Genomic DNA, 144,179 nt, shown 5'->3' on the forward strand with positions numbered 1-144,179 from the left:
CGTTATTTTTTCATGACTGTCAACCTTGTCCCAGATCTCATTGAGCTTCCTTGAAATCCATGCTTTCAATTCTTTCTCTATAATTTTTTTTGTTTTCATTTTGGTTAGGGATCATTGCTGGAAAGGTAGTGCAATCCTTTGATGGGGTCACTACATTAATATTTTTCATGGAGCCAGAATTCTGCTGGTTCCTTCTCACCTGGAGATACTGGCACTTCTATTTTGTGTGTGTGTAATTATTTTCATGCAGGTAGATTTTTTTCTTGTTTCCTTTCTCTATATTATTATTATTATTTTATTTCCCCTTGTGTCCCCCCCACCTCCAGGAGGTGTGACTGTAGAGAATGTTGCATAGAATCTTTTTATTACATTTTGCTTCTATAGCCCTATGAACTTTTGTCAGCAGGTTTTATACTGGGCTGTGAAGTTTAACATATAAACCAGTAGGTGGTGCTTATAGGCAAGAGCTAGATGTAGCCAATGCAGCTGGGTACGTACTTGATCCTTGTTTACTGGGAGAAGCTTTCTGTTGCCTCAGGCAATGGGCTGATTCATAAAGTGCATGGTGGTCTAAGCACCCTGTTCAACCCTGAGGAGGCAGACCAAATGGGTGGGCCTGATTGAATAGGTCTGTGTACAGGTCCCCACAAGGCAGACACAAGCACCACCATGGGAGAATATAGTGGGTGGCCACAAGGCACCAAGAGATGTGTGTAGCATGGAGCTGGGAAACCACTTTAGCCTCAAGTTCCCTGCATGGGGATGAAGGGTGGCCTAAACTCCTAATCCAAGAGGGTGGGGGCTCTAGATGCCTGGAGATTTGCTTGGGTATTAAGCAGACAGAATTCTCCTTCACCAGGATCTCTACACAGGAAGGGTAGGATTGCTCAGGCTTCTGTTCCAGGCAAGCAGGTGCTCTGAGTGCCTGGAGATCTGCCTGGGCATAGAGTGGAGATCTGCCACAAGATGACCACATAGGAAGAGTAGGGCAACTCAGGCTGCTGAATTAGGCAAGCAGATACTCTGAATGCCTGGAGATCTGCCTGGGAGTACAGCAGAGAGCCGCCTCCCCAGCCTCAACCTCACACCAGGATCTCTGAACAGGAAGAGTTGCGTGGCTCAGTCTGCTGGCTGACCTGGTCCTCTGAATGCCTGGGGATATGCCTGGGAGTGGAGTAGAGAAGGGCTTGCTGCACCGTGATCTATGTCCTGGAAAGATAGGTGACTCAAAGTGTAGATCTAGCACAGCAGGTGCTACAATTGTCTGGAGATCTGCCCGAGTGTGAAGCAGAGAGGGCCTCCCTGCACTAAGATCTCTACACAGGAAGGGTGGCTGGGTCATTCCACTGATCCAAGTGAGTGAGTGTTCCAAATGCCTGGAGATCTGCCTACTTGTGGAACAGAGAGAGCCCTGCTGCACAATGATCTATTTCCAGTAAGAGTGGGGTGGTTTTGGCCGCCAGTCCAGGAAAGTGGATTTTCCAAATGCTTGGATTTCTGCCTAAGGGGTCCCACTGCACCACAATCTTAGGTGAGCAGGCTGGGTCACCGAGCAATAGCATGTGAAGACAGATTGCTGGTCACCAATCTGACCTTGGTTGCAAGTCTCATTGCTCAGGAGAAACTGCAACTATGGCTCCTCCCTTCTTGCTCCAGGCTTGTGACAGGGGAGAGCATGATTTCTACTGCTAAGGTGCTTTCCACAATTTTTGCTGTGTAGGCTTTTATCCTGCTCCAGATCCGATACTCCAAACTTTGTCATGAGACTAAAATGCCTGTGTGGTCACTAAAGAATGGCTGAATATGGTGTCCTGCTTTCATTCCTGGGTCTTGAAAATATCTACAGCTTTCCTCAGCATCTTTCCTCCACAGCATATCTAAGCCTTTGTCCAAGTTATTTCCAGGGCTTGTGAGAAACAGTGTGATCCCTCAACCTGGGTCCCTTGGATTCCCCATGGAAAGGTGAGTCCCAGAGGGAGGCTTTGTGCTTCTCTTGTATACTAAGCCTCATTCATTTTTATCAGCCAGACACCATCACGGGGGCCATTTGCTGGCATTCTCTTTCCCACAATCTGGGGTGCATATCAAGCTTCTGGTGGATTCCCATTTTCCTTTTTGAACTAAAGCTCACGGAGTAGACGCTTATGCACTATCTTGCTATTTCCAAGGGGCTGAGGCATGCTAAAAGCCTCTAATTTGCTATCTTGAAAATAATAAAACTCCTTTTAAAAAATACTAGTAAAAGAAGTAAAATTTCAAGAGGCAAAAAATAATAATAATTAATAATAATAATGAAGGAGTTGAATAGAACTTTATTATAAAATGGAATAATATCAGGAGTAATGAGTGATAATTCATACCAATTAGGTGTTAATCATTACATAAAGCTGTTAATTCACCAAAAGAACATAATGCCTTATGTGTGGCTGCACCTAATTACAGAATTACAAAAAGGCATGGGGCAAAAAGATAAAAACTGAAAGGAGAAAAAGACAACTCCATACACACAAATTAGAAAACAGAAGAAATGGATAATTTCTTGGGAACTTACAACCTTCAAAGATTGAACCAGGAAGCAATTGAATATCTGAAAAAAACAATAAAGAGTTACAAAATTGAATCAGTGATTTAAAACCTACCAAGAGGAAAAAAATCTGTATCATATGGATTCACAGCTGAATTCTACCAGACACATAAACAAAAGCTGGTAGCCATCCATCTAAATCTATTCCAAAATTTCAAGGAGGAGGGACTCCCCCGCTAACTCATTCTATGAGGCCAACATCATTCTGGTACCAAGACCTGGCAGAAACACAAAGAAAAAAATATCAGGCTAATATCTGTGATGAACACAGATGAAAAATCCTTAGCAACATGCACGCAAACTGAATCCTGCAGCACGTCAAAAGGTTAATCCACAACAATCAAGTATGCTACACTTCTGAGATGCAAGGTTAGCTCAACATATGTACATCAATGAATGTGATTCACCACATAAACAGAACAAAAACAAAAACTACATGATCATCTCAATAGATTCAGAAAAGGCTTTTGACAAAATTCAATATTGTTTCATGTTAAAACCCCCCAGCAAACTAGGCATTGAGGGAACACACCTCAAAATAATAAGACGCGTCTATGACAAACCCATAGCCACCATCATATTATATGGACAAAAGCTGGCAGCATCCCCCTTGAGAACTGAAACAAGACAAGTATACCCTCTTTCATCACTCCTATTCAACAAAGTACTGGAAGTCTTAGCCAGAGCAATCAGGCAAGAGAAAGAAATAAAAGTCATCAAAGTACGAAAAGAGGAGGTCAAACTTTTCGTCTTCTCCGTCAATATAATTCTGTACCTAGACAACCCCAGTCTCTGAAAAAAGATTCCTAGTACTGATAAACAACCAACTAAGATTCAGGATGAAATCATTGTACCAAAATCCATAGCATTTATATAAACCAATAATGTCCAAGATGAGAGCTAAATCAGGAACACAATCCCATTTAAATTGTCAGGAAATAATAAATACTTACAAATACAGCTAATGGGGAGATGAAAAATCTTTACAATGAGAATTACAAAACCCTCCTGAAAGATATCAGAGGTAACACAAACAAACGAAAAACCATTTCATATTCATGAATAGAAAGAATCAATATGTCAAAATGGCCATACTAACCCAAACAATTTACATATTCAATGGTATTCCTAACAAACTACCAATATCATTTTTTCACAGAATTAGAAAAAGCTATTTTAAAATTCACAGGGAAGCAAAAATGTGCTTGCATAGCCAAAGAAATCTTACCTAGAAAGAACATAGCTGGATGCATCACACTACCTAACTTCAAACTATACTACAAAGTGTACTACAAGGTTAATGTAATCAAAAGAGCATAACCAAAACAGCTGCAACCAAAATTGGCACAAAAAGAGACACATAGAACAATAGAATATAATAGAAAATTCAGAAATAAAGCCTTACAACTAAAACTATCTGCTTTTTGACAAACCTGACAAAAACAAATAAAGGGGAAAGGATTCCTTATTCAATAAAAGGTGCTGAGATAACTGGTTAGCCACATGCAGAAGATTAAAACTGAACCACCTCCTTTTACCACATACAAAAATCAACTTAGGATGAATTAAAGATTTAAACTTAAAATCCAAAACTCTAAAATCTCTACAAGCAAACCTAGAAAATGCCTCTCTGGACATAGGCCTTGGCAACTATATAATAATGAAGAAAACAGTAAGCAATTTCAACAAAAACAAAAATTCTTACATGAGAGCTATTTAAACTAAAGACCTCTATACAGAAAGAGAAACTATTAACAGAGTAAATGGACAACCTATAGAATGGGAGAAAATATTCACAAACTATGCATCGAATGTCTAATATCCAGAATCTATAAGGAACTTACACAAATCAACAAGCAAAAAACAAACAATCTGATTTAAAAGTGGGCAAGGATATGAACAGACACTTCTCAAAAGAAGACATACACACAGCTGGGCATGGTGGCTCACACCTGTAATCCCAGCCCTTTGGGAGGCCAAGGCGGGTGGATCACAAGGTCAAGAGTTCGAGACCATCCTGGCCAACATGGTGAAACCCCGTCTCTACTAAGAATACAAAAATTAGCTGGGTGTGGTGGTGTGCCCCTGTAGTCCCAACTACTTAGGAGGCTGAGGCAAGAGAATTGCTTGAACCCGGGAGGTGGAGGTTGCTGTGAGGCAAGATTATGCCACTGCACTCCAGCCTGGTGACAGAGCGAGACTCTGTCAAAAAAAAAAAAAAATCAGAAATGCAAATCAAAACTGTAAGGAGATACTATCTCACATCAGTCAGTATATCTATTATTAAAAGGTCAAAATATAGGTTAGTAAGGTTGTGGAGAAAAGGGTATGCTTACACACTGCTGGTGGGAATGTAAATTAGTACAGCTACTGCGGAAAGGACTTTGGAGATTCTCAAAGAACTTAAAAAAGAACTACCGGCCGGGCGGCTCTTTTTGACAGGTGGCTCACACCTATAATCCCAGCACTTTGCTAGGTTGAGGTGGGTGGATCACTTGAGGTCAGCAGTTTGAGACCAGCCTGGCCAACATGGTGAAACCCCGACTCTACTAAAATTACAAAAATTAACCAGGCATGGTGGCACACATCTGTAATTCCAGCTACTCGGGAGGCTGAGGCACAAGAATCTCTTGAAACTGGGAGTTGGAGGTTGCAGTGAACTGAGATCCCACCAATGCACTCCAGCCTGGGTGACAGAGGGAGTCTCTGTCAAAAAGAAAAAAAAAGAAAAAACAAATCTACTGTTTGACCCTGGAATCTGGTTACTGGGTATATATCCAAAGGAAAATAAATTGTTCTATCAAATAGACACATGCACTTGCATGTTCATCCCAGCACCATTGATAATAGAAAAGACATGGAATCAACCCAAATGCCTGTTAAGTAGTGGACTGGATAAAGAAAATGCAGTAAATATACACCATAGAATACTACATAGTTACAAAAATGAATGAAATCATGTTCTTTTCAACAACATGGATGCAGTTAGAAGCCATTGTTCTAAATGAACCAACTAAGGAACAGAAAACCAAACACCCTAAGTAACATCTCATTTATAAGCAGAAACTAAATAGTGATTGCACATGGACACAAAGAGAGGAACAATAGACACTGGGGTTTACTTAGGGGTAGAGGGAGGGAGGAGGATGAAGATAAAAAAAATTACCTATCGGGTACTCTGTTCGCTACCTAAGTAACATGATCATTTGTACACCAAGCCCCAGAGACATGCAATTTACGCATGTAAATACTTGCACCTGCACCATGTATCCCGTGAACAAAAAAAAAGCCCAGGACCAAATGGATTCACAGCCAAATTCTACCAGACAAACAAAGAAGAACTGTTGGTGAAACTACTGAAATTGTTCCAAAACTTTGAGGAGGAGGAAATTCACTCCAACCCATTCTATGAAGCTAGTATCATCCTTACACCAAAGACAGAAAAAAACACAGAAGAAAAAGGAAATGATAGACCAATATTCTTTATTAACATATGTTCAAAAATCATCAAAAAGTACTAGCAAAACAAATCCAATAGCACATCAAAAAGACAATCATGCAAATTTTATTCCAGGTATGCAAGAATGATTCAACATATGCCAACCAGTAAATGTGATTCACCACATAAACAGAATTAAAAATAAAAACAATAGATTATCTCAATGGATGCATAGAAAACATTTGATAAAAGTCAGCCTCCTTTCATAATAAAAACCTTTAAAAACTGGATTTAGAAGAAACATACCTCAAAATAATAAAAACAATATACAACAAACCTACAGCCAACATCATACAAAACAGGGAAAAATTTAAAGCATTTCCCCTAAAAACTGGAAAAAATAAGAGAAAGAAGTAAAAGGCACTTAAATGAGAAAAGAGTACATTTGACAAATGAATTCAGTAAAGTTTCGAAGTACGAAATCAACGTACAAAAATCAGTTGCATTTCTATACACCAATAAAAATCAAGATGAGCACCTAATCAAGAAGTTAATTCCATTTACAATAGCTACAAATAAAATAGAATAAAATAAAATAGCTAGAAATATATTTAGCCAAAAGGTGAAAGAGCTCTATAAAGGAAATTACAAATATCTCATGAAAGCAATTGTAGATGACACAAACAAATGGAAACATGCTCATGGATTGGAAGAATGAATATTGTTAAAATACCCAGCTTCCCAAAGGAAACTACAGATTCAGTGCAGTTCTAATCAAAATCCCAATATCATTTTTCAGAGATACAAAAATAATCTCAAAATTCATATAGAACCAAAAAGAGTCTGAATAGCCAAGACAATCCTAGGCAAAAAGAGAAAAGATGGAGGTATCACATTACCTAACTTCAAATTATACTAAGAGGCTATAGTAACCAAAACAGCATGGTATCAGGGTAAAAATAGACATACAGATCAATGGAACTGAATAAAGAAAACAGAAGTAAAAACACATACCTACACTCTACTGATTTTTGACAGAGTTGACAAAATAAACAATGGAGAAAGGACACCCTGGTAAATAAATACTGATGAGGAAGTTGTGTAGCCATATGCAGATGAATGAAACTGAGTCTATATCTCTTGCTGTATTAATTTGTTCTCATACTTCTATGAATAAATACTTGAGACTGGGTAATTTATAAAGAAAAGAGAGTTAATTGGCTCATCATTCTGTAAACTGTACAAGAAGCAGGACTGGGGAGGCCTCAGGAAACTTACAGTCACGGAGAGGGTGAAGGGGAAGTGGGCATGTCTTACATGGCCAAGCAGGAGGAAGAGAGAGAGAGAGGGGAACATGAAACACTCTTTTTAAGTAATCAGATCTCATAATAACTTACTCACTATACAGTACCAAGGGGGATAGTGCCCCCTTGATCATGGGAACTCTGCCCCCATGATCCAATCACCCCCTACCAGGCCCCACCTCTTACACTGGGGATTACAATTTGACATGAGATTTGGGGAGGGACATATATCCAAACCATATCTATCACCATATAAAAAAATTAACAGAAAATGAATTAAAGACTTACATGTAAGACCTGAAACTATACAAGTTCTAAAACAAAACTTACAACAAACTATCTTGGATATTGGCCTAGGCAAAGAATTTATGACAGACCTCAAAAACAAATGCAACCAAAGCAAAATTTGATAAATAATACTTTAAACAATAAAAGTTTCTCTACAGCAAAAGAATCAACAGAGTGATCAGACAATCTCAATTGAGAGAAAATATTTACAAACTGTGCCTCTGACAAAAAACTAATATCCAGAACTACATGGAAATCAAAAACATCAGAAGGAAAAATAACCCTGTCAAAAGATACAAAAAGGTCATGACAGACATTTTTCAAAAGGAGAAATAAAATGGCCAACCAGCATATTTAAAAAATGTTCAACATCACTAAGCATCAGATAAATCAACTTAAAACCACAAAGAGATACCATCTTACACCAGAGTGGTTATTAATAAAAAGTCATATAATAACAGATTTTGATGAGGCTACAGAAAAAAAGGGAATGCTTATACAACCATTGGTAGGAATGTAAATTATTACAACCTCTATGCTTGTACAGTATGAGATTTTTAAAGGAATTAAAAATAAAACTACCATTTAATCCAGCAATACCACTACTGTGTTTCAACCCAAAAAAAAATAATAATTTTAACCAAAAGATACCTGTACTTATATGTTTATTGAATTTTATTCACATTAGCAAAGATATGGAATCAACCTAAGTATCCATCAGTGAATGACTGGATAAAGAAGTGTGCTATATATACACTGTGGAATGCTACTCAGCCATATAAAAGGGTGAAACCATGTCTTTTCCAGCAACATGGATACAACTGAAGGCCATTATCTTAACCCAGCAAAATAACTCAGAAACAGAAAGTCACGTACATGTATGTTCTCACTTATACGTGGGAGCTAAATAATGTGAATATATGGACACAGAGAGTGGAATAATAAAACATTGGACACTTGGAAAGGTGGAAGGTTGAGAGGAGGGTAAGGGATGGGAAATTACCAAATGAGTACAATGTACACTATTTGAGTGTTAGTAATAGAAGCCCAGACTTCACCATTACACAATATATCCAGGTAACAAAACTACACTCTACCACTTAAATCTATAAAAATTTTACTAAGTAAAATAAACATGATTTTAAAATTAATGTAGAAGCAATAAGGGAATTAGAAAGTCACTATTAAAACATGAGTAATAATTGCTATAGTCAAGATCAACCAGTGGATGCTAAAATTAGTGGATGAAAGTTAAGCAGAAACAATTCACTTGCATAGTCACAATGTCTATCTTCCAAAATTTTTAGTAAATGGAGAAGGAAAAAAAAATAAATCTTTAGGGTGAAGAATCCTGATAGACACCATATTATCCAAGTGATCAAAATGAACATAACCAATAATAAGTCCTAATTATATAATGTAACCCTTGATTTAACACAATAAGGTCACATGACCTCTGTGCTATTACCAAAAATGCACAAACTCATTCTAATAATATAACATACTATACAAATTTAAATGGAAAAATTCTACAAATAGCTGTGCAGTACTTTTCTAAATTGTCAAGGTCATGAAAGACAAGGAATGACTTAGGAACTATCAAAGATTGGAAAAGACTAAAAAGACATGACAACTAAATGGAATGTAGGAGGCTGGATTTGATCTTTGAAGAGAAAAGACGCATCAGTGGAATAACTGATGACATGCAGATATGTTCTGCAATTGAATTAGTAATACCGTACAAGTTTAATTTGCTAGTTTTGATAAATGTGCTGTAATTATGTGAGATGTTAACATATAAGAGCAAGATGATTAAAGAGTAAATGGGAAATCACTGAACTCGTTACAAATCATCTCCTGTACTCTTTTACAAATCCTCTGTAATTCTAATGTTATGTCAAAATAAAAGTAAAAAGAAAATCCAGCAATATACCTCCAACACAGGTAATATTTGCTGAATGAACATGAGGGAAACCAAGTTGAATCAACCAAGTTGCTAAACCTAACACCTCTTTTCCATAAAGATTCACATCTGCTTAAACCCGTAACAATGAAAACAGTCTTATTTTATCTCCATTGGTATTTAGCTGGCATATATACTTTAATAGGTATGTGTGTCTGTGTGTATATGTGTGTATATGTGTGTGTGTGTGTGTGTATGTATATATACTTTTTAAACTCAAGTATATGTAAAATTTCTTGGAGAAAAAGGGGAGAGGAGCATTTTAAAAAAGAAAATACATGTTTTAATCTTTCGACCTCACTTAATTATTTATGTCACATCTCTTCCATAACTCTACCAAGTCTGAAAGCTATCCTGATCCTGTAATGGCTTTTCAGAAAATTTATCTCACGACTCTGTCTCCTAGAATGTCACGCCATTCACAAGTGAGTTCAAATGTCTGCTCAGAACAGCTGACCTCAAAGCTCGCTAGGAAGCACAGACTTTTTATGCAAACTTCCAATGTAGTGCTGTAGTGAGTATTTTACCAGTTGTCCACTTATTATCCTCATTTGACACATGAAGACACAAAGGCTCAGAAAGATTAATATGGCCAAGTTTAAATTAATATTGAGTGGTAGATTTATGTGCTTTACATTGTATAAGTTAATCATTTCTTGTTTTGGTTACCTGTGACAATGCGGAACTGATGCTTTTAATATTTGCTTAAATATCATTGATATAAATAGATGTAGCAGTTGTGTCATTATGCAGTAAAATAAATTACAGTCCATGTGCTTATTATTTCAATATGACTTACATTAGAGAGTTATTTCTAATCTATAATGTTCACTTTGAAATGATCACACTAATGAAAGTTCTGAGATTTATAGTTCATCATTCATTTTATATATGTCAAATTTTAAATTTGTATTACAAATTTATGTATAAATTAGGTTTTTTGGCCAGACACAGTGGCTTATGCTTGTAATCCCAGCACTTTGGGAGGCCAAGACAGGCGGATCACCTAAAGTCAAGAGTTTGGAACCAGTCCAGGCCAACGTGGTAAAGCCCCATCACTACTAAAAATACAAAAAATAGCCGAGGTGGTGGCACACGCATGTAATCCCAGCTACTCGGGAGGTTGAGCCATGAGAATTGCTTGAACCCAGAAGGCGTAGCTTGCAGTGAGCCGAGATCATGCCACTGCACTCCAGCCAGGGTGACAAAAAAAAAAAAAATTAGGTATTTCAACTTTATTTCCTCTTTGTAAATATCACCATTACATTGGCTAGTGAAGATTTGTTGTGGTTTACATAAGAGTAATCAGAGCAGTCAAGTCATCTATACTAAGATGATAAGTTTGTAAGTGCCTGAGTTGGGATAAAAAATGTGGTCATTTTCTTCTTACTGAACTCTAACATATTTTAGAACCACTAATTCTAGAGCTAAGGAGAATTGGTTGTAGGCTTGTATAAGAAGATGATAGAGGAAGGCTGAATAACAGTTGCTCTTCCCAAATATTAAAAAAAAAACTTAAAATTTCAACTAAAGTATCTCAAAAAACAATACTTTTTTGCCATAAATTCAATATATGTCACATGTTCAATGTCACATATAAGAACAAATGAATGGTTTGCACTGAATTGCCCACATTAAGCATGAGTAAAAGATAAGAAGGTAAGAAAATATATGACTGTATAAATATATCATTACCAGAAAAAAAAAAGAGGAAAGATTCTATAGAGCTAATCTGGAAGAATACACATAATCAAAGAAACTGATAGCTAGAAAAACAGACACAATTGTAGCTGTCTCATTTAGCTAAGTGGATTCCAAAAGATGAAGCATGTCGATCCTATGCTCTGTAACCAAGTTGTACACTGTAGTGAGAGGTGCCCTCAGGAAAATCCAAAATACATTTTTCATTCCTGCTCCTAATATTTGAACATTAAATCATATTGACATACAGCCATATGTCATTTAGCTCAGTTCAATGAATAATAGCATTGTACCCGTATAAATTAGTGCAATAAAAAATGTAGTTGTTTTATGTTGTTTGGTTTATTACCATTAGATCATTGTACTAGGTAACAGCTAAACCCTTATTTATTTGATACAATTTCTTATCAATTATTGTCTTTGAAATAATAATGTCATTTTATCTCAGTGAGAAAAATCATTATCAATTTGTTTTACAAAATATAGTCAGGCGATAGCAGAATTTATCTGGAAAAATGCAAAAGAAATGTAATCTCTGTCCAGATTCAGCATGAACAGAAATATGCTGGAACTACACATTATTTATTATAAAAGCCACACAATTGGTGAGAAAATACTTGTATTTTATACAAGATTTTTCACTTATAATTAGGTTATGTTTTAAGTAATTTGATAAAATAACAGTTACCAAACTAATAAGTGATCAAACTCTGACAGCTATCTTTCTTTGTTCACTAGTCCTGTGGATCACTTTATTAGGTCTATGTTATGTGAAGCACACCCAAATGTAAATAGATTTCTCTGGAATTAATGAATTCGAAAGGTGTTTCTAATCAATTGGATATCCTAGGCTTCAGAATATTGACAAAAAAAAAAAAAATGTTCAGGCATCTGAGCTAGGTATCAATAGAAAAGTGGATGCTTTCTTCAGAGTTTATAAAATCATATATGACTTTAGTGAATATATAAGCAGATGAATACTGCCCAAAAGAAGGTCATTAATTTTGCATTATATCTTAACATTTTTAAATAATACTGAAACTAATGAAAATATGAAACATATCACTAGGGATGTGACATTATACATTTTCTAAATTAGGCCATAAATCAATGAAATTCTAATAAATTTCTACTATTATTTAGAAATTTTGACCAATAGATTCTAAAATTAATTTTGAAAATAAACACATGAATTAGTAATGCCATTTAAAAAGAAGACCAAAAGATGTGTTTGAGGAAAGATTCAACTTACAAAAACAATAAGGCATAATTCAAAAATGAAAAAGCTTCTAAATAAACTCAAGTTTTTTATAAAACTTGATAAATAATAAATATGACACCATATAAAGGAATTTTTTATACTAACGGAAACACTGGTTTAATATTTTGATAAAATAATAGTTGGATATTTATCTAATATAGTATACTCAGGTAAAGCCCAAAGAAATTACGAATCTAAAGATTATTTTAATAGCATTGAAATTAATGGAAAAACTCTGAAACAATATCTTTCTGACAATAGAGTGGGAAGGAGTTGTCAAATGACATGTCAAGAGAGCAAATAATGAAGCAAAACTTTAATAGATTTTTGTTATCAACATTTAGGATTTGGGATTAATAAAAGATGTTTTCCATATCACAAAACACAAATTGATTAATATCTAGAATGCATCTATAGTTTGGGCAAATAACAATAGAAACCAAACCAACTACAACAGCAAAGCATCATAGAAAAATATGCAAGAGACTCAAATGGATGAGAAATACCAAAAGATATATACTATGATTCATTTGCAGAAAAAGTGATGTTTTTTAAAACGATAATTGTGATAACATTTTATACCTATCATATTTGCAAAAATCTGAAGCCACAATTTTTTTTTTCCTGTGGCAATGTGAAAGCCTCTGGTTTACTAGTGAAAAGGTAACTACATAGGAAGCATAGAAAAGGGAAGTGCACAGATTAGTATTCTGTACACTATCACATATCTGAAAATATTTCCATTTTGCCATCACATTTATTTCAGGTACAGAATTCTAAGTTAAATTTTTTTTTCATAATTGTAAGGCACTATCTCTTTGCCTTTAGGATCAGTATTTTGAAGAATGCATTGCTACTCTAATGCTCATTTGTTTGTTGATAAACTTTTTTCTAGTTATTGGAAATTTTTAGAAACTCTATTTTTTATTATCAGAAATTTGAAATTTTAGAAGGATACATTGAATGCCATTTTTTTTTCTATAGAGACTGAGTGGGATCTAATAAACTATAATGACTTATTTTCTTATAACATAATAAAAATAACTGTAAATTTTTATTATTTATTTAATTTGTTCCTTGTATTTTCTCTCACAGAATACAACAATTTCTGGCCAGACGTTGTAATTGCAATATTGATCCACTATGTCTTTTATACTTTTTTGTATTTTTTGCCACTTTGTGGATATTTAGGAAGATATTCATGACTTTATTATCCATACCATGTATTGAATTTCTCATTTTGGTGGTAATATTTGAAATTTCCAATAGCTATTTTTAAATTCTTTATTCCTTCATTTTTAATATTCCGTTTTTTTGTTAACTGACATAATATACTTTACAATCAATGTAGTAGGCTCCTCCAGTGCCAAAGTGAGGAGGATGTTAAAATATTCACATTAAAATCTCACAAGTAGTTTGTTCCACATCTTTAGAGAAAGTGATCCAGTTTTATACCTCAGAGCACACACTGGGCTGTCAGTGGCTCTGCAGCTGAGTGGAGAAGGGAGACGTGGAGGAGGACTTTCAGTTCATTTTTATTTGATGTGTTTCAGTTATCTGACAAATTTAGTACTTGCCAACTTTGATTCTAGAACATTTCTGGGTTTCCACTAGGAAACCTACTTGCAATGAAGTGGCAGATTCCTCCTGAACATATTCTGGCCTATGGTTTTCTCTGTTCCTTTTTATCATCTTCTAACTTCCAGTGAATTTGAAAGTCGCGTTTCCTAAAGACCCTCTTCTACTGCGTTATTTGTTGTTTTGGGACTGCTCTAAGTTGTTTGTTTGTTTTTTGAGACGAAGTCTTACTTTGTCTCCCAGGCTGGAGTGCAGTGGTGCTATCTCGGTTCACTGCAACCTCCGCCTCCCGGGTTCCAGAGATTCTCCTGCCTCAGCCTCCCAAGTAGCTGGGACTACAGGCGTGAGCCACCACGCCCGGCAAATTTTTGTATTTTTTAGTGGATATGGGGTTTCACCATATCGGCCAGGCTGGTCTAGAGCGCCTGACCTCGTGATCTGCCCACCTTGGTCTCCCATAGTGTTGGGATTACAGGCGTGAGTCACTGCGCCCAGCCGGGACTGCTCTAAGTTTTACTCGATCCACCCAAAACACAGACACACTAATTTCAAAAATACATTTTCTAATTTGCATATTGAACAGAACCCATTCAAAATACAAATATATACACAAATATAGCTTACACTGACACATATTCCATACTAATGAGATTTTATTCTAGATTTATTGTCTTATATTCCTTGTGTTTCTATACATAGTATTAAATTATTCCAGTGCCTAATCTACCACTTCTGGCATCAATACTAACATAATAAGTTAAACACAGTTTGTTCATCAGACTTATCTTCTACACAGTAGTCCCCATTTATTCATGGTTTTACTTTCCATGATTTCAGTTACTCACAGTCAACCGCTGTCTTAAAATGTTAGATAGAAAATTCTAGAAAAAAATCCATAACTTGTGCCATTCTAAGTAACATGGTGAAATCTCATGCCAACATACTTTGTCCAGCCTGGGGGTTGTGGTGAATCATATCTTCATCCAACATATCCACCCATTAGCTATGCATATCTTCTGCTGCTCCCGACATTTAGCTATAGACATCATCGTGGCTTGGTGATCCAGGATTATCCAAAGCAAATGATCCTTCTTCTGACATATTGTCAGAAGGTCAGTAGTACCTTAACACTACATCACAATGCCTAAGTCATTCACCTCACTTCATCTCATCACATAGATATCTTATCATATCATATAATCACAAGATGAAGGGTGAGTACTGTACAATGAGATAGTTTAAGAGAGACCACAGTCACATAAATTTTATTAAAGTAAATGTTATAATTGTTCTATAAGTTGTATCTCTTACTGTGCCTAATTTATAAATTATTTATTATTTAATTATTTACTTATTACTTATTATAAATTATTTATTTATTATTGTTATGTATGTATAAGAAAAAAATACATATATAATTTAGTCTTATCTTCGGTTTTGGGCATCTACTGGGCGTCTTGGAATATCTCCCCTGCAGATAAGGGGGAACTACTATAGCTCTGATATCTTTTGTACATGGACCAAGTACAATCATTCAGTGATGAAACATAGTCAAATAACTTCTGTGAAACAGCATCTGATGTCACTTATGCAAAAGTTATTTTCTAGAGTTAAAGGAATATCTGTATGCATGTGTGTGTGTGTGTATACATATATATTTTAATTAGAGAAGGGGTCTTACTGCATAGCCCAGGCTGGTCTTAAACTCCTGGGCTCAAGGGATTCTTATACTCCAGCCTACCATGTAGCTGAGACTATGGGAGAGCATTACTGGGCCCGGCAACTGTATATGTATTTTTTGAGTGCTGAAAATGCAGAAGTTACTCATTCTACATCATCATCACTAATGATAATATCCAGCACTGGTTATTTTTCAAGCCTAGTAAATACAGGTTCACTTTAACTCTTTTTAAGTAAACTTACTGTTATTGGTTGAATTTTGTCACTGACCACTCATATGTATGTTGAATGCCTAAATCCCAGTACCTCAGTATGTGACTGTAATTGGAGATAGGGCCTTTGCAGTAATGATAACATTAAAATGAGGTAATTAGAAGGGTCCTTATCCAATCTAACTGCTATCCCTCTAATAAGGGGAAATTAAGACACTCAAGAGACACCAGGGGCACTTGTACTTGCACACAGAAAGGTGATTATGTAAGCACACAGCAAGAAGGGGGCCATGTGCAAGCCAAGAAGAAAACCCTCAGAAGAAATCAAACCTACAATATTTTGATCTTAAACTGTGAGAAAATAAATTTATGTTGTTTAAAGCCATACCGTCTGTGGTATATTTATGGCAGCCCTAGAAAACTAAAATACTTGCTTAAGATCAGTTTATTCAAAAAAAAACTAGCTAATAGAAAGCAAATTACCAAATAAACAATTTACCAAATAACATGTTCAAAAGAATCACCAAAACATTTTGCCAAAAATTTAGTTTCCAATTGTTATTTTGCTGATAAATTTGACAACAGTTCGTTAAGCCAGGTTTAACAGGTTTAAGCAGTTTTAGACATTGAGGCTTGAAAGTTAGAGCAAATTTGGTGTCACTTTTAAAAACAAATAAAATTAAAAAATAAAAATAAAAAAGATGTCAGTATGTTACACACAGGAGGGCATACTTCATATTTATCACCTGGCAGACTGGAGAAAAGTTGCATCAAACTGTTTTATGCATCTCTGCAGTGCTGAAGTCATCTGCTATCATCAGCACTAATAATGATGGGGATAACAATAATATTCTGCTACATTTACATAACAATTTTTACTTTGGGAAAAGATTTTCACATACATCTCCTCATTTGTTTTTTTTTATAATGACTCTTTGAGAAACTAATGTAAATGTTTTACAAGTCTCATTTTATGAAAGAGAAAATTAGAGTACAAAGAAGATACTGACCTGACAATATCATATAACTGGAGCTAGACTTCTACTTCAGGTTTTTAAAATGTTTTTGAATCAATAGAATTCATGATTTGCAATGTTTTCCTAATTTCTATAAAAACACACTTAGAACCATAAATTTTCATCAACCATAACAGACAACTGGTAAGCGGGCATGTGTTAAACAATTGAGATATTAGAAAGAAAGATATGTCTCTGATGAGCAGAGCAAAAGGGAATGTAAGTCAAAAGATATCTAAAGACTGTATAGCTTCTGGAATAATAAATTGGTAGTTTTTCTTATTTTTCATTCATTGTTTCAGAAAGTGTTTAACTTTTGATACTATCACCACTGTAAAATATAATAGTAACAGTAAATAAATCTCCATGTTGTCCAAAAAAAAAAAAAAGTTAGTAAATACTTTGACTAAAGTCAAAGAGTTAATAAATAAGATTCCCAAAATTCAAAATGAAGCTCTTTCATTCTGGTTTAGGAATGCTGTACTACCACATTTACCTTTATGGTAAAAACCATAAATGATACAAAGCTTTCTTAAATTTCAGAGTACAAAGGAATATCTTTTCTGGGGTTATTAGATTAGATTTACTGGAAGATGGACTATATTGTATAAAATGAAGAAGAATTCATATTTTATTAGAGCAAAGATATAGGAAGAGCATCACAAAGTTTGACGAATGGCAATCCATTCATCTTGTTTGAAATATATTATATAAATAAAGAGCTTCTGGAATAATCACACAGTAGAACCTGATTATGACAAGCATTGTTTACAAGTCTAAAATTTGCAACAAATTTATTAGAAAATGGAAAGCCAATAAAGCTTGTATTACTTAATATTCTTTTAATTATAAAAAGATACTTAGGTTGAGCATCACCAATACAAAAATTTGAAAGCTAAAATGCTCCAAAATCCAAAGGTTTTTGAGCATCAACATAATGCCACAAGTGGAGAATTCCACACACAAGTACTTAACAAAAACTTTGTCACTGGCACACAATTATTTAAAATAATGCGTAAAATCACCTTCAGGCTATGTGTATAAGGTGTGTAGGAAACATAAATGAATTTCATGTTTAGACTTGGGCCTCATCCCCAAGATATCTCATTATATATATTCAAATATTCCAAAATTTGAAAAAAATCAAAATCTAAGACAGTTCTCGTTCCAATAATTTTGGATATGGGATAGTTAGCCTGTGCCAATTCTACTTGGGCAGAAGAACCTGAGGGGAATTTGGGTACAAAGCCCAATAAGATTTAAAAAGTGGTGTATTATGATGTTATTAACCAAAATAAATAAGCTAGAAGAAACTGATATGCTGTGGAAAAGTAAAGTGGGTCTGTATGTCACAAATATCTTTTATATTAAAGATATAAATTAGCCTTTGTGATAACATTATCAAATTGTGTCACTTGGGACACTGGCTAATTAAATAAAAAATCAAATTACATTATTTTAGTTGGGTCAAGAAATCCATTTTTGAGAGGGGAAAGTCGAGTTTTTAAAATTATCTTAGAAAATAGATGAATAGGGGTAGGAGAGAGAGAGAAATGACACTCTCAAGGAACAATAGAGATTCCATACTATTTCCCATAAATCATTTTTCTTTTAACTATATTATTTTACTTATATTGCCTATGTGACTATGGGATATTGTAGGAAGATTATAATGTATTATTAACGACAGCACTTGACTTTTTGAGGGGATGGGGCACCCAATAACAGATTATAAAAAATGAGAAAGTTTCCTTCACAATGACAGAAGCCTCAGAACGAAAATTCCTAGATTACCAACAAATCACACTAATTTCTAGTTTCAAAAACCTAAGAGGAATATGAAATATCTACATATTTGTAAAAAAATAAAGAATACATTCCAATAAGCAAAAATTGGTATGGCGATATTTATAGAATTTATAATGTCACAAAAATATCTTAGAAATTGCTTAACACTTTTATTTCAGTATATAAAAGTTAACATAGTTATTTTAACATAAAGCCAAAAATTGTGTTGTTTTATTTTTCCATAATGTTAATGTTAGTTTAAATTTTTATTATATATTTTCTTGGCAGCATAATGGTCATTTTACAAGCCCTCTTGCTGTTTCTTCTTCACATCAAACTCATTCTGGCCCATGGCCATTCTATTTGCTTTTAATTCTTCCCATATTATCCTGATCTAGATCTTTACATTATTACTGCTCTGCACATTTCCAGTCTCTGTTAGAATAGGAGTGCTTCAGAGAACTTGTCCATGGTCACTTTATCTAAAACAATAACCACCCATCATTCATTCATGCTCTCATTTTTCTTCTAGGCATTTGTCCTAATTTGGTATTACATTAAATATGGCTTTGCTTCTGTAGCTGCTTAGTGTTAGTTTTCCCCCCCACTGAAAAGACACATTCCATGGGAACAGGAATTTTTCTTCAGAAGCCTGGAGATAGAGTTCATGATCCACTTCTCCTGTGTTGTGCCTAATCTTTCCATTGTCCATTGGCTTTTCTGGCACTGTTTGGCACAAAGAGAGTCACCAGCCACCTATTTTCTAAATGAATGAATTAAAGAATGAGGCAGTTTTTGCCAAACAATGTTTAATGCAAATCTTCTTATTCTTGCGTTCCAATATCTGTTATTCTTGCTACGTTTCTTTCTTTATTGTTAAAGTATGCTGTGGGCTGACAGAATGAACTTCCAGTGGCAAATTGAGGTGGTCAAAGTTCAAATAGAACTAGGTGGCCATCCTTGCATGAAGGAAGTCAGTCACACACTCTTGTGTTCTCTGAAAGATGTTGTAAAAGTATCACAAGACCTACTTGCCTACAATCAAGTGAAACTACTTTCTGTTGTGGGTACCAAGATAAACTATGGCCAGAAACCATCTACCCACCAGCAGTTTGAAAGAAATATCTGACAGAAACTTCTGGTTTTGGGCTTGGAAAACAAACAGAGCTCACCTTACCAGCCAATCAGGGCTCAGCTGTATCAACCAATCAGGGATCAGTTGCATTGACCAATCAGAACTTAGCTGCACTGGCCAATCAGAAATGAGCTTCCATCCTTAATCTGCATAAACAAACCTGGTTGGGAACCTGGGCTTGGTGGGGTGATATTGTGCTATAAAATGAGAACCCTCTCTTTGTTCTCTGCAACATTCTTTCATTTAACCCAAGGTGGTGGTGTGTCCTGGGTTTTAAGACTGGACTGTTCACTGGAATAAATTATATTTGCTCTAAAACTCCTTTCAGAGACGTTTTGTACACACCGTCAATTCTAGTGATTCCATTTTCAGGCTTCCTCGGTTTGTATAACATTCCAATCATCAGTTTTTACTTTGCCTTTCTTTTTTTTTTTTTTTTTTTTTTTTGCATTAGTAGTATATTGTCACTGTCTCTCCAGTTTACATTTGCCAGACAATTAAAACACTGTTTACTTCATACCTATACTGTAAAATCAACCTCTTAGGAAATATTGCACACTAATAATTACGCCATGCATGTAATTCCAATTGCTTATAAAATGGACACCCACTTCTTATTCTCACACCTTAATCTTGTTCTAAATTATTTTTCTCACACTATTTCCTACTACTACTTACCACCCCTTATTATTGCTTTATTAGTTGTTGGCCTTGCAATACCTCATTTTTATGTGTTTTAGTTTTCTTTCACTGTACATGAGCCATTTTTCTTTTTTAATTTCATCTGTTATTCTTCAGTACTCAATTTATGATGCACCTCCATTTATTGTTTCTCTGATTTACTCCATTTTCCAATATTCTCTCTTGAAATTTAATGTTTTATATCAGTTAATATCTTACAAATGTAGATTATGATAGAACATACTTTTGTTGATTGATTAGTATTTTCCTCACTCTAAACTATAACCCTTACAACTTAGAAATATAAGTGCATGCATAGAAACTTACTGTAAAACTTGGTCTCTGTGATGAAATAGGTTAATTATATAGGTATTCCTAGAGGGATAAGACCTAATGTTTTTTGAAACACACAAGTCTCCTAGAGTTAGCAACAGTGTTTAATTTTAAATACAATTTTCTGAAATAGTGAAAAATATGGTATAGGAATGTTTATACTATACAAAATTCCTTTATTGTGTAGTAAGTAATAATTCGTCAAACATAGACAGTAAGACTAATGAAGAGAACAATCAAATGGAGAGACAAATAGGTCCGTATACGTTGTAAATATCTTTCTTCTAGGTATTTAAAAGATAAGATGTTAAACGATAGAGTACACTAAGAAAGTGGGAGATTAATGCTTTCTGCTTGAATGCTTATTTGGCTAGAACAGATATTCAAATTAAATCGAGGTAAGGCCATTGCTGTCAAAGTTTGGTCTAGATTGTTTAACACTGGGTGTTACTAGGTTTTAAGTAAAGTATTTTAGAATAATTGATTTTTTTATCTATTACAAGATTCTAATGAGCAGAGTAACTTACAACAGTCCAAACAAGTTGACTAAAAAAAGAATTAAATTAGACTAAAAGTAAAGGCAGGCGAAATTTATTTGGAGAATGCAGATTCTAAAGCTGATATTGGTTTTGTTTTTGATGTGAGAGTACATAAGTCTTGCTCATAGTTATTAACCTAAAATCAACTTACTTCTTAGGGATATTGAATGAGTAAAATCAAAATCATAAGTGAGTAGCAAAAGGGCACATGGGTTCCAATGCCACCAAGATATAACAGATCAACAATCAGAGTTTTTACCACAATCATATGTAATTATTTATCTTTTTAAAGTTTAGAATTCAGAATTCTGATAGTAAAGAAGTTCTAAAAATAAATATGATCAATTTTTTAAAATATGTAATAGCTGCTGTATTATTTTTATATCATTCTTAAAAAAGATAAAATCACAAGAGCTAGTCAACTTCAATGAAATACCAGAATAAATAAAATGTTATATACTATCAAAAATGCATCAAGAGTGTTGGAAATGATGGTATCTTTGCAACTATTCAGCTATATAGGCAAAGATCCTTTAACAGATTCTGAAGAGGTTGATTTAACTCTCAAAACTAAATACAGATTGAGCACCTTTAAACTGAAAATCCAAAGTTTGATATTCTCCAAAATTTGAAACATTTTGAATGTCTACATGACGGCACAGGTAGAAAATTCTACATCTGATACCTTTGTTTTCTGATGATTCAATGTTCAAAAACCTTGTTCATGCATAAAGTAATTAAAATATTGTACAAAATTACCTTCAGGCTATGTATATAAGGTGTACATAAAAACATAAATGAATTTCTTCTTTAGACTTGGCCTTATCCCCATATCTCATTTTGTATATGCAAATATTCTAAAATATAACAAAATCCAAAATGCTTCTAGTCCCCAACATTTCAGATAAATGATACTCAACCTGTATAATTTGTATTCACTTTTGAAATGGGCTTTCACTTTAATTTTGAAAATGACTAAGACATTCAGGAAAACATGACTTTTGCAATTTGTCGACTGAACTGTGGAGTGATTATCTTATTGCTCACTCCCCCCACAGCAACCACTCTTCTCCTTGTCCGTGTAGAGCAACTACAAAATCTGGTTAGTATGTGATGTATTCTGAGTGGAGATAACATATTGTAGTGTTTTGACCTTTTCAATATTCTACACTTTAATTGGCTGTCCATTCTATATCCTCCCTACAGGTTAGTGGGACAGAAAGCAAGGGAAAAATGCAATGAGTAGCCAATCAAATCATAGAACATTGAAAAGGTCAAAGCTGTATATTAGAAGACTGTAATCGACAGAATGTATGAGACATTAAAATTCTACCACCTCATTCTTATGGCAAAGACTATAATGAAACAGAAAATGGCACTATATAAATCTGTTCATATGACAATCATTGTTCTGAGAACTGAGAACATAACACATTCCAATTATAATTTAAAAATTGCATTATTTTGGCATCCCACAGATTTTGTAGTGTAGTTAAATTACACATAGTCAGCAGAACTAGTTATCTAACAGTATATATTCAGTCTAACACAGAATGACATATTAATATTACATTAAATGGCTCTACATTTATAAAAATCTAAAGAGACATCCCTAAAATAAAGAATTAAAGAATACTTTTTCTCTTATACAGGACTCACTAAACTTACTTGAAGAGCTTATGGAAATTGTTTTTTGTTTTAAAAGAGAGAAGTAATATGAGAGAGTTTTTTCCATTTAGACAAAAGCAATCTTAATTGATGATTTTTTTTAAAAGACTCAGAGGTCCCTAAAATAAAGCTATACAGCCTGAAGCAGGAAATACATTTGGCATCTGGTTGCTAGATAATAATTAAGGAAGACAGGTTCAGTCAGAGCACTGACCCAGAAGCCACAATTTAAGTGTCAATGCATAGAGTCAATATTCCCTTGACCACTCACATCTAGAGGAGATCATCTGAAAAAGAAAGAGAGTGGGGGTAAAAAAGACTTACAGGATTTCAACAAATGATTTTGTAATGAATCTTGGCATAATTCAGAGGGAATAAATAAAAAGCTTACAATGAATTGTTACAGAACATGACATTTTAATACCCATATTTGCTGTCAAATTTTAAAAAATGATCATGCTTATCATACATAGCCATTAATATTAATAACAGCTGGTGTATAAATGCCTATGGAAAGGGATCAATGTGTTTATAATTTGTTTTTGGCTGTTATTTTATTTACAATTTTAATAAGTTTGATAGAGTTTTTGGAAGAAAAATAAAAAGCTAAATATGTACATTTTAAATTTCCTACCAATACCTTTTTATTTTAACTCTATAGATGAATGAAGAAGTCGAAAAATTATTTCCTTTTTTTAGGAAAATAGAACAGTTGTTTCCAAGCTTTTAGTGTCTTAACCAGAATTATATCAAGAATTTGTATTAAAAGTCTTTCAGCTCAACTTTAGGAGGAAATGCACATGTGAATTAAAAAAAAACTTAGGCACCAGCATTTCCCTCCATGAGCAAACAGGTATAAATTTCTATCAGATTTTTCAGACATTGAATATGCCTAATTTTAAACTATGAAATGAGACTTATTTTCTAATAATACCAACTGTATTTTTAAAAAAATTTTTGGCAATCACAAAGTGGGTCTGCAATGAAATTCACTTAGCTTTTGGGGTACTGTTTCCACTGATTTCAGAGTTCTGGGAAACTCAGTCAATTTTTATTTATCTTATGATTGCTAAGCATTGTTTAAGACTGCACCCATTCCCTACTGCATTTACAGCCGTCTAAGCACAAACATAGCAGTGGTAGTTACAAATTGCCCTGACTTTGGAGAAAGGGAATCTTGTCTGAGTGTCATCCTCTGTCCTCCCGAGCAGCAGAAGTTTTTGGAGTAATACTTTGAGTTGACTTTTGTGGCTTTTGCAACATATTAGTATACACTTTCTATAACCCCTCTTCATGAAATCCAAATAATTTGTTTACTTCTTGTCTAAACCCTACACTCTTTGGATCCAACAACATGCTTACAGTCTCTTTGACTAAATAGGTGACAGTGGGGATGGAGCTCAAGGATGATTTTTGGAAAATTTTCTGTAACATTTAAATTATCTCTAAAATTTTCTCTAAAGCCAAAAAACATTATAAGAATGTTCTGCTCATTAACCCAAATGCTTTTTAAAATATATTTGTTAATGTACAAACCTAGGCACCACATTTTTGTGAAATATTTACTAGGTTGATTGTTTCCTGAGCCAAACTGTGGATATCAATACACAGATATGTTCTTAGATTCCCTTAAAACATAAGGGAATTATGTTTAGATTTTCCTTTTCCTGTGTGTCAGCTCATTACCTCAAATCAAGATCTTGTGACACCATTTATTCTTAACTCCAGGGTTCAGCATAAAAACTTCATATTCTTTGTTTTTCAGGACTTGTTCTTGATAGAAAAAGCCAAACTTTTTATAAAATTACAAATCATTGTTCTTTCATATAAGCCTAGCTTTTACAAATCAAGAGAATTTTGGCATTGACAAATTGTCTCTGATATTTGATAGTTTGATAGCTATCTTTTAAAACTGGAAGCTAAAACACAATTGACCTGGTTTATTCAACAGCAACATCAGATGTGTAAAAAAGGGGGAATGTGGAGAAATTATTAATGGGTAAATTAAAATGATGGAAGAGACATTTCAATCAAATTAATGCAAAGTTTGATCTTGCTCAGATCTCAATCAAATAATGCATGTATGAAAAATTTTTAAGACCTTTCAGCAGATGTCAGTATGAACTGAATATTATAATGATCTGATTATGATAAGGCTATCTTAAGAAAAATGGTCTTTATTATTTACAAATATATAATAATATTTTCAGGTTAAAAGATAAAATTTCTGATATTTTCTTTAGAGAATCTAGAAAAAACTAAAATACAAATGTGTATAATGGATGCACAGACAGATAAAGCAATATAGTGAATGTAGAGACATATAAAACATTATTGTTATTGTGGATGGAGAGGCAGATGAAACAATATTAAAGAGATAAAACAATATTGATAGAAGATTAGTTATTACTGAAACATGATTATGGATACATAGGAATTCATTATTTTATCTATTTGATATTAATGTTTAAACACTTCTAAAATTCTAATTCTGATAATAATGGTTTATCAAACTGAAAATTCTTCTGACAGTATCAATAAACTCTGCACTCTCCATAAAAATACTGCTTGATGGCACTGCAAGTTTATGAAAAGCATAAAGAAAGTGGAGGAGATAGAATCTTTTAAAAAGGGAAACATATCATGTGAATCTATATTTAATTGACTTTTCCATTGAAGGCACATTCCAGTCAATGAAGCACATAGGGACCATAGCTTAAGTAGTAAATGGGAATCTTATGGGCTCAGAATTCAGGCATACCAGTGTGGTTGATAATTGAAAGGAGAATGCCAGAGAGTAGCGAAATTAAGAGGAAAGATCTTATGTCTTGTGAACAAAGGTTCTCTGAAAAGGAATTAGATTTGTATTCCAGTGAATAGTTTGCAAACTGGGGAGACGCAGTCTTGGGTGTAAAATGAATGTACTTTCCAAAGAAAAAAAAGAGAGGGTTTGGATTTTATATCAGAAGTCCCTGCCCAGTTTCCCAATCAGGTCTGTTATGCAAATACAGGATTTAAGCTTACCTAGGTTCTGTTTGTTTGGTGCAGTGGAGTTGCGACTGGTTGATATAGCTGAACCCTGATTGGCCAGGGCAGATAAGTTCTGATTAGTTGGTTTCCAAGCCCAAAACCAGAGGTCTCTTGTTTCTTTCAAACTGGTGGGGCGAGCAGATTTGTGCCCACAGTTTATCTTGGCATCAACAACAGAAATTGATTTGGCTTGATTGTAGAAAACGAAATCCTGTGATACTTTTACAACATCTTCAGCCAGGTTGAGGTACAGCAGCTCAATCAATCATAGTTCATTGTAGCCTCAAACTCCTGGGCTCAAGCGATACTCCTGCCTCAGTCTCCCAACTAGATAGAAACTACAGGTGCATGCCATTGTGCCTGGCTAATTACTTTTACTTTTTTGTAGGCAGGGTCTCCTTATGTGGCCCAGGCTCATCTGGAACTTCCAGCCTCAAATAATTCTTGGCCTCCCAAAGTGCTGGTATTACAAGTGTAAACCACCATGCCTGGTCTACAATATCTTTCTTAGTACAAAGAGTATGTGATTGCTCCTTCACCCAGCCATGTCCACTTGGTTCTGTTTTAACACTGAGCACTTCAATTTGCCATGGGAGTTCATTTTGTCTGTAGGCCGGGGAGATAACTTTAACAATCTGAATACATGTTTTCATTTAACGTTTGTCTGCCTACTAATTTTTTTTTTTTTTTTTTGAGACGGAGTCACACCCTCTGTCTCCCAGGCTGGAGTGCAGGAGCACGATCTCGGCTCACTGCAGCCTCTGCCTCACGCGTTCAAGCAATTCTCCTGCCTCAGCCTCCCAAGTACTGACTACTATATTTTACATTTAGTAGTGTGTGACTCCAAGAAGTCCAACAGAAAACAATAGTTTTGAGGCAGAAGGTGATAAATGTTATTGCCTAGTGCATGGCGTAAAGGTTTAGTGTTCAAGTCCTGCCAAGTTAGACACTTTGTGGTCTCTGTTAAAATATCAGATAGACCATATCTTAGGAATAAGGAACATATTTTAAGAATGAGTTCTGCGTGCTGAATTTTAAGTAAATATAAGTGAAAAAAAAAACTATGAAGGAATATAACCTGAATGAGCTCTAGGGCAATAACTTACAATTTAACATCGTGAAATTTAAGTCCCAAAAGGAAAGAAGGAGAGGATATGGAAAGATATTGACAATACTATTGGCAGAAAACAAATTATAAATTATATATACTGTCACCTATTGATACAGAACTTTTCAATTTTGGTTAAAATATTAATTCATGAATTTAGTAAAATTAGTAATCCATAATCAGGATAAATACTAAGGAAGCATTTTTCAGATATCTCATAGTCAAACTGTTGAAAATTTGTTTATAATAACTACAAAATATTAATAGTAGCCAGGAAAAAAAAGAGATTATCTAGGAACCAATCATAAAAATGATGTCTGATTTTTCATTTAAAAAAAAAGGAAATGAAGGAACAAAAATCATCAGGCTAGAATTTGATATCTCACAAAAATATTCTTTAACAATAAAGCAAAAATAAAAATATTTTCAAGCACTAGCTGATGGAAATAGTGTTCAGCAGATACTGCCATAGACATTCTCCAGGCTGAAGGGTAATGATGCCACAAGGAAATACAGATTTTAAAAAGCGTATACCAAGAGCACTGTCATTGACAAATATGTGGATAAGTATAAAAATGTTTTTGTCTTGAGTTCCCCAAAATTCAATTGACTAGTGAAAGCAAAAATGCTAACAGTGTATTAAGATAAAACTCAGATAAGTGATAATGATACACAAAGAATGGGAGAGGCTGAGTAAAATTACTCTTTTGCCCTTATAATGGTGAGGTAATAATATTAATATGAAATATAACATGATACATTAAAGATCAATATATATTCAAATTTCTAAAGCCAGCATAAAAGTATGTAAAAATATACAGTTTACAACCCAAGAAAGTAGATAAAATGAAATGTTAAAACACACAAACAACAGCAACAAGATTAAAAACAAAATAAAAGGTGGCATGGCAAGAAGGGAGGAGCAATGGGAAGGACTATATAAAAAACAAATAACAATACAAAATATTGAAACCTTTTAAATTAATAGCTACATTAAATACAATGGAATAAACTGTCTGATTATAAGGCAGTGTTTGCCACAGGAAAAAAAAAAAAAGCAAACTGATCATATGGTATTTATAAGAGAGACAGTTTCTTTATAAAGACCTGGGTACAAATTTTTAAAAATACAAATATAAAGCTAGGATATAACCAAAATCGGAGCTGAGGTGATGGAGATAGTGACATGAAAAGCCATTCAAAAAATCCAGTAGCTGATTTTGGAAAAAAAACAATGAAATAGACCACAAGCTAGACTAATAAAAGAAGAAAAGAGAGGATTGAAATAGACACAATCAGAAATGACAAGGGGGATATCAACACTGACCCCAAAGAAAAACAAAAAACCATCAGAAAATATTATGAACACCTCTATGCACATAAACTAGACAATCTAGAAGAAATTGATACATTCCTAAACACATAAATCCTCCCAAGACTGAACTGAAGAAATTGAGTCCCTAAACAGACCAATAATGAGTTCTGAAATTGAAGTAGTAATAAATAGCCTACCAATCAAAAAAAAAAAGCCCAGGACCAGAGGGATTCACAGCTAAATTCTACTGGATGTATGAAGAAGAGCTGGTACCATTCCTACTAAAATTGCTCCTAACATTTGAGGAGGAGTGACTCCTCTCTAACTCATTGTATGAGACCAGCATCATCCTGATACCAAAACCTGGCAGAGATACTGCCATAAAGGAAATCTTTAGGCCAATATCCTTAATGAACATCAATGCAAAAATCCTCAATAAAATACTGGCAAACTGAATCCAGCAGCACATCAAGAAGCTTATCACCACGATCAAATAGGCTTCATCCTGGGGATGCAAGTTTGGTTCAATACAAACAAATAAATGTGATTCATCACATAAACAAAACTAAAGACAAAACTGACATGACTTCTCAACAGATGCAGAGAAAGGCTTTTGATAAAAATTGAACAGTCATTTATGATAAATACTCTCAGTAAACTGGATATTGAAGGAACATACCTCAAAATAGTAAGAGCCATCTATGACAAAACCACAGCCAACATCATACTGAATGGGCAAAAGCTGGAAACATTTCCTTTGACTGGCACAAGACAAGGATGTTATTTCTCATCACTTCTATTCAACATAGTATTGGAAGTTCTGGCCAGGGCAATAAGGCAAGATAAAAAAATAAAGGGCATGCAAATAGGAAGACAAGAAACTATCCCTCTTTGCAGATGATCTGATTCTATATCTAGAAAAGCCCATAGCATCAGCCCAAAATCTTTGTAAGCTGACAAACAACTTCAGCAAAGTCTCAGGATACAGGATACAAAATCAATATGCAAAAATCACTAGCATTCCAATATACCAACAATGGTCAAACTGAGAGCCAAATCAGGAAAGAACTCCTATTCACAATTGCCACAAAAAGAATAAAGTATCTAGGAATACAGCTAACTACGGAGGCAAAAGATCTCTACAAGGAGAATTACAAACCACTGCTCAATGAAGTCAGAGATAACACAGACAAATAGAAAAACATCCAATACTTATGGATAGGAAGAATCAATATCATTAAAATGGCCATACTACCCAAAGAAGTTTATAGATTCCACAATATTCCTAATAAACTATCATTCATATTTTTCACAGAACTAGAGAAAGCTATTTTAAAATTCGTATGGAACTAAAAAGAGACCAAATAGCCAAGGCAATCCTAAGCAAAAAGAACAAAGCTGGAGGCATCATGCTACCCAACTTCAAACAATACTACAGGGCTACAGCAAACAAAACAACATGGTACCTTTTACAAAAAAAAGATACATCGACCAATGGAACAGAATAGAGAACGCAGAAATAGGACCACACACCTGCAACTATCTGATCTTTGACAAATCTCACAAAAATAAGCAATGGTGAAAGGATTCCCTATTCAAAAAATGGTTCTTGGATAACTGGTTAATCATATGCGGAAAATTGAAACTGGAACCCTTCCTTACACCATATATAAAAACTAACTAACTTACACCATATACAAAAACTACTCAAACTAACAGTAGAAAAACATACAACCCCATAAACAAGTGGGTAAAGGGCATGAACAGACACTTTTCAAAAAAAGACATACATGCTACTGACAATCATATGAAAAAAGCTTGACATCACTGATCATTAGAGAAATGCAAATCAAAACCACAATGAGATATCATCTCATGCCAGTCAGAATGGTGACTATTTAAAATAATAACAACAGATGCTAATGAGGTTGTGGAGAAAATGGAACACATATATCCTGTTGTTGAGAATGTAAATCAGTTCAGCCATTGTGGAAGACAGTGTGGTGATTCCTCAAACACATGAAGACAGACATACCATTTGACCAAGAAATCTCATTACTGGGTAAACCCAGAGAAGTATAACTTTTTCTATTATAAAGACACATACAGGCATATACACTGCAGCACTATTCACAATAGCAAAGACATGGAATCAACCCAGTATGGTTTGGCTGTGTCTCTATCCAAATCTCATCTTAAATTATAACTCCCACAATTCTCATATGTCATGGGAAAAACCTGGTGGGAGGTAATTGAAACATGGGGGCAGATCTTTCCTGGGCTTTTCTCTTGACAATGAAAAAGTCTCAGGAGATCTGATGGTTTTAAAACTGGGAGTTTCCCTGCACAAGCTCTATTCTCTTGTCTGCTACCATGTGAGATGTGCCTGTCACCTTCTGCCATGATTGTGAGGCCTTCCCAGCCATGAAGAACTGTAAGTCCATAAGACCTCTTTCTTTTGTAAATTGCCTAGTCTCAGGTATGTCTTTATCAGCAATGTGACAATGAACTAATACAGTAAATTGGTACCAGTAGAGTGGGGTGTTGCTGTAGATACCCCAAAATTTGGAAGCAACTTTGGAAGTGGGAAACAGGCAGGGATTGGAAGAGCTTGGGGGCTCAGAAGAAGACAGGAAAATGTGAGAAACTTTGGAACTTCCTACAGACTTGTTGAATGGCTTTGACTAAAATGATGATAGCAATATGGACAATGAAATCCAGGCTGAAGTGGTCTCAGATAGAAATGAGGAACTTGTTGGGAACTGGAGCAAACTGGAACTGGAGTTATGTTTCAGTAAAGAGACTGGTGGTATTTTGCCCTGCCGTAGAGATTTGTGAAACTTTGAACTTGAAAGAGATGATTTAGGTTATCTGGTGGAAGAAATTTCTAAGCAGCAAAGCATTCAAGAGGTGACTTGGGTGCTATTAAAGGTATTCAGTTGTATAAGGGAAGCAGAGCATAAAAGTTCAGAAAATTTGCAGCCTGACAATGTGATAGAAAAGAAAATCCTATTTTCTGAGGAGAAATTCAAGCTGGCTGCAGAAATTTGCATAAGTAATGAGGAGGCAAATGTTATTCCCCAAGACAATGGGGAAAATGTCTCCAGGGCATGTCAGAGGTCTTCACAGCAGCCCCTTCCATCACAAGCCTGGAGATTTGGGAGGAAAAAGTGGTTTCATGGGCCGGGCTCAGGATCCCTGTGCTGTATACAGCCTAGGGACTTGGAACCCTGCGTCCCAGTTGCTCAATGTAGAGCTCAGGCAGTGGCAGCAGAGGGTGCATACCCCAAGCCTTGGCAGTTTCCTCATGGTGTTGAGCCTGAGAGTGCACAGAAGTCAAGAATTGGGGTTTGGGCACCTCTGCCTAGATTTCAGAAGATGTATGGAAACTCCTGGATGCCCAGGCAGAAGTTTGCTGCAGGGGCAGAGCCCTCATAGATAACCTCTTGTAGGGCAATGTGGAAGGAAAATGTGGGGTTGGAGCCCCCACACAGAGTCCCTACTAGGGCACCACCTAGTGGAGCTGTGAGAAGAGGGCTACCATCTGCCAGACCCCAGAATAACAGATCCATTCACAGCTTGCACTGTGCACCTGGAAAGGCTGAAGACACCCAACACCAGCCCGTAAAAACAGCCAGGAGTGGGGGGTATACCCTGCAAAGTTACAGGGGTGGAGCTGTCCAAGGCTGTGGGAGCCCACCTCTTGCATCAGTGTGACTTGGATGTGAGACATAGAGTCAAAGGAGATAATTTTGGAACTTTAAGAATTGACTGCCCCGCTGGATTATGTACTTGCATGGGGCATGTAGCCCCTTTGTTTTGGCCAATTTCCCCCATTTGTAACAGCTGTATTTACCCAATGCCTGTGCCCCTGTTGTAGACAAGAAGTAACTAACTTGCTTTTGATTTTACAGGCTCATAGGTGGAAGGGACTTGCTTTGTCTCAGATGAGACTCTGGACTGTGGACTTTTGAGTTAAAGCTGAAATTACTTATGACTTTGAGGGACTGTTGGGAAGACATGATTGGTTTTGAAATGTGAGGACATGAGATTTGGGAGGTGCCAGGGATGAAATGATATGCTTTGGCTGTGCCCCCACCCAAATTTCTTCTTGAATTGTAACTCTCACAATTCCTACATGTCGTGGGAGGAACCTGGTGGGAGGTAGTTGAATCATGGGGGCAGGTCTTTCCCGTGCTGTACTTGTGATTGTGAATAAGTCTCAGGAGATCTGATGCTTATAAAAACAAGAGTTTCTCTGCACAAGCTCTCTTCTCTTGTCTGCTGCAATGTAAGATGTGCCTTTCACCTTCTGCCATGATTGTAAGGCCTTTCCAGCCACGTGGAATTGTAAGTCCATTAAACTCCTTTCTTTTGTAAATTGCCCAGTCTCATGTCTTTATCAGCAGCATTTAAACAGACTAATGCACCACCTAAATGCCCACCGACAATAGACTGGATAAATAAAATGTGGTAAATACACACCATGGAATACTATGCAGCTATTAAAGAAGAAAGAGATCATTGTTTTGCAGGGACATAGATGGTGCTGGAGTCCATTATCCTTAGCAAATTGACACAGTAACAGAAAACCAAATATTGCATGTTCTCAATTCCAAGTGGGAGATGAATGATGAGAACACATAAACACACAGAGGGGAACAACACACACTGGGGCCTTTTGAAAGATGGAAGGTGGGGGGAGAGAGAGGATCAGAAAAAATAAGTACTAGGCTTAATACCTGGGTGATAAAATAATTTGTACAAAAAAACCCCATGACACAAGTTTACCTATATAACACACCTGCACTTGTACCCCTGAACTTAAAATAAATGTTAAAAAAAAGTTTCAAAAGGAAAAAAAATAAGACTAAGATTAAATAAAGAATAAAGCCTTCACATCAATTATTAAAAATTCATAATTTACTAATGTATTTTAGAGGAAAGATCCAAATCACCAAAAGTTTCCTGGGGTTCGAGGAAAAAAAGTGTCTCATCATTAAACTTGGTATGCTTAACTAAAATTACACTGAGAAAGAAAGTTGCGGGGGCAGAAAAGAGAGAGAGAGAGGAAGAGAGAGAGAGAGAAGGATAAGCCGAGAAAATAAAGAAATAAAGCAAATGTAAGAGTTTTGTTTAAGAAGTAATTGTGGGTTGTCTATTGGCATATACAGCTAACTAGAATCAAATATAAAAGAATCAAATATATATTGAGGGAGTCTAAACTGGTGTCAAAAGAAACACTAGCCTGAATTTAAAGAAACTTGGAGTATTCTATATCTACTGGCCGGATGAGGTTTAAATAATGCGACTCACATGCCAAAGAAAAGTACATTCTCCAATGCATATTTTCAATGTGGTCAAGGAAAAATCTTCAAGAGGGAGGAGCTCCAATCACAGGAAACAATAGATACTCATCGCAGGAAGCAGATGTAACAATAATCTAGAAACATTCTCTACTCTCAGAGGAGAACTTCATTAGGTTTCAGAATTTCTGTCTGTATTTTTTTTTCTGCCTCATATTGCTTGTCTTAGATCTTTCTACTTTCCCAATAAGGCCATGTTTTTGCAGTTATACTATTCCTATTTTGCACTTAATATTGAATAAGTGAGATAGATAACTTGTATTGTTAATGAATAGGTCTCTGATTCATAGGAATCCTTGTCCAGATCTGGTATAGAGACTACACCTGTCACTCCACCATGAAGAGGCCATAGGACATCAACCAGGAATGCTGGATATTGAGCTTGATGCTATCTTTAAATATAAAGGAAGATTGTGGTGATTGCTGGGGCTGTTCAGAAATGATTGACAGAAGAAAAGATTGTACATCCCTACCCTCTTTGAAAGAGTTTGGCCGTCTGACTTGATTTGATTAGCATAATGTGAATAGAAGTGATATATAACATGTCCAGGTGGTATCTTTAACAGCCAGTATACAATTCACAATTTTCCCTTTCTCTGCTTTGGTGACTATGAATCATGTATTAAGATTGAACATCTGTCATCTTGGGTCCCTGAGTGGCTCTGATCTGAGCCTTTAGAAATTTTAAGTAAAATACATAAGGCCACAGAATCTGTTACAATACAGAGACGAAAATTCAAAACTTGACTCATGTTATAGTAAAAGCATGTGCTCTTAACCACGTTATTACAAAAGAAAAACAGACAAAACAAAGGAATAGCAATTCACAAAATAATGGATATAAATCATCCAAAATATATTAGAATGTTTACTTCAGTAAAAACAAAATGAATATTTATGAAAGTCTATATTGCCTATTGTATTGACAAAGATATGTGTATACACACATACACACAATGTGCAATACAAGAGATAATGCAGTGCAATAGATACTCTCTTGAACTTTATATTGTGTTATGTTAGTATATTCTTTCTGGAGAGTAATTTGGCAATATTTATTTGCTCCTATCATAATATGCATTCCCTCGGATCCAGCAATGGCAGGTCAAGGAAGTTATCATAAACACATAATTTCACAAGTACACAAAACTTAATGTGTATGGATATACAAAATGCTTTTTCACATCCAAGCATATTTTATAGGCCAATGAAATTTTTATGGCCATGCCAAAATTTATGTAGACACAGAATGTAATGACAGAAAATGCTTGGAAAGAAGATAATTAGAATATGTCCAAATGTCTACCACAGACTGATCATCTATCACAAAATATTCACTACACAATTTTCTTCTCTAAAAAAAAAAATACTCTCTCTTTCTCAAAAGATATCAAACTAAAGTATGTTTTAGACATTAACATCGAACTCAATGTTAAATGATATGGTCTGGCTCTGTATGCCCGCCCAAATCTCATGTCCAGTTGTAATCCCCAGTGTTGGAGGAGGGGCCTGGTGGGAGGTGATTGGATCATATGAGGTGGACTGCCCCCTTGCTGTTTTCAGGATAGTGAGTTTTCACTAGATTTGGTTGTTTAAAAGTGTGGCACACCTCCCCTTCTCTTTCTCCTCCTCCTGCTTCTGCCACGTAAGACGTGATTCCTTCCTCTGCACCTTCTGCCATGATCGTAAGTTTCCTGAGGCATCCATAGCCATACTTCTTGTAGGTCTACAGAACCATGAGTCAATTATGCTTTTTTTCTTTATAAATTACCCAGTCTCAGGTAGTTCTTCATAGCAATGTGAGAATGGACTAATACAGTAATGAAGTGCTGTAGTTTCCATGTTACTTTCAACCATGGACCTATGCTCCACATCCAATAGAATTCTTCCTTTCCTATTATCTTTGAACACATATGAAGTGGGTGATGGAGGGTATATGTCATCTTTGGTTTATTATGCTAGAAGATTTGGGGATTCCATGGCTTTTTCAGGTCTTGGACATTCTTGGATTTTTATTCCTACATGTGATTATCAGTGCACCTCTTAGACACTTCGTGGGATCCTTATTTTTTTAACTCCAATCATCTCCAGGTACCATTCATATATTCATATTTTTGAATCTTCTTTTGCAATTGATATATTTTGTGTTTTGTTGCACAAAGCTTTTCTTTCTAATTAGAATGACTAACTTGAATCTTTTTTTAATAAAAATTCATTAATTTGGTCTCATTTCTCACATTTGCCATTTCTAAGAGAAACATTTGACTCACTTTCACACCCATATTTGGGCCTTTTTTCTCAAGAATATTGTTCATTCGTTCAGTTTTTAAGAATAAATTCAACGATTTTACTTTCAATTTGACTTTTACATTGGAATTTAATGACTCAAAGCATTTCTCAAATTTCTCTCTAATTATATCTGAAATAACTGGATTTTTCAATACTTCAAGGCCGTGAATTTCTGGAATTTGTCTAATTCATTTCATTTCTGCTTGCAAAGTAGATGATTCATTTCTGAATCCATATGTTTATTTTAATAGCTATCATATTTAACCAGCAATATTTTATTTTCTAAATTCTTCCAATAAAATGAAATAGCTATGAACTAAATTATCTGGAGGGAGATTATATGATATGTTGCTCAAACCAGAACACTTTTGAGAGAAAAGGAAATTCTATAAATGGTAATACTGGGGTTAACTAAGACTTTACTAAGCAAATTTGGATGGAAGCTTACCCTAATTATCCACTGTCTAAATCATAGTAGATGAGAGTTTTATGAAATATTTTCAAGTGTATAACCAAGATCACCATCTTTCTATATCCCAAATGTAGCTATTTTTTTACTGTCTAAAAAGACTAATGATTCAATATCATATATCTTAATATTCTGTTACAGCAACACCCAACGTCTATATAATACATCCTATGTGAGAAAAAAATGGGCAAGTTTATGCTTTAGTTTAAAAAAGTAACCCTAAATTTTTTATGATTTAAAGCAATATCAGTTTGTTTCTCTAATATGTTACTTATACATTATTGGTTGGCAGCAAAACCCTCACCCTCTTTGAGAATATTATGGACTGAATTGAATGCCCCTAAATTCATATGTTGAAATATTAACCCCCAGTACACCTTAGAATGTGACTGAATTTGGATATAGCAAGTTTAGAGAGGCAAATATTGTTAAATGAACTCATATGGATGGGTCCTAATGCAATGTAACTGATGCCCTAATAAGAACAGGTAGGGATACCAGGGCTGTACCTGCACAGAGGAAGTATCATGTGACAGGCAGTGAAAAGGCAAAAAGAGAGACTTCAGGAGAAACCAAACTTCCCAACACCTTATATTGGCCTGATAGTCTCCATAACTGCCAGAAAAAATAAATTTCTCTTGTGACATTTTGTTATGGAAGTCCCAGCAAACTAATAGAGAGACTTGAGGACACAGCTGCTGGAAGCCCTACCTGAACACGGGTGTTATAGTCTGAATGTTTATGTCCCCTTCAAAATTAACGTTAAAACTTAATCCCAAATACAACAATATTACGAGGTGGGGTCTTTAGGAGTTGATTAGGCCATGTGCATTGATGAGATTAGTACCTTACAAAAGGACTTGATATAAGCCCTTATAAAAAGGCTTGAGAGTGTGAATTTGCCCCTTCCATCTCTTCTGCTGTGTAAATGTGCAGTGTACTTGCCCTCTGGAGGACGCAGCAGCAAGCCATCATGATGAAAGCAGAAAACACACCATCTCCACACACTAAATTTAATTTCTGTTCTTTATAAAACATCCTTTCTTATGTATCTTGTTGTAGCAGCAAAGCCAGACTAAGAAAATTGGCTTCCATGTTTACTCAAACAAGGGAGATGAAGCATGATAAGTCACATGCTAGATGGGAAAAAGCCCCTATCAGGAAATTACGTATATCATTGTCTTTACATTTCATTGGCAAAGTAAGTCACATGGCCACACATAACTTCAAAAGATGAGATTAGACAAATGAAATCCTGCCATGTGCCCCCACCACAGGAAAAGAACTGTAAATGCCAATGAATACTTCCAATGAGACTCACAAAATCTATTCCACTTTTTGCTTGGAACTGATAAACCTACATATATGCATCCATTATGCTTTGTGCAGACCACTATGTAGCTCTTTCTTACTATTTTGACTATTAGTAGTAACTCAAACTAGGCTATAAACTCATTAGAATACAGACTTTAATTTTCGGGGGCCTTTAATCTAATGTCTAGAAGGACACAAGTCATTGTTCCAAGTTTGTACCCAATAAATGCTGCTTAATTTACATTCTGATTGATATATATTTTATGAACCATTATGAGTATATGTCATTTAAACAAGCTGAAATATGATCATCCTAATTATGCCATCCAAAATATCACAGTTCAAATATTTTGTTAAGTGTTTTGCAATGGATTAACAATATGTATTATGAATCACCATCTTCCTATCTTCCAATAGTAGTTTTTATACTGCTTGCTACCTAACTGCTAAGCCAATATTATTTGTCTATAAAACTGTTGAAAAACACTCATGCTGATCAGTAGTGGGATGTGCTTGTGAATAGCCACTGCACTCCAGCCTGGGCAACATAATGAAACTTTGTCTATAATTTAAAAAAAAAATAAGAAGAGGAAGAAGAAGAAATAAAAAGAAAAGAATAAATAAAAAGAGAAAAATGTCAAGTAGGTCTTTATAAACATGTTGAACTCTATGCACTCTTAGCATGAATCAGTGAACTTATCTATTTTCATGGCCTCTTTTCTTCTTTTCAGTAACTTGATTCAGATGGGAACTGCAAAGGAGTATTGGTCTATATGCGTTCCCTTCTTTCTTTTGCTTTACCTGAAATACTTTTAGTATGTTAATGGAGTTTGGGGACATGTAAAGAAAATGGTTTGTGGTCCACACGTGATAAATTTGAAGAGAAAAAAATGAAAATGGAAGCAATATGAAATAATAACTAAGAAGTTCAGATAAAACTGGAATCAGGAATGACTAAGAAACGTGCCAGCATCTCCATCCTACACCCAAATAATTTTCAGGGATGTTAGTATAAGGACTCAAGCTAGTTTTAACTGAATGTCAAATAAATAAATAAATAAATAAATAAATAAATAAATAAATAAACTTTAGTATGTATCATCTCTTTTTACAAAAAAAATTAATTCTACAATGTAAGATTTTTGAAGGTAGAAATTATATTTATTATCTCTCTCCTACAAAATCTCAAATTCGGCCGAGTGCGATGGCTCACGCCTCTAATCCCAGCACTTCGGGAGGCTGAGGTGGGCAGATCACCTGAGGTCAGGAGTTCAAAACCAGCCTGGCCAACATGGCAAAACCCTGTCTTTACTAAAAAATACAAAAATTAGCTGGGTATGGTGGCGGGCACCTGTAATCACAGCTACTCGGGAGGCTGAGGCAGGAGAATTGCTTGAACGGGGGAGGTGGGGGTTGCAGTGAGCCAAGATCTTGCCACTGCACTCCAGCCTGGGCCACAGAGCAAGACTCAGTCTCGGAGAGAGAAAAAAAAAAAAATTCTCGAATTCTGGAATACAAGTTTCTTGAAGGTAGGAATAAAGTATGCTTATGTATAGATTCATATAATCATAGTGCTACAGTAACTTTAAATATGATACCTTTATGATTTTTTATTTGACCATGTAAGCTGTCCATGTTTTCCCAGCTAATTAATTGAAAGACAGTCTGTTGAATACTGCAGCTGTTACTAAGTTTTAAGCTCATGATTCTTGTAGGAAGATTCTGTTATTTATCTACACAATGTTGATGAGTACATAAACATTTTTTAATAAAAATTTGTTGATTACTTAAATAAATCAATAAATGAAATAACTTATATTTAACATCTAGGAGATGGTACTTTAACCCTATGTGAGATATTTTAGGTGGTCGATTGGTCATGCACTTGGGGACAGGAAAACTGACTCTAGGGAAACTGCGGCCTTCTTCTTAGCCTCAAGTTCTATTTGGGTAGTAAATTGCATGATTGTCACTTGGTGTCTCCTCTTTACCTAATTTAAATTGGTCAGATGATGCTTGAAATTAAGAATAAAAACAGAAGATGAATATCTTATAATAATTCTGAAATTAGTCTCATAGTCAAATGAGATATTCCTTAATACTCTAGGGTTTTCTCCCTCCATTTTTTCACAACTCTCAGATAAATTTCAGTAATCTCAGTCATCTTTTCGTCTGAGAAATGAGAGACAGAGTGAAACATAAACCTGCTGGATTGTAGAATATTGTTATTTCCTTTTCTCATGTAAAAAATCTATAAGTAGTCCTTGGTATAAATGAGGTAGACCACATCTCTTTAACCTCTAAATCAATGTTTCAGTTAAGGAAAAAATGTTACTTTATAAGCATGTCTTAATTATCTTATTTTTATAGAAAGGGTACTTTCTAGTAAAAAAAAAAAATGTAATTTGACATCAAAAGGAATTTTTCAGTGATAACCAATATGCATTATTTTAAAAACCCTTTCAAAACAAACATTAATTTTCTCAAACATTTACGCTAAAAGAGTGGCTAACACTAAGATGTTATCTCATAATGTTAGGTACATCTTTATTTCCTATTTATGAGGCTGTTGATGATTTGTGAATCATACTGTTTGGGAGCAAGAATGGATAATGTAGAAAGTGTATTAATGTATCAGAATAGGTTTAGGATTTTCCTATGAAAAATTATAAAATTTAAAAATTGAAACTATTTCTAGTGTATTATTTATATAGTTTTTAAAAATAAAAATTTTATATAATGAGTTGGAATTTTCCAGTGAGATGTTATTCTTAAAAACAAAACTAGTAAACTTGAGAATCTTGACAATTCATAAGGACAAAAACTGGTAAATTTAAGAACCTTCTATTCCATTGGTGACCATAAATCATACTTTCTTATGATGCCAGAAATTCAACCTCAAATATTGAATGACTTCAAATGTGATCTATCTGCTAGGATTGTGTTTTCATATTGTTCAGCAACATTACATTATCTTTTTTTTTATTGAGTTGCTTTAGGCCACAGAGAGATGAGCCCATCAAAATTTAAAGCAAATTTGATACTCAGATAAGTTTTGAGGGCCTACTTTGATTTTCTGAAAGCTTATCAAAGATATATCATTTTTCTATGCCCTTTTCTATGTACTGAAAAATAATTCTTTCAAGTGTGTTCTGCTCTAAGAGAGGGTAAACCTGATTAGCTTAAATCTGAAGTTTTATTAAAGTTTTTCTCTAAGATTCAAGCTCTTTCCCATGATTGCCCACATCAGTGTTCTGCCTAACCCTCAAACTATTTCACTTTTTTGTTGTCATTGATGTTATTGTTGTTATAATAGTATTGCTCTTTGTTGTTCGGCCACAGTACTGATTTAAAAATTCTTTTTCACTTTGGCTTTATAGTTCATAGTTGGGTAATTTTTTTTTGTAAATTTTGGTATTCTTATTATCCTGTGTAAACTTATATGATACTATCTTTAGACATTATCTACATGATATTTGTATTTTCCAAAGACATTAACTACTCTAGTTATTCTCCTGAATGTGTGAAATCTGATAAATTACTGTATAACTGTTGTGACATAAGATAGAGCAAGACAATTTCACTTTCAGTAGTGTTCTGGTAAGCAGACTCTCCAAAGAGGGTCATTAGGTGAGTGAACAGCAGCTCTGATTGGTAATATTTTCCATTTTCCATTGTGTGAATACTCCCACTCCGGCAATTTAAAGCTTCCAAAGTGAAGTCACAAAATGAGTAGTTGGGATAGAATGTGGATAACAGCTTCTCCCAAGCCAGTTCCAGCTGACTTCAGCAAACCACCATTTTCTTCCCATCCACTTACATCCTTTGCATGCTGCCTGAGATTTCCATTGTCGGAATCAACAATGGAAAGTAATGCTTTCGTATTTTGGTATGAAGTAATGCTTTCTGAATTTTCTGATTAAATCAAATTATTATTTCGATAAAGTTGCATCATCTCTCTACTATGTTAGCTGTTAATATAATATTCCTGTCCCTAAAGTCCTCTGTCCCTAAAAAATACAAATAAATAGATTTTTATTTCTTTCTTACGGAAAAGGAAGAAAGAAAGCATGTACTCACAAAATATACTAGGAGGATAGCTAAATCTTCCCATAAGAAGTTTAATATAATTTACAAAGATTAAAAATGCACAGATATGTGTACAGTTTGAAATGTTTTGACAAATAAATACATGTGTACACGGATGTTATCCACAACCTTATGAAGAGATAGAAAATTTTTATCTTTCCAGAAAGTTCCTCCGGCTCCTTCCCAGTCAAACCTGGTCACCCTCAAGTAGAGGCCACTAACACAGGTGACTAGTTTTCATGTTATTCGAGAAATTCATTCACATAAATGTATTCATAGAATCATAAATACATGCACTTGAATCTGGTTTCTTGTAAAATTTTTTTTGAAGTTTAAACATGTTTTTGGGTACATTTGTTGTTTATTCCTTTTTACTGACATTGCATAATACTTATTTTTCTAAATTTCTTTCTTTTCAAAAGATAATTGATATGTTTCAAGCTTTGCCTATTATGAATATAAAGCTTCATATGAACATTCACATAATCTATTTGTTGATGTATGTTGTATTATCCTGAGTTAATTGAAATGGAATTCCTGGGTCATAGGGTAGGTTTATGTATAACTTTATTAAAAAATTCAAAGCCAGTTATCAAAGATTTTGTACTATTTTACACTCCCATTGGTTGTACCGTATAGATGCTAACATCTGGTGATGTCAGTCTTTTTAGAACTATCCATTCTGGCAAGCCTGTAATATTTCATTGTAGTTTTAATTGGCATGACCCCGATGACTATTGACATGGATCATTTTTCAGGTGCTTATTTAACATTTGTTCATTTCTATATCATATTTTGTAAAGTACTTCTTAAACTTTTTTAAGTATTTTTGTTGTTTTTATTTGTCTTATTAGGTTGTAGGGGTTCTACATATATTATGTAAATAGGTTTTTCATTACATAAATATATTATGAGTATATTATTTCTATAATTTACCTATTCACTTCTAAACTGTACTTTTGATGAGATAAATTTTTACTATTTTTGTCAAAATACAATTTAGAATTTTTTTTAAGTTTGCCTTCTGTGGTCTTTTTAAGAAATATTCACAACTATGTTATGAAGATACAGTCATAATGTTGTATTCTATAAACTTTATAATTTTAGTTTAATATTTAGGTATATGATTCATCTCAAATTAATTTTTACAGTATATTTCAAGGTAGCAACAAATTTATTTTTTCCATATGGATATGAAGCTGTTCTACCAGTGTTTATTGAAAAAATGTTCTTGAACCGTTAAATTTCTTCCATGTATCTGTTAAAAATTGAATGACAGTATGAGTCTATTTCTTATATCTTTCAGGGAACCATTTATCTGTGCTTATGCTATTACAAGACTGTCTTGATTCCCATAGCTTTAGAGTAAGTCCCGAAATCAGATAGCATAATTTTCCCAATATCATTCTTTCTCAAGATTGTTTTATAAGGTAAAGACTTCACCTGATCTATTTCTTGTGTCAATCTGGTAATAATGTATTTCAAGGAAATTTTCCATTTTATCCAAGATGTCAAATCTTTGACATAAATCTCTGATATAATCCTTTGTTAAGCTTGTAACAATCTGAAGTGACGTCCTTTTCTCTTTCATTGCCTGTACTGGTAATTTTTCCCTCTTTTTGTCTAATTCATATTAATGGCTTATAAAATTGCTTACATCTTTTTAAATAACATTTTTTCTTTTATATCTTCTATTTGTTCATTTGCTATTTTCTTGATGGCCACACTTACTATTTTATTATTTATATCCTCTAAGTACTTTGTTTTAGCTGTGTGCTAAAACACAGTAATTTTTTTGCTGTTTTGCATTAAAGATTTTGCCAAATTTTATTGGCTTTTTAGGGTGGAACATGCATGATTGATATCAAACCATTCTTATAATCTAATACAAAAATTTTCTCCAGCCATTACTTTTGTGTAACTTACAAAGTTTGACGTGTTGTGTTTAAACTTCATTCAATTCAAAATTTTGTACTTTCCTTTTTAGTTTCTTAACACATGAGTTCTTTAGTGGCATGTTACTTAAAGTTCAAATATTTGGGGAATGTAAAGATGAATTTTTGCTATTGACATCAAACAATATAATTAGAATTAAAATACATATGTTTGAAAATCAGAATATATTGCAATATATGGAAACTTCTTAAATGGCTCAACAAATGATCTGCCAGTGGATTTTCTATATGTAGTTATAAAGAATAACTATTCTGTTGTTTTATGATGTTTTGATCTATGTCAATAAGGTTAAGTAGGTTTATTTTGTTCAATGTTTTTAAACTCCAGTGATTTTTCATCTATTTCTTTTAGAAATCACTGGAAGAGTGTTATTGAAATCTCCAAATTAATTTCTGTCTGCTTACTTCTGTATTTTGAATACCTGTCTTTACTTTCACATACATTTAAGATTATTATATCTTTCTGATAAAAAGTGCTTTTATCCTTATGGAATGTATGTTTTTATCTCTGGTAATATTATTTTTCTTAAAGTGTATTTTGTCTAGTATTAGTAAAGGCAAATAAGCTTTTTTTATATTTAGTGTTTACAGGTTGTATCACTTACTTGTTTTTTAATTTTACCAATTACATATTTATGCATTTTTATTTTCTAAATCTCTATCCTGTCTGATTTTAATATAGTCAAATCTTCATACGTGCTTTAACTTATATTTATGTTTTTTAACATTTATGCATATTTAAAATATGAAATAGATATTTATACATTAAAATACAAAATAAATTGCATAAATTTGATTTTGTCAAATTTTATGTATATTTCTTCAAACATTTTTTCCTATACAATTTTTCTCTTGTAAGTCTGAGTTTTAAATACACATGTTATACTACTTAATATTGTCCCACTGGTCATTGACGATCTATTCTCTTTTTTCATCCTTCTTCACAGTGCATAATTTTAATTGCTCTATTTTCAAGTTCACTGATTTTTTATTCTGTGGTATCAAAGTTGTTGTTTATCTTATCTAGTGAAATTTTATATATTTTATTTTTTAGTTCTAGAATTTTTATTTGGTTCCTTAAAGTTTCTATTATTTTCCTGAAAATGCCCTTTTATTCAATCATTTTGTGGGTCTTTTTTGTTGAAATTTTTGGTGTTTTAATGAAGGCTGTGGAAAATTCCTTGAATGCTAATTGCACCATCCAATCTATCTTTGTCTCATCCTATTGACAAGTTTTTGTCTCACTATGTGTCTCAATTTTCTCATTCTTACATGTCTAGTGATTTATAATTGAAATATCCAATATTTCAAATGCTACTTTGTTTAGAGTCTAGATTGTAGAATTTTAAAGATGCTAGAATTTTCTTATTGTGGGCAGTAAAATTACAGTTCAATCAGATTGCTCAGTCCAGGTTTATTTGAGGCCTGGTTGGGGCAGGTCCAGAGTAGCCCTTTCCCTAGGGTTAGAGTACTCACATTTCTAAGACACAGCCTAGAATATTTTCTTCCAGGTTTTCCAGAGTCTCATCCTGCACATAGATAGCTTATAATTTGGCTAGGGACACAAGGGGACCACTTGCAATTTTTTTCCCATAAGTTATGGGGTTACAGGTGGAATCTGGTTAATTAGTAAGTCCTTTAGCGCTGTTTTGTGAGATTTTGGTGTACCTATCACCAGAGCACTATATACTGTACCATATTTGTAGTCTTTTATCCCTCATCCCACTTCTACTTTGCCCCCCAAATGTCCAAAGTCCATTGCATCATTCTTATGCCTTTGTGTCCTCATAGCTTAGCTCTCACATATCAGTAAGAATATACTATGTTTGGTTTTCCATTCCTGAGTTATTTCACTTAGAATAATAGTCTCCAATCTCATCCAGGTCATTACAAATGCTGTTAATTCATTCCTTTTTATGGCTGCATAGTATTCCATTATATATATACACACATATATATATCACATTATATATATCATATATATTACATTATATATCATATATTCCATTATATATATCACATTATATATATTCCATTATATATCACATTATATATATATTCCATTATGTGTCTATGTCTATCTAGATAGATATCTATGTCTAGATAGATAGATAGATAGATAGATAGATAGATAGATAGATAGACAGATAGATATCACAGTTTGTTTATCCACTCATTGATTGATGAGCAATTTGGGTTGGTTCCACAATTTTGCAGTTATGAATTGTGCTGCTATAAACATGTGCATGCAAGTATCTTTTTTAAATAATGACTTATTTTCATCTGGGTAGATACCCAGTAGTGGGATTGCTGATCAAATGGTAGTTCTACTTTTAATTCTTTAAGGAACCTCCACACTGTTTTCCAGAGTGGCTGTACTAGTTTACATTCCCACCAGCGTGTAGAAGTGTTCCCTCTTCAACGCAACCACGCCAATATCTACTGTCTTTTGATTTTTTTATTATGGGCATTCTTCCAGGAGTAAGGTAGTATTGCACTGTGGTTTTGATTTGCATTTTCCTGATCATTAGAGATGTCGAGCATTTCTTCATGTTTGTTGGCCATTTGTGTATCTTCTTTTGAGAATTGTCTATTCATGTCCTTAGCCCAATTTTTGATGGAATTGTTTGTTTGCTTTTTTCTTACTGATTTGTTTAAGTTGTAGATTCTGCATATTCATCCTTTGTCAGATGTATAGATTGTAAAGATTTTCTCCCACTCTGTGGTTGTGTGTTTACTCTGCCGACTGTTCCTTTTGCCATTCAAAAGCATAGTACTGGAAGTTCTAGCCAGAGCAATTAGACAAGAGAAAGAAACAAAGGGCATCCAAATTGGTAAAAAGGAAGTCAAACTGTCACTGTTTGCTGACGATATGATCATATACCTTGGAAACCCTAAGGACTCCTCCAGAAAGCTCCTAGAACTGATCAAATTTCCAGATGCAAGGTTAATGTACACAAATCAGTAGGTCTTACATACACCAACAGCGACCAAGCAGAGAATCACATCAAGAACTCAACCCCTTTTACAATAGCTGCAAAAAATTAAAATATTTAGGAATATACCTAACCAAGGATTGGAAAGTCCTCTACAAGAAAAACTACAGAACACTGTTGAAAGAAATCACAGACAACACAAACCAATGGAAACACATTCCATGCTCATGGATGGGTAGACTCAACATTGTGAAAATGACCATACTGCCAAAAGCAATCTACAAATTCAAAGCAATCCCCATCAAAATACCACCATCATTCTTCACAGAATTAGAAAAAAAAATTCTAAAATCTATATGGAACCAAAAAAGAGCCAGCATAGCCAAAGCAAGACTAAGCAAAAAGCATATGCAAATTTTTTGAGATTCTTCTGTACATAGTGATCTGCTCTCTGGTATTCTAACCCTCAAATTTGTCTCATCAGTCCTGAACTGTGATCTGTGATCTCCGTTTTTTTTTTTTTTTTTCCCCCCAGTGAGACTTTTTTTTAATGGAACACATATGTCAGTTTCTTTAAGAAATATTTCTCCAACAGTTACCTGTGGAATCCTTGGGTTACTGAAAAGATTCTTGTTAGTTTGAAATTTTTTCTTAGCATTCGAGCTTTACATAAGTTTGAAAATCACTTCAATAAACTGTAATATAAATTGAATAAAACTTAAAATATGTCGAGGTATTGTCAATGGGTAGGTTCCAGTTCTTAATTTTGCCACACAAAAGAGTTTGAGAGCAAGCTCAAAGTAAAAGTAGGTAAAGAAGTTTATTGCAAAGTGACAGTAAATTCTGAGAGGCAGAGTGGATTGTTCAAAGCTAGAGGCAGCCGCTAGTGCACTAAGGGAATTCCCTTTATGGGAGCTATATGCACATATTCATAAAATACTGGTGAGGTAAAGTATGCAAAGGGGACCCATAGTTGGCACTCATGCTCAGTATCTACATGCTCCAGCATGCATCACATGTATCATTAGCATATAAAATTTCTACCTACTGTTGCTTTTTTTTTACTACTAAGATGAGGAAAAGGTCACTATAAGCTAAACCTTGAGCCTGGCTGCACACGGAGGACCCTGGAGAAGTCCTTAGTTTCACCCAGCATCCCAGGCCCCCACCAAGGCAGGCATTTGTAGCTAATAGCTTCTTGGGCTTTTGGTGCTGACTGGCTGGAGATTGGGGAAGATACATCATGAGTAAGGGGCTTTTGTTCTCTTTCCTGGGCCTTATTATGTAACAGGAATTTGGAACCATCTGGCAGTCTGTTGGTATTCTGCAGGACAGCTCATCTTGCAAAAGAATCAGTGCTAACAGGAGAGTGCAAATAAAGGGACACTGTGGCAAAAGGAGTCCATGGGGCTTAACACAAGGGGACAAGTCACTATGGCCTTCTACCGTTATTTATCCTGCCTCAGGATGTACACCTGAAGTTCCATGGCTATGAAATAGATCTACAATTTAAGAATTGTTTATTTTTTTCACATCATGTCTTATCAGCACAGGGAAAAGAAGAAAAAAATGTGATTTTCTAAATTTTTATGTTAAGAAGTCAAAGTTTTCAAAATATCAAGGAAATGGGAGAATATAAAATGTTTACAAAATAGCTGGCACTTCCCCAGAGCTTCATAAAACTTAATATGTTCACGGGTCATTTTTCTTTTACAGAAAGGTAATAGGCAGTTCCCAAGAACTTCAACAAAGATTATGTCTATCCCAAAATTTGATCAAAAGATTTAGCTCATACCCTTCATTTTGAAAATGTATTAAATATCTATTTGAAAATGTATTAAAATTGTAACACTTGAGATGCTTCACTTGAATGTATTCATAGATCTCAATCATATACAGAGATAACTCCTGCCTAACTGCCTCCAAACCCATATCAACCATACATTTACTCTCTAAACTGGCAAACTTTAGAGAGGGAAAGTGTAAACTAGGAATGTCACAGATAAACAAGGAGGTATGTTCACCCCAACCATAGTCTTAAATAGCACCATTATCTACTTAATTATTTATGCCAGAAACTATAAAGACATGTTATTTCTATTTTTCCCTATCCTCAAATCCCAACCTATCAAAAATTACTTTTGTCATATGTAGAAAACATATCTAATGTCTTTTAACATATTTCAATTTCTGCTACTACCATCTTAGCAGAGAATATGAAAATTTATTATGTTGACTGTTCTAACAGGTCATTGCACATACTCCTTGGTCCCTCAAATACATACTCCACAGAACAACAACAGTGTCATTAAAATGTACATTAGATTATGTTAATATCTCTATTAAAATCCCTTAATGTTTTTCCATTAAAATTTTTAAGAAGTCAGTTCTTATCATGGCTAACCAAACTATGCCATAAGTTAGCCCTAATCTAATTTTCACCTTAATTTATTATGATTGTCCTTCTCAAGTATTGTGAGTTAGGCCCATAATCATTATATTATTTAGCCACATCAAATCCTTTCCAGACACAGGTTCAATGTGCATGTTTTATCTTCTGCCTGGAATGTTCTGCTTCTACTCTAATGGACTACTCATTCATTAGGTGTCAGCTTAAATGTTACCTCTTCCGAGAGATTTACATATTAATTGCAAATTATTTATATGATTCTATAATTTCTTCTACCTCTGTCGCTTATTTTTATTTCTTTATCCTAAGTATCATAATTGCAAATATTATTTTTACTTTTTAACTTTTCTCCCTGACTAGAATACAGAGTCAATGACAATAGCATGCCATTCTATTTTGTTTACATGTTATTCTGATATCACTCAAATTCAAGTAAATAGTGAGACCTTGTATCTTTGTTGACAGCTGAGCAAAATAAGATGTTATAAAAACCATTGACTTATTTGCATTCACCTCTCAAGAAATAAATGAAACAGTTTGGGAATGTGTAGCCAATGCAGAACCTGGCACCCTAATATGCACCTAGAAATGAATATACCTAGGCTTTATTTTATTAATTGTGTCCGAACTAGATGTTAATCTTCTTAGGCTCTGAAAGTCTTTTTCTTGAGTTAATAATGACTCTAGATATTTATATCTCTAAGTATTTGTAAATGATGAATTAAGATTTTTTTAAAAAAGAACCCATTCTCTAATATTAAAAAAACTCTAAAATGTTTCTTCTATATGATTAGAAATTATTGAAATAGAAAACTGCCTCTTGAATATAAATTTAAGAAGTTATCCTTTAATTTTCATAAAATTTGGTAATTATTAGACATTTGGATCAGAGACTAATAATGCAAATGCTGATGGTACTGGCCTGAAACCAAACACATAGACTAATGACACAGAAGAGAGAGCCCAGAAATAAATCCTCATATTTTTAAACAATTGATTTTTGACAAAGATGGTGCCAAGAATGCACAATGGGGAAATAATAGTCTCTTCAACACATGGGTGTCAGAAAAACTGTTTATCCACATGCAGAATAATGAATTTGGACCCTCATTTCATGTCATATACAAAAATCAACTCAATATGGATTTAGTTTTTGAATGTAAGACCAAAAACTAAAACTGCTTTGAGAAAATATAGGAAAAATGTTCCAACACATTGTTCTAAACAATAGTTTTTTGGATTATGACCCTCAGAAACACAAGTTGCAAAAATAAACATAGTCAAATAGGATTACTCTGAACTAAAAATCTGCATACAAAGGAAAAACAGTCAATAAAATCGAAAGACAACTTACAGAATGGGAGAAAACAATTGCAAAACCGCCCTCTGACAAGAGGTTAATATCAAAAACTTCTGAGGAACTCAAACAACTCAATTGTAAGAAAACATAGCTTGATTGAAAAAAATTGGCAAAAAACTTGATTAGAAAATTTTCAAAAGAAGACATACACATGGCCAATAAGCATATGGAAAAAAAGTTGAATATCACTAGGCATCAGGAAAACATTTAAAACCATTATAAGATGTTATCTCACACTGATCAGAATGGTTATTATCAAAAAAATAAAAAGTATTGGTGAGAATGTGGAGAAAAAGGACCGCTTGTTCACTGTTGGTAATGTTAATTACTTTAAGCATTGTGAAAAACCGTATGGAATTCCTCAAAAATTTAGAAATAGAACTACAATATGATCCAGCAATCTCACTAAGGGTTATATATCGAAAGAAAATGAAATGAGTATGCCAAAGGAACACCTGCACTACAGTTTTCATTGCTGTATTATTCACAATAGCCAAGAGATAGAATCAAACTAGGGTTCATCAATGGATCAATGGATAAAATGTGGTATTTATACACAGTGGAATATTGAGCAATCAAAAAATGAAATCCTAACATCTGCATAAGCATGGATGAATCAAAAGGTCATTATGTTAAGTGAAGTGGGCCAGGAAAAAAGGGCAAATATAGGATGTTCTCACTCATATATGGGAGCTTAAATAAAATAAATTCATGGAGATAGACTGTAGAATGAAGGTTATTAGAGGCTGAGAACTATAGTGGATGGAGGAGGATAAAAAGGGGTTGGATGGCCGAGTGCGGTGGCTCAACCCTGTAATACCAGCACTTTGGGAGGCCGAGGCGAGTGAATCACCTAAGGTCAGGAGGTGGAGATCAGCCTGGCCAACATGGTGAAACCGCATCTCTACTAAAAATACAAAAAAATTAGCTGGGTGTGGTGGCATGCACCTGTAACCGCAGCTACTCGAGAGGCTGAGGCAGAAGAATCGCTTGCACCTGGGAGGAGGAGGTTGCAGTGAGCTGAGATCCTGCCACTGCACTCCAGCCTGGGTGACAGAAGGAGACTCTGTCTCAAAAAAAAAAAAAAAAAAAAAAGAAGGCTTGGGTTGGCTAATGAGTAGCCAGAAATAGTATCATCTTATCAGTTTAAATGCATCCGGGTTAAATATTTTACAAGATGGTTGTTTTTAGAAATATTTATAGCATAAATGTGTTTAATTGTAAAATGCTGTGTTCTGTCTTTTAAGGTAATTGTGAGAGTGATTTTACATAAACCCTATTTAAAATTCAAATGTTTAAAATAAAAATGTGTCTATAAATGCAAAGCTTATGGCAACTGAAGGCTATATATAAAGAAATTTTGTTAAAGATAAAATCTATTTTTGTCAAGCAACATAGACGAATTTCTGGTTCATTTATATCAATTTTGAAATGCATTTTGTGGGAGGTCTTATTCTAAGTGTATTGTCAATCAAATAAGCATGTCAATATTGATAACTCAGTTTCCTATTTCACTTAATTGGTGATGAACTATAGTTATACTAAAAAGTTCAAATGAAATAATTCATCATGCAATTTATTATAAGAACATAGAAAATTGCTGTGGCCAATTCTCCTGAATTTTTTTTAAATTAAGTAATAAAATACCTGGAAGTCAAAATATTTCTGACAGCAAGGACTGCCTTTATGTTTTAATATGTGTTATTCCTTTAGAGGTGGAAAGTTTGCTTAAGTATTCAGGAGTGAATACAATTTACCTTGTTGCCCTCCTTGAGATAAACTAGACAATTTTATTAATTTTGAAATGGCTCAGGCCTATTTTTGTTTGTTTGTTTGTGTTAAGAAGCAGGATCTTGCCCTGTCGCCCAGGCTGGAGTGTAGTGACACAATCATAGCTTGCTGCAACCTCGAACTCCTGGGCTCAAGTAATCCTCCTGCCTTGCCCTCCCAAAGAGCTGAGATGATAGGCATGAGTCAGCACACCCAGCCTATCATTGTTTCATTGGCTTTGTTTATTACCAAATCACAAAAAAAAACTGAAAGAAGGATAGAATGAAAGAAATTTGTATAAATGCTTATTTTATTATTCATTCATATATTTTTTTCAAATTGCAAGTTAAGAAAGAAAGAGCTCTTTCATGGACTTTGGGCAGGCTTTCTTCCCAAGGCTCTAGTTCTAGAGTTTTCTCATGCCTTTCATCTAAGTGGTTGAGCATGACAGCTAAATTATGAGTCACTATTGTCAGAGACAGCTTCCCATTTACAGAAAGGCAAAATTCCTGCTGAAAGGATGAACTTTGGCATACAGAAATCTACCCATTTCAGTTTTCTGAGATCCAGTACATCTGATTCATCCTAGTGTCTTTAGGCTTGTTGTGAAAACACAAAACATTCAATAGCAGATGGCTTAACATTATAAAAAATGCTCATTGGAGTTTTTAATAGAAAGGGTAAACACTAGAAATATAATTTTTAAAATTAGATGCATGCTTTTCACCCCATTGATTAGTGTCTATGAGTTAAAAGCTTGCAAATGAGAAAAAAATCTTCTCTGGTAGAAAGGGAGATTACACTTTTCATGTCTGTCTGAATACCTAAAAAGTTATTTTGGGTTTTATGTGAATGAGTCTGAGATACAAAAACAAACTAGGTTTAGAACTTGTAGTATGGAGTACCTGGAAGGAAGACAATCAAACATGTTTATTAATAGCAAGCATTAGATTCCCAGTTAGGTAGGGGTATTACACTTACAGGGATTTTTTAAAAAGTGTTTCTGCAAAGCACAGTCAACCCCACCATGTTCTTCAACATCGCCGTAGACGGCGAGAACTTGGGCCGTGTCTCCATCAAGCTATTTGCAGATTTGCAGACAAGTTTCCAAAGACAACAGAAAACTTTGGTGCTCTGAGCACTGGAGAGAAAGAATTTGGTTCTAAGGGTTCCTTCTTTCACAGAATTATTCCAGGGTTTCTGTATCAGAGTGGTGACTTCACACGCCATAAAGGCACTGGTGGCAAGTCCATCTACCAGGAGAAATTTGATGACGAGAACTTCATCCTAAAGCATACAGGTCCTGGCATCTTGTCCATGGCAAATGCTGGACCTGGCACAAACGTTTCCCAGTTTTTCATCTGCACTGCCAAGACTGAGTGGTTGGATGGCAAGCATTTGGTCTTTGGCAAGGAGAAAGTAGGCATGAATATTGTGAAGGCCATAGGCTATGGAACACTTCAGGAATGGCAAGACTAGAAAGATCACCATTGTTGACTGTGGAAAACTCTAGTAAGTTTGACTTGTGTTTTATCTTAACCACCAGACCATTCCTTCTGTAGCTCAGGAGAGCACCCCTCCACCCCATTTGCTCGCAGTATCTTAGAATCTTTGTGCTCTCGCTGCAGTTCCCTTTGGACTTCATGTTTTCTTTGTTCCCTTCCATGCCTAGCTGGATTGCAGAGTTTATGATTATGAAATAAAAACTAAATAACAAAAAAGAATTTCTGGTAGTTGTTGGTGAAGTGATTTGGAAACACTACTCCAAGAGAAGAATTGGTAATTCTATAAAAATTACAAGTTTTTAAAATATGTACTTGATGAAACTAAAATACTAACAAGATAACAAATAAATTTGTAGCCAGTTTTTAGAAGAGGACAATCCAGAAAATTGGCCTAAATATTGGGTTTGATTTTCCCTAGGGTTATCTGATTCAAATAAAAATCTTAGATATTCAGACTGTATAAAAATTAGTACACAGATAGTTTGAAACTAGAAGGAATATAACCACCAAAAAACTGATGTAGCTATAATACTATCAGACAAAATATACTCTAAGGCAAGAAACTTTATTAGAGATGAAGAGGGACATTTAATATTGATAAGCAGGTGAAAGCATCAGGAATATAGGCTACCTATGAATACAGCCAATAACATCTTCATAACACAGAATGCAAAAATTCAAAATGAGCAAAGAAGACATAGTGACATCATAATGACACTGGCAAACTATAACATACCACTATCAGCTGTTAGGGAAAAAAACAGGAAAGATAATGAAGATAAGAACAAAGTTGACTAATCAGTATCTACAGAATATTTACCCCCAAAATTAAAAGAATTCACATTTCTTTCAAATATATTTGGAATATTTATAAAAATAAAATAAAAGAATTACATGCTGGACAATAAAGCTTCAGAAGTACTTAATTTTTTTCTTCATCACAGCATAGTTTTGATACTGTTATTTAACCATAAAAAGGAAAATAAGTAGAAAATTCAAATAAATGTAATTAAACCATATAAGATTAATAATGATCAAAATAAATTTTAAAGAGTGTGAACTGTGATAATGAGGTATGAGATACAAAATATATAGGACTAAACTCAATCAATGGTTAGAATAAACGTATACTCTTAAAACACATTTATTAGAAAAGAAAAGTCTTAAAACAAGTCAACTAAACTTTCATTTCAAGAATCCAATAAAGTAACAACAAGTCGACATCAAAGAAAGTAGAAATAAACAAATAATATAGACCGAACATTAACGAACATAGCAAAAACATTAAAAAGACAAAATCAATAAAAACAAGTTAGTTTTTGAAAAGGCTAATACAACTAATAAACTTTTACTAGAAATTATGAATAAAAAATACATAAATAACAACTTACCAATATCAGAAATGAAAAAGAGGACACTTGTACCATTCCCTCAGATATCAAAAGGAGTAAAAGAGGATACAAATTATTCCTAAATATTAAAATATGTATTAAATGGACATTATTTTCAAAAATACAACTTCCCAAATACTAACAAAATATATGAATCATCCAATATTTATCCTAAAAATTATACCTTTGGTTTAAAACTTTCCGACAAAGAAACCCCAAGCTCATATGGCTTCACTGGTGAATTTTTCCAAATAGCTAAGAAAGAAAAAAACATGAATATTGCATGAATAGTTCCAGGAATAGAAAAGAGAGAAAACTTTCTAGCTTTTTTTTTTTTTTTTTTTTTTTTTTTTTTTTTGAGACAGAGTCTCGCTCTGTCACCCAGGCTGGAGTGCAGTGGCGCGATCTCGGCTCACTGCAAGCTCCGCCTCCTGGGTTGATGGCATTCTCCTGCCTCAGCCTCCCTAGTAGCTGGGACTACAGGCACCTGCCACCACGCCTGGCTAATTTTTTATTTTTTAATTTTTAGTAGAGACGGGTTTTCACCGTGTTAGCCAGGATGGTCTCCATCTCCTGACCTGGTGATCCGCCCGCCTCGGCCTCCCAAAGTGCTGGGATTACAGGCGTGAGCCACGGTGCCCGGCCTCTAGCTTTTTTCACAAATCCAGCATAACCTCAATTTCAATATCTGAAAAGCACGGTCTAAGAATGAAATATCTCAGCAAGCAGTTTCCGTAACTATTAAGGTAGATGTTATAATCTATTGTGTTGACTATTCTCAGTATTCATGCTCTTGTGGAGTCCCATTTTCTTGAATCCGGCCTGGACCTAGGTAATAATTTTGGCAATAAAGTGCAGTGAAAATGATGCAGTGCTTGTCCTAATACAGTGCGTTAAGCTTAAAAAGGGTCTGGCCACTCCTGCTTTTGCACTATTGGGAGCTTTGGGCAACATGTTAGAAGTTCATTCATCATTCTGGAGAGACCACATAAAGAAACTACAATTACATGAAGATAACAGACATGCTGTCCCATTCTTCCAGCTAAGTCTTGCTCCAACCAAACCATTAGAGGTAGCTACATGAGGCAAAAACACTAGCAGAAAATCTGCCTAGATAGTCCAGTCCAGACTGCAGAACCAAGAGAATATAAAATGATTGTTCTTATAAAACTCTTGAGCTTTGCAGTGACTTGTCATGCAACAATGGGTAAGTAAAACAATAGGATATATTACATCTGAACATCTTTATTCTTAAATAAACACCAAAATTGTATATAGAAGTCACTAACAGTCATGTGCTGGAATGTTTCTAGCACTATTATTTATGTCAGACAAAAACTAGAAAATACCCAAATATCCATCACCAATAAGAGAGATAGTACATTTTGGTATATTTGGAACACTATACCACAATGCAAACAGCTACATCCAACTACTTGTGTGAATTTCACAATTATAGTGCTCTGCAATTAAAACTAAACACCAAAGATTACCACATTATTCCATATGTGTATAGTAAATAGACAGACAAATCCAAACTACACTATTAGAAAAAGTCAGAATAGTGGTGAAGTGATCCTAGAAAGAGAGTATAATGAAGGGAAGGGAACAAGGAAGTCAGTCCTGAGTGCTGGGACTATATTTGATTGCGTTCTTGCTCTGGGTGCTGATAAGGAGTGTGATGTATTTGAAAACATTTATTAAGCTGTACATTTATGTGCACTTTACTTCAATACAAAGTTGAAAAACATATGAGATGTAAAGTCAAAAGAATAACCAAGGAATTCTTAAAGAAACAATGTGAAAAAATAAACTATTTAATAGTAAGCCTTATAGAATTATAATAATAAAGTGTGGTATTAGTGAAATAATAAACAAATAAGGAAACAGAAAAGATTCAATAAATAGATACACATTCACGTGGACGTTTGATTGTGACTAAAATCACACTATATTGCTGTGGGACAAAGTATGTTCTCAATAAATGAAGCTGTTTCGATTGGCTATCCTTTTGAAAAATAGTAACTGCATATCACAATAAAAATGAACAAATATAACTCTGATCTATTGCATAAATGGCTACATTAAATATAATATTAAAAGTAAGATGACACAAAAATTAGAAGGCATATAAGATTCAACTTACTGGAGAGAGTGGTAGGTATAATAGAATGCAAAAAAGGTGCTTCTAAAGAATTGTGGATATTCAAAACATATGTTTGATCTGTGCCAATCTGGTGAGCTAAATCAATATTTAGTGTCTAGCTAGCTAGGTAGTTAGCTATCCATCTATCAATCATACATATGTATGGGGAGTTTATGCGTATTTATTACTTCATTCAGAAAGTTTAAAAATCTAGGTTACAATCAAGGTTATATACTCCACTGCCAAATTAGCTTTTTGTCAGAATATGATTTAATAAGATGATATGAAGCAAGTAAGTCCCCCTAGACACAATTAAAACAACTTCTATTCACAATAACTAAGAGAGAAATTTAACCTATGCCTTTGTTAAGCAAAACAATTTTTAAAGGAATTACCTTTATTTTAAATAAATGAACTAGTTTTAAGAGCAGAAAAAAGAAAGACATGCAAAAAATTTAAATGCTATGGCACTTATATGGCAGCTTTCATGCATTGTGTATTAAAAAAACTTCCTATGACAAATGTAATAACTATGGTCCTTATCATTTTATATCCCAGGCAGAGAATTACAATTTTCTTTGTAAAAATCTCCTTAAAAACACTGCATTGAGAATTCTATGATCATTGTTGTTTCTCTGTTACAGCATAATGGTCATGCATTCATCACAGATAGGTCTATGATGCTTTGGAATAAATAAAACTGCAAGCACTTAGACATTAGGGAAATAAGATTATAAAACAATTAAAATGAATCAAACAGGTGCCACATCTGAATAAAAGGTGTATGGAGACTTCTACAGCAAGTCCATAGTGTCAATGGCATTTAAAATGTTGAATCAGAATCAGCCTACGTGTAAGCCCCATTCTGACTAATAGGTCCCATCCAAAAGCTGTGTTAACCAGAGTCCACATGAAATCAAGCAGAGCACTGACACCATTATATGGAATTTTAATGGAGTGCTTTAGTGATTGTGAAGGTTCCACTTGGTTAATGCAGCTGAGATATGAAAAATTGAATAGAAAAAGATAGAGATTGAAATATAATCCTAATGATGATTTGCTTTTGAACTAGTAATCTGAAAGTACTGATGCAATTTTCACAGTACTTCCCCACCAGAAACTGCTGTTTTTAATTTATTTTTTAATATACATATATATTCTTAATTTTCTGAAATTAGTGTTTCTTCCCCACTGGTATATTTATGTCCCTGGTATCTACAGTGAATATATCACTGTATAGAACAATATCATGTTAATCAAATAAATAATTCTGGATAATTAAGAAGTAGGTAGTCCATGGAGTAGGTAAACATATTGTGCCATATTCCTCCTCATCACTGAGATACTGTATTATATACTGATTAATAATCAGAGAGAATATTGTCCTTTCAGATTCTACTTTCCACAAAGTGAACAAATGAATGCAAGGAAAAGGAATTAGTATGGGATCACTATTTATTAGAGAAATGTAAATGAAAACCACAATGAGATACCACCTCACATCAGTCAGAATGGCAATTATTAAAAAGTTAAAAACAACATATACTGGCAAGGTTGTGGAAAAAAGGGACCGCTTATACACTGCCGGTTGGAATGTAAATTTCCATTGTGGAAAGCAGTTTGGCAGTTTCTCAAATAACTTAAATTACCATTCGACCCAGAAATCTCATTACTGGGTGTCTACCCAAAGGAATGTAAATTGTTCCACCAAAAAACACATGCATGCCTAAATTCATGGCAGCACTATTCACAACAGCAAAGATATGGAGTCAACCTAAATTCCCATGAATGTTTGACTGAAGAAAGAAAATGTGGTATATATACACCATGACATATTATGCAGCCATAAAAAAATGAGATCATGTCTTTGCAGCAACATAAATGGAACTGGAGACGGTTTTCCTAAGTGAATTAACGCAGGAACAGAAAACCAAATACTGCATGTTCTCTCTTATAAGTGGGCACTAAACATTGAAGACACATGGACACAAAGATGGGAACAAACATCAGGCCTATTTGGGGGTGGAGGCTGGGAGGAGGGTGAGGGTCAAAAAACTACCTATAAAGTCCTATGCTTATTACCTGGCTTATAAAATAAACTGTACACCAAACCCCCATGACACAATGTACCTGTAAAACAAACCTGCACGTGTAACCCTGAATCTAAAATAAATGTTGTAAAAAAGGATTAGAAAGAACCACAATCCACCCCTGTGTTCTGTGTGGTTTACATGTTCTCTCTGTCTCTCTCTCTCCCTCTCCCCACCTCCTAAACTAAAGCAACCATTTGGCTTTATTATACACCTTCAGACAAATGTATATTAAAAACACATATCTGTGGCATTATAAACACTGGCTTATAATTTTATTTGCTTTCATTACTAAAACTTTCCCGAAGAAATATTCATAAAGTGAACAAAAACAAGTAATTAAAAAATAAAAATTTAAATTATGTTAATCTGGACTGGTATCAAAAAAGAATTTTAAAAAGTTCCAAATGACATGAGGCATTGAGAAACTTCATATGATTTTCTTTAATAAAGAAAAGAAGCTAAGTACATAGTTACATAAATCTTAAAAAGACAGAAATTCTTAAAAAGTCTCACTAGTTATTCAGGTTCTAAGGATCTTGGGATCATCGGTAAATGAATTATGAGGGCCTACTTCATTTTGCAGTCAGCCAGAGAGCCATTTCATTTTATAGTTTTCTCCCTCAAGGTGGCAAAGCTCGCAGGGCACCTTATAATTCAATTATATTATAAGTACCCCTAAGAATTTTAATTACATATAACAGATGAGTTTAATTCTTGAATTTCTATGAGATACACTTGAATAAACATGAATTTAAGTTTTGAGTCCTACTTTCCCTTTGAACAAAAGAAAACATATGGATGATACTGTCTTAGATCTTAAAGAAAGTAAACAATTTTACTCTCCTCACAGCAAGTTATCTAAGGGAACGGTCTCTTAATCAACCCACAAAAATATTTTGGCAATCTGGTTAGACACAGTTTCATCTATACAATATGCTAAGAAAGGAGACGAAGAAGTCTTCAGGAAAATTTTCATTACTTCTCTAGCTTATGATTTCCTAACGTCTTCTTAAATCAAGCCTATACCACTGTCAGAGTCTACAAAACCAAGAAAGAATATTAACAGAATAAACAAGCGACAAACAGTCCAATGTCAATAGGATAACTGCATTTCCATCTATTCCTCACCCCCTTATATAAAGAATCAAATCCACCAAGCAGATTAAATTCAAACCCAACCAATAAATAAATAAATAAAGTCTATTTTTTTTCTACTTTGCTTGTTGGAGAACCAGCTCCAAGAATCTTCTCAGAAGAAAGCCTAAATATATTTAGGGGAAAATACCCTCTATTCCATACCTCTGCCCTTACAGGTCTCCATAATGCAAAATACTATATTAAAATTATGAGAATTATTTCAGTGAAGAAATCTATCTACGCCTTTAACTCATCGTATCTGAAAACTATTGGACAGAGAGCTCTGTTTTCTATGGATTTAATACCAGTCATAATAACATTTCCAGATTACATCTTGAGAAACACTTTGGTATAAACAATAAATATATTTAGCAAAATTGTATTCCAAGATAATATTTTATTTAACTATTGTGCTAAATTATAAAGATTATAGTGTTACCAAATAGTTTTCCTGTACCAGAGAATATGTATACTGTACTATATATACATATATATAAAATTGATAACAATTTTACATCTGATATCACACAATTTTTTTTTCAAACACAGATGCTTATGATAATGTGTTAGGACATTTTAGGAATATTGTAAATTAGTTCTAACTTGCCTGCATTAATTTATTTAGTCTTTAATCACCATGGCAGATATGGAGATAAAATAATAATAATACATTTAATAATAATAATTTGTCATTAACATTTACTAAAAACTTTCTATTAACTTCACATAAGTTATCTCAGTTCATCCTGAATATTGCCCTATTGAGGTAGACTAATGATGTTCCTATTTTCCAGCATGGAAAACTACTGCAGAGAACAATTTGCCCAATGTCTCATCATTATTAAAATACACGGCTAAAATTTGAAACTTGGCATTCTGGCTTCAGAATCTGGGCTCTTAACTGTATTATGCAGTAAAACTAGTAATATAGAAATGAATAAGACAGACTTTCCTTAAAGAGTTTAAAGTCCAATGAGATAGCCAGGAATATCAGATATGGGAAATTAAGTGGATTATAATGGTAAAAGTTAAATGAGAGAAAAGAAGGAAACATACATGAGTTGATGAAAAAAATGAGTTTATCTGTCTAGAGTGGCATGGGTTATCTGGATAGAGGTATTAAAGAATAGATAATACTAGTGTGAGCTACAGAAATAATTTAGAGTGATAATATAAGTTGAGAGACTATAAGTTGAAATCAAGGAGATCATGTAAAGCAAAAAGATAATATGAACAAGGATAAATCGTGGGGAATATCAGCAATTAACCTATGATATTAAGGAGTAGATGTACTTTTTGCTAATGTCTCCAATGAACAGCAAACATTAATCAATTCATTTATACTGCTCATTTGATAATATGGCTAGGTTATATGGGGAACAATATAAATGATAAAATAAATATATTTTTTTAAATTCTATAATGGATTTGGCATGCAGTTTTATTTGATTCAATTAACTTTGACAAATGTAACTTATAAAAGAAAGGAGTAGAATTTCTTATCAATCTGACTGTCTTTGTTAAGAATCAGATCAAGTACAATTAATCTGTGATCTGTGAGTGGTCAGGGAGTAACTGCCAGAACGAAGAGAAGTGCATTCTCAGGGCTCAACACACTAATGTCATCCCCACGATAAAATATTTTTATTGAACTGCAAAGTAGCTTAGAGAGAATTATTAATGAAAGTCACATTTTACTGCAAAACTAATATAAATTCAAATCTTTTCTAATTTCTCTTATCAACTTTATAAAAATAGACAAAATTTTCTAAATTAGCAAGAATATGAAATTAGAAATGTGCTTTAAAACTTTATTACAATTTAAGGTCTGATATAGCCTTTTTTCTACTCTAACTCTTTTTTAAAATTATACTTTAAGTTTTAGGGTACATGTGCACAACGTGCAGGTTAGTTACATATGTATACATGTGCCATGTTGGTGTGCTGCACCAAGTAACTCATCATTTAACAGTAGTCTTAATTTCATGTACAAATGGGCATTTGTACATTTGGATGTGCTTAAGTGTGTCAGGGGGTAAGCTGTGTATGTGTAAAACTAAAATGATAAGGCAATTTTTTGACAACATAGCCTCCTAGATGTAGCTATCAACAGTTTCACTTTATGCTTTTAAATAAATGACCTTTACATTTCCTAAAATATAATATTGCCCACTCAATTCCAATGCTTCAGACAGTTTTTCTCTACAGTGTGTACTTTCTACACTGAAAACTGCTGGAGTGCATATTTATTGAAAGCTGTCTCTGTTAATGATCAAGAAAAGTCAACACTTCCGTTCATTGTTTTTCATTGTTTCAGGAATAATTCTGTCCTCACCTCCTCACCAGTTTATCTCATAATCACTCTGCCTTTCAAGAATATTGTTTGGCATCCATTATTTATAGAACATCACTCAAGTGTTGAATTTTAAAACAGCATTCCAATATTTTTCTTTCCTATATTACTGATCCTTGACATCTAGCTTGCATTGTCTCTATACTGTCCCCATTCTGTTATTACCTGCAGTGTCTATTTATGGAATACTATGCTTTATTCAGTGTTGAACTTTTTTTCCAAGTTGGATAGATAAATATCAATTCAATGAATTTTTCTGAATGGTAATTATGGCAAAAAAATAATGTTTCAAAGCATGGTTGCATTTAAACAGTAGCGGTTCTTTGGGCAGCTGTGTGGAAAAGGTGAGAGTGGCATGTGTGAATCCTATCTCACATTATGAATGAGGATATGGTGTTTTCTAAGGTAGTGTTTGAGATAACTGTTAGCTTATATAAACCAGAAGAAAAAGAGATATTGTCTTGTGAATAAAGAGAAAGAGGTAACTGTCATATTAACAGTATAAAATTAAAATTAATCTGCTTCACTATTTCATGTAATATGTCGAAAATTAATATTTAGAAAAATAAAAGTAGCTAATAACAAAAAGTAGTTTATCACTGGGAGGATTTTTTTTCTCAATAAAGATATTTTCTTAATACCTCCAGAGTGGCAAAAATCAAAATAATAAGGTTACTTAACATAAAAATAAAATATTAGCAAAGATATATTTAGTGGTTTGTGCTTACTAAATTCTTAAGGTCTGTAAATAATATATTTCACAGTAAAATAGGCATTGGCAGGTATATTAACTCTTTTAGTGGGAGGAATCCAAAGAGAAGATACTGGATGATCCATGTTGAAAACTATTGTGTTTTAAAATCAGATAATCTGTTAGCAAGCTAGCAAATTATCTTGGTCAACTATGTTATTTTATAAGTGAAAAAACAGGCCCAGAGAGATAAATAAATAGACTAGTGATGTATGACAATAAGAGGTTTCATAACTTCTAGATCAGGGAACATTTTAGTAAGCCATGCTGCTGACTGTTTGTTTTACTGAGACCCTGAGACTACATAACACAACAAATATGTATTTTAGAACAAGTGAGGAGAAGACTCTACTAAATTAGGGAATTCATCATTCTAGTTAAGTCATAGAAAAGAAAGATTTCTCTTTTCCCAGCAAGTAGGAGATAGAATAGAGAGGATGGTGCGGGGAAGAGGGAATCTTTTAGCAGCATATTGGATTCATTCTCCATCGAAGACTTCAAACACACTGGAAACTTGCTGCAGTGGATTCAGCACAAAATTTTGTGAGAGCATAACTCTGCTGGACCCCAATTTTTAAAAAAACCTTTCGGAAATCAGCATGACTTCTGCTTCATAGATTCTCTAGATATTGAACGGCTTTCTGAAAGGTTAAAAAAAAATCATAGCGTTAGAAGCCTGTGCAGGGCTACAGTTCACAAAAGGTGGGTCTCCTACTGTGCAAGGCAGGATCTTGCTGTGTAAGCCTCCTTGGAGCAGAATTTCAATTTTAAAGCAATCTGTGTGCCATGTTATTGTAAGATTTCCTTATTTCTCACAAATTACCTAACTTAAACCAGGTACTAACACAGAATAATTCACTTGACATATAGGAATAAAATATAAACACAAACATATAAATATATTTTATGCATGAAAGCATTCATTTTATTTTTCAATGAAATTACAGATAATATCTTGTGTGAAAGATTTCTAGAGCCTGAGAAACCTACAATGACAGATACTTATTTATTTTTGGAATAAAACTTGTCAGGCTTTAACAGTCATCTATGAACTGAATTAATTTTTTATGCTCTAGTACCATTTTTTTGCCAAAGTAATTGCTTGACATTATAGAAGACTCATTTATTTAGGGAAATGTTTCTTACATGGAAAAAAAGGATTATCCTATCTTTTCTGAGAATATGTGAGGTTTCTGCACTTTTAAAAATTCACCTGCCACAGTAAGATAATTTAATATGATTGTATCTATAACTCTTTAATAATCAATAAATTCTCTTTAGCAATAGAAATAGCTACTCATTTTACTTTACAGGTATGGAACAGGAACATAGTCTGCAACGTGGAATATGAAGATAAATGTAGTAGTACTTGCTTTAGATAAGTAATATTGAATACTAAAGAAAATTATGGCCCAATTATCAAAGATGAATAATAGCACATGTAGAATTTGATAATAGTATAAAATAAGAATAAAAAAATTCCAGCGATTTATAATAATCGGGTTTGAAATAAAACAAATTACACGATTTGTCCTCATTTTATAAATATAACTATTATTGACTGTAATTAGTCATAATTTTTGTAACATTTCTTAAAAGTTTAGTACTAATATGTAGTGTTGTAGCAAACCGAAAACTTTGGAACAGAATAAAATGTTTAATACATTGAATATTATACTTTAAAATAATATTCAATGCATTCTAACTTCAAATACAAATAGACATCAAAATATAAAATTTAAGTGCCAAATTGTTAGCTCCTCTTTTTGCATTTTTTCTATAAATCACACCAATTTTTGACAACACAAACCAAGGATTCTTTAAAAAGAACATTCTTTATGCTAAAAGGGGGAAAATGAAATAGAGAAAGATTACAGTATATCATCACAGAATAAAATAGTGAATGAAATTGATCAATTATCACAAGTTCAAGTCATCACATAAATCTATTATAATTAGTTTTTCATAGATTCTTAGCTTATACATCACGAGGCAAAATTTTTGCTATTTAAAAGTATCAGTGATATTGTGAATATCTTTATGCTCTCCATCTCTACTATTCAAGTAGAGTTACTCACATAATTGCCTTTATCACATTTACGTTCCCTAGAATGACTAGGAAGATAATTACATTATGTAATCACCCAGTCTCTACTTGTTCTAGTATATTATATTTGATTCTGCTTATGTAATATATATTTTGGGTCAAAATAGTTTTTCCTGTGTACTGTTTGGTACAATCATTCCATTATAGGTCAGCTTCTCTATTTCAAAACATTAGGACCTCCATCCTACCATTGGCTACCATGAATTATTGCAACATAAAGTATATTTAAATAATTAACGAATGCAGAAACGCTCTTTATTTTTAAATAATTATATTTAATTTAGAGGGTGTAATTTGCTATAGATCTTTCAAAATGACTATCTATATGGAATAGTATGGTTGGTGAAAGTGCAATTCAAAGCTCCTTTGCTGTGCAAGTGTGGTATTTAGACAATTCAAAGATCAGTTTTAGCCTGTTTCCTTTGCCAGGAAGCTGTTTCTTTTCAAGCCTTGCCCTCAAGATTCCCACAGGTAGCTGGAGTCTCAAACTGATGAGTAGGAAACAGCTGACTACATGTTTCAGACAACTTCTTCACTGGGTAATTGTCAATAACTATGACTAAGCCTATTCATAAAGGAGAGGATTCTATACGCCGGGCAGTGCACTAACAGCATTAGAATGTGGACTCAGCAGCCTCACAAGACCTGCATCTCCTGTTTTGGGTGTGGAGAGAATGATTCACACAGCTGGTTTCCACTCGTAGGTATATGTAATGATGGTCCGGAGAACTGTGGTGCTATTCTCTGTGCTCAGCCCATTGATAGTCTATGGTTTCCCTTTGGGGAAACAGAGGAAAGTCTTATGTCTTGGAGAACACCAAGTAATATCGGCATTGACTCTGTAGGTAAGGCACTCTGACACTCAAGCCTATTTCCTTATTTTTAATAATGTAAATTTAAAAATCATACAAGTGATACAAAAGGTGAACAGTTCCTTTTCCACCACAGAAACAGGTCAGCTTGTGGCTCCTACTAAGACCTCAATAAAAATTCACAGGTTATGCGTACTATGTACCAACAAAAATTAAAAATAAAACTTTTTCATAAAAGAATGCATAGGGCATAATAATGTACAAAGAACATTAATATCTGTGGAAATTTAAGCTAATTATCTGTGTTCCTTCTTTACGAGCTTTTTAACAAAAATTTTTGTTCTGCTTGAATAGGTTCTAATTTTATACAAACTTTATTTGCTTAGTTAATTACTTTTGCTTCTGAAGTTATTTCTCTAAAGAAATTACTAGCAGTTTGGAAAGCATGCTGTTCAGAATTGTTTTGACATATGTGAATAGAAAAAATGATGCTGAAAATATCAAACAAATGCCTTTAGTTTGGAACATTCATCCTTAAACATCTGTTAATACAATTGGTATTGCAACAGAATGCAAACAAATTTCTCACTTTTGAACCCCAGTAGGGTTGAAACATATAAAATTTATAACAAGTCAGATGTGCCCTGGACTCAATTCCCAAGAATGCTTTGCCCAGGCTCACCAAAAGACCACTTGGAACATATAAACCTGTACTCAAAATTGTATCCTGAATTTATGGTTTGAAAAGCTTGCTATTTGTGGTGTGCTTTAATTCAGCATTCTCGTCTTACGTTTTGACCATCTCAAATGACAGCCTTTAAAAATCGTAAGTACTGCTATTCTTTACACATTATTAAAGAACTATTATCTCAGTTGAGCTCTTTGGAAAACAACTACAATATATTTACTAACTTTCGACTCATAATTCTAAGTTGTGTTTGTCCTACTTTAGCTGCAGACTTTTTGTCTTTTACTTTTCATTTTTTTCAACCCTCATACACTGTCTTTGAAGATTCAATTTTCTTTGTTGAGGAAACATACAGAGCAAATTTCCATGTAAGTTATTTCATCTCCTTTAAAGCCATCCCAAAACCAGAAGCATGGCCTTTGACTTCATCCAAGACCCCAGTATTTGCAGCAAGCACGTTCAGAGTCAGAAGCTAGTAGGCAGGACTGAAATGACAATGTCTCCCTGTTGTCCTCATAAAGCAGCTACCTGAACACACTATTTAAACGTGTTTCAGAAGCTTGTAACAAGCCATAAAGTGCTATCACTTCTTACAGCTCGTCAACGCATTTCATTTGATGACGTCATTGTGTTGCTATCAGCAAAAAACATAGGCTGTGATTTAAAAAAAATAGAGGTTATCTATGAGTTTTAATTAAAAGACTATCATGACATGCTAACAGAGCAGTGTACCCAGAAAGCTAGCCCCTCAAATTGCCAATTAACACACTCAACTAGATAATTTAAAGACACTTGTCTTTATTACTGATCTCACAACACCCACAATAACAATTAAATAAGATGTTCATTAACTTACCATACTATTTATAATCTCAACATTTATATCGATTTCTAAGTGTTTTCAATTTTCAATTGTGAATTTGAGGAATTTATTGAAAGTAATGTTAACAAACATTAAAACATTTGACTCACTCAAAATTCAATATCATATAGTATATTCAATAATTGTAACCTCAGACATTCTAGATTGTTTTACTTTTTAACTTAATATTAGTGCAGGAGCATATAGTATTGTTTCACAGTGACTTACATATCACAAATTTAGAATGTATATTCCAAATTTGTTACAGTCGTTTTAATTGTCTCATATTAGGTGAGTTTTTTGTTTATATATTTGTCTTTCTCTTTTGAAAGTCAAGTCCATGAGAGCAGATATTTGTTCATTCCCTGTTGTATCCAGTCTCATCCCTAAGCTTAGGAGAGTACCCGATCTGTTTGTTCAATAAAAAAATTAATAAATATAATATTATGCCACTATTTCATGAGATGATTATATAATTTATAAATAAGAATTTAGTTGTTTCTAAGTTATTGTTTTGACAAACATCTTTTGAATAGAATATATTGAATTATTCAGAGTGAAAAAATATGAGATATTTAACAACTTCAAACGTTTTTTCAGGAAAGTAAGATATTTTCATTATGACTAACAAAGTATACCTTTATTCCCAGAAATCTCTAAAACTTTAGTTAAACTCATCAATTAATTTTTCTTATTTCACTAACTTTTGTAGTACTTTCTTACATTCAAATTTGAGTTTCTCTAAATTCTTGAATACACACACATATCTTGTTTCATTATATAAAATTAATATGTAAAATATGCATGCAAGTGTATATGTATATTCTTGGACAATTTGAGTCTGATGTTTTCAAAAATTTTATCAAATATCTGCTTCAACCTGCTCATTATTGTGTATTCATCATAATCACTCTGATTATTTTAACAAATGGCTGTTTAAACTGTATTTACTAAATTTTTAAAGGATATATTATTTTCTTTAAAACATAACAGTATGATATCTGCAGAAATAACAGTATAATCAACATAAAGATATAAATCAACTTTATCCACAGAAGGAAATATAACTTGAATTGCAATATTAATATTACCTGTAAATAAAATAAAGTTCATGTTCAAAGCTACAGAATATTATACAGAATATTATTTTGATTGCTCTTTTCTAAGGCTATTTAAAAAATCCACGCTGACCAGCCTTTTGTTTATACAAACATCCTCCACTCCATATATGTGATATATCCTTTTCTTCTCTTTTTTTTTTTTTTTTTTTTTGAGACAGAGTGTTCTTCTATCAACCAGGCTGGAGTGCACTGGTTCAGTCTCTGCTCACCACAAACTCTGCCTCCCAGGTTCAAGCTATTCTCCTACCTCAGCCTCCCAAGTAGCTTGGATTACAGGTGTCCAACATCATGCCCAGTTAATTTTTGTATTTTTAGTAGAGACGAGGTTTTGCCATCTTGGCCAGGATGGTCTCGAACTCCTGACCTCAAGTTACCTGCCCGCGTCAGCCTCCCAAAGTGCTGGGATTACAGGCGTCAGCCACCACACCCAGCCCTGATATATCGTTTTCTATTTCTCTTAAAAGCATTAGATTGGAGGGATGGTTGTTTGTCTTACTAGAAAAATGTATTCACAAAAATATACAGCAACAGTAGTATAGATGGAAAGCACCTATTCTTCCAAAAGTTATTTATGGGAAATTAAAAGTACATTGGATTTTTTTTATTAAGTAGAAGTAAAAATATTTTTAATTTGTCTTTAAATTTGTTTTATGTATTTATTTATATTATTTATTTATTTATTTATTTATTTATTTATTTATTTATTTTTGAGACAGGATCTCACTCTGTCGCCCAGGCTGCACTGCGGTGGCACAATCATTGTTCACTGCAGCCTCCATCTCCCATGCTCAAGTGTTCCTCCCACCTCAGCCTCCTGAGTAGATGGGACTACAGGCACATGCCACTGCCCCAGCTAATTTTTTTTTTTTTAATTTTGTAGAGACAGGGTCTTGGTATGTTACCCAGGCTGGTATTGAACTCCTGGGCTCAATATATCCTCCCACCTCAGGCTCCAAAAATGCTGTGATTAAAGGCATGAGCCACTGTTCCTAGCCTAAATTTGTTTGTTTTTTTTTTAAGCATCGCTCCGTGGTAAGTTTATAGATAATTATTGAAGTAAACATGTAATATAGTCAATCTTTTAATCCAAATAGAAAATAGCTACCATTTGGAAGAAGAGTAAGAATAAAGGTGAACATATCTATATCTATCTATCTATCTATCTATCTATCTATCTATCTATCTATCTATCTATATATCTGTTAGCTAAATTACTCATCAATGTAGACATCCCTATTTTAGGTTGATGCACACTCATAGTTATTTGTTTATTTTGTAGAAAATTGGTTTCAAGATCTCACTGCAAAATTGTAAAAATTTTATCATTTTTAAGATTCCATAACTGGCTTGTCTAAATAACAAGCCCTGATATATTCATGTAAAGTTTTATATAGTCTTCTAAATTCACTATACATAGTATGCGTTTTCAACCCTTGTTACCCAATATGTTAATGTGTTAATTAGATCAATGTTTCTTGTTCCAGAGTAGAGAACCATTGAAATGAAGTAAATAATCTGTAACCCAATGATTAATAATGAGCGTGTATAAACAACTTATACATTGCCTCATTCTCACTTCGACTTTTGGTGTCTTTCTTTCTTTGAGTAGAAGAGTAAGATAATATCAAATCAAGCTCATTCATTCATTCAAAATTATTTGAAACACTATTTTATATACGCCTATTGAGTGTGTTACCTGTTATATATTATAGCAAAGAAAAATAATACTTTAATTCTCTGAACCATTGATATAAACAATCAAATTTGACCCATTATTTTTCTTTAGAACACATGACAAATAGTCTTCTTATTGTGGCTCAAGGACATTTTGTGAACTCAGCGATGTCATCAGCAAACTATTTTATCTGCCACTTGGGCCACTTGCATTAGCAAATATTTTGTTTTATCCAACTTTATCTTTAAAAATATAATTATAAGCTTGACCTAACTTCCTTCTTGTTAAAACCACTTTTAGTTGCATTTCTCTGATGTGCAACTGAAAGCTACTTAGCTGGTAAACTACAAAAATTAACTTCTTTCAAAAATAAGTACTATGAAATTGTACTTGATAATGCATAGAACAAAGTTTTTAAGTGTGAAACGTTTTAAATGTTGAGTAAATTTTTTTTGTTATTTTGTGTAATTCCCATCCCATGGATCTTACTTTACACTGCTGTTACACACAAGTGATGTATCTATTTTCAAGCTAATCTAAGTTATTTAAAATAAAATTTAAACACCCAAAACAATTAATTGCAAGGAATTAAGGTACTGCCTTTGGAAAGCAACAGGCAATTTTGGAAACAATTTCAAAGTGACTAAGTCTCTCAAATAGATTATACTCCTGTTTACTTATTCTTAAAAAAGAGATTTTTTTCTCTTATAGAGAAAAGCATGAATCATTTTAGCATGTTTCTACATATATATATAGGAATGCAACAGTATCCACTACCACAAAGATAAAAGTTACTATATTAGGAATTAAATAAAAAATTACCAGCCATGCAAAAAAGCATTAAAATATGACCCAAAATAATAACATAATAAATCAATTACAACTTTCTACAGATGTAGTAAATTGTAGGATTATTTAAAAAGGACATTTAAAGATTTATTGTAACTGTATCCCATATAGTCAAGAGAATAGAGAAAAGAATGGACAGGTAGAGTGGAAGCAAGAAATATATAAAAATATCCAAACTGAACTTCTAGTAAAAGAAACTCCAATGACTGAAATAAGAAAACACACTGCATGAAATTAATAACAGATTAGACATTGCAGAAGGGAAGATCAGTGAACTTAATAACAAAGTAAAAGCAATATCCAACATAACATGGATAAAAAAGGAACATTTACAAATGAATAAAGCGTTAGTGACCTAGAAGATAACTTCAGATGCCCTTGTAATGCCGGAAGGAAAAAAGAAAAGAGGAAGGTGAACACACTAAAAATTGAAGAAATACAGCTACGATTTATCGAATTAGATTTAAACTTCTAAATTCATATTGAAGCATCTCAACAAACTCAAAGCACAAGAAACATATAGAAAAATACACCAAGGCACATGACAATAAAAGTACTCAAAAACACTAAATATTAGGAATTCATAAATGAGCACAGAGGAAAAAGACATATTATATACAGAGAATAAAGCTAGGGATTAGAACAGATCACTTGCTACAAATAATATAAGCGAAAATACAGCTGAGAATTTTATTTGAAATAGTAAAAAGGGAAAGAAAGAACCTCTGTGGCTATAATTCCTTACCCAGAATAATATATTTCAAAAAATAAAGGGAAAATAAAGACTTTTTTTCTGACATGCAAGTGCGAAAAGAATAATCACCAGCAGAATTACACTACAAAGAAGGAATGCTAAAATAAGTCTTACAAGCAGAAGTAACATGATATCAGATGGATATTTGGTAAAAAATAAAATAAAATAAAATAAAAAGTCAAACACCAGAAACAGAGCAGTAACTCTGTATGTAAGCATAAAGATTTCTTAAAGGATTACTGGTTGTCTAAAGGAAAAGTAAGAAAACCGTATTGTGGTAGAATTATGTAAAAATAAAATCTGTGGCAACAATAGCACAAAAAAACAGAGGAAAGAAGTCTGAAAACTGTAAGACTTTCACTATGTATGAAATTATATAATACGAGTTGAGAATAATCTGTGATAGGAAAACAGGCAGCTGGGTGCCGTGGCTCATGCCTGTAATCCCAGCACTTTGGGAGGCTGAGGCGGGTGGATCACCTGAAGTCAGGAGTTCGAGACCAGCCTGGCCAACATGGTGAAACCCCATCTCTACTAAATATACAAAAATTAGCTGGGTGTGGTGGCGGGCTCCTGTAATCCCAGCTACTCAGGAAGCTGAGGCAGGAGAATCGCTTGCACCCAGGAGGTGAAGATTGCAGTGAGCCAATATCGCACCATTGCACTCCAGCCCAGAAGACAAAAGTGAAACTCCATCTCAAAAAAAAAAAAAAAAGAAAGAAAGGAAACATGCATACTTTAAACCTCAAAGTAAACCAGTAAATATCAAAACAGAGTTATAATCTAATGTATTAGTTTTTTTCTTGCTGCATAACAATATACCATATGCTCAGTAGCTTTCAACAACTTATATTATTTCACAGTTAGTTGCCTGGTGTTAGAAGTACAGGCATGTTTTAGCTGGGCTGTCTGCATAGGGCTTCACAAGGTTGCAATCAACATGTCAGTTAGGACTGTGTTCTCATCTAAATCCAAAGATCCTCTTCCAAACTCACATGACTGGTGGCAGAATTTATTTCCTTACAACTATAAAACTCTTGGCAGCTTTCTTCTTAAAAGTCAGCAGGAAAGCATCTCTCTGATAACCAGATTATCTTTTAAAAGATCTATCTGATTTAAAAAGCCATGCCCATTCAGGTTATTCACCTTTTATTGGCTTAAAGTTAACTAATTAGGGGGGCCTTAGTTACATCTGGAATTTTTTTTTTTTTTTTTTTTTTTTTTTTTTTTTTTTTTTTTTTTTTTTTTTTGAGACGGAGTCTTGCTCTGCCTCCCAGGCTGGCCTGCAGTGGCGCGATCTCGGCTCACTGCAAGCTCCGCCTCCTGGGTTCAGGCCATCCTCCTGCCTCAGCCTCCCTAGCATCTGGGACTACAGGCTCATGCCGCCACACCTGACTAATTTTTTTGTATTTTTAGTAGAGACGGGGTTTCACCGTGTTAGCCAGGATGGTCTCGATCTCCTGACCTGGTGATCTGCCCGCCTCGGCCTCCCAAAGTGCTGGGATTACAAGTGTAAGCCACCGCGCCAGGCCTGGAATGTTTTTTTACAGGTTCCTTAAATGTATTCTAATCATAGGAAACAGAAAAGGGAGTAGGAATAGCTATACTTAGATAAAATAGACTTTAAATCAACAACAGTAAAAAATGACAAAGAAGGTTATTAAATAATCCTGAAGGGATCAATCCAACGAGAGGATATAACAATTCTAAATGTATATGCACCCAACACTGGAGCATCCAGGTTGATACAACAAATATTACTAGATCTGAGAAAAGAGAAAGACAGGTGTATAATAATAGCAGGGGATTTCAACATCCTACTGACATCATGAGACTGATAATCAAGGCACAAAACTAACAAAGAAATACTGGACTTAAATCAGATTTTAAACCAAATGGACCTAGCAGACATTTACAAATCATGCTATCTAACAACTACTGAATATACATTCCTCTCATCAGTGCATAGAACATTCTCCAAGATACATCATACGTTGGGCCATAAAACACAACTTGATAATTTTTTTTAAATATAAGTTATATAAAGTGTCTCATCAGAGCAGAGTGAAATAAAACTAGAAATTAATTCTAAGAGGAAATCTTAAAACAACACAAATTAATGGAAATTAAACAACATGCTCCTGAATAATTTTTGAGTCAATGACAAAACTAAGGTGTAAACTTAAAAATATTTTGAAACAAATGAAAATAGAGACACAGCATAGCAAAACCTTAGATACAACAAAAGCAGTGCTAAGAGGGAAGTGTATAGCATTAAATGCCTAGATCAAAAGAAATATAGATCATGAATTAATAACCTAATGACATGCCTCAAAGAACAAGAAAAACAAGAAACAACCAAACACAAAGCTAGCAGAATAAAATACATTTACAAAGGTCAGATAAAAACTAAACGAAATTAAAAAAATATACAAAGGATCAACAAAGTTAATAGTTGGTTATTTGAAAAGATAACCAAAATTGATAGACTGCTAGTTAGACTATCTAAGAAAAGAAGAGAAATCTTGAAAACACTCACATACAAAATCTGGAAATGAAAAAAGAAACATTAAAATTGATAACATAGAAACACAAAAGATCATCAGTGACTACTATGAAAAACTGTCCTTACAAGCTAGAAAATCTAGAGGAAATGGGTAAGTTCAGTAAACATACAACCTTTCAATATTAAACCAGGAAGAAATAAATATCCTAAAGAGACTAATAACAAATATGAGATTGAATCAGTAATAAAACCTTTTTCAGCAACAACGACAACAAATAAAAAACAAGATCAGGTAAATTCACAAACAAATTCTACAAAATGTACAAAGAACTGACACCAATCCTATGGAAATTGTTCCAGAAAATCAAACAGAAGAGAATTCTTTCCATCTCATACTTTGAAGCCAGAATCACCCGGATACAAAGCCAAGCAAGGACACACAATGAGAAAGACAACTACAGATCAACCTCCCTGATGAACACAGATTTAAAAACCCTCAGGAAAAAAAAAAAAAAAAACCTAGCAAACCAAATCCAATAGCACATCAAAAAAGTAATATGTCATGATCAAGTGGGTTTTATTCCACATAAACAAGTATGATTCACTCTATGCCAAATGTGATTCACCACATAAACAGAATTAAAAACAAAAACAATCTGATTATCTCAATGGATGCAAAAACATTTGATAAAATTCAACCTTCCCCATGATTTAAAAACCTTCAAAAAACTAGATATAGAAGGAATATACCTCAAAATAATAAAAGCCATATACAACAGCCCACAGACAACATCATACTACACAGAGGAAAAGTGAAAGTATTTCCCCTAAGAACTGCAAGAAGACAAGGATGCTCACTTTCACCACTCCTATACAACATTGCATTGGAGGTCCTAGCCAGAGCAATCAGGCCAGAGAAAGAAATAAAAGTTATCCAAATAGGAAAACAGCAAGTTAAATTATTTGTTTGCTGACAATATAATCTTGTAGCTAGAAAATCCTAAAGACTATACCAAAATACTTCTAAATTTGACAAATAAATTCAGTATCAGTTCAGAATACAAAATCAACATACAGAGGTCTGTATCATTTCTGCAGACCAATAACAATCAAACTGCACACCAAATCAAGAGGTCAATCCCATTTACAGTAGTTATAAGAGTAAGAATATATCTAACTGAGGAGTTAAAAGATGTATACAAAGAAAGCTACAAAACACTGATGAAATGGCCATACTGCCCAAGGTAATTTACAGATTCAATGCCATCCCCATCAAGCTACCAATGACTTTCTTCACAGAATTGGAAAAAACTATTTTAAAGTTCATATGGAACCAAAAAAGAGCCCACATTACCAAGTCAATCCTAAGCCAAAAGAACAAAGCTGGAGGCATCCACTACCTGACTTCAAACTATACTATAAGGCTACAGTAACCAAAACAGCAGGGTACTGGTACCAAAACAGAGATATAGACCAATGGAACAGAACAGAGCCCTCAGAAATAATACCACATATCTACAACTATCTGATCTTTGACAAACCTGACAAAAACAAGCAATGGGGAAAGGATTCCCTATTTAATAAATGGTGCTGGGAAAACTGGCTAGCCATATGTAGAAAGCTGAAACTGGATCCCTTCCTTACACCTTATACAAAAATTAATTCAAGATGGATTAAAGACTTAAATGTTAGACCTAAAACCATAAAAACCCTAGAAGAAAACCTAGGTGATACCAATCAGGACATAGGCATGGGCAAGGACTTCATATCTAAAACACCACAAGCAACGGCAACAAAAGCCAAAATTGACAAATGAGATCCAATTAAACTAAAGAGCTTCTGCACAGCAAAAGAAACTACCATCAGAGTGAACAGGCAACCTACAGAATGGGAGAAAATTTTTGCAATCTACTCAACTGACAAAGGGCTAATATCCAGAATCTACAGTGAACTCAAACAAATTTACAAGAAAAAAACAAACAACCCCATCAACAAGTGGGCAAAGGATATGAACAGACACTTCTCAAAAGAAGACATTTATGCAGCCAACAGAGACATGAAAAAATGCTTATCATCACTGGCCATATGAGAAATGCAAATCAAAACCACAGTGAGATATCATCTTACACCAGTTAGAATGGCAGTCATTAAAAAGTCAGGAAACAACAAGTGCTGGAGAGGATGTGGAGAAATAGGAACACTTTTACACTGTTGGTGGGACTGTAAACTAGTTCAACCATTGTGGAAGTCAGTGTGGCAATTCCTCAGGGATCTAGAACTAGAAATACCATTTGACCCAGCAATCCCACTACTGGGTATATACCCAAAGGATTATAAACCATGCTGCTATAAAGACACATGCACACATATGTTTATTGCAGCACTATTCACAATAGCAAAGACCTGGAGCCAAAAAAAATGTCCAACAATGATAGACTGGATTAAGAAAATGTGGCACATATACACAATGGAATACTATGCAGCCATAAAAAATGATGAGTTCATTTCCTTTGTAGGGACATGGTTGAAGCTGGAAACCATCATTCTCAGCAAACTATCGCAAGGACAAAAAACCAAACACCACATGTTCTCACTCATAGGTGGGAATGGAACAAAGAGAACACATGGACACAGGAAGGGGAACATCACACACCGGGGCCTGTTGTGGGGTAGGGGGAGGGTGGAGGGATAGCATTAGGAGATATACCTAATGTTAAATGACAAGTTAATGGGTGCAGCACACCAACATGGCACATGTATACATATGTAACAAACCTGCATATTGTGCACATGTACCCTAAAACTTAAAGTATAATAAAAATAAAAAATAAAAATAAAAGAAATTGTAGATCACCCAAATTGAAAAACATCTCAGGCTCATGAATTGGAATAATCTAAGTTGTTAAAATAACTATAATCCCCAAAGAAATCTACAAATTTAATGCAATTTCTGTCAAAATACCAATTCTGTTTTTCACGGAAAAAATCATAAAATTCATATGGAAACAAAAAAAAAGAGCTCCAACAGCCAAAGCTATCATACACAAAAAGAACAAAATTGGAAATTTCACAGTACTTGATTTTAAATTATAGTGCAAAGTTACAGTAAACAAAACAACATGGTCTAGTATAAAAATAGACATATAAATCAGTGGAACAGAATGAAGAACCTAAAAATAAAGCCATACCTACATCCACATACCAAGTAATCTTTGACAAAGTCAGACAAAAACATGCACTGAAAAAGAACACTCTCTTAAATAAACAGTGCTGGAAAAATTTGATTTTCACATGGAGAAAAATGAAATTGGACCACATCTCTCACTGTATACAAATTAACTCAAGGTGAATTAAATACTTAATGCAAGACCTGAAACTATACAAGTCCTAGAAGAAAAACTCTCCTGGACATTGGTCTAGGCCAGGAATTTATGACTAAGACCTCAAAAGCAAATGCAACAGAAACAAAAATAAACAAATGCACTTAATAAAACTAAGAATCTTCTGGCTGCAAAAACAATAAAAGAATGAATAGAAAACCTGCAGAATGACAGAAAATATTTGCAAATTCTTCATATGACAAAAGACTAATATCCAGATTCTATAAGCAACTCAACTACAAAATAAAAATCCATTAAAATGTGTGCAAAGAACATAAGCATTTTAGAAAGAAAACACAAATGGCTAAGAAGCAAATCAGAAAATGCTCAACTTTACTAATCAGAGTAATCAAAATTAAAACAATAAGATATCATCTTACACCAACTCAGAATAGCTATTATTAAAAATCAAGACTTACAAATGTTGGCAAGGATGTGGAAAAAGGGAATGCCTACACATTGTTGGGAGGGGATGTAAATTAATACAACTTTTATGGGAAACAGTATGAAGATTTCTTAGAGAACTAAAAATACATCTACCATTTGATTTGGCATTCTCCCCTCCTGGGTATCTAGCCAAAGGATAATAAATCATTACATAAAAAATATGCCTACACTGGTATGTTTATTGCAGCACTATTCACAAAAGTAAAGATATGGAATCGATCTCAGTGTCCATAAATGGATGAATGAATAAAGAAAATGTGGTATGTATATATACATATATATATATTTGTATCTATATATCTAGATTTACATCTATATCTATTGGTATGTATATTTATATCTATATATATACCAAATACATAAATCTATATATACCACATTTTCTTTATCCATTCATCCATATATACACACATACATATGTATATACATATATATATTCACACATATACCACATTTTCTATATCCATTCATATATATATATATAAAATATACATACACACATACATACCTGCATGAAGAATACTACTCTGCCATAAAAGGAATGAAGTAATTTCTTTTGTAGCAACATGGGTGGAACCAGAGGCTAATATCTTAAGTGAAATAACTCAGAAAAGGAAAGCCAAATACTGCATGTTTTAACTTATAAGTGGGAGTTAATAATGTGTACACACGGACATGGACATGGAGTACAACAATAGACATTACAGCCTGGGAAAGGTGAAAGAGTGGGAGGGGTGTGAGAAATGAGAAATTACTAATGAGTATATATACACATATATATACACACATATACATATATACACACATATATACACATATATATATACACATTATATACACATATATACACACATATATACACATATATCTACACACACATATATATGTAAAACAATGTCTTTATCTCAATGGACACTTAGATTTTTTCCAGATATTCGCTATTGTGAATAATGCTGCCATGACTATAGAAGGGCAGACATCCACATCTATAAATTTAAGTATAAATTTTTAAAAGTGTAAATTTTCTATGTCAACTGAAAGGAGTGATTATCAGATTGCATATAAAACCAAGACCTAACTATATGCTGCCTTATGTCTGCAGTGAAGAAATTCACTGTAAATACAAGTGTACACATAAAAAGTATGGAAAAGATATAATATCCTAATGGTAATAAAATGGGAGCAGCGTTGACTATATTAATATCAGACAAAATATCTTTTCATAGTAAACAATATTATCAGGAAGAAATAAAATAATTTTTAATGACAAATGGATCAGTTTGTCAAGATGACAGAAGGATGTGAAACTGCTTTGCATATCATAGTAGAGCTACCATATACCAATCTACATATAGACAAATCTGACAAGTCTGTAAAGAGAAATGGACAAATCCACAATCTGAGTCAGAGATATTGGCATCACTCTTTCAATAACTGATAGAAATAATTGACAGATTTTCAGTAAGTTTATAGAAGGCTTAAATAAAACAAATAATTTGATTTAATTTACATTTATAGGACACTTTATCCATCAATAGCAGAATATATATTCCTTTCAAGAGCATATAGAACATTTTCCAAGTTACTATATTTTCTGGAATACACAAAATTTACAAGAATTTAAGTAATTCATACATAATATGCTCTAAAATGGAGTTAACTTAGAAATCAGTAACACAAAACACCTGGAAAATGACAAATATTTGAAAATTAGTAAGACCTCCAAATAACTCATGTGTAAAAGAATAAGTCAAATGAAAAATAGAAAATAAATGAAATTTTATTTACAAATTTAAAAATTGTGGTTTCCAACTAAAGAAATAGTTACACTGGAAAATGCAACACTGTGTGTGTATTAAAAAGAAAGAAATATTTCAAATTAATACCTTTGGCTCCTACCTTGAAAAAGAAAGATCAGATGAAACTCAAAGTGGAAGAAATGATAAAATAAAGATTAGAGCACAAATCTGTAAAATAGGTTTTAAAATAGAGAAAATTAATAGCAACATAGCTGGTTCTTTGAGAAGATCATTGTGAACATCCAGAAAAATAATCAGGAAAAAATAAAAAGAGAACACAAATTCCCAATATCAGGAATGAAACTGACACTAACAGATTTACAAATATACATACAGCAAAAACTTATAGAAAAAAATGAAAAGAGATATATCTATATTCATAGTTTCAAATTATAGTAACATTTTAACAGAAAAAAATATGCATGTAGTCAACGGCCATATAGAACAAGAACAGTCGGTGGAGATCTAGGACATTTAACACTAAAATCAAATAATCTAATTAATACTTTTATAAGACATCACCCAACATCAAAATACACACTCCTTAAGGTGAACATAGACTTTTCAACAAAAAGACCATAAAATACGGCTCAATACATTTCAAAAAACAATTGCTATGTTACAACGTACGTCTTTACTGAGCAAACAAATGAAAACTAGTATTCAATGAAAAGAGGTTATTTAAAAGATACCCAAATATTCAGAAATTAAATATATATCTAAATACCCCTAGGATTAAAACAGATAGCTCAAGGGAAATTAATTTCAATGGAATGGTAATAAAAATACAGTAGAATTTTTGGATTGCAGCAAAAGAATTTTAAGGAAAATTTTTAGGTCTAAATGTTTCTATTAGAAAATGAAGTTTAAATCAATTTTCTAAGTTTCTAAATTAAAAAGTGAACTAGAGCAAAACAATTAAAAGCAATTTAAACAAAAGAAACAGAATTAAAAATGAATATGCACAAGAGGTTCATTTTTAATAACCCCAAACTGTAAATGATCCAAATGTACATCAATTAGAGAATGTATAAATATTTCTTATTTATATATTGAAATCCTACTAGAAATTTTGAAAATTCATGAAATACACAAAAGCACCAATGAATCTCAAAAACCTTATATTGAATAAGAGAAATCAGACAGACAATAGGATATAATGTATGCATTCATTTGTATTGTTTAAGAACAAAACTCAAAACTAATTTCTGGTGCTAGAAATCATAATATTGATTTCCTGTGGAGAATGGGAGCTAAGTGGAGTGAGCATGACGGACATTTCGGGAGTGATGGAAATGTTCTACATCTTAATTACGTTGTTGGTGACCTGTGTTTATATTCATCAAACTTAATTAAATTGTGGAATTAGAATATCTGTATTTTACTGTTTTAAATTTGTCCTCAGTAAAAATATGTATTTGGTTACCATTGCTAATTAAGTCAAATGAATGTTCTGATGTTACCTCTATATAGAACTATTATTTTACATTTTAGACATGTCACTGTATTTTTGCTATAGTTTTCAAACTATTCTGTAAAAATAAGATGGCAACAAAATACTAACAGATCTTTACTCAGGAAGCAACTGTTTAGCAATCCGTTAGTGCTGCTCTAACAAAACACCTAGGACTGGGTAATTTTTAAAGAGCATAAACTCATTTCTCACCATTCTGGAAGCTAGAAGTCCAAGATCAAAGCACTGGCAGGTTTGGTGTCTGATGAGAGCCTGATCTGTACTTCCAAGATGGTGCCTTGTTACTGCATTCTCTGGAGGAGAGAAATGCCATGTCCTCACATGAAAAAAGGGAAGGAAGGGCAAAAGGAGCCAAATTCCCTCCATCAGTCCCCTTTGTAACTTGTGCAATTAATCTTTTCATAAAGACGGAAGCTTCATGATTTAAACATTTTCCAAAAAGCCATACCTCCTAACACTGTTGCATTGGGGATTATTTTCCACACATGAATTTTGGGGACACATTCAAACCATAACTACCTGTATTAAAGTTATTTTGGAGGATCAAATAAATGCCTTCCTAAGAATATCATTTTTTACTTATTTTTATTTTGGGGCCTAATTATTCTTTTCTTGTCTTTGTAGAAAGTGAAGAAATGAATAGATAATGAGTAGTCTACTACAAAGAGCCCTGAAATCATATAATTAATTATGGGTCCTTAAAAAACATGTTCTTGCACTTAATTCATTTATGCATTCATACATTTAACAAGAATATAAGTTTTTGTGAAGTTTCTGGACTTGTTCAGCCACTATAGATCTATTGACGAGCACAAATAAAAGATTGTATCACTGCAGCATCAATTTTCATCTGTTCTATAATTTTTCATTGCTTATTTCTAAAAGGATAGAAAAGTTTATTTGGGTTGAAGTACAAGCAAAAATAATATTAGTTTATATATTTATTGAATGAGGCTTTTGCTATATTCCACTATCTATGTTATTGTATCTCCTTATTTGCTTATTCCGAATAATTTTCTTATATATTCATAGGTTGGCTTACAATAAGAGGAAACAAAGATGTCTACAAAAATATTCTTTGTGTTCTATAAGTGCTCTATTAAACACATTTACAAATCCAGGTTTTTCTGTATATGAAGTATATAGACATTGTATATTTGTGCTACTGTGCTATTGCTAAATTTTTATTTATTATTTATTGTTTAGTCAATAAATTAAGATTGTATATATTTATGTCACACAAGTTGGTGTTTCGATTCATGTTTATGTTATATAATGATCCAATCAGGGTAGTTAGCATATCCATCACTTCATACATTTATCATTTCTTTGTTGTGGGAACATTTAGAAGCCTCTGTTTTACTTCTTTTGTAGGTAGGCATTACCTACTTTATAACCATTAGCTACAATGCCTTCCTGTTGACCATTGTCACCCTACTGCACAATAGGACACCATAATTTATTTCTTCTAATTGTAACTTTGCGCTCTTTGACCAACCTCTCTTCATCTTCCTCTCCCTCCTTCCTTCCTCAGTCTCTAGTAACCAGTATTCCATTCTCTATATTACAAACCTTTTTTTAGATTCCATATGCATGGGACATATGTCTTATTTCACTAAACATAATGTTCTCCTGGTTCATCCATATTATCACAAATGCCAGAAATTCATTTTTAAAGGATAAATGGTATTCCATTGCATATATATACACCTTATTTTCTTTATTCGTTCATCCAATGTTGGACATGTAGGTTAACTCTGTGTCTTGGCTATTATAAACAGTGCCGAAATAAACATGGCAGTGCAGACATCTCTTCAAAATACTGATTCAATTTTCAGGGGATATATATCCAGTAGTGGGATTGCTGGATCATATAGTAGTTCTATTTTTAATTTTTTGAGGAACCTCCATACTGTTTTCCACAATGGCTGTACTAATTTACAATTCCACCAACAGTGTGTAAGTGTTCTCTTTTCTCTATATCCTTGCCAACACTTGTTTACTGTGTTTTTACTGCAGCCATTTTAACTGGAGTGAGCTGTGTCTCATTGTGGTTTTGACTTGCATTTTCATGATGATCAGTGATGTTGAGCATTTTTTCATATACTAGTTATTCATTTATATATCTTCTTCTGAGAAATGTATATTAAGGTATTTGCTCATTTTTAATCAACCTATTTGAGTTTTTTGCTGTTAATTTACTTATATAGCCTGGATATTTACCCCTTGTCACATGTATAGTTTGCAAATATTTTCTCTCGTTCTGTAGTTTGTCTCCGCACTCTTAATTGTTTCATTTGTTGTGCAAAAGGTTTTTATTTTGAAGCAATTTCATTTGTCTATTAAAAAACAGTAAATACTAAATAACAAATTCAGTAAAGCTACAGGATACAAAGTAACCATACAAAAATCAGTTGCATTTTCTATGTGCTCCTAGTGAACTATCTTGAAAAAAATCAAGAAACCAATTTTACTTAAAATAGCTACCAAAAAATAAGATAGCTAGTAATAAATTAACCAAGGATGTAAAAGATATCTACACTGAAAGCTATAAAACACTGATGAAAGAAATTGATGAAGACACAAAATATTGAAAGATATTCTGTGTTCATGAATTGGAATCATTAATATTGTTAAAATGACCATATTGCCCAAAGTGATCTACAAATTTAATGCAATCATTATCAAAACACCAATGACCCATCTTTATAGAAATAGAAAAAAATCTATCCTGAAATTCATATGAAACCACCTTGAAAATCAAAATCAATCTTGAGAAAAAAAGAGAAAAGCTAGAGGCATCACATTATCTAACTTCAAAATATACCACAAAGCTACAGTAACCAGAACAGCACAAAAATAAAGATAAACCAGTGAAATAGAATAAAGAGCCCAGAAATAAATTTAGGCACCTTTAGCCAACTGATTTTTGACAAAGATGCCAAGAACGCACACTAGGAAAAGATGATCTCTTTAATAAAGGTGCTCAAAAAATTGAATATCCACATGCAGAAGGATGAGACTAGACCCTCACCTCTCACAATATACAGAAATCAACTCAAAAAGGATTAAAGACACATAATATAAAGCATGAAACTATGAAACTACTAGGGGAAATGGGAGAAATGCTTTCAACATGAGGCCGGGCTAGGATTTTTAAAATAAGAGCTACTGGGTAGATTTAGCATGTGTGCACACACACAGAAATAAGTAGCGTAAGTACCAACTAGAATATCCCCTTAAACAATACATTTAAATAATGTAACCTTCCTCGGGAAAAAAATATACAAGACTGGTCTCACCACATGTTTTAAAAACGAGATATATCGAGCTTGGAGTTTGACTTAATATAAAATTAAGAGATCTCAGTCTCTATTAGCAAGGCTGTCTTTTTCATATTAACAAGTCTACTTTCTACCATTGTGATATACAAACCATACTCAAAAGTATTTTTAACATCTAAAAAAACAAGCAACTATATAGAGGAAGTGTAGAATATTCAGGACAATGACTTGGCTAACTCACTCTAAATTTTATCTAGAGAAGGCCCAAACAAAAACAAACTAACAAAAAACAATTGTCACTAGGAATTTGCATCCACCAACATGTTCTATATTAGAAGCTACATCTTTGGAATAAATTACTGCTGCAGTGCAGTGTCGAAATTGTTTCAAATATGCATTTACACTCCATGGCGCTCTAGATGGCAATGCAACATGGGGTAGGCTGAAAATTGCTGCTTTCAATTCTATAACTTCAGAATAAAAGGAAGAATAAATTGATATGAATATATAAAGTGTTTTCAAGCCACTCATAAATCTTTGGATAAAATATGATAATACCAAATAGGGAATTTGTATTTCTCTTAAAATAAATATTTTAGCAAAGATCCTTCTATTTTACCTAGATTTACAAAAAATAAAGGTAATAGCTGATGATTACCCAGCAGTTTCAATACATTTCTTTTTTCATGATGTATTACACATTTGTCATGACATACAGATAGAATTTCCATATACTCACCGTCTCTTCAATTAACCCTCTGTACTTCTAAAGTGTGATAGTGATTGACCAGCCATTGTTCACCTCTTATAATTAATTAAAACATCACTACAGCATAGGTTATAATAATTAAAACTTAGATTAAACAATATTATCTCCTCAGAAAATATACTTTATTGTATATATTTTTCAATACCCCGTATTTTTCTGTATCATTTTATTTTTTCTTTAAATATTTTTGGTAATTCTTTATATAACACTTACCCATCTTTTAGAATATTGAACTCCCTAAATATAAGAATTAGACACATATCTTGCATTTCTGGTATCTAAAAAGGTTCTCAATAGGAATAAGCCATAAATAGGTAAGTATTGAATGACGGATTGCTAATTTAATTAGCATGAGCTGTATTTGTGGAAGAGTTTTATTAGGTTTGAAAAACATGGGCTATATTGGATAGCTGTGTCTCATATTGCTGCCATCACAAAAATGCCTGGGGATGGGGATGGATATCATCCTTAAAAAAGATTTTAGAACTTAAAAGCTTTTAGTGTGGTAAGAAAGATGTAGACTTACCTTGAGGAAACATAAAATTATGAAGTATTAGGACCTAAATCTGTACTGTAATGGCAGTTTCAGCCATGGATTAATAACCAGAGATTACATCCAAATGCAAGCCTAAAGAATTCACTACAACTACACATAGTGAGTGGAAGGGCCAGATCCTGAGGGTCAGACAGAGAGTGTGTTAGCAGAAAACTGACTGCAAATGAGTTTGGGAGGAGAGAAGCAAGACTTGTGTAACTAGCAGAAGCAGGTAAAGGACTACGGTGGAGGGGGTAAATGGTGATATGAAAATATCCTAATCCCCACATAGCAGGGTCACCTGGCACAGTGTTTGCAGTTTTATTTTTTTTCCCCTCACAATGCATGTTTGCATTTTGTGGTTTCATTTTGTTTCTTGATGCTTTATTATTTATTCAGGATGATGGAACTTTCCTTAAATGCTTGGCTTCCAGAAGTGCAGTCTACTCATGCCTGGGTTCTCATTCTATACTGTTGCAATCAAACTGATTTGGGGACAGAGTAGGGTGATATTAGAGGTGATGAGCAGGCACTACTTAGCTTTCTTTGCTAGGTCCTACCTACCCCTTCTATGAAAATATATCACATAAGCCCATGAAAGCACTCAGGGAACGAAAACAAAAGGCTGGATTTTGCTAAATCTCTTATCACTATTCTCTGTTCTCTCTTTGGTTTTACTGCATGCAGCTATCTCTGGCTGCTGCTGCTGCTTTTACTAAAATGTTGCAGTGCCCCTTTCCACTTCACCTCCTTCTGGATCTTAACAGCTTCCTTCTGCAGTTAATTACCCGAAGATTGTTGGATCACACCAAACTCATTCGACTGACTAAACTTTTGAGACTACTTTATAGTTAGATGCCTCCAACAGGCATGGTGAGTGAGTTTCAAAATTTTCCTGTGTTTGGGAATTCTGGAAAATCTTAAAGTTCTGCCTGTTGAATCTTTTATCAATCATAATCTGTTTGATCTGCTTTCTTTTAAAAAATATTTATAAGTGACACTTAATTGTGCATATTTATGAAGTTAAATGTGATATTCCAATACATATAAAATTGTGTAATGATTAAATTAGCAAAATTAGCATATTCCTCACCTTAAACATGTATTAGTTATTGGTGATGAGAACATTCAATTTCAAAAATTTGTAGTTATTTTGAAATATACAATGCATTTTTGTTAACACCAGTCATCATATTATGCAATAGAACACCAGAGCTTATTTCTTCTATTTAATTGTAACTTTACCAGTCATTTGAAATATTACTTCTAATTAGATTAAATATATTTTAGAAAGTAAAAGAGACTCATTTCTAAGTCTTCTTACAAATGTTTGTTCATATAAAACATTATACATCAATTTGCCTCAATAGTTTCATAATAGTGAGTTACTTATTTTTCCTCATGAATTCAAAAATATTTATTGTGTCTATGTACAATATCATCTGGTTACATCTTCTTAGTCACTTATCTTCAGAGAGCTGCAGTGAATATTGGGTTAATATTCCAGAGATAAACAAATGAGAGCAAGTCTAGTTATAACTAGACACAAAATTCTGCTTAGTGTTTGCGTCAGTGTAATTAAGAACATTTTTTAAATGTTATATATTTGTTTTTAAATTTTCTCTTCAATCTTCTATTGTCTGGAGGAAATCTGCTATCAGTGTAGTTCTGAGTCTCCAGCTATTAGCTGAATCAGTTTGCAAAGTTTAAAGATTCAGAAAATGTAGCCTTAAATATGCTACCATAATTATAAAAACTATTATTTCCGATTCTCTAAATTAACTTTAATTCACATTAATTTAAAAAATCTATAAAAGATTATAATTTGTATAATGCAATTAATTATACACGATACAGCTTTTCTGCCAGAGTATGTTTTCAGTTATGTATTGATATTTATTTTCTGTGAATAATTTCCTACTGAACTCCATTAAAATCTGAATGGATTATTTTGTTAAAAGCCAGCAAAGCTAGCAGCTAATTTCTATTTTTTTTTTGAGACGGAGTTTTGTTCACTCTTGTTGCCCAGGCTGGAGTGCAATGGTGAGATCTCGGCTCACTGCAACCTCTGCCTCCAGGGTTCGAGTGATTATCTTGCCTCAGTCTCCCGAGTAGCTGGGATTATAGGCGCCTGCCACCATGTCCCCAGCTAATTTTTATATTTTTAATAGAGACAGGGTTTCACCATGTTGGCCAGGCTGGTCTCAAACTCCTGACCTCAGGTGATCTGCCCGCCTCAGCCTCCCAAAGTGCTGGGATTACAGGCTACAGGCATGAGCCACTAGGACTGGCACTAGCAGCTAATTTCTTTTATAATCAATGTTTTTTTTTAAGTCAGTTTGTTGTCGTTAAACCAGATGTGTATATAACTTCTACAAGACTTGCTTATAAAGGACTTTAGCATCTGAGATTACGTTGACAAGAAAAGAAGTTGAGTCTAAGCAAGGTGATTGACCTGATTGTAGCCAAGTAGTTTGGAGTATCAAGACTAAAGGAGAATGACAAAGTTGAGCATATTTTGGGTAAGCCCCTCTACTGAGACTGTTATATTGTATTAGCAGAAATCTAGGAAACAGCTGCAACTATCTCCCCTCAAAATCAGGCAGAAATAATATCATTTATTTGCGATTCAGATCATTCAAAATAAACAAGCATGTACATTATGAAAATTAAAAACCACAAGGAGATACCTTTTCATATCCACAGGAAGCTAAAATAATACAGACAATAACAAGTGTTGGTGATGATATGGATAAACCAAATTTAACATCAATTGTTGGAGAAATATAAAATGGTGCAGCCATTTTGAAACACGGTTATCAAATATTGTATTAATTATAATATCTTCCTCTAAAGAGAGTGGTTGGGAGTGGGGAGCCCATCAAGGGCAGGCATCCTTTTAGTTTCAGTGCGAGATTAGAGTAATGCTTCCTAATACAAATGGAACATGAGGAATGAGGCAAGGAAATCAAAGCAGAACCCCAACCATTTAGAGTGGCTAAAAAGTAGGTAAGAAGACAAATATCTCTCTGTGTGCCAACAGCTGCCCACAGTACATCCAATCTCAGCAGAACTTAATATATAACTCTAAGACAAATAATTCTTACAAAGATTTAGTAGACTGAATTTAACCATATTGTTTGCCTTACTTTGCAATGAGTTGAATGCCAGGAAAGGGCAAGCACAGTTCTGAATAGTATGATGACTACAGATGAAAGGTACTCATATTTGATACTTAAAAAAGATAACAGAATTTAAAATAACTAATTTAATTTTTTTGCAAGTAATATAGCCATGGTGGTGCAAATAAACTGCTCTGTACTGACTTATATCTGCAAAATAAATAAATAAGTGAATCTGGGTAAGTGTGGTTTGCATATATGACACATCAAATGATTGAGGTCCAGAAGACTCTAAGCTCATTACATACAGGTACAATGTATTCCTCAATCATTCAATGCACACGTCTTTTATTTTGGGAGATGTTTCTTAATTTTTTTTTTTTTTTGAGATAGAGTTTCAGTCTTGTTGCCCATGCTGCTGGTGTGCAGTGGTGTGATCTTGGGTCACTGCAACCTCTGCCTCCTGGGTTCAAGAGATTCTCCTGCCTGAGCCTCCTGAGTAGCTGGGATTACAAGTGCCTGCCACCACATCTGGCTAATTTTTTGTATTTTTAGTAGAGACAGGGTTTCATCATGTTGGGCAGACTGTTCTCGAATTCTTGACCTCATGCAATCCCCCCGCCTTGGCCTCCCAAAGTCTTAATTATTTTAATTGGTTTTTAGTTACAGAAACTTTGAGTTAATCATTCTCCATGATCATCATTGATCAGTGTAAAATTTCTGATTATTTTTAATATTATTTTATGTTTTTCTTCATTTATAATGTCCATTAATTTTTTCTCCTGTCAGTGACTAGTCACCCCTTCTCTGCATTTTAGAAGTGTCCCTATATAAAATGTGAAAATTTATATAAATCAGGCAAAACTTAAAGGATACAACCTAAGGGAAATCTACCTGGGCCTCCCTGCACTCTCAGGGGCCTGAGAAGCCCCCATGCTCCCACAGGCTTGGAAGTACCTGCTCCCACTACCAGGCCTCTGTCCCTACTTCCAGTGCTTGCTCCAGTTTTGGAGCAAAGTTGAGGCTAAGCCCAGGAACTGTTGTGACCTAGCTGGGTGTGTGAGTACTTGAGGTGGCACTGACATACCAGGTCCCTGCTGCCTGAACTCCCTCTGGACTTTAGGGAGTTCGAGGGGGTCCTGAGGGCAGCTTGGCACAGGCCTGCAGGCACCCCTAAGCATGAACAGCCTGGGCACCACGGACAACATGATTGGTGGTGGCAGGAGGCAGACAGGCCCCTGGGCAGGAAGGGGTAGGTCCCTGGTGAAGCCTCACCTTTAATCCAGGGATGGTCTGAAGCCCGGGGGCTTGCTGTCAGTTCCAAGTGGAGTCCACATCCTCAAGTGAAAACCTGTGCTATTTCTGGCCTGCCCATGGCTCCCCAGGGACCAGTCAGTGCAAACTTCCTCCATTCTGAGCTCATAAAAACCCCAGACCCAGCCAGACTCACACAGACATTGAGCAACCTGCCTGCAGAAAGGAACTTCCCACGGTGGGTCTCCTGAGAGTCATTCACTCAGTGAAAGTCCTCTCAGCTTTGCTCACCCTCCAGTTGTCCGTGTACCTCCTTCTTCATGGATGCAGGACAAGAACTTGGAACTTGCTGAATGGCAAGACCGAAAGAGCTGTAACACAAATGGCTAAAACATGCCCTCCCATTTGCTGCATTGCAGGTGACTAGAAGGAGAGAAGAGCTGCAGCCCTTTGGGGAGCCTAGACCTAGTTGTTCTCAGGGCCAGGGCTGTGACACTCTCTTTGGAGCTCTGTGGTTACTGGTGTCTCCAAGCCTCTGGGTGCCACCACATTCCCCTCATCCACACGCGGATGCCCAAAACTGAAGCTGCATGCAGTATATCTGGTCCAGCCACAGCTTCATATGGAGCCAGCACCTGTGCTGATGCCTGGAGCTGCCCACCCTGCCACAGCAGTCAGCACGCCGGACACAGTGGCCGGACCCCAAGCTTACTCGCCCACACACCCCTCTCCACTTTGCACCTGGTTTGCCTGTGGGAGGTATGGGATTTGGGCTGATAGTGTGACCTGAACACAGCCTGCCAGGCCAAGGGGGCAGAATGAGCCAAGCAGGCACTAGCAATACTCAGGCAGAAGGTTTCACTGGCCACAGAGGTTTCTGGCTGGCAAAGTGACACCCTAAGTATCCTGTGACACTGGGCCACACAGCAGGAGGTGACCAGCAGGTAAGCAAGCATTGCCACCTGAGCTCTGCCTCCTGTCAGATCAGCAGTGGCATTAGATTCTGATAGGACAGCAAACCCTATAGTGAACTGTGCATGCAAGGTTGTGTGCTACTTATGAGAATCTAATGCCTGGTGATCTGAGGTCAAAGAGTTTTATCCAGAAACGATCCTCCTAATGTCCCATCTGTGGAAAAATTGTCTTCTATGACAGTGTTCCCTGGTGACAAAATGTTTGGGGACAACTGTTTTACAGCATTACTCAAAATAGTATTACTGAGATTCATCTATGCTGTGTAGATGAGTGGTTTGATCTTCCTTATTGTTGAGTAGCACTACACTGTGAGTGTAAACACATACATACACACACAGACCCACAAATACATATGTTTATTTATTCACCTTTTGTTAAACATTTGGGTTGTTTTTAGTTTCTGGCCCTTGGAAATAAAGAAAATTTTATATTTTCACTTCTCTTAGATGGTGTTGCTGGGTTTATGCATATATATATATATATACACACACACACACATACATACATATACACATACATATGTGTGTGTGTGTGTATATATATATATATATATATATATATATATATATATAAAAAACTGTGAAATTGTTTTTCATAGGGATGTAATATTGTACATTCCTACCAGGAATGTATGAAAGTTCCAGTTACTTCCCATCTTTTCAAGCATGTAATATTGTCAGTAGTTTTAATTTTTCTGTTACAGTGTGTTTGCAGTGGTATCTTGCTATGGTTTTAATTTTCATTTGCTTGATGGCTAATGAAGAGAGATGCTGAGCATCTTTTCATGTGTTTGATAACATCTGTGATACCTTTTGTAAAGTATCTGTTAAACATCATTTGGTCATTTTAAAATCAAACCTAAATTTCTTATTTTAATTTTATTTCCATTTCTTATTATGGTTTTAATGGTTGATTGTATGTTCTATTGAGAAATCCTTTGTCATATTTATAAAAAATATTTTCTTCATGTCTTTGGGTTGCCTTTTCTTTTCTTACCCTTGTCTCAAAAGGTTTTGTTGTTGATAAAGTCCCATTTATAATTGTTTTCTTTTATAGTTCATGCTTTTTCTGTCCTACTAAGAAATCTTTGCTTATTTCCAGAGACACAAAAATTTATTATGGAAAACTTTTATTTGTTATACTTTCATAGTTTTTTCATTTTAACTTTAGGTTTATAATTAATTTAAATTTCATTTTTTGTACATGATATCAGATAAAAGCCAAGCTTAATGTTTTTGCATATAGATATGTAGCTACTTCATCACCGTATATTATTGTCAATCACAAATTGTTCATGTATGTATAATTCTACCTCTAGCCTGTCTACTCCAGGCTACTATTCTGCATGTACATTCTTATGTGAACTATTGTCATTACTATGTCTTTCTTTTTATTTATTTAATTTAATTTAATTTTTTTTTAGATGAAGTCTCATTCTGCCACCCAGACTGGAGTGCAGTGGCTCAATCTTAGCTCACTTCAACCTCTGCCTCCTGGGTTCAAGCAATTCTCCTGCCTCTGTCTCCTGAGTAGCTGGGACTACAGGCATGTGGCACCATGCCCAGCTAATTTTTTTTTTTTATATTTTCAGTGGAGACGGGGTTTCACCATGTTGGCCAGGCTGGTCTCAAACTCCTGACTTCATGTTCCACTGGATTAGGCCTCCCAAAGTGCTGGGATTACAGGTGTGAGCCACCATGCCCGGCGACATGTTTTTCCAATAAGTCTTGAAATCAGGTAATGTAAGTACTCCAGCCTTCTTTTTCAACCTGCCAAAATTTGAGGGCTTTTCTGGGATTTCGTATATTTATATAAAATTTAAAATTAGCTTTTCAATGTTTCCAAATTTTCTCCTTGGAATTTTTGAAGGGATGACATCAAGTCTATAAATCAGTTTGGGGAGAAGAATTTTTTATTGTAATAATATTATATGTCTTTTCATCCAAACACATGGTAGATCTTCTCATTTATGTAGGATTTTAAAAATTGATATCAACAATTTTTGTAGAAATAAGTGTAAAATGTATCTCATATATTTTGTTAAATTTATTGATGAGTATTTTATTTTTTGATGCTATTGTATATGGTATTATTTTAAAATTTAAAATTCTTAGTGTTTATTGCCAGTATACAGAAATAGTATAGATTTTTATGTGAATTGTAATAGTAAAATCACTTTTTATATCTAGAAGTTGTTTTGTGATTTTTCATATGATTTTCTATGTACATAATCTTGTCATTTGTGAAGAAAGACAATTTTTAAAAAAATTATTTTCAATATGCATACCTTCCATTTCATTTCCTTGCCTTACTGCACTTGTTACAACCTCCGGAACAGTGTTTAATAAAAGTAATATTCATGGATATCTTTGTCTTTTTACCCAATCTTAGAGGGAAGTCATGTAGTCTTTTACCATTGACTGAGATTTTGGTCATTTGATTTTTGCTATTTTTTTTTCCATATACCTGAAGGCCACACCACTGAACATTGTAACTTAACCGTCACTGGCTTTTTTATAGATAATATGTATATGTCACCATGGTAACTGTTGCTTAAGTTGTTTTTCAGGAACTTGGGGGCAGCTTCTGTTCAGTTCAAACAGACAGAGACCACCAACCCTTCAACTGGACCTGTGCAAATGCCTAAGAGGTGGCATTTTGATGCCACAGGATTGAAAACTTCACACTCAGATCATGATAACATTGCCATTTTCTAAATATATGTCCTATGAAATGGCATAAATCTCAGCTATGCTCGCACAGAGCACTGATAACTTCATTTTTCCCCGCTGCCTATTACCTTTCCTCGTGTCTTAGACCACATTCTTCTCTAATCCATAAATATGCACAAGCCTTATCTTCAGGGAAGTGGATTTAAGAACTGTTCCGCCTCCTTGCTTGGCTGCCTTGTGAATAAATGTTTTTTCTTTTGCAAAACCAGTCATCACAGTGATTGGTTCAGTGTACATGGGCAAAATGAACCTGGTTAGTGTATTAGCTGTAGTTTGGGGGGTTTTGGTACAATACTCTTTAGCAGACTGAGGAAGTTTTCTTCTCTTTGTAGTTTTCTGTTTCTAAAAAATCCTAAATAGTTATTAAATATTATTTAGTACTTTTTCTGATAAACTTTGATGACCATTTGGATTTTCTCTTCCATGAATCTTTAGATTTTGATTTCTCTACTAATCCTAACAGGGATAAATAAAATTAATTTTGTACCAAACTAGACAGAACTCAGGCAATTTAGAGTACCAAAAAGCAGTACCCCCAAAATATATCTTAAAAACAACTAAAGAGAAGTAAGATATTATATAAGGGAAAAGGTTATTCATACACAGGACACATGCTAATAATAAATATGTAAAAGGAGGGCCAGGTTCCATGGTTTATGCCTGTAATCTCAGCACTTTGGGAGGCCAAGGTGGGCAAATCATCTGAGGTCAGGAGTTCGAGACCAGCCTGGCCAACATGGTGAAACCCCATTTCTACTAAAAATACAAAAATTATCCAGACATGGTGGTGTCTGTAATCCCAGCTGCTCGGGAAGCTGAGGCAGGAGAATCATTTGAACTCGGAGGCAGAGGTTGCAGTGAGCCGATATTGTACCACTGCACTCCAGCCTGGGAGACAAGAGTGAAACCCTGTCTCAATAAAAATAAATATATATATGGAATGAAAGAATAGCTTTAAAGTGCTCAGAGAAATAATTGCCAAGTTACCTTTTATGACTACAAACTGTTATTTGTGGTTAATACTTATGAAGGCTGAAAATTTATAAAAATAAAATTCTAAATTATGTCCTCAGAAAGGAGAAAAACGGAAAGTAATACCTAAAATAGTCCTGGGATGCAAGAGAAATAGTAAGAAAAAAGAGTAGTAAATATGGATTAAATATCAACATCAGTAAAACACTATCGTACTTAAGTCTAAAATTTTAAGTAAAATCAAAAACGATAAACTATAGCATAGACTAAGTATAAGCATAGTCCACAGAAACATTTAAGACTATTATCTTTTTTTAGGAGGAGGGAAGTAATAACGATTATTCTTGGACCTGATCAAATATGAATTTAAAAATTTTAATAACACAATTGATAGAAATAAGGTATGTAGTTTTTAAGTGAGTAGAGAAAAAAGTGAAATAAGAAATCAATCAATTTTTAAAATGCAGAACAAGAGAGAAAATATGTCCAATGTTTAGGGAGAAAAGTAGAAAAGAGAGCAGGTAAAATAGAAACTACAAATTAAAGTGCATTAATAAATATAAATTGTGATAATTAACTTTATGTTAACTTGACAGGCTTAACTAGCATCTCCTTGTTATCTTATATATCAGGAAGAGACATTCTCTGGGGGTAAATGCCTAGGAATGAATTTCCGGGACACTAATACATGCTATTACTATTATTATTTTTTTTTGGGATGGAGTCTCCCACTGTCGCCCAGGCTGGAGTGCAGTGATGTGGTCTCAGTCCACTGCAACCCCTGCCTTTCAGGTTCAAGCAATTCTCGTGCCTCAGCCTCCTGAGTAGCAGGCATGACAGGCGCCCACCACCAAACCTGGCTAATTTTTGTGTTTTCAGTAGAGATGGGGTTTCATCATATTGGTCAGGCTAGTCTTGAACTCCTGACTTCAAGTGATCTGTCCAATTTGGCCTCCCAAAGTGCTGAGATTACAGAGGTGAGCCACCAAGCCCCGCCCATGCTACTTAATCTTATCAAGTTCTGCAAATTTTATTTTAAAGAATATAATCAATTTATAATCCTGCTATGATTTAATGTCATTTACCAGATCCCCAACATTTGGTATTCTTTTAATTTTTGCCAACCAGGTTTTCTTAAAAGATCTTCTATCTCATTATTATATTAATATCAATTTCTGTTACTGTAAATTTACTAATTCTGTTTTAATTACATCTAAATTTTTCTAGTTTAGTTTATTTTCTCATCATATTCATATTCTTTGCTCAATTTCCTTTTGTTTTCTGTGTTTTATTAGTTGATTTACAAAAGTTCCTCCTAAATTCCTGATGCTAATCCCTTGTGGATTGTAGAGGTTGTAAATATCAAAGCCCAGACTCACCCCATCTGTTACCTTCGTTTTTGTGTTTTGTTGAATAGAAATCCATGAATCTTAAGATTTGTCCTGTGTGTATCCTTGTTTTGAAAAACAGGTTTTTCTCCACTGTATGTTCACATAAATAGTTTGTCCAGTCACGATGAAGGGACCAACAGATTTTCCTTTACTTCGTCTTTCAGTCAGCAGCAACAGCTTTTGTAACAGCAACATTTTCCTATTTTTTAATTGCACCAGGTATTCTTTTTACAGAAACTGTTCCCTATATGCAGTAATGAAGTGTCACTCCAAGCTCAAAAGGTACTGCCCTAAGCTATGATTTTAATGGTTTAGGGCCAAAGAAAAAAATAAACTTGAAAAAAATGGGCTGCTGCTAATGGACTATCCATTGAAGAGTGGAATTTATCTGCAAAGTCCATACGTAAATCAATACCACTCACACAAAAAAGAAAAGAACAAGAACTTATTGCATTTAGTTGTGACCTATGGGCAGATGGCAGTAAAGTTTATATTTCCAGAATTTACCTGATTTCCATTTTCTTTTCATAAGCTTGAAAACATGACATCACAGATGGCTTCTTATTATTCTTTAGATTCACTGTCTAATCAGTAATTATACTCTGATAATTTTATATTTAAAATATTTTTTATAATTCAATCTTTTTATTCGAAGATGTAATACTGCATGTTATAGAAGAGTCTCCAAATATTTGTCTGATTTCTTATACATCCAATTCATTCTGCCTTCATGAAATTCAGAAGAATTCTTAATAAGTTACTCCATCTGCAAACCATTTACTGTCTGTTCCATGAACCTCAAGATAATCCTAACTTCTGATACAGTAATCAAGTTTCTTAAAAATAAATATTATATATAATTTTTGTTAGTTTTATTGAGATTTAATTCATATACCATGAAATTCATTCTTTTAAAATGTAAAATTCCAATAGTAGACCCACAGAATTTTATAACCATCACTATTATCTAATTTTAAAATATCTTTATCACCTCTAAAAGAAATTCACATATATTAATAGCCATTATTAATTTTCCCCTCTTTTTAGTCCCTGGCAAACTTTAATCTGCCTTCCGTCTCAATAAATTTGCCTATTCTGGATATTTCATATGATAGAATATGTAGCATTTTGTGTCTGGCTTTTATTCACTAATCATATGTTTTTAAAGTTCCTTAGTGTTCTAGCATGTACCATACTTTTTCATAGCTGAATAACATTCCATTATGTGGATATGGCATATTTTGTTTATTTATTCATCAACTGATAGGCATTCTTGTTGTTTTCACTTTTTTGACAATTATGAATGATGCTGCTATGAGCATTTGTGTAAAAGATTTTGTGTTGGCATATGTTTTCAATTATCTTGAGCATTTTTAACTAGCTGTGAAATTGCTGAGTTACATAGTAACTCTATGTTTAACTTTGGAAAACATGCCAAACTGTTTTCCCAAAGCAACTACATTATTTTAAATTGCCACCAGCATTATATGAGGGATCCAGTTTTTCCAGGTCCTCAGCAACACAGTATTGACCTTATTATTGTTGTTACTATAACTATCTTAGTAAATATAAGCAGATATTTTATTGTGGTTTTGATTTGCTCTACTATAAGGACTAATAATTTTAAGCAGCTATTCAGACACATTGACAATTTTTATTTATCTTTGAAGAAATGGCTATTAAAATAGTTTGCCTACTTTAATTGAGCCATTTGTACCTTTAGAGTTGGATAGAAATAACTCTATATCTTCTAGATACAAGTCTCTTTCTAGATACATAAAAATTTAAAAGAATTTTCTCTCATTCAGTGGATTGTCTTTTCACTTTCCTGATGATACTTTAAGGCACCAAAGATTAATTATGGTAAAGTCCAATTTATCTACTTTTTATTTGACTACTTGAGATTTTTGTAATTATATCCATAAAATCATTGCCTAATTCAAGGTCGGGAAGACAGCAGCATCTGTTTGCTTCCAGTAGTTATATAGTTTTAGCTCGTACATTTAAGTCTCCGATACATTTGGAGTTAACTTTGTGTATGGTGTTAGGTAGGGGTCCAATTTCTTTCTTTGCCTGTGGATTTCCATTTCTCTCAGCATAATTGTTAAAAAGAATTTTTTTCTGTTGAATTGTCTTTGTACCCTTGTCAAAAAAAATCTGTGTGTGTGTGTGTGTGTGTATATATATATATATAAATATATATTTTTTACTTTATATATATCTTTTTTACAATAATCTGTTAAATATAGTTATTTTAATTCATGTAGGACCAAAATGCCAGCCAATATTTCTACCCTGACAATAATTTATTGTTTGTCTGATCCATTAGATAATGTACGTCTGTTATAATTTAAATAAAACTAAGGCTACTGTCTAAAAAGTATATGGTTACTTTTAATCATGCATAGTTATTCTGTCCTAAATATAAGTATAAGCAGCTGCACTGCCATTTCTTTCTGTTTCTTAGTAACACCACATTAATGAACATCGTTGGAAATGGAGCCATCCTGAATTTGTCTTTAAATTTTATAGAAGACATATAATGAATTCTAAATTATTGTTGCTATTCATCACTCATCTGCATGTGTAAAACTAAACTGTTAACAAACAATAATACTGATTACATCTTCCCACTACAGCATATACAGATTGGGGATATTAGGCCTTAAGAGGATGCTTCATTGTCATTTTTAATATGTAATATATACATATTCACACAGATAAATGTGTTGCAAGTTAATTGACAAGCAAACACCACCAAATAGTTTTCTGGAAAGAAACAATTAAAAAGAATTATTGTCAAAATTGTAATAAGATTATAGATACTGAAGGTAGGGATGAAGGCACTACTGGACTCTTCAGATAATTTTAAATCTTATAAAAATGTAAAATTAATCAAATACTATGACATTTAAGAGTCCTTGAAAGAGGCCACTGGAATAAGCCCTTGTTGTCTAGGGAATAATTCATGTTGAGCATCTCTCAAGACATAAGACAACCACAGAAATGACACCTGCTTTTAATAAAGACCAACCCCCTGTAACATATTGGGCATGCCAAGTTTGAAAACTCTCAGCAATTCATTATTGAATTGAAGATTTACTCCCCATTTAAGTAAAAGAAAATATTTTAAATTTCTCTTGGCCTATTTTTTTTTCACGGTAAAATGAGGTTTAAAAATCTTGCTTCATTTGGTTTCTGGGTATATGTAAAAAAATGTTTGTGGTCTATGGAAAGTATTTGCACATTTCCTAGCTGACACCTGGTACTTAGTAAACATCAAATCCTTCGCCCTATATTTCCTTCCCTAGCAGAAAGAGGGTTAAATGCTTGCAGCAGAGGAGTATTTATGGCACAGGCTGTAACACAGTCTTTTCCTTTTCTCTCAAACTCAATGTGATCTGCAAATGACTACTATGCTAGACAATACTGATGTCACAGGTTTTAAAAACGCATATGATCAGCTTCAGGGACAGAGTCCACTCACTTACATACTTTTCTATTCACAATCAGCTACTTGGCCAGCAATACCTTTGACATGGTATATGACAAGGGTTAAAAATGTAGATGTAGATGACAGCATTATAGATTTACGGCAAAAATGTCAAGAAAACTCTTCTTTCATTAAATTACTGAAGAAGAAAAATAATAGATCCTGGCTTTTCAGAAAGAGAAAGGAGGAACTTCTGCACATAAATAAGTTCAGGCAGTGTTGGAAGCTTTCTTTAAATAAATACAAAAATTCTAGAAAAGAAAAGCAGACTCTCTTAAACCTTATAATCCCTAATGTTGCTTTAAAAATTAAGGAATCATTAAGGAAAAAGTACCAACTTATTTTCGAATGTGTGTGTGTGCATATGTGTGTAAGCATGTATATGTGTGCATATAAGGATGCTGAGGCACTTTATAAATCTGAAAAATAAAATGGGGTGACTTGGTTAAAGTGTGATAAGGTTTGGCTATGTCCCCACCCAAATCTCATCTTGAATTGTAGTTTCCATAATCCCCACCTGTTGTGGGAGGGACCCAGTGGGAGATAATTGAAATATGGGGATGTTTACCCCCATGCTGCTGTTGTCATGCTAGCATTAGGTTCTCACGAGACCTAATGGTTTTATAAGGGGCTTCTCCCCATTTGCTCAGCATTTCTCTCTCCTGCTGCCATATGAAGAAGGACGTATTTGCTTCCCCTTCTGCCATGATTATAAGTTTCCTGAGGCCTCCCCAGCCATGTGGAATTGTGCAAATTAAACCTCTTTCCTTTATAAATTACCCTGTCTCAGGCAGTTTTTTATAGCAATGTGAGAATGGACTAATACAAAATGTAAAGATATCTGTATAAAATAAGTACCATAAATGATGTTGCATATAGATAAACAAACTGCTTTTTCTTCTTCAGTTGTTCTCAACACAGAACACTTCTGTGACCAGGTGTACGGGTTTTCTACACCAAGCAAATCTCCACTCCTCCTTGGACACCAGCTGGTTTTCTTGCTTAATTCTGATACTAACTAGTGCAGAAGTAAGCACAAGCCTCACGAGTTAAGGCTTCACTCCCACATGACTACCACCTACTCCACAGTCCAGTTGCAAATTCCAGATTATGACCTGAATTCTAACCAACCACTATAAATCAAGAATTCCCATGACCCCTTCTTCAAGCTTGATCAGTTGCAAGAATGGTTCACAGAACTCAGGGAAAGATTTACCTATGTTTACTGGATTAATATAAAGGACATTATAAAGAATATAGATGAATACTCAGATGAAAATGCACAAAGGCAAGGTATATGGGATGAGGTGGAGAGCTTCTTTGCCCTCTTTGGGGGCTCCAATCTCCCAGCACTTCCATGTGTTCAGCAACTTGGAAGCCCTTCAAACCCCTACTTTAGGAATTTTTAGGGAGGCTTCATGACATAGGCATAATCAATGATTAACTCAGTATCCAGCCCATCTCCTCTTCCTGGAGGATGAGAGTAGACAGTTGAAGAAAAAATTCCCAGCTTGTAATCATGACTGGCCATTCTGACAAACAGCCTCCATTCAGGAGCCCACCAGGAGTCACCTCATTGAAATAAAAAGACTCTCCTATTACCCAGAAAATTCTAAGAGATTAGGAGCTTTGTATCAGAAACTGAAGTCAGAGACCAAATGTTAGAACAAAAGATGCATCTAGAACCCTTATTGCTGAGTAAATTACAAGGTTTTAGAAGTGCTATACCAGAAACCAGAGATAGAGACCAAATATATATTTCTTATTATATCACAGTATTGCAGATGTCTATTTTCATTATATACTTCTGGATCATAGATACTATAACACATTTTAAATAAAAATTAGCTGATTCAAGGTTCTTCTTGTGGGTTCACTTAAAGAAAAATAAATGCCATGGAAACTCAGGACTGTATCGCCATCTTTTGAAAGGACACTCCCTTTATTACAAGCTTTTAGGTCCACAGATTTTTAGTGAATAATTTTCCTTGAGCAAAGATCTACCCTTAACTCTAAGATTATGCCAGTAACCTTGAAGCAGGAGGTTGCAAAATGCCTAAACTTCTTTCAACCCAGATCTCACCAAATCAATCAAAACTTGGGCTGTACTATAAACTGTGACAGGATTAACCATATTTCTCTTGAAAAAAATGGAACAACAGTTATTTAAAACTATTTTCCAAATTGTTTTATAATTTTAACTACCCTCTTTCTCTGATCTGCTGCTTTACATGGCTTTTAATGATCATATTTTTCAAACTGCAGCCAGAATCTCAATAGCCTTTTCAAATGTACACATTTTTTGCTCAAAATTCTGTGGGAACCCCACAATACATTTGGGGAGGGGAATCTTGTCCAGGAATTTCTCATTTAACATGTGCAGTGGTTTCAAGCAAGTAAATCTTGACTTTCATCTTTAGATTCTTTTTTGTTTAAACACAAACCTATACAAATGTGTATTCATATACTTTAAGTTATCGAAAAGAAAGTGAAATATAGCAATCAAAGAAACAAATAATATAGTATGTATTGGTGAAAAAATGAGGGCAAGGAAAAATGCATTTTGAATCGGGATGAAGTCACAGTGATTTTTCTGACATGATATTTAAAAATACAGCCAATTTTTAAAAAAATATTGCTAACATGTAACTATTAAATCTGGTACAATTAGTATCTTTAATTGTGAACATTCAGATACTACAAAAAATTCCTTTAAAGTCCTAATTATTTCACCTAGTACAAGATTCAGGAATAAAAGAATGAAAGATGAAGGTAGGAAAGAGGATTGAATCTTTAATGGGAGATTTAATTCTTATTCTTTCAGTTTTATCCTTGTAATCAGTAATTTGCTGGGCTTGGTGATAACACATGCATATAGAAAAGGACTAATTTATTTTCATGAAGACTATTAAAAGGTTGCAAGAGAGAAAAAGTAATTAACAATTACTTCCAGCCTTATAATAACCATAAACTTATTAAACCTCTCCTCAGTAAATTTAAAGAATACTTATGCAGTGTGTCTTTGAAGATCAACTTGTACTGAAATTGCATGCAAATATTTAAGAAGTTAATTAAAATGTGATTTATTTTTGAACTCTGATACCGGTCATGTTGAAGAATAAATTCTAATTATTACTTAAGCATCCTTTTTTTTTGCCTTTTTGCCTAATTATTTTGTATGCTCATGTCCATCTTGGGCTATCAAAAGTTCAATACTACCACTAGAGACATTGGTATGAATTGCAAAATAGGAGAAAAAGTTTATTTTAGTAGTTTCCTCCTTTTTTCCATTAATAAAACCAACAAATTTACCCTTCATTCTGTACCTCACTTGTATGTTAAAATGTAATCTTACATATATAAGATTAAATAAAGGTGGTTCTATTCATTTTCAAAATATCTAAGGGAAAGATGGACTTCAAGCCTACAGGCACGTGGGAAAAATTAGTAATTCTAGGTTATTTTATATGATGGCCCTACAGTTTATTATATTAAATATTGATGTCTTGGTATCTGAATCTGTAAAATTAGAATAACATGAGGCATTTTCTAGATTATCCTGAAATATGAATACAGTTGCATGCACACACATATAAGTTTAAAATAATTTGCTTCCTTGACATATAATGCATCATTTCAGTATCTCAGTATGGCTATAAGGATTTACATTTTCGTTAATTTCATTATTTCATTTACTACCATTTATTTTATTTTTTTAGAGCTCACCTTTAGCAAATTATTTAGCAATAAAGCTAGATTTGCATTTAAGTCTACTTACAGGCAAATAGCATAGTAAATTCACATCTTTTTTAGTTTTTTTATTGCAGACATTTGTTGTGCATTTGCACCCTCTTAAAAAGTGCAAAATAGTGAAAGATTTGCACACGAATGGACGTAAGCTAGAACTATATGTGTCTTTTGCATCTTAGCTTGTTTCAAAATATTAGCTAACATCCAAATTTGAATTAACACACACACAAGAAAATATTTTATTAAAAGAGGCAATATTTTCTTATTTTCTTTTGTAGGAAATACCTGAATTACCCAATTTAGTGATTGCCTTGTATAGATTAATTCAACCAACATTAGAGAACTTGCCATGTGCCATCATTATGCTTGGTTTTGAAAGTTTACACTTAAGTGAGATGTTCCATGACCTGGAGCTGTCTTTTCCTACACATGGGAAGAAGAAATAAGGGAAGAAAGGGGGAACATCACCATTTTTACTATGGTTTAAGTTGGAAGTATTTTACTTTTTTGTAAAGTACAGTATTCACATTGTTGTCAAACTAATAAGTGTATTATTTATACATAACATAATAAGTGTTAGCCAACCACTTTATTTCATACATAAGAAAATCAATGCTCAGAGACAGACAGCAAAAAGTGTCTGAGTATGGTGTGCCTTCACCCTTTCGTCATTTTTCTTGATGTTGTTTCATCTCTCTTGTAAATGAAACGACCTTGATTTCTTTTTTACTCCCTCTTATCTTTTAATAGAATACTTTTTTCTGATCAATTTAAAACAATGCTTCTCAACATTTAATGTTTATATAAATTACCTGTGGCATTGATAAAATACAGATTCTGGTTCTGTAGATCTGGGAAGGGATCTGACATTTGTGATTGGTGATTTTGATAAATTCTTTTTTTTTTTTTTTTGAGACAGAGTCTCGCTCTGTCACCCAGGCTGGAGTGCAGTAGCATGATCTCGGCTTACTGCAAACTCTGCCTCCCGGGTTCAAGCGATTCTCCTGCCTCAGCCTCCTGAGTAGCTGGGATTACAAGAGCCCACCACCACATCAGGCTAATTTTTGTATTTTTTTATAGAGATGGGGTTTCACCATGTTGGTCAGGCTGGTCTCAAACCCCTGACCTCTGGTGATCCACCTGCCTCGGCCTCCCAAAATGCTGAGATTACAGGCATTAGCCACCATGCCCAGAATGATTTTGATAAATTCTTAGGAGATGCTAATGCCACTGATCAGAAGGCCATCATTTACTGAGTGGCAAAAGTTGAAAGAACAAAATGATAGAGATTTGCTATTCCTCTATCTTAAATTTATGCTGGCTGGTCTTTCCAATTCTTGCAGAAATTTTAGACTCGGCATACTCTACCTTGAAGGAAGCTGCCTCAAAGCAATTAGATGGACAATGAAGACTTACGTACCACTGTAAAAAAAAGAAAGAAAGAAAGAAATAGAAAAAGCCCATGTATAGCACAAATTGGGAACAAAGTTAGACCCTGGCCTTTTATGAATTTCTTTTCTTGATGACTGTCAGGCTTCTGGCATATTGCTAAGATTACATAGTTAAGAAAAAAGACCAAACATCATTTCTAGTGACCTGGATTGATTTCACATGAATAAAACCTAGAATTTGACTAATATTGAAAGAATACATAGGACATAATTATTCAAAAAGAAATTTATTAAGCCCAACTACATGAAAGGTATTGTATTTTTGCTGTATAAGTACAGAGAAACAATCATCAGTGGGGCATTATCTCCAACAATCCACAATACAAAATTTCAGTCTATCTAATAATGACCTAGAAATTTCATACTAATCTGCACACTTGGTATTTAAACAAAGTCATTTTTATATTATATGTCTTATTAAAATAGTAGCACGTGACTGAGGTAATAGTGGTGGTATAAATATGAATCTTGCAACGTGCCCATCCACTCAAAGAGAAAAAAGAGTAAATAAAACTATTAAAATTCATGCACTTACTATCAATTTAAAACAGAATGCTCAATTCTATTTTCTGTCAGTGAAAAAATAAACAGCTCATTTTATCAAGGTTTTGCCATGCTTCCAGAGGCAGGGCTTGGACTCTGGATTCTGGACCAGACCGAATAGTAGCTAAATCAGGGCCAGAGCAGAAGCAGCTTTCTAATCAGATACACTCACCAATATGCCACTTCAATTTACCATTGTCATGGCAGCAACCTGGAGTTACCGCCCCTTTCCATGGCAATGACCTGAGGACCCAAAAGTTCTTACCCCTTCCCTAGAAATTTCTGCATAAACCAACCCTTTATCTGCATGCAGTATAAATATGACTGCAAAACTGCCCTAAACCTCTACTCTGCCTACGAGGTAGCCCTGCTCTGCAGGAGCAGCCACAGAGCTGTAGCACCGCTGGAGTTGTAATACTGCCTCTTCAATAAAACTATGTTCTTTTACCTCTGGCTTACCCTTCAATTCTTTCATAGGCAAAGCCAAGAACCCTCACAGGCTAAGCCTCACTTTGGGATTCACCTGAGCTGCATCATAAGTATGAACAAAATATTCCTATTAAAATTGAATGGAAATTTTCACAGAAATAGAAAAAACATTACAAAATTTGTATGGAACCGCAAAAGTTTCAAAGTATTCAAAGCAATCCAGAGAAAGAACAAAGCTGGAGACATCACACTACCTGATTTTAAATTATATTATAAATCTATACTAATCAAAACAGTATGGTACTGGCCTAAAAGTAGATATAGATATAGACTAATGGAACAGAATAAAGACAACAGAAATAAATCTATTCATTTACAGGCAACTAATCTTTGACAAGGTACAAAGATCATACAATCAGGAAAGGGTAGTCTCTGCAGTAAATGACACTGGAAAAACTGGATATCTATAGGTAAAATAATGAAACTGGATCTTTATCTCTCATCATATCCAAAAATAAACTCAAAATGGTGTGTTAGTCTGTTCACATGCTTCTAGTAAAGACATACTTGGGACTGGGTAATTTATAAAGGAAAGAGTTTTAATTGACTCCCTATTGTGTGTGGCTGGGGAGGCCTCAGGAAACTTACATTCATGGCAGAAGGGAAAGCAAACACATCCTCCTTCACATGGTGGCAGCAAGGAGAAGTCCCAAGCAAAAAGTGGGAAAAGCCCCTTATAAAACCATCAGATCTTGTGAGAACTCACTCACTATCATGAGAACAGCATGGGGGTAAACACCCTCATGATTCAATTACCTCTCACTGGATCCCTCCCATGACACGTGGGGATTATGGGAATTACAATTCAAGATGAAATTTAAATGGAAACACAGGCAAAACATATCAATGAATTAAAGACTTAGATGTAAGACTGGAAATCATAAAACTACAGAAAAAATAAGTGAAAGAAAAATTCCTTGAGATTGAGCTTGGAAATTATTTTATAAATATAATTCCAAAAGCAAGGCAATATAAGCAAAATAAACAAGTGAGACTACATTAAGCTAAAAAGTTTCTGTATGTCAAAGGAAGAAACAAAATGAAAGGCCACATATAGAATGGGAGAAAATATTAGCAAACAATATATCTGATAAGGAATTAATATCTGAAATATATAAGGAATAGAAATCAAATAGCAAAATAACAAATAACCCAATTAAAAAAATAGAAAAAGGACCTGAATACTAATTTTTTAAAATAAGACATACAAATGTCAAATCAGTATATGGAATATTGCTTAACATTACTAATCATCAGGGAAATGCAAATGAAAACCACAATGAGATATCACTTCACATCTGTTAGGATGCCTGCTATATCAAAAAGTTAAATGATAAGTTGGCTAGGACATGGTAAAAAAGTAACCCTTTACCATTGTTAGTGAGATTATAAATTGATAGAGCCATTATGAAATACAATACAAAGATTTCTTGAAAAACTAAAACTGTTACTACCATATAATCCACCAATCTAACTTTTTGGTGTATATTCAAAGGAATTGAAATCAGTATCTCAAAGAGATATCTGCATTCCTATGTTTATTGCAGCATTATTCACAATAGCTCAGGTATAAAAATAACCCAATTGTTTTCATTCCCATCAAAGGATGAATGGATAAAGAAAATGTTATCTATATAATGAAATATTATTCAGCCTGTTAAAAAAGGTAACCCTGTCTTTTGTGACAATGTGGATGAACATAGAGGACATTATGTTAAATGTAATGAGACAGAAACAGAAAGACAAATATAGCATGGACTCACTTACATGTGGAATCTAAAGTTAAAATCTATGACATCAAACTCATAGAAACAGAGAGGGGAAGGGTATTTGCCAGGGTTTGTGGTGGGGGGCTTTAAAGAGATTTTGGTCTAAACGGTCTGTTTTCAGTTATAAGAGGAATATGTTATGGAAATCTAATGTACAAAAGGAAACTATAGTTAATAGTAATGTATTATATACTTGAAATTTACCAAGAGAATTCCAACCACCAAAAAAAGTTAAAGATAACTATATGAAGTACTAGATATATTAATTAGCTTAATTATGATAATCACAATGTATACATATATTGAAACATAATGTAAACTTTAAATACACACACAGATTTTAATGGTCAATTATACCTCAATAAAGCTGGGGAAAATACATAAATATTTGTGCAACAAATATGCAATCACAATCTTTATAATACCAAATAAAAAGTACAAGAGATGTAAGGAAACATAGAAACACAATAATAACTGGAAGACCAAAACACTTTTCATAGAGAAAAGAAGTTGACACTAAAATATTCATGAAAAAATAAATATGAAGAAATAATCTTAAACACAATTTTTAAAAAGAAATTATTTTAAGGAGAATAAGCCTAAAAGTGATTAAAATATACCCTGCATAATTAAAACAGCATAGTACTGACGCAGGAATCGTCATGTAAACTTGAGAAACAGAATAAGAAGTCCAGGAATACATGAAAAAGACATAAAACTTTAGTATGTATTGAGGGTGACATCACAAAACTTCTAGAAAATAATAAGCTTTTTAATAAATCCTATTGAGATAATTGTTAATCAATTGACAAAACATAAAATTTGGTTCAATCACCCTGCTGAGCTGTCAAATATAAGATCTTATTAATTCTATCTAACATATTTTTGTACCCATTAGCCATATCCACTTCCTCCTCTCTACTGTTCTTCCCAGCCTCTGGTTACCATCATTTTACTCACTATCTTAATGAGTCAAATCTCAAACCATACACAAGGATAAAGACCGAAGAGTTAAAGGTTTTAGATGTAAAAAAAAAATCATATACATTTTAGGAGAAAATATATGAATTCTCTTTATCCTGAGTGTGTGAAAATGCTTTTTAACTGTGAGTCAAAATATAGATGTATAAAATATCGAAAAATCTTCATTAATGATAATAAAATATATGCCAAATATTTGAACAGAAATAAAAGAAAATTGATACTAAGAGAATATCAAAAGAATGGAAGGGAATAGTTGCCAAAAAAAATATTATCCAGAACACATAAAGGACTCTGAAAACATAATAGTAGGAAAACCCAATTATTTTAGAGGGTTAAAGATTTGAAGAGATCCTTCACCTAATGGGATACACAGAGAGCAATTAACCATATCAAACATGTTCAACAAGCCTAATTATAAGAGGAAAATAAATTAAACCCTAATGGGATACTAGTACAAACCTATTAGAATGGTTAAAATGAAAAACACTGATACTATCAAGTGTGTATGAGGATGCAGCTCCACTGGACCTTTCATGAATTGGTGTTGGGGATGCAATTTGGTATAACGACTTTGGAAAACAACATTGCAATTTCTTAAATAGTTACACTTATAGTGATTGTACTTCTCAGCAATTCCACTTCTATATATTTACCCTAAGAAAATGTAAATTATTTTTACACAAACACATGTACACAAATGTTAAAGGCAGCTCTGTTCATAATTACCCAAACCTGAAAATTACAAAGATGTTCTTCAGTGGGTGATTAGATAACTAAACCATGGTTCACCCATATAACAGAATACTAATTGATAATACAAATTAATGAACTCTTAGTATACATAAATAATGTGGGTAAATCTCAAATACATTACTCTAAGTGATAGAAGCCAGTTTCAAATCGTAACAAACTGCAAGCCTCCATTTATATGACATTCTCTGAAATGAAACTGTATTTGGAGAGAACAAATCAGTAGTTGCCAGAAGTTAGATAAAGAAAGGTTTGTGACTACAAAGGAACCACACAAGAGAAACTTTGGGGCTGATAGAAGTGTTGCATATTTTGATTATGGTGGTTATTACAGAAGTCTAAACATATGCTAAAATTCAAAGAACTGCATACCAAAAAGGTCAACTTTATTGTATATTTATATAAAATATTTAAAATAAACTTGAAAACTGTGAGAACATATATGGAAGGTGCTAATACTCCAAATACATAATACCAAATTTTCATAATTCATTAAAAATTACTTTTAAAAGAAAAAAATTGATAGAAATGATAGAAAAATATATAAAAGAAATAAAAAGACCAATTGAAAAATACATATAAAAATAACCCTTAAGCATATGAAAAATGGTCACTCTCACAATGAAAAAATGAATTAAAACTATATTCGGAAAACAGGTATCACCTATTAGATAGGGAAATTTAACCTATGTAATGAACTGCTCTCTCAGTAAAAGGTTGAGAATAGGCCTTTTTGCAATGAAGGTGGGAAAATAGACTGATTTAAACTTTGTGAGGGGAATTTGGGATATTTTACTAAACTACATATACATTTACCTTTGACCCGGCAATCTTTATAGGCACTCACAGGGAGAATCCACATCTAACATGAATGAATAAATGTTCTCAGTCTTTTTCAATAAAGCATTGTTTATCATTTCAAAATATTAGAAACAACTTATATGTACTTCCATATAAGAGTAGTGGAATAAATAATAGTACATCTACATAAAATAGTCGTAAAAAAAGACAGGAAAGATCTTTATAAAGTAGAGTGATTTCCAAGACATATTGTTCAGAGAAAAAGTGAAGTGTTAAAGAATATCTGCAGTATGATACTCTTCATGTGAAAAAGAAAATCGAATATAAAATATTGTTCATTTGGGCAGAAAGAAATGCATCCAGAAAGACAAAGAAAAGAATTGTGTAATCTCACTTGTATGTGAAATCTAACAACAAAAAAAATCAAATATACAGAGATAGAGAACCCAACAATGGTTACCAAGGGTGGGTGTTTGGGAAGGAAATGAGAAGATATAAGTCAGAAGTTACAAAGTAGCAGAAACATATGACAGACAAGATTAGAGATCTAATGTACAACATGAGGACTATAGGTAATAAAATTGTACTATATTTGACATTCATGCTCAATGATTAGATTTTAGCTGCTCTTGCCACATGTACAAAAAAAATGGGGAACTATGTCAGATGGTAATATATGTTGAATTGTTTCAGTATAATAACCTTTTTATCTATATGTATTCACTAACAATATATTGTATACCATAAATATACACAATAAAATTTATTGTTAAAAAAAGAAACACGGGTAGGATAAACCAGAGACCAAGGAGATTTTTTTTCATGAAATAATAAGTAAGAATGGAGTATAAATAATGGAAGAGAAAAAAGATAACTTTTCCAAAATTTTTGGTACAGTTTGGCCATTTAAAACTAAGTTACTGTTTCATATACTCAAAAAGAGTCTAAATAAAATCAATAGGGATGGTAATAAAAATTTAAATTGCATATATCATATTGTAAGTATAGAAAAATATAATGCATCTGGGGAGTTTTAAGATTTTTTTCTGTGCTGTATATAATGACCTCCATTTCTTCTAACTTTTACAGGTGATTATCCTCCTCTATGTAGAAGGGAAACCCTATAATATCCTAAATACTGCCAATAACAGCTCTAATCTATGTCGATTAATACAATAATTTTAGGACTCTCCACTGAAGACTTAAAAGCTAATAACTTGAAAATTACTAGGCTGAGTTGTTGACTGCAGGGGATAAAATAGCAAATGCTATAATTTATCTGGTTTAATGCAGGTTTTGTTGCCACTTTTTCCATAAATGGGACAGGCAGATATCCCATATTAGATATCTGTTTTATAAAGAAAGCTATTATATAACTTTTTGCCGTACACTGAAGACTTAGACTTTTTTTAAGTTTTTTTTTTGTTGTTTGTTTTTATTTTTTTATTTTTTTAATTTTATTATTATTATACTTTAAGTTTTATGGTACATGTGCACAAAATGCAGGTTTGTTACATATGTATACATGTGCCATGTTGGTGTGCTGCACCCATTAACTTGTCATTTAGCATTAGGTATATCTCCTAATGCTATCCCTCCCCCCACACCCCACCCCACAACAGTCCCCAGAGTGTGATGTTCCCCTTCCTGTGTCCATGTGTTCTCATTGTTCAATTCCCACCTATAAGTGAGAACATGTGGTGTTTGGTTTTTTGTCCTTGCGATAGTTTGCTAAGAATGATGGTTTCCAGTTTCATCCATGTCCCTACAAAGGACATGAACTCATCCTTTTTTATGGCTGCATAGTATTCCATGGTGTATATGTGCCACATTTTCTTAATCCAGTCTATTGTTGTTGGACATTTAGGTTGGTTCCAAGTCTTTGCTATTGTGAATAGTGCCGCTATAAACATATGTGTGCATGTATCTTTATAACAGCATGATTTATAATCCCTTGGGTATATACCCAGTAATGGGATGGCTGGGTCAAATGGTATTTCCAGTTCTAGATCCCTGAGGAATCGCCACACTGACTTCCACAATGGTTGAACTAGTTTACAGTCCCACCAACAGTGTAAAAGTGTTCCTATTTCTCCACATCCTCTCCAGCACCTGTTGTTTCCTGACTTTTTAATGATCGCCATTCTAACTGGTGTGAGATGGTATCTCATTGTGGTTTTGATTTGCATTTCTCTGATGGCCAGTGATGATGAACATTTTTTCATGTGTTTTTTGGCTGCATAAATGTCTTCTTTTGAGAAGTGTCTGTTCATATCCTTCACCCACTTTTTGATGGGGTTGTTTGTTTTTTTCTTGTAAATGTGTTTGAGTTCATTGTAGATTCTGGATATTAGCCCTTTGTCAGATGAGTAGGTTGCGAAAATTTTCTCCCATTCTGTAGGTTGCCTGTTCACTCTGTTGGTAGTTTCTTTTGCTGTGCAGAAGCTCTTTAGTTTAATTAGATCCCATTTGTCAATTTTGGCTTTTGTTGCCCTTCCTTTTGGTGTTTTAGACATGAAGTCCTTGCCCATGCCTATGTCCTGAATGGTATTGCCTAGGTTTTCTTCTAAGGTTTTTATGGTTTTAGGTCTAATATTTAAGTCTTCAATCCATCTTGACTTAATTTTTGTATAAGGTGTAAGGAAGGGATCCTTTCTACATATGGCTAGCCAGTTTTCCTAGCACCATTTATTAAATAGGGAATCCTTTCCCCATTGCTTGTTTTTGTCAGGTTTGTCAAAGATCAGATAGTTGTAGATATGTGGTATTATTTCTGAGGGCTCTGTTCTGTTCCATTGATCTATATCTCTGTTTTGGTACCAGTACCATGCTGTTTTGGTTACTGTAGCCTTGTAGTATAGTTTGAAGTCAGGTAGCGTGATGCCTCCAGCTTTGTTCTTTTGGCTTAGGATTGACTTGGCAATGTGGGCTCTTTTTTGGTTCCATGTGAACTTTAAAGTAGTTTTTTCCAATTCTGTGAAGAAAGTCATTGGTAGCTTGATGGGGATGGCATTGAATCTATAAATTACTTTGGGCAGCATGGCAATTTGAATTAGCATATTTAAACTTGAAAAAAAGGAACAATAAAAAACTTTACACTTTTTAGACACCACTATTAAAAACAGTAATTGATTGTATTTGCCATTTTTCTATGTGAAGGTTATTTGTATTTTTCTATAATCAATTTTGTAAATAATCCTTATTCTCTAGTCCTTGCTCACTTTTATTCCTATTAAAAGATATTTAGGTAATAAGCATAAAAATATATTATTCATTGAATCATCCAAAAGGAAATGTTAAATTATGAATACATTATATTCAAACTTTTGAAGATTAACCAAGCAAGTAATTACATTAAATATAAAATGCCCCTTTATAAATATACATGCATTTTATTAAATTCTTAGGGATCTTCTCAGCATTTTTACATCTACGGCCCTTGAGGATATGGACAAAAATTTCTTCATGGCTATTTTTCAGTCAAATCATAATAGGAAACCTGGTCCAAGGCCTTAAGTTTCAAGAGACCCTTAGAGAGAGAAGACAGTAAGTACTGACTGAGGCAGCTTTAAATCTGGATCTTAGTAGCAGGAAATAACCATATCTGACCTTTAGATAAATGTTTAAAGGCATTTGTTCATTAATATAAAAATAATAAATTCCAGCAAAAAAAAAAAGAAGAAAACAAGCAAATAGTACTTAGCATGGAAAAGTTAGGAAAATCTTCAACCCAAAAAATTATAAATTACATTCTTAAGATATTAAAGGTTTGTGGAAATTTTAAAATTCATCTTTGAGACCTAATTTGTGAATAAATATCCAACATAAAGTACATTTATCAGGAAGCATTTACGTGGGAATGTTAATGGATGTTATTAAATTTTTAGCTTTTCAGAAACTCTAGACTCACCAGGACCTAGATCAAGGCCTTGCTTCTGGACTAAACTCACTTAGGCTGGTCCAGACTTCTCAGGCATTTGATGCTTGGCTATCATGCAAATCTTAGTTTTAAATTTTTTAACCCAAATTTCACATAAATTTGCAATGTAAAATAACGTCATCTAATGAAGGACAAGTGCTATAGTCTGAATGTTTGTGTCGCCTGAAATTTAAGCAATGAAACCTAATCTCAACTTGATAGTATCAGGTCATGAGGACAAAAGCCTAAACGAATGGGATCAGTGCCCCTATAAAAGAGGTTCCAGAAAGCTGCCTTGCCTCTTTCAACATGTGAGGATGCAGTGAGAAGTCACCATCTATGAGGGATTGGTCCTCACCAAACACAGAGTCTGCCTACACATTGATCATGGACTTCCAAGCCTCCAAAACTATGAGAAATAGAGTCACTGAATCTATGGCCATTTCGTTAAAGTAAGCTGAATTCCTACCTTTTGACTCTGTGGTTTTTCTGATTTGATAATTTCTCTTCCATTCATTAACAGTGCTGTACTATACTTAATTCCCATTTTAAAATTTAATTGTCACATTTCTGAAATAGAATATTTCTTTTTGATCTTTTTGTTTAAATTAAATTTTAATACTGGCATCTCTTTATTGCATATTTAATTAAAGTTCCTCTGCCATATATTTTTTAATCTAAAAAATGTATTCTGTGGTTTTTTTTAATGCTTTGAGCACTTTATTTGTCTATTCTGAACTCTCTTAAGTTTTCATAGAGAATTAATCAGTTTCAATAGAAGATACAAATTACCCTACTTTTCTAAAGTGTGCTGATTCCATTTGTGTACCTAAATATAGGATTGAATTAATTACTATTTTATTGAGTCCTAGCCAGTTTATTATGTTATTACTAAAGTTATATGATAGCTTATTTTTGTCCTAGATTACTCAAAGTTCTCATATTCTATTCCATATGATCTTTTAGAGAGTGTAAATATTTCTTTGAATTCAAATTACATTTTCCACTTAAACTCCCACCCAGTAGTCAATTTAAGTAGATTTTTGAAATGCTGTTCATTTCTAGGTAAAATAAACAAATGGCTTACAATTCTTTTAAACTGCTAGAATTTTAAAAAATCAGCTGTTTAACATAGTGTGATCTCTAGGGTATGTGTTTACTGCATGAACTGCACAACCTCCAACACCTACATTTACATGTAAAATGTGAATGTTAGTCAGATTATAAATGTTATGTTAACGAACACAGAAAATTTCCACAAACATCTCAGAGATTCAATCTCATTATTTAATCTATGATTACTAAATAGCAATAAATTTTAGAAAAAGTTTCAAGAAGTATCATACCAAAAGGTATCTCTGCTTAATTTTAAAGAAGCTAGGACTTTCAGTGCAAGTCAATTACAGCTCACTGAAAGCTTTCATAACTGTTCACTTATTCTTGCTTTCAACAAACATGGAAATAGTCCTAGGCACTACATTCTTTGATGCCTACACCTCCATGTCTTTCATAACCCTTTGCAAGAAACATCAATGTTTTGCATGCAGAGGATCAAGTTTACACATGATTAGCACAAATCAGGAAGGAGTATATTGAGCTTTTAGGATTCTGAAGAGTGGTGAGATGTCATTAGTATGAATCCTCATCAATTCCACTGAGCCACTGAGTTGCACAGGTTTTCAAGACTGAGTATATCTACCAGAAGGAAGAAGATTTGGTGGGTTCAATTCTGCTGCAGATAGAAAGTTCTCATAGCTCTGAGCACATTTATGGTGTCCAAGAATTGTCTGCCAACATTGTCCTATACTGCATTTCCTGTTACAGGGAGTATGGAAAAGACATATAAGTACAATAAGACACATCTGGATATATTTATTTTATTAATACAGATTCATTTTGTCACAATATACAGCCAATGATTCATTACATGAACACTGCCATCATAAGGGTAACAGTTTAGGCATATATTTCACACCAACACTTAACCACACCAGAAGAGACACTTGTCTTCATATCTTCAGCAAATTTTCCCTTTTCTTTCTATTGTATCAGACAATAAATAATTTCCAGGTGAGAATAAGCCAGTTAAAGTTAACTGTCTGTTATTTGCAACAAAAATATCTCACATGTTTATCTAAAGTGATTTTTTTTCTGGTTAAAAATAAGACATTATTTGTAAAAAAAAAAAAAATAGACAACACTGTCTCATATAACAAAAAATAGCACTGTTCGGAATAGTTAATTATATGTGTGTGCATTTGTGTGTATGTGTGTGCATTTCTGTAAGACACAAAGCAAAAAGGAAAGAAGAGAGGGTGTGAGTGAGAACTGTTTAGTAAGGAATTCATTCAGAGTTTTGATTTTTAAATAAAAATAACACAGTTACAGAAAGTCATTTATACATGAGATCAGCATACATAACATTATATATAACATATATAGCAACATATATGCCTATCATACATATAATGTAGATAAAATGTACCATTATTAAAGTTAAGAATATCCAAGAAGCAATGAAAAAAGGGGAACTAAGTCTGTCATTTTGGATTTGAGATTTTTAATTAATACAGATTCTTTAAGTTGGTGCTCAAATTTGAAATTAATATACCTCCAAAATATCTGATTTATTCTGAGGCACTTACAGGAAAGGTGTGTATTTCCCCCAGAGAGCTGTTTATTTTACAGCAAAGGAAAAAAAAACATGAATTTTTTACAGATGTTTTTCTTAGAGGTCAATAATTTAAACTTACATGACAGCATGTAACATGTTTACCAATTATAACACTACAGGAATATTAATCAAAAGTGAAGAAATCAAAAATCTAGTAAGGACCATATGGTACATTCAGAACAAGTGTTCCAACTGTTGGCGGGAAGAAGAAATTGTCTCCTAAGAGACAACATAATTAAAAGTGAGAAAGATGTCCTTCACCTATAAAAGGCATTTCTAGGAACAAAGAATATTCAATATAACTGCAAGAAGGAATTATAAAATAATTAAGGATAAATATGCTTTTCACCAGGACACACGGAAGAATATAGCATCTTAGTAAATGTCACTTGGAACACAGATATGCATAATCATTAAACAGCATTAGCAAATGTAAGCAAATGAGGAAGAAATGTAACAACTATATCACATAATGTTCTTATGTGTTTATTAGGAACAGCTCAAAATATTAAGAAGAAATCTCATCCGCTCAGATAAGCAACATCTGAAACTCCTCTGTAATTATTTTTTAGTCTTTGAAAAGCATATAAAAGAAACTTGCCAATTTGTATTTAATAATATTAAAAACAGTTAAATGGATGTTGGATCATTTCTGTTCTTTAACACTGAATAGAAAATATATGTAGTATAACATATATCACACAAAAGTTTAAGTTTGTTCTTATTTAGAATAAAATTTCATGCAGAATGAAATATAATAAAGATAACGTCTTAGTTCCAAGTGTAAATATTATTCCTTCTGTTGTATCTCTGTTTTCCAGATTAATATTACTAATTCTTTTTGGGGGGTGGGGTGGAAGAGAGGGTCTCATTCTGTCATCCAGGCTGGTCTGCAGTGCCCTGACTCCAGTTCACTGGAGGCTGGAATTCCTGGGCTCAAGAGATCTTCCCACCTCACTCTCTGGAGTAGCAGGTATTACAGGCACACACCACGATGCTCAGCTTTTTTCTTTTTTTTCTTTCTTTCTTTCTTTTTTTTTTTTTTTTTTGTAGAGACACAGTGTCTCACTATGTTGCCCAGGTTAATATTGCTAATCCTTTAAAAATGGATCAGTATGTGAACGTTTTATTCTGTGAAAATTACTATATGACAATGGTAATAGAGAATCTGTATATAAGAGAATATATAGGGACTGAAACGTAGCAACAAAATTGAGTACAGATCTTTTTTTTTTTTTTTTTTTTTTTTTGAGATGGAGTCTCCCTCTGTTGCCCAGGCTGGAGTGCAGTGGGCGATCTTGGCTCACCACAACCTCCGCCTGCAAGGATCAAACAATTCTCCTACCTCAGCCCCCTGAGTAACTGGGATTACAGGCATGCGCCACCACACTCAGCTAATTTTTGTATTTTTAGTAGAGGCAGAGTTTCACTATGTTGGCCAGCCTGGCCTCGAACTCTTGAACTCAAGTGATGCACCCGCCTTGGCCTCCCAAAGTGCTGGGATTACAGGCGTGAGCCACCGTGTGCCTGGCCAAATATGTCTTATTTCACTGATATTCATTAACATGTTAAAATAACAAATTTAATACTAGTTTTGAAAGGAAGCTCTATTAACATATTAAGCAATGCTTCTCGGCCGGGCGTGGTGGCTCACATCTGTAATCCCAGCACTTTGGGAGGCCGAGGCGGGCGGATCACTTGAGTACAGGAGATCAATATCATCTTGGCTAACACGATGAAACCCCGTCTCTACTAAATATACAAAAAATTAGCCGGGCGTGGTGGCAGGCCCTGGGAGTAGCAGTCCCAGCTACTCGGGAGGCTGAGGCAGGAGAATGGCGTGAATCCAGGGGTCGGAGCTTGCAGTGAGCCGAGATCGCGCCACTGCACTCCAGCCTGGGCGACAGAGCGAGACTCCGTCTCAAACAACAACAACAACAACAACAAAAACAAAAACAAAAACAAAAACAAAAAAAACCATGCTTCTCTCCCGAGCCTTCATAGTGCCCCATCCCCACCATTTCCAATTCATTTCAATTTCTCCATTTTTAGCTAAGAATGTTTTTATCTGCCTTGACAGGTAAACAATGTTGCCTTGGTAAAATAAAATATAAAAGACTTTCAAATATTGATTCCCATTTTTATTCCGGTTATTAGACCCAATATTAAAGAACAAAAATATGTGAAAGTAATTATGTAGTTTTATTGGCTTCCCACCCAATATGGGTGGTACAGTTGGAGTAGGAGGTTTAACATGAATTGACGGGTTGTCTACAAGGAGAGACTGCACATCTCTGCCAAGTTAGAAAACAGAAGTTGCTGGCATCAGCGCTCTGCTTGGGAGAAAATAGTCAATGCAGGAGAAAATTCTGTCACTATTGGAGTGATAACTGTGCATTGTTTTTTGGGGGTTTTTTTGTTTGTTTGTTTGTTTGTTTGTTTTTGAGATGGAGTCTCGCTCTGTTGCCCTGGCTGGAGTGCAATGGTGCGATCTTGGCTCACTGCAACCTCTGTCTCTTGGGTTCAAGAGATTCTCCTGCCTCAGCTTCCTGAGTAGCTGGGGTTACAGAACTGTGAATTGTTTATATCTGGAAGTCACATAAATTATCATAAATGAAGACTTCCTACTGACATTATCCTGCATATTACCTACTGATGTTCCATCGGGATGAGTAATTTTTGTTCTCCAAGAAGTTCCTCCTGCCTAACTGCTCTAGAAAACTTCCTCATCAAATGGCCCAAGACATGTATAGGCCCTTGTATGTAAGGTGGGTCTCTAGAGACATTGAATGGTACTATTGGTTGGAAATGAAAATCTGCATCCTTTGAGGCAAGTTGAGAGTATCAGAAATCAACTCAAGAGCACCTATGGAACAGAGAAAACTACTTCCTTCAATACCCTCCTCCAACATATAATATAGAGATAGGGAAAACACACTTGCACTAGAAAAAGCTGCACACCAGAAATATCTTGCAACAATTACATGCAAAACACCTATTGGGCCACAATGAAAGTAGAGCAAACACATGACTTTTTTTCTAAATATACAGCAGCATTTCCAAGGCTTTAATAGATTAACACCTTTCTCTTAAAGGCAAGGTCTAGAAAACAGGCAGATAATGAGCCCTCTTAGATTTAGCTAGTGACTCTGGGCTCCCTCCCAGCTTACATTCTTCAGGTATACTGAGCTAGGCACAGAGTAAAAATACTTGATTTTGTAAATCTTTAAGGACTTCTATGTAAGGAAAATAGTTGATTCACTTTTGGCCATTATATATAAGAAGGAAGGAGTAAAATAAGAACTTTTGCCAAAAGGCAAGTCTATCTGCTATGAACTGTCTATGAAGTAAGTATCAAAGCTTTCTGCCCTTCCTGGAGTTGCTGGAGAAAGTGTATGGAAATGTATGTGGAGAAATTTATCTAAAATCTTATCAGCAAACTATTGCCATTGTTAAAATATTTAACATCCATCCAGATTTCTAAATGTATGTTCATATACATATATCTTTTCACTAGAATCATAATAGAAACCTATTTTGGTATATTGTACTTGATATATTAATTATAAGGAATCTTAATCTAAGTAAATAAAAGTTGCAAAATTTACTCAAATATATAATTGAGAACATATATAATGAGGAAATACATTTTTATTTTCAAATTATTTCAAAAAAAATGTTTCAGAGCCTAATGTTGTATTTATCTGTTCACTAAAATATCAAGGAAAAAAGAAATTTGTGGCAAAGGCTGTCAGCATCCTGCAAAAACTGCACTACCCACCACCCTACCATAGGTCACATGCAGATAATTCACTTATGGCTAGCTACTTCTTCCATCTTTCTCCCTACAGGTATTCCCTGATTTTAGGGTGGGAGAATACTTGGGCCTCATTCAGGACAATTTGAGAATGCCAGTAGATAAGGTAGGAACAACAATCAATTAATGAGGCATAGAGGCTTTTGTATGAGTATCCAACATTCTCCCCTAGGTGTGAAAACTAAGTTATGTTTTACATAATCTTTCCACGCATCTGAAACAAGATTAAGTTCCAGTTGCCTACAGCAGTAATTTTGTCCATTTGTGGATATTTTATTGGCTTTTCTTACTTCTCTGTCTCAATTTTTATACTCACATCCTATTTCCTGTGGTCACTAAACAAATAAATTACTTGTACCTAAGTTTTGTTTCACGTTTTCTATTGAGAAAACCAGAATTTACTTAGTTGGTACCATCAGTAGCCTTAGAAAGCAGACACTCAACATGGAACTTTGGATTTGGATTATTCATTAATCACAGTGTAACTGAGATCGCACTGCTAATGGCAAATGAGGTGGATTACTGTGATGCTTAATTTTTGTGTCAAGTTGATTGGGCCAAAGGTTACCCAGATGTTTGGTTAATCATCATTCTGGGTCAGTCTGTGAGGTTGTTTCTAAATGACATTAACCTTTAAATCAGTAGACAGAGTAAAACAGATTGTACTCACCAATGTGGGTGGACGTCATCCAATACCTTGAAGACCTGAACAGGACAAAAATACTGAATGAGAGGGAATTCTCTCTTTCAGCATCACTGTCTTTGAGGTGGGAGAGCAGTCTTCTTCCGCCTTTGGACTTGGAATCAGTTGGGAAGTTCTACCACTGACACTGTTGGTTGTCTTGCCTTCAGACTCAGGCTGGAACAACATCATCAGCTCTCCTGGTTCTCCAGCTTGCCAACTTCAGATCTTGGGACTTCTCAGACTGTGTTATCACATAAGCCAATTTTTTATAATGAATCTCTTTATATGTGTATAGTCATCCCTTGATATACGTTTGGGATTGGTACTAGGACCCTCGTGGATACCAAAATCCATGCATAATCAAGTTCCACAGTTGACCCTACAGACCCCATGTATGTAAAAAATTGGCACTCTTATGTGAGAGTTTCTCATCCTGCAAATACTATATCTTTGATCCATGTTTGCTTGAAAAATAATTCATGTGTAAGTGGATCCACACAGTTAAGACCCATGTTGTTTCATATAAATCTATAAAACAACCAGTCCTAAGATCTGCAGTTGGCAAGCCAGAGAAGCAAAAGAGTTGATGCTTTGGTAATATATATTATTATATATGTATAATATGTTATATAAATTATATATATAATATATAATCACATATATGATTATATACCTATTATATTATTATATATACAGATACATATAATCATATATATTACCAATCCTCATATGTGCGTGAGTGCGTGTGTGTGTGTGTGTGTGTGTGTGTGTGTGTTCTGTTTCTCTAGAGAACGCTGACTAATATAGTTTTTCTGGTTTCCTTCAGTATTCCAATTACTAATGGTGCTTTAGGCTATAATATGAGTAGAAGGGCACAGCACTAGTTTGTGCAACAGCTCTAGCAATTGAAAGATAGCTTACCAACCAAAAAGAGTCCAGGACCAGACAGATTCACAGCCGAATTCTACCAGAGGTACAAGGAGGAACTGGTACCATTCCTTCTGAAACTATTCCAATCAATAGAAAAAGAGGGAATCCTCCCTAACTCATTTTAGGAGGCCAGCATCATTCTGATACCAAAGCCAGGCAGAGACACAACCAAAAAAGAGAATTTTAGACTAATATCCTTGATGAACATTGATGCAAAAATCCTCAATAAAATACTGGCAAACCAAATCCAGCAGCACATCAAAAAGCTTATCCGCCATGATCAAGGGGCTTCATCCCTGGGATGCAAGGCTGGTTCAATATATGCAAATCAATAAATGTAATCCAGCATATAAACAGAGCCAAAGACAAAAACCACATGATTATCTCAATAGATGCAGAAAAGGCCTTTGACAAAATTCAACAACTCTTCATGCTAAAAACTCTCAATAAATTAGGTATTGATGGGACGTATTTCAAAATAATAAGAGCTATCTATGACAAACCCACAGCCAATATCATACTGAATGGGCAAAAACTGGAAGCATTCCCTTTGAAAACTGCCACAAGACAGGGATGACCTCTCTCACCACTCCTATTCAACATAGTGTTGGAAGTTGTGGCCAGGGCAATTAGGCAGGAGAAGGAAATAAAGGGTATTCAATTAGGAAAAGAGGAAGTCAAATTGTCCCTGTTTGCAGACGACATGATTGTATATCTAGAAAACCCCATTGTCTCAGCCCAAAATCTCCTTAAGCTGATAAGCAACTTCAGCAAAGTCTCAGGATACAAAATCAATGTACAAAAATCACAAGCATTCTTATACACCAACAACAGACAAACAGAGAGCCAAATCATGAGTGAACTCCCATTCACAATTGCTTCAAAGAGAATAAAATACCTAGGAATCCAACTTACAAGGGATGTGAAGGACCTCTTCAAGGAGAACTACAAACAACTGCTCAAGGAAATAAAAGAGGATACAAACAAATGGAAGAACATTCCATGCTCATGGGTAGGAAGAATCAATAACGTGAAAATGGCCATACTGCCCAAGGTAATTTACAGATTCAGTGCCATCCCCATCAAGCTACCAATGACTTTCTTCACACAATTGGAAAAAACTACTTTAAAGTTCATATGGAACGAAAAAAGAGCCTGCATCGCCAAGTCAATCCTAAGCCAAAAGAACAAAGCTGGAGGCATCACACTACCTGACTTCAAACTATACTACAAGGCTACAGTAACCAAAACAGCATGGTACTGCTACCAAAACAGAGATCTAGATCAATGGAACAGAACAGAGCCCTCAGAAATAACGCTGCATATCTACAACTACCTGATCTTTGACAAACCTGAGAAAAACAAGCAATGGGGAAAGGATTCCCTATTTAATAAATGGTGCTGGGAAAACTGGCTAGCCATGTGTAGAAAGCTGAAACTGGATCCCTTCCTTACACCTCATACAAAAATTAATTCAAGATGGATTAAAGAATTAAACGTTAGACCTAAAACCATAAAAACCCTAGAAGAAAACCTAGGCATTACCATTCAGGACATAGGCATGGGCAAGGACTTCATGTCTAAAACACCAAAAGCAATGGCAACAAAAGACAAAATTGACAAATGGGATCTAATTAAACTAAAGAGCTTCTGCACAGCAAAAGAAACTACCATCAGAGTGAACAGGCAACCTACAGAATGGGAGAAAATTTTCGCAACTTACTCATCTGACAAAGGGCTAATATCCAGAATCTACAATGAACTCAAACACATTTACAAGAAAAAAACAAACAACCCCATCAACAAGTGGGCGAAGGACATGAACAGACACTTCTCAAAAGAAGACATTTATGCAGCCAAAAAACACATGAAAAAATGCTCATCATCACTGGCCATCAGAGAAATGCAAATCAAAACCACAATGAGATACCATCTCACACCAGTTAGAATGGCGATCATTAAAAAGTCAGGAAACAACAGGTGCTGGAGAGGATGTGGAGAAATAGGAACACTTTTACACTGTTGGTGGGACTGTAAACTAGTTCAACCATTGTGGAAGTCAGTGTGGCGATTCCTCAGGGATCTAGAACTGGAAATACCATTTGACCCAGCCATCCCATTACTGGCTATATACCCAAAGGACTATAAATCATGCTGCTATAAAGACACATGCACACGTATGTTTATTGTGACATTATTCACAATAGCAAAGACTTGGAACCAACCGAAATGTCAAACAATGATAGACTGGATTAAGAAAATGTGGCACATATACACCATGGAATACTATGCAGCCATAAAAAAGGATGAGTTCATGTCCTTTGTAGGGACATGGATGAAACTGGAAATCATCATTCTCAGTAAACTATTGCAAGAACAAAAAACCAAACACCGCATATTCTCACTCATAGGTGGGAATTGAACAATGAGATCACATGGACACAGGAAGGGGAACATCACACTCTGGGGACTGTTGTGGGGTGCGGGGAGGGGGGAGGGATAGCATCGGGAGATATACCTAATGCTAGATGACGAGTTAGTGGGTGCAGTGCACCAGCATGGCACATGTATACATATGTAACTAACCTGCACAATGTGCACATGTACCCTAAAACTTAAAGTATAATAATAAAAAAAAAGAAAGATATAAAGGCAATGGTAACCATAAGACTTGTGTCACTTGTCTCATTAACTGCCAAAGGAGCTTTAAAAAAAACTGATAGACTTATCTCAGCCAACTAGTGTCTTAGAATAAAGACAATGTGACCGACAGAAGGTTTACATGATAACATTTAATGGCACCCTGTCTCTTGCAGTTGGAAAGAAAGTTGCACAGAAAATTAGACCTACTAATCATAAGAATGGTTCTCCTTAAGAATCTCCCTTTATCATAGGAATAGAAGAAAGGGAAACAAGAAATTCAGTAAGAAAGTGAAAGCGAGAATTAGGGAAAGCCAATGAAAGATGCTTTATTAACAAGTTACTGCTCTAGGCAGCTGGCTTGAAAATACCATAGACTTAGAAGCAGTGAGACTCTTAATCCTGGTATAGACATTTACATGGATATATCTGAAATTATTAAACCAGCAGATTCCCCTGAAGCACCTGGGCTGGCAGCAGTAGGTACCTTTGCTTTTGCTAGAGAAGTGTAGCTTCCCATTGCTGATTAATAAGTAAAGGCATAACCTGAGATAGGTGTCCTTTTTTACGTTCCTTGTTCTCCTCAGGATCAGTTCTGACTTCCCTTGAATATCTACTATCATGAGTCAAGTGAAGAAATACTCTCTTTGCAATTGTATGAAAGGAATTATTTACTTGAAACATGGCAGAACCTACCAAATAAATAACCTCAGAAACTTGGAGGACATATAAAGTGGTGGAGCTTGACATTGCAAGACAAAGGAATGAGTCAAACATATTAGTTGTTTATTAAAATGTGAGCATTCTCTTTTGATTTGCTAACAGAGATGCCTAAAGTTAGCCTTATACTCTGGTATAATGGTTCATTGAATTTAGGATACGATGTTGGCCTGCAATAAATAAAATAAGGATGCTAAACTATCTTGACAACATTTTGAAGAAGGACTGAAAAAGCTCGGAAAAGAATGGGCCAGGCTGGTATGTAATATTAGTGAACACACCAGTTGACTATGTTCCACAGGAAGGAGAAAAGACTCTCCCTTTACGATAGTGATAAGAAATGCCTTAGTGATCAGGACAATACTATCATTAAGAATTTCAGTAGTGTCTGTCCTCTGCAGGGTGGGGTTAGTGGTTGAAGACACAACCATTGCACAGGGCTTCTTAGTGTAAATGGGAATAATAGAATTGAAGAACTATGGAGACCAGGATTCAGTACCTAACTATCAGAGAACAGGCGGATGAAATTATCATTATGGACACCAAACCTGGATTGGCAACCAGTAGGATTGGAGTTATATAGATATATGTCAATAGTAATAATGTATACAATGAAAAATCAGCAAGGAAAAAAGGCTAATGTCAGTTACAAATTAGAATATCATTTACCCTCACCTAGTTTTCACCACTGAATCATTTATTGGAACCAGAATCCATGATTAGGTCCTTTTAAGGAAAAACCCTGAATCATCTTAGCAGGCCTATGTATATAATTACTTTCCAAAACCACCTCCAAAGATGTCCTAAAGCTATTATAATTAAGGACAGTTGCACCAGGTCTTTCAAGAATGTTTAAATACCAGGGCTGAGATGACACTGATACCAGGGTACACAAAAATGCCATTAAGATATCTATTATAATTGGAATTTTCAGGGATTGGCTGATAAATAGCTTTCTGGACCACCTTTCTCTTACATTAGTCTAATGCGTTCATTAAACTACCCTGTGTTCTGTGTTCATTGCCCTGATCATCAAGGACATAATTAAAATGGATGTACCTAGCAAGTTACAGAAATTGCATTGGTTTGCTGAAATGTGGAATAAGATCAATTATGGTAGGGAAGACCAAGCAAAAGTTCCTGTATTAGGCAGCAGTTTTCAAAGACACAGAATCAATAGGATGCATACACACATAAACACACACACACAGACACACACACACACACACACACACACACACACACAGAGGGATAGAGACAGAGAGAGAGAGACAAAGAGAGATAAATAAAGAAATTTATTGTGAGAATTGGCTCACACAATTATGGAATGTAAGAAGTCCCATGATATGCCATCTGTACTCTGGAGAACCAGGAAAGCCAGTGGTGTAATTCAATGAGTCTGAAGACTGAGAACCAGGAGAGTCAATGGTGTAAGTCCTGGCATCCAAAGGCTCAAAAACCTGGAGCTCCTCAGGGGAAGAAAAGATTGATATTGCTGTTATAGAAGAGAAAGTAAATTCGCCTTTCCTCTGCCATTTTGTTCTATTCCAGCCTTCAAAGATTGCATGATGCCTGCTCACACTGGTAAGGGAAGATGATCTTGACTCAGTTTACTGATTCAAATGCTAAGTTCCTCCAAAATCAATCTCACAGCTTTCTGGGTATCCCATAAGCCAGTCAAGGAAAATTTATATGCATAAGTGATGAAACATAAAATGGGATTGGAAACGGTAAAATAAAACATAAATGGTTAACATAAAATTAACCATCACATTCTCTAATAAAAGCTGTCTACCCAGTAATGAAAATAGAAAATCAGCAACAAATAAGATGGCAGCGATAATAACATTCTCAAAAATAAAAAGGGTGTAGGAGTCGAAGTCCCTATCACATCCTCATTTAATTTACTGGAATGACACATGCAAAAATTTGGATCTGGGTGGTGATGGGGGAAATCATGTAAATCTAAGCAACTGATAATTCCTAATGCATCTGCTGTGTATTTATATTATGTAGTATAGTATGTAGTATCTTTATTTTAAAAACTCAACTCAGCTTCTACTCTTGGTTTTGCAAATATGATCTGACAAATATCACTTTCTATCTCCTTCATGAAAACAGATAAAAGATATTTTCATTCACCAGGGATAGACCACAGAACACATTTGTTGTCTTGCCCAGGGCTATGATTGTATTTTGTTATAATATGACCTGAGGTAAACTTAATAGTCTTAAAATTACAAAGACCAAAATATTGATCACTATATTGATAATATTAGATTAATCAGCCGTAGTGAGCAAGAAATGTCATTTTCTGATACTCTTGTGCAGGAATGTAAACAATAAAACAATCTGAAACATAAAGCCTACAGTCTCAAGGGCCTTTCACTGGTAAATATTTTAGCATTGCAGTTGTCTTCAGTAATTCAGGATACCTTCCATGGTAGAGGACAAGATGGTAAATTATTGCATTTTGTACCAGCTGACATATAAAAGCATCACAGTGTTTGTTATGGTTCTCTGGATTTTGGGCATTATATAAACACCACACTTGGGAATGCTGCATCAGTCCATTTGTCCCATTTTTAATGGCTTTCAGCACAAGCAAAGGCTTTTGTTCTTGTAAACCTGCAGAATTAAGAGAGCTCATCATAAATGAGGAGGTTAAATAGAATCTCTGGCAAGCCCCATAAGAAAGTTTTAAGTGACATCTAAATATATATATATATATGTAATAAAAAAATAAAATGGAATAGAAAAGGGTAAAAGTGCCTCAAAGTTTCTTACTCTGTATAAAAATAAATACTATTAATAGTTTTATGCAGCCTTTAATTATAATAAATAGTATTATAAAAATTGTAAATAATACATATACATATTCTTCCTTCCCCATAAGATACTTTATCTTATATATAAAATACACCTATTTTCATTTTCCTATTTGTGTCTACAGGACAATTTAAAAATATGGTCTGCATTTATTTTACTTCAGTGATCTTTGCTGAAAAAGTTTCAATTGATTTTATAGGGTATTGGATATTTATACAACCTGAAAGAATCATAGAATTTAAGAACTGGAAGAGAACTTGGATATTACTGTTTTATGTCATAAAATAGGGCCTAGGTCAAATAAAAATAACTAACATTTCTTGATCATTTACTATTTGTTAGAAACTTTGCTACAATTAATTCTCACATCAAACCCATGACCCAGGTAATAGTTTAATCTTGTTTATTTTTTGCACTAAATCGATGGTATAGATGCTATTAATATTACCAACTAGCAGTTTTCGACAGGGATGATTTTGCCCCACAAGGTAAACCTGGACGTTTCTGGTTGTCACAACGATGGGGTAAGGGAAAGTGGCGTCTAGTGGATAAAGACCCGAGATGCTGATAAGGAAAGAATGGGATAACTTCCCGAAGCAAAGAAATGTCCAGGCCAAAATCTCAATGTATCAAGGCTGAGAAAGATTATTATAGAAGAAGAAACTGGATCTTTGAAAATTTATCTTTGCCTAAGACTATTAAGCAAACAATGACAACCTAATAGTTTGTGGGAAAAACTTTGGGGTTAAAACATATAATAATAAATAATAATAATAATCTAGATATTAATTTTCAAGTGACTCGTGGAAAAAAACCTTAAATATCTAAAGTAAGGTTTATCATATTTTTCTGACCCCCTTTCTTTGCTCTGTGATATTTTGGTTCAGTTATATATTCTTTTTATTTAAACTTAAATAATTAATTTTCTCAATCTTTTCCAAATTAGATTCCATGAAAGCCTTCTCATACTGGAATTAGCAAATATTTGAAGATGCTTCTTACATGTTTGATTTGAGCATGGCTTAAGCATAGTGTATATTTTCATGTTATCATACTTTACTCTTTCTTATCTGAAAGTATATGATTTTTTAAAATAACCTAAATTATGCATATTTTTTATATTTATTACCTATGTGCTATGTTATTGATTTTTATTTTGATCTATCTTCTCTACTAATATTGCTGTCTTGATTTTTATATCCCAACATATATTACATTTCATATCAAAAATACTTTGTGTTCCAGGATTATTGCTTCTCCTATGGTAAAGCAATAGTATATTAAGGATATCAACTATCTGTCAAATCTTACATATATTTCAACTTTGTTTAACATTTGAAGACATTTCTATATTTGTTTTTCATTAACGACTCTTCATTATTTATAGTAAATGTCAGTATCCAGGTGCTCAATGAGTATCAATAGTTGGAGACTGATCTGGAGCTCATGGGATTTAGTTTATAAGTAACTTTTGTCCAGAGATTCCGAAGCTGAGGGAAGGGTACAGATTGCCCTCTACTGTAATACAGAGTAAAATATTGGGTGTAGAGTGAAATCATTCTGCCAGACATGTCCAATCTTTCTATAGAATGTTGGGACTTTATAAAGAAATGTTTAAATTGACATAACTTCAGATGACATATCTAGTACTATAATGAGCTTATAATTTAATGGAAGTAAAACATTAACATTAAAATGTTGTAAGGTATATTGCACTCAGGGTGCTACCAGAGAGAAACATGCAAATGCACTAGATAGAGGTGGATAGGATTGTAGTACAGTCATCCCTCAGTATCTGTGGGAATCAGTTCCAGAAGCTCCCAGAGATACCGAAAGCCATGGCTGCTCAAGTCTCTAATATAAAATAATATACACATATAAACTATGCACATACCTTTATGCACTTTAAATCATCCCTAGACTATTTATAATACCTAGTAAAATGAAAATGCTATGTAAATACTTGTTATCCTGTATTGTTTAAGTAATAATGGCAAGGGAAAAAAGTCTGTACATATTAAATATGAACACAATTTATTTCTAAATATTTTTTATCTATGGTTGGCTAAATCCATTGATGTGAAACCCACAGATATGAAGGGGATTTTAAACCGTTAAATTAAATTATTATTGTTTATTTTAAATTTAAAATATAACTGTTACTTCATATTAGGATTGTATTAATAATAAATGTTTATTGCAGAATAAAGACAAATAAGTAGTTATTTAGATAGCTATATCAATATTTTTGCAAACACACTTGTATTATTTTTTGCAAAAATTAAGACTATGCAGAATAATTGGATTTAATTCTTATTAATTCATTTATAATTTTATGAGGAAGATGCTTTTGTTCACTCAACATTTTTCAAAATACATTTTAATGGTTACATAACATTTGATGCAATTCTACCATATTAATGTACTATATATTTAGCCTTTCCTTCATTATTAGGTATTTACATTACTTTGAATTATTTTCTTCTAAAATTTTATAAATATCTTCACTCAGAAGTATTTTTTTAATGTATGTAGATTGCAATTACTGGGCAAATATCTTCAAACTTTCTAATTTATTAAGTATTTTTCCATCTTGAGATTTTAACAAGTATTTGTCTTTGAGTTATTTGATTTTTATTTGATTACAGTTAACTGTTGTGTCATCTGGAAATTATTTTTATATTAAATGTAAGTTCAAATTATAACTTGACATATTTCAAACATATAATTGATCTTTAAGTAATATTTAATAGGTCTTCATTCACTGATCCAAATGACACTTAAAAAAGAAGTTTAATAAAAGTTTACTCTATTATCATGATTTTTATTTAATACAGTTTTTTAAACCAGATTTTCATTTCCTAGAAGGGCACTCATTTTTTTTTGTTACCTCTGTTCCCCCCTTATTTTTCATTCCTTTCTTTTTAAATTTCAACTTTTTTTTTATATTCCAGGGGTACATGTGCAGGTTTGTTACAAAGACATATCGTGTGATGCTCAGGTTTGGAGTATGATCGAACCCACCCCCCAGGAAGTGAGCTTTGTACCAAATAAGTAGTTTTTCAATCTCTCCTCTTGTATTCCCCAGTGTCAGTTGTCCCATCTTTACAACCATGGATAGCCAATGTTTAGTTCCCATTTATAAGTGAGAACACATAGTATTTGGTTTTCTGTTTCTGCTTTAGTTCACTTAGGATAATGGCCTCTGGCTGCACCCGTGTTGCTACAAATAACACAGTTTTGTTCTTCTTTATGGCTGTGTAGTATTACATGTTGTGTAGGTACCACATTTTGTTTATCCAATCCACTGCTGATGGGCACTTGGTTTGGTTCCATGTCTTTGCTATTGTGACTAGTGCATGTATCTTTTTGGTGGAACAATCTATTTTCCTTTGGGTATATATCCAGTAATAGGATTGCTGGGTCACATGGTTGTTCAGCTCTTAGTTCTTTAAGAAATCTGCAAACTGTTTTCTACAGTGACTGAACTAATTCACATTCCCCCCAACAGTGTACAAGAATTCCCTTTCCTCCACAGCCCCATCGACAGCTGTAATTTTTTGACTTTTTAACCGAAAGCCATTCTGACTGGTATGAGATTGTATCTCATTATGGTTTTGATTTGCATTTCCCTGATGATTAGAGATGATTAGCATCTTTTTATATGTTTGATGGCTGTTTGTCTGTCTTCTTTTCAATAGTGTCTGTTCATGTTCTTTGGCCATTTTTTAATGGGGTTATTGATTTTTTGCTTGTTGACTTAAGTTCCTTATAAATTGTGGATATTAGTCCTTTGTTGGATGCATAGTTTGTGAATATTTCTCCCATTCAGTGGGTTGTCTGTTGTATTAGTCTGTTCTCACACTGTTAATAAGTACATACCCAAGACAGTAATTTTTAAAGGAAAGAGGTTTAATTGACTCACAGTTCCACATGGCTGGGGAGGCCTCACAATCAAGGCAGTAGGCAAAGGAGAAGCAAAGGCATGTCTTCCATGGTGGCAGGCAAGAGAGCTTGTGCAGGGGAACTGCCCATTATAAAACCATCAGATCTCCTGAGACTTACTCACTATCATGAGAACAGCATGGGAAAAACCCACCCCCATGATTCAATTACCTCCCAGCAAGTCCCTCCCACAACACATGGACATTATGGGAGTTACAATTCAAGATAAGATTTGGGTGGGGACCCAGTCAAACAATATCATTCTGCCCCTGGCCCCTCCCAAATCTCATGTCCTCACATTTTGAAACACAATCATGTCCTTCCAACAGTCCCCTAAAGTCTTAACTCATTTCAGCATTGACTCAAAAGTCCACAGTCCAAAGTCTAATCTGAGGCAAGGCAAGTTTCTTCTGCCTATGAGCCTATAAAATTAAAAGCAAGTTACTTACTTCCTAGATACAATGGGGCTATAGGCATTGGATAAATATACCCATTCTAAGTGGGAGAAATTGACCAAAGAAAAGGGGTCACAGGCCTCATGCGAGTCTGAAATCCAGGAGGGCAGTCAGTTCTTGAAGCTCCAAAATGATCTTCTTTGACCCCATGTCTCACATCCAGATCACTCTGATGCAAGAGGTGGGCTCCCAAGACTTTGGAAACTCTGCCCTTGTGGCTTTGCAGGACACAGACCCCCTCCTGGGTTGAGTTTCTGCAGCTTTTCCAGGAACACAGTGGAAGCTATCAGTAGATCTACCATTCTAGGGTCTGGAGGAGGGTGGCCTTCTTCCCACACCTCCACTAGGCAGTACCACAGTGGGGACTGTGTGGGGGTTCTGACCCCACATTTCCCTTCTGCAGTGCCCTAGCAGAGGTTCTCTATGAGGGCTCCACCCCTGCAACAGACTTCTGCTTGACCATTTAGGGCATTTTCATACATCATCTGAAATCTAGGTGGAGGTTTCCAAACCTCAATTCTTGTCTTCTATGCACCGACAGGACCAACACCACATGGAAGCTGCCAAGGCTTGGGGTTTGCACCTTCTGAAGCCACAGATGGAGCAGCTTGGATGAAGGGCACTATGTCACAAGGCTGCACACAGCAAGGAGGCGCTGGACCTAGCCTGGGTAACCATTTTTCCCTCCTGGGCCTCTGAGTCTCTGATGGGAGGGCTGCTGCAAAGGTCTCCGACATGCCCTGGAGATGTTTCCCCATTTTCTTGGTGATTAACATTTGGCTCCTCATTACTTATGCAAATTTCTGCAGCCAGCTTGAATTTCTCCCCAGAAAATAGGGTTTTCTATTCTATCACATCATTAGGCTTAAATTTTCCAAACTTTTATGCCCTGCTTACTCTTGAATGCTTTGCTGCTTAGAAATTCCTTCCACCAGATGCCCTAATTCATCTTTCTCAAGTTCAAAGTTCCACAGACCTCTAGGGCAGTGGTGCAATGTTGCCAATTTCTTTGCATAGCAAGAGTGACCTTTACTCCAGTTCCCAACAAGTTCCTCATCTCCATCTGAGACCACCTCAGCCTGGACTTTATTATCCCTATCACCATCAGCATTTGGGTCAAAGTCATTCAACAAATCTCTAGGAAGTTCCAAACCTTCCCACATTTCCCTATCTTCTTCTGAGTCCTCTAAACTCTTCCAACCTCTGCCTGTTACCCAGTTCCAAAGTTGCTTCCACATTTTCAGGTATCTTTATTGCAGCACTCCACTCTACCGGTACCAATTTACTGTATTAGTCTGTTCTCATGCTGCTAGTAAAGACATACTGAGACTGGGTAATTTATACAGGAAAGGTTTAATTGACTCACAGTTCCACCTGACTGGGGAGGCCTCACAATCATGGCAGGGGGCAAAGCAGAAGCAAAGGCATGTCTTACATGGCAACAGGCAAGAGTTTTTGCAGGGGAACCGCTGGTTATAAAACAATAACAATTAAAACAATTTCATGAGACTTATTCACTATCATGAGAATAGCGTGGGAAAAACCCACCCCCATGATTCAATTATCTCCCACCAGGTTCCTCCCACAACACGTGGGGATTATGAGAGCTACAATTCAAAATGAGATTTGGGTGGGGACATAGCCAAACCATATCATCTGTTTACTCCATCAGTAGTTTCTCTTGCTGTGCACAGGGCCTTTAGTTTAATTAGGTCCCACTCACCAATTTTTGGTTTTGTTACAATTGATTCGTGGACTTAGCCATAAATTCTTTGACAAGGCTGATATTGAGAAGAATATTTTCTAGGTTTTCTTCTAGAATTGTACAGCTTGAAGTCTTAAATGTAAATGTTTAATCCATCTTGAGTTAATTTTTTTACGTGGTTAAAGGTAGGGATCCAGTTTCATTCTTCTGTATAGGGGTAGCCAGTAACATTTATTTAATAAGGAGTCTTTCCCCATTGCTTGTTTCTGTCAACTTCGTTGGAGATCAGATGGCTGTAGATGTGTGGCTGTACTTCTGGGTTTTCTATTGTGTTCTTTTGGTCTATATTTTCATATTGGTATTAGTATCATGCTATTTTGGTTACTATAGCATTGTAGTATAGCTTGAAATCAGATAATGTGATGTCTCTGGCTTGTTCTTTTTGCTTAGGATTGCTTTGGCTATTTAGTCTCTTTTTTGGTTCCATGTGAATATTAGAATACTTTGTTCTAATTCTGTGAAAAATTACATTGGTAGTTTGATAGGAATAGCGTTGAATCTGTAGATTGCTCTGGGCAGTATGGCCACTTTAGCAGTATCAATTCTTCCAATTCATGAGCATGGAATATTTTTTCTATTTGTGTCAGTTCTGATTTAGTTCAACAGTATTTTCTAGTTCTCCTTGTAGAGAACTTTTGCCTCCTTAGTTAGATGTATCCCTGGGTATTTTCTTATGTGCAGTTATTATGAATGGGATTGCTTTCTTAACTGTGCTCTCAGCTTGAACATTATTGGCATATAGTAATGCTACTGAGTTTTGTACATTGATTTTATATCCTAAGACTTTATTGAAGTCATTTATCTGTTCAAGGAGACTTTTGGCAGACTTTTCAGGGTTTTCTAGGTATAGAATAATATATTCAGCAAAGAAAGACAGTTTGGCTTTTTTTTCCGATTTGGATGCCTGTTAAGTCTTTTTCTTGCCTGATTGCTCTGGCCAGGACTTCCAGTACTGTGTTGAATAGGATGGTAAGAGTGGACGTCTGTGTTTTGTTTCAGTACTCAAGGGAAATGTTTCCAGATTTTGCCCATTCGTCATAATGTTGGCTGGGGGATTGTCATAGATAGCTCTCATTATGTTGAGGTATGACTTTATTTTTTTGTAGCTTTTAAGTTCAAGGGTACAAATGCAGGTTTGTTACATAGGTAAACTTTTGTCATGGGTGTTTGTTGTACAGATTATTTCATTACCCAGCTATTAAGCCTAGTATCCATTAGTTATTTTTCCTGATCCTCTCCCTCCTCACACCCTTCAACCTCCAAAAGGCCCAGTGTGTGTTGTTCAACTCTGTGTCCTTGTGTTCTCATCATTTTGCTCCCACTTGTAAGTTAGAACATGCAGTATGTAGTGTTTTATTCCTGTGTTAGTTTGCTAAGGATAATGGCCACCAGGTCCATCTGTGTCCCTGCAAAGGTCATGATCTCATTCTTTTTTTAAGGCTGCATAGAATTTCCTGGTATATATGTACCGTATTTTCTTTATCAAGCCTATCATTGATGGGCGTTTAGGTTGATTGCATGTCTTCGCAATTGTGAATAGTGCTGCAATGAACATAGGCATGCATGTATCTTTATAATAGAATGATTTATATTCCTTTGGGTACATACCCAGTAATGGAATTGCTGGGTTGAACGGTATTACTGTCTTTAGGTCTTTGAGGAATTGCCACTGTCTCCCACAATGGCTGAACTAATTTATACTCCCACCAACAGTATGTAAGCACTCTTTTTTCTCCACAACCTCACCAGCATCTGTTTTTTGACTTTTTAATAACAGCCATTCTGAGCGATATTAAATGGTATCGCATTGTAGTTTTGCATTGCATTTCTCTAATGATCAGTGAGGTTTAACTTCTTTTTGTAATTGTTGGCTGCATGTATGTCTTCTTTTGAAAAGCATCTGTTCATGTCCTTTGCCCTTTTTTTAATTGAATTATTTGTGGGGTTTTTTCTTGTAAATTTGTCTAAGTTCCTTAATGATGATGGATATTAGACATTTGTTGATGCATAGTTTGTGAATATTTTCTCATGAACTGTAGGTTGTCTGTTTACTCTGTTGATAGTTTCTTTTGCTGTGCAGAAGCCCTTTAGTTTACTTTGATCCCATTTGTCAATTTCTGTTTTTTTTTTTAGTTGCTTTTGATGTCTTCATCATGAAATTGCCCATGCCTATGTCCTGAATGTAACTGCATAGGTTGTCTTCCAGGGATTTTATAATTTTGGGTTTTACATTTAACTCTTTAACCCATCTTGAGTTGATTTTTTATAAGGGGTCCAGTTTCAAACTTCTGCATATGGCTAGCCAGTTATCCCAGCACCATTTACTGAATAAGGAATCCTTTTCTTATTGCTTGTTTTTGTCAGGTTTAGCAAAGATCAGATAATTGTAGGTGTATGGTTTTTGCTTAGGATTGCCTTGTCTATTTGGGCAACTTTTTGGTTTCATATTAATTTTAAAATAGTTTTTCTAGTTCTATAAAAAATGTAAATTATAGTTTAATAAAAATAGCATTTAATCTATTAATTGCTTTGGGGAATATGGACATTTTAACAATATCAAGTCTTCCTATCCATATGCATGAAATGTTTTTCCATTTCTTTGTGTCATCTCTGATTTCTTTGAATAGTAATTTGTAGTTCCATTTCTTTGATACCTACTTTTCTGAGAATTTGTATCAAAAGAGATGTTGGGTTTTATTGAAAACTTTTTCTGCATCTATTGAGATTATCATTTGGTTTTTGTTTTAATTCTTTTTAGGTGGTGAATCACCTGTATTGATTTGTGTATGTAGAACCAACCCTGAATCCCAGGAATAAAATCTACTTGATTGTGTTGGATTAACTTTTTGATGTGCAGCTGGATTTGGTTGGCTAGTATTTTGCTAAGGATTTTTGCATGTATGTTCATCAGTGATATACCACCAGCTAGACTAACAAATAAAAAGAGAGAGAAGATTCAAATAAGCACAATCAGAAATGATGAACATGACATTACAACTGATACCATAGAAATAGGTATGATCCTCAGTGACTATTATGAACATTTCTATGGACACAAACTAGAAAATCTAGAGGAAACGGATAAAGTCCTGAACATATACAGCCTTCCAAAATTGGACTAGAATAAATTGAAGCTCTGAACAGACCAATAATGAGTTCCAAAATTGAATCAGTAATAAAAAACCTCCTAACCTAAAAAAGCCCTCAATCAGAAAGATTCATGGCCGAATTCTACCAAATGTCCACAGAGCTGATACTAAGCCTACTGAAACTATTACAAAACATCAAAAGGGAATCCTCCCTAACTCATCCTGCAAAGCCAGCATTATCACGATACCAAAACCTGGCAGAGACACAATGAGAAAAAGAAAACTACAAGTCTTACTACTTTTATTCTTCAAAAATTTCTGTATAGTTCTTACACAGTTCTGTATCAGAATGCTTAGGAGTATCATTAACAAGTTCTTTCATAAATAGAAGTTAGGTTTTAATTGAGTTTGCATTACAAATCTATACTTTAAATGAGGAAACTTTGTATCTTTACAATTTTATTTTCCCCACACAGAAATATTTATTCAATAAATTATTCATTAATGCATCACATAAAGTTTTATATGATCCTTCACATAAAGTTTGAATTTCTTACAATTAATCACTGAACTGCATGATCTTAAATATATACTGTGCTAGGACTTGATCTTAAAAAAATACCACACATTTAATCATCACTACAATATCTTGGTGCCTATTGAAAACAGCAGAAACATTGACAGAGATATTGAGAGGTTTCTGGAAGCACCTAAGGTCATAGACCTAGGATGTGATAGAACCACTATGTTATATCTTTAATAAAAGTATACACTATATAAATATATAATATGTATATTTATATGTAATCCATGAATATATAGTTAAAATGTGTATATGAATATATTTTAATGTTTTAGTTATTTGTGAGTAAATATAAATATATATATATTTTATACAAACAAGGACACATACACTCACACACAAACATGCTTTCAATTGGTTATTGTTGGTGTATATGAAAACTGTTATTTATTTGTTCTCTTTTATACCACTGCTACAGATTGAATTGTGTTCCCAAAAATGATATCTTGAAGTCCTAACCCTCAGTACCTGTGAATATGAGCTTATTTGGAAATAAAGTCTTTGTGAATATAATTGAGATCAGTTTAGTTTGGGCTAAACCCTAACCCAATATGAGTGCTGCTTTTATAAGACAAAGCAGTGACACAGGGAGAAGAATGCCACGTGAATACACAGAGATACATAGATACAGAAGGAAGATGACCATGTGAAGGTGAAAGCAGAGATTGGAATTATGTTGTCAGTTATATGACATTCTTCAAAATGCAAAATTGTAGAGATGATAAAAAGGTCAGTGACTGCCAGTGGTTCAGGGGGAGGACTAGCCAAGATCAGTTTAGGTTGGGCTAAACCCTAACCCAATATGACTGGGGTTACTAGATACTACAAGAGGCAAGGAAGGATCTTCCTCTAGAGACTTCAGAGAAAGCACAGCCCTACCCAAACTTTTGTTTTGAGCTTTTAGCTTCCAGAACCATGAGATGATAAATTTCTGTTGTTTTAAGCTGCTTAATTTGTTGTAATTTATTACACAAGCCCTAGGAAATCAATACAACCACATAATCCTCATTTCAGTTCTAATAATTTCCAATAGATTTTAGTCTATTTAGACAACTCCATTTTCTGTGAAACAATTGAAATTTATTGTCCAATTTTTAATATCTGTGTCTGGGTGAATTAACTCATACTTCAACCACAAACTTTGAGTATTGAAGTGATAATGCATATACCTCTTTGGTCTTCACTATAATGAGTCTCCTATAGTGTTGCACAGGCTGTTTATTTGTTTTTAATTATTTTTAGAATCTTAAAATATGATTATATTACTAGGCCACACAAAATTTTAAGGGCTGTTTTCAATTTGATCATGGCTTTTTTAGCATCTATTCAAATGATAGTTTTTTCTCTTTTACGTTACATATTTTATTATATCAATATATTTTTATTGGGTCATTATTCTTGTAATCCTAGGATAAACCTTTAAAAATAATTACGGAATAGTTTTATAATATAATAAACAATTTAATTTGATAGAGTTTATATGTGATTTCTAAAACTATAAGAATCACTTTTTAAAAAAATAGATTTGACTGTATAGGACTGTTTTAGATTCTGTTTTAGATTCTGTTTTAGATTCTTTAGTTTTAGAAAACTGAGGAAGTAGTAGAGACTTCTGATGTACCCTTAACTCATTTCTCCTATTAGTAACATTTTAGCATAGTATATTTGTTCAGATTGATAAACCACTGCTGACAAATTATTATTAAAGCCATATTTCATTCAGATTTCATTAGTTTTGACCTAATGTCATGTTTTGTACCAGGATCTTATCTAAGATACAAGATTGTATTTTGTTATATCTCTTTAGCCTTACCTTGGTCATGACAGTTTCTCAGAATTTTCATGTTTTTGATGATCTTGCTAGTTTGGAGTACTACTGCTCAGGATACTTTATTAAATGTAATTCAACTGGGATTTGTCTGATATTGTGTGTGTGTGTGTGTGTGTGTGTGTGTGTGTGTGTGTGTGTGTGTGATCAGATGGGAGTTAAGAGTTTTAGGAAGGAAGACTGTAGTTTCTACACAGTAAATGTATCATTTTTTCCCATCTTTCCATCCTGTACTTTTTGGAAGGAAGCACTTTGAACAATATGATTAACTGTTCATGATGTAAAATTCTATGCGTTTTGAAAAATGTATCATGTCATGTATCCAGAATTAGAGTTTCAAACAGAAAAATTTCATTGTACTAGATTTCACCTGTGCTTCACCCATTCAAACCGCTAGTCCTCCCCCTGAACCACTGGCAGTCACTGACCTTTTTATCATCTGTACAATTTTGCATTTTGAAGAACGTCATATAACTGAAATCATATGGTATGTAGGCTATTTATAGTAGCATCTTTGTCTTAGTAATGTAACTTTCAGATCCATCTATTTCTCTTTGTTGACTGATAACTCATTTTATCACTGAATAATATCCCCTCACCTTTTGAAGATAAAGTTTGCTTCATTGATTTCTTCCAGTTTTGACATATGTGAGTAAAGCTACGATAAACTTCTGGGTGCTATTTTTGTGTAGGCATAAATTTTCACATCATTTTAGTAAATTACTAGAAGCCCAATTGCTGGATCACAGGTAAGACTCTATGTTCTTTGTAATAAACTTCCAAACCAGTACATTTTGAATTCCCACCAGCAATGAATGAAGGTTCCTGTTGCTTTGCATGCTCACCAGCAATCTATGTTAGAATTTTTTTTTTACTTTTTTGGATTTTAGCCATTGTAATCAGAATGTGGTAATACTTCATTGTTGTTTTAATTTGCAATTCCCTGATGACAAATAATATTGAGTATTTTATATGCATATTTGCCATCTGTACATTCTATTTTTGAGGTGTCTGTTCAGATCATTTGCACTTTTGGAGGGTGAGATTCTTTTATTATTTCTGAATTTTAATAACATTTGGGAATTTGGATACAAAACCTTTATGAAATATGTTTTCTCCTAGTCTGTGGTTTTTCTTTTCATTCTCTTAATAGTGCATTTTGCAGAGAAGACTTTTTAATTTTTAATTAAGTCAACTTATGAATTTTTTCTTTCTTGGATCATGCTTTTGGTGTTATATGTAAAAACTCATCACCTAACTCAGATCACCTGTATTTTTCTTGTTATGCTTTTGGTGTTATATGTAAAAACTCATCACCTAACTCAGATCACCTGTATTTTTCTTGTTATCCTTTAGAAGTGTAATATTATTGCACTGCATTTTCCATTTAAGTCTATGATCCATTTTTAGTTAATTTTTGTGAAAAGTGTGAGGACTATACCTAGATTCCTTTTGTTTGTTAGTTTCATGAATGTCAAATTTGTCTAGCACCATTGGTTGAAAAGGCTATCTTTTTTCCCCACAACTTACTTTGTTCCTTTAGTCAGAGTAAAGTTGACTATATTTGTAAGGGTCTGTTTTTAAGCTATTATTTTCTATTGATTTACCTATTCCTTTAACAATATCATGCTGCCTTTTTTACAGCTTCATTGGAGCTTTAACTAAAGTTGCTTAGTTTGAGTTCTCCAACTTCGTTCTTTCATATTGTCTTGGCTGTTCTAGATCTTTTTTCTTTCCATACAAACTTTAAGATTAGTTTGTCAATGTTTAGAAAAATAGCATTTTAGGATTTTGAGTTTGCCTATTGATTAATTTGGAAAGAACTGGCATTCTTACAATACTGAGTTTTCTAATCCATGAAAATGAAATTTGTCTCCATTTATTTAGATATGCTTTTACTTCTTTTATAAAGATTTTACAGCTTTCTATATATAGATCTTACATATATTTTGTTATATTTATACCGAAGTATTTAATTGTTTATATCATAAATAATATTTTTAATTCAAATTGCAATTGTTCATTGCTGACAGAGCATTCAACTTTTGTATATTTTTATACCTTTGTATATTGTTATCCTGGGACTTTAATACATTCATTCATTACTTGCAGGAAATATTTTTTCAGTTCTTTTGGATGTTGTATATAGGTAATGTTGTCATCTGTGAACAAAGAAAGCTTTATTTCTTCTTTCCCGATCACATACCTTCTATTCCCTTTTCTTGTCTTACTGTACTAACTAGAACTTCCAGTACAATGTTGAATGTTGTAGGAAGTGAAGTAGTTCTTGCCTTGTTGCTGATCTTAAGGATAAATTATCTAGGCTGACGTTAGCTGCGGGAATTTTTGTACATATTCTTTACACAGTTGATACACTTCCCTCTATTTCTGATTTGCTAAAAGTTTTAACCATTAATGGGATGTTAAATTCTGTCAAATGCTTTTTCTGCATTAATTGATATGATTGCACAATTTTTCTTATTATGTTAATGCTATGGTTTACATTAACTGATTTTTCAGTACACCACCAGCATTTATTTTTTCCTTTCTAAATTTTTTTCTATTATTTACTTTTTAAAATACTGGTTTGTGGTATATTATTCATCTTATACTTGGCTGTGTTCAAGTTACTAGAATTTTGTTGAAGATTTTTGCATCCATGCTTATTATTGATCTCTAGTTTCCCTTTCTTATATGCTTTTATATGGTTTTAATTAGGACAATGCTGGACTCCTAGAATGATGTGGAATATGTTTCTTCTACTTCTATTTTCTAGAAGTGATTTTGAAGAATAGTATAATTTTT

The sequence above is a fragment of the Pan paniscus genome, chromosome 4, assembly GCF_029289425.2.
Source record: "Pan paniscus chromosome 4, NHGRI_mPanPan1-v2.0_pri, whole genome shotgun sequence".
Classification (NCBI taxonomy): Eukaryota; Metazoa; Chordata; class Mammalia; order Primates; family Hominidae; genus Pan; species Pan paniscus.